Genomic DNA, 144,179 nt, shown 5'->3' on the forward strand with positions numbered 1-144,179 from the left:
ATGTACTTAGGCGGATTTAACTCTGCCTATCATTGGACTGAAAATGAAGTCACATATTTTTCCCTTTCATCTTGAAATGAATATACAGTGCCTATTCATTTTACCATCATAATAGTAACTAGACTTTTGAGTTTCAAGCTATCTAAGATTATAGTTTTGGAGCTGAAACATCATGGTGGCAACAGAAAATTCACTGGAAGATGTTCATTTTCTGAGCAACAAAACTTTGCACCCTGAGTTCTGGTAAAATACAAAAACCCAGTAACAGTAGTTCTGTCTTAAAGGAAAGCACATGGATCTTCCATGGCAATTTTATATTTTGGGGAGGCGGGAGGGGACATCAAAAACATGAAAAAGTCTGGAAAGGTCTGATGACATCTGAATCCCGAACAGACTATTGCTTGGTTTAATATGAACAATCGTAGGGCTCATTTGCTTCCTCCTATCATCGCAAATTCAGATTCTCTCCCAGATTTGATTTCGCATGACATACAAACTGGGTAAACCTTGGTTCGTAGCAGTTATAGAGGTAATACCAAACTATGGTTTGCAGAAAAATCGAAAGTGATAAGAGAGGACACAAGGGAAGGAAAGGTGAGTACATCATTCCAAACTATATTTGGAATTAGCAGCCAGAAGAAGATAGGTGTGCAGGTGCCAGAGAAAGAACTATGAGTGGGCAAGTGTCCTATTTGCTATCCTTTGGACCATATGGGAAACTCATCCAATAAATCTGCTATAGCCTGGAATTGGGTGTGTGCAAATGCAGCTGGTCGAGTGCTAAACAGGAGCCAGCTGTGGGCAGGTGGCCTCACGAAGCTCTATCAACCTTTTTAAAAGGTAAAAAGGACCCCTGACCATTAGGTCCAGTCGTGGCCGACTCTGGGGTTGTGGCACTCATATCGCGTTACTGACCGAGCGAGCCGGCGTACAGCTTCTGGGTCATGTGGCCAGCATGACTAAGCCGCTTCTGGCGAACCAGAGCAGCGCATGGAAACACCATTTACCTTCGCGCTGGAGCAGTACCTATTTATCTACTTGCACTTTGACGTGCTTTCAAACTGCTAGTTGGGCAGGAGCTGGGACCGAGCAACGGGAGCGCACCCCATCACGGGGATTCGAACCGCCGACCTTCTGATCAGCAAGCCCTAGGCTCTGTGGTTTAACCCACAGCGCCAACCTTTTTGGGGGGAGTTAAATTGCCAAATATTAGAAGTCTGCATTGGGTCCCTCTAGCGATAGATGGTTTGAGAAGGTAGGAGCGCTGCCTTGTCTGATCATTGAACTCATCACACGAGGGTTCTTAGAGAGATGTTGTATGGTCTCCATTGACATCCTTTACAAATATAAATAGTGTGCTGCATAGGCCCCCAACATATGCCTCTGTGTGGCAAGTTCTATGTTATCCAAAATGTCCCTATTTTATTATCTTGTCTGCAAAAGTGTACGGAACCTTGTTTGTTTTATTTTAACTGCAATAATGTCTATACCCAGCCCTTGTTCTTTGTTTGTTTTTGTCTTGTTTGCATGTGGTTCTTGTTGTTGTTGTTTTTTTTAAAAAACTTAACACATCTAAAAAAATATAGCTCTGCCAAACTTGGTGCCTACCCGTAACAGAAAGCCTATAGAGTAACAAGGCATCAGCAGGTTACTGGAACCCCCATTGTTGTGAGTTTTTGAGAGTGTGTTGAGTTTCTTTGGCTCAGAGTTGGCATGAAAGAATATTATTATTTGTTATTTATTGGATTTATATACCGCCCTATACCCGGAGGTTTGGGGTGGAGTCCTGGGTGAGATTCCATTCTAGAATCCATTCTAGAATCATATCTGTGTAGTTTATTTCTGTACCAAAGACATATTTTTCGCTTTTTGAGAAATATTTCCCGCTCCAGATCATTAACATAATTAGTAGAACCACACGTATCCCATCAAAATGGATTATGGATTCTAAGGCAAAAAGAGAAAGGGTTGCCTTGTACTATATTTCTAGTACTCAGCTGCAGTAAACAAGTACAAAATGTGTGCATGTCATGTCAGATATGAAGTATGAAATTACCTCTCTCTTCCCTTTTACACCCTGCTTTTCCACATTAAAAATTAAACATATAATTATCTTTGCAACCTGGGCACTTAGTGTGCTTGTGGTTGCTGTTCTGGATTTCTTCAATCCCACTCCTCTTAAAGCTACAGAAACTGAAATACGTATCTGATCATAAAAAAAAAATGGGGTCAAATTCTGGGGTCAGTAAAGCAAATGTCTTTGATGAAATGTCTAATATGAAAGTGTTTCCATATTATTTGGCATTCCTAAAACCTGCAAGTAGGGGCTCTGCTGATCTCCACAAGTACAAATGGAAAAGAAAGGAGAGGGAATAAGTAGAATTACAAGTTTCAATTGGTAGTACGAATCACAAGTTTCAAGTTTGCTGTGCTAAAAGGATGCAGCATTTACCAGTAACTTGTGGAGTGCTGCTTTCTCCACATATGATTTGATGGTAAACTACTGTATGTATATTTTGGTGCACCCTAAGATTTAACTCACCAAACATTTAAAAAATAAAAAAATCATGTGCAATGGCTAGCTTCCACGTATTTCTTGCATACCATGAAACCCCTTTTGCTGATTGTACTACATTCAAAACAATTATATTACTGTATTCAAAATGAACCCTTGCATATGTATAATTTACAAGCTAGAATAGTGTACTGTGAAAAAGAGTCTGCTTAATTGCGGTAGGTATCAGTTTCTGCCACATGTGCTGAGGATTTTTTTTTTATCGTAATCCATTAAATAGATAAAGACTACTAATACATTTTATCATGGAGGATTACATGTTCTCTCGTTCCTCTGAAGCAGCAAACTGACATAAAATATGAAGCGAGCCATTTGCAGTACAGTTCTAAAAACTATTTCAGCTATCACTGCCATTTTCTTATTATTGAATTCTAACGGATTGCTGAAATATGTGAGCTTTCAAAAAATATTCACAAACGTTATTTTTTGCTTCAGTAAGAAGAGTGGTTTAAAAACAAAAAACAAAACACAAAACCCAGAGTGTGAGCTCCTTTTCTCTCTCTCTCTGCCACAAACTGGTTCCGGACCGACGGTGCCAATAACAAGAGAGCTCATTACTGACCTTGGGGAGGGGTTGCAAATAGGGATTGGAAGTGGCAGGTGGCCATGCTGCTTTTGTACAGGAGCCAAGCTCAGCTCCCATCTATTGGTTATATATAATGAATGTTCTACTGTGGCTACCACAAACAGCACTGGGCCCTACTCTAGTTGGGTGGGAGGCCCACTGCTGGGAATGTGCTAAGGGCTCCTGGAGTCTGGAACTGGCACTGCCTACCTGCTTCCCCACCCCAGGCTTTGGGGAGTTCCAGAGTCCCTAGAATTCTGCATTGGTTAATCATGTTTGGAGAAGAGCGACCGCCATCATTTCATTATTTTGTCTTAGTTGGACTTGCTGAAGTTCAAACATTTTAATCTATATAGATTATATGGAGTCATACAGAGCCCCCCCCCCCAAGTTAGCTAAGAAAAAACTCCACTGATTAATCTCTATGCTAAGCTGGTGGGGTGGGGTACATCCATTTAGCACCTAGAAAAGTCCAGTAGCCAGCAATACAGTCTCTGTTAGAATTAAGTGTCTTAACTTTTAAGTACTTGGGAAGTTAGAATCGTAGAGCAGGCAGATACAGCAAAGTTCATCTAGTAGTCTACTGCTCTGGAGACGGTTTTATTAGCTTCAATTAAATGAATTTGCTAAAGGTCACGGAGTGCATGCTCGTTCTTCAGCGCAGAGCAGTCTCCACTGAACGCGAGGTGGAATTAACGATGCAACTGGGCAGTCGGAGACTCAGAGGGCTAAACTGTTGCAGGCTTTGGTAGCACATAGTCTACGAGGATCTGGATGAAAGTCAACACAGAGGTTACTTCTCAACAGAGGCTACTTCTCTATTCTGCCACGCTTGGGTACCTTGCAAGACAATTTTGGCAACATTTTCTAAAATGGAAATATATGATCCCGAGTCCTTGCGGCACTAGATTATGGTAGTTCAGAAGGCTTTAGGTGGTCTGAGCAGAGGTGGCAGGAATTGAGTTGACAGTACAGGCAAGGAGCCAAAGCCATTCATGCAGTCCATAAGATGGAAGAAGACTGCTGGACTGAACAAGCTGTAGAATAGAGTAGGAAGCAAACCAGGGAGGTAGATGAGAAAAGGAAGTGGTTAAAGGAACAGCCAAAAAAGTTCTTTTGGACCAGCCTAGTGCCCTCTCCAGACTATATCAGATTCCTCACACTGATAACGGCTCCTGTGTACATGAATGGAGAACAGAGAGGTGTGTGCAAATCTATGCAGAAACTAGTCTGTTATGTAAAAATAAAAATTACATTGCTCCATCCACTTTTGCCTGTGGCCCTGATCAGTATTAGCACATGGCCCCCGCTGGTTGCCCATAAGGGAATGCAGCAGTTGGATGAAAAAGGATACTGAGCTAGATGAACCAATGGTCTGACTCAGTATAATGCAACTTCCAGTGTTCTTTAGATGCCTCATAAATACATCTTTATTTATGTTGGCAACAGGATTTAATTTTATTGGTTTGGTTTACTCCGCTCTGCATGGCTGTGACCTGGTAATGTATGTTTGTTTTTAACAACAGTTTTATTGTTGTTTTATTATTGCAAGTCTTTTTTTTTAGCAATATGTTATTGAAAAATGGCCAATACATTTAAAAACTAATCTAAATATTTCAGTTTTTTTATTTTACAATTGAACAACACACATAGCTCCTATTCAAACAACATAAATATCTCAGTAATCAGCCTGTAAGTAAATTACGTCTTATTTGCCACAAGTAAAATCACGTTTCTGTGTTACAGATGTTATTTTATTACCGCTTCAACCTTTGGCAAGCAAAGGCATTGGGAGATAAACAGCTTAGTGCAAACCACCAGCTTTGAATAATAAAGCTGTTTTAGAGCAGTTGCATTAATGTCTAGTTATAAATAACACTGGCCTGTCAATAATGCTAAAAATGTTAGTGCTTCTTTCAGTGGTGAACTGTTTTGATTGCTGCATATGTTAAACTGATCCCAGGGAAGAATTAACTTAACTACACTTCAGCAACTTTGTTCCTAAGATTGGAATCCTTAGATATATTCCAACTGAGTAGACATCATGCACTGTCGGTCTTAACCCAATGGATTTTAAGCTTTGTACCAGTAAGCCTTGAAAGCTTAAAAAGGGATTCCTCAATGAGAAGATGGAAGAAGATGGAGAACATTCGTGGAGAAAAACATCCCAGTTGAAACAACAAAGTAAGGGTTTATGAGTGTCAGTCTTCAAACTAAAATCAATTATGACTGCATATATACTTCGGTTGAATTTATACCCTACAGCGTGGGGATATTTATCTAAATCATTTCAAAACCATCTTTCAATATAAATACCCCCAGTCACGTAACAACAGAACCCCATGTAAAACATTAAAAAGCCATGCTGTGGATCAGACCACAGGCCTTTCTAGTCCAGCATCCTTCCTGGTTGACATGATTCCTATGGGAAGCCAGCAAGCAGGACCAGAGAGCAACAGTGCAATATAAAAAGGACAAAATGTTGGAAATAATATAACCAACAGGCAGGGCCGGATTTAGGTTTGATGAGGCCCTAAGCTACTGAAGGTAATGGGGCCCTTTATATGTCCAGCTGTCCTTTGTCAACAACAAATTGTTGCTGTTTTTGTGTTGAATATATGCTATATGGTAATCTATGGACCGGTCCATGCAGAATGTAGGCACCTTATATATAGAAATGAGCAAACCAGTGATATTTTAGGGAGCAGGCTAGCAGGCGAGGCCCGTTACTTACATCATAGGAGCCTACACAACACAAAACACTGTTGCTGTAAGTAGGTTTTATTTGTTTTTTTTATCTTATACCTGTATTTTGCAAATGTACATCCAGTTTTTTTTCCTTTAATTTTTTGGGGGCCCCCAAGAGAGTGGGGCCCTAAGATATAGCTTGTTTAATTTATATGTAAATCCGGCAGGCCCCCCTCAAAAAAACAAACAAACCCCAAACCCCACCAACAAAACCATGAGCTATTGCTTCTTTAAAAATAACGAGGGTCCATCATTTCTCTCAAAGTCTAGGTGACACTTGGGAAAACCTTGGCTCCTCCTTTCAAACTCTCACAATCATTTACTGCACATGCTGAGAAACTGCACAAGAAAACAAAAGGGCATAAGGCCAGGCTTGTTGGCTGGACACAAGCTTAAAGGTAAAGGTAAAGGGACCCCTGACCATTAGGTCCAGTCGTGTCCGACTCTGGGGTTGCGGCACTCATCTTGAGTTACTGGCAGTACAGCTTCCGGGTCATGTGGCCAGCATGACTAAGCCACTTCTGGTGAACCAGAGCAGTGCACAGAAACGCCGTTTACCTTCCCGCTGGAGCGGTCCCTATTTATCTACTTGCACTTTGACATGCTTTCGAACTGCTAGGTTGGCAGGAGGAGGGACTGAGCAACTGGAGCTCAGCCCGTCGCGGGGATTTGAACTGCTGACCTTCTGATCAGCAAGCCCTAGGCTCTGTGGTTTAACCCACAGCGCCACCCGCGTCCCATGGACGGAAGCTTAGGCATGCATAAAGGAACCAGCATACCACAAATCCTGCACATGTCTACTAAGAAGCAAACCCTATCCAGCTCAGTAGGCCTTTCTCCCAGGTTAATATATTATGTGGGGCTGCCGTCTAAAAAAAGCACTTTGTACTGGAGGGGACGGCGATTTCCGTTTCATCCAGCTTGCCCAGAATGACAGGTCTCCACAGAACCACCTGTGTGCAAGGGAGGCTGGGAACCAGGACAACACAGCGGAGGTGGAGGAGTGCATGCTGGGAAACTCCCACGCTCCTCATCCTCTCCCCCAGCGTGTTCCGGAGCCCTTTCTCAGCCGCGGGATCGGAGCGGGGCGTTCTGGAACCCTCGCGGAACGCCAAAAGAGAAGCCTCGCGACTGGGGCGGCGCGCGCTGCGGAGGCCCCCCTGCGCGCATTTGGCGATGTCGTCATAGTCAAGACTGGAGAGGAGAGAGGAGAGGAGAGGGGGCGCGCGGGGGAGGGGAAGGGCTTGTTTATCGCGGGACGCGCGTCTGTCTGCTCTTGCGCACGGAACTGCCTGCAGTCTGGCGAGAGGGATTTATTTGGCAATACAGTACAATACGGCGGCGAAGGGAGGGGGAGGCAGGTGAAGGGCGGGCGGTGCAGGATTAGCGATCGCTTCTGCCGGCTGCGGAGGGTGCGAATCTGGCCTTTCAGGCGCCAGAAGAAAGGGGCACGGAAAGGGAAGCGCAGATCGCCCCCAGCCTCTTCCTCCAGCCCGTGCAGCTCTCGCCGCCCTCCCATTCGCAGGACATGCCGGCGGACCTCCTCCTCCCCGCTCTCCGGCTCGTCCCCTCCAGCCCGTCGTCTCTACCTGGGCTCCTCCTCCTGCCGCCGCCGCCGCCGCCGCCCTCCAATCTCACTCCCATCCTCTTGGCCCGACCCGCCAGGCTCCTCCTTGTCCAGCGGGCCACCGGCGGCCCGAGCCCGGCGGCTTCCGTCCGCCCGTCCGCCCCTCCCTCTGCCCTTCCTTCCTCGCCTCTCCCGGCCGGCAAGGGGCGGGCCTGGCAGCCCGACGGGTTGCTATGGACACCGCCGCTCGCTTGGCGGCCGCCGGGCGCGTTACGTCCTGGGACCGGGGGAAGGGCAAGGTGGCGGGGGAGGAGGAGGCCCAGAGAGCCGCGGTTCTCTGCGCCGCCGAGTAGGGCTTGCTCCCGTGTAAAAAAAAAAGGAGCGCAGCGCTTCAGAGATAGAGGCTGAACAGCAGGTCTATTCAGAAGCAAGTCCCGCCGTGCCCAAAGGTGTTGCTTAACCCGGAGGGGGCCCCTTGCCAAGTACAGGAGCACGAGTGTGTTGCGCCGCGCAGGATGGACTGTAGGATGGGCGGCTGTTTTCCCCGGGGAAGGTCCGCTCCCTGGTTCATTCCACCACCTATTTACGTGCAGTTGGCAGCAGGGTCCCCTCCGGAATCCCGGAGAGCCACTGCCAGTCATTGCAAACAGCACTGAGCTACGTGGAGCATGGGTCTGGCTTAAACTTTTCTATGTTAGCTAGCCTATGCACATTTACCAGGGAGTAAGCCCCCTTGCCTCGGAGTAAACGGGATAACGCGGAGGGGAGAGCAGTGTTGCTTTAGACAGGTTGCCTGACGCCCCTCTTCTGTGATAAACACATTTAATTTTTGCTTGCCTTTCTGGAACTCAAAGTGATCCTTTGGGGAACTCGAAGACCCCTTTGCACGTTATCCAAAAGCATGTGCTTGCTCAGCATGGACACAGCCAGAATTTATTTTTTTTGGGGGGGGGGCAGGCTTTTTGTTGGGGAGGGAGCAGAACCAAGTTATCTGCAATGCAAATGGTCAGTTAAGTGTTTTATTTATGTACTTGATTTAGGGTGGGGCAGCTGCCCCCCTGACTGTGCCCATGTTGCTCTGGGTTATGTACACATCCCTGCCTAGCAACTACAGTATTTTTCAACTTAAGTACCATCTGGAGGAGGCAGTGAAAGGTGGTGGGCCAAGGCCCAGTTAGATGACAAAGTTGTCACCAGTGCCACCAGATGTGAAGTGTTGCAATCACCATTAAGGCATGGGTGTTGCCAGGATTTTTGTTTTTGGGGGGCAGCCCAACTTGTTGAGCATCTTTCAGGCTCTGCGCCCCTGCTGCAGCACCCAGGATGCCCATCAGCACCCATTCCGGCCTACAGCCTTCCCCCACACTGCCTCTCTGTGATCCCCCCTCCCCCCTGTTGCCCGGTGTGCCCCGTCCCCCCTGCCTTCCTTTGTTACTGAGAGTAGGACATGGGGGGGCAGAACCAACATGATGGGTACACCCATGCATTGAATTGTTGCCTCAATGGTTCGTTAGCTCACAGCTCCAATAGGACCCACTCCTTGCTCCTCAAGGATCAACCAGACACTTTGCTTGACTATGGACGAAGGGGGGGGGGGGAGAGAATCTGCTGCCTTGTTGGCATAGGATTTTGAAGGGGAGAGATAGCTTGCAGAAGGCACAGATCTCAGATCCCTGACTTTGCCCTCTGCTTGCTCCAAGATAAGCTACAGTATACCCCTCCTTTCCCTCCTTTACTTTTAGTGGGAGTGGCATGGAATTTTGCTATGCTCGCTTTTTTTAGTCTTGGGGGAGTTGGAGATCTTTTTTTTAAGAACTAAAGTATTTATTTATATGTGCTTAGTGATAATTTGCTACCTGCATATTTGTCACCTTTGCTATCCAAGGCAGCACCCCTGTACTCTGCCTCTTTCATTTCTGTGTAATAAACCAATATGTTTTTTACTTCCCAGTGTGCTACATTCTTTGTTAAGCATAAAAGTTAAATGTATTCCATGCATTTTTATCAGAAGCATATCCTGATTCCATGCAATAGGTTCCATTACCCTCAGTAGTTATGTTGGGTACATTGGTGGACTGGGGGGGGGATATTCAGTGAACCTTGACACAATATATATATGAAACAGGTCTTGTGTCTGGAGAATTCAGAACTAACCAGAAAATCAGTGTGACCATGTTTCATGAACACTACACAGCAAACCAGCCAACACTGGTGTTTATTTAAAGAGCAATGCACTGGAAATGAGAAAGAAAATGCGGAATTCTATGCTGGAAAAAAATGTTACAGTCTGAAAGAGTCTGCCATTTATAACTTGGCTTTGGCTGCATGCTAGCACTAGCATCACAAATGTGTCAGTAGCATAATTTTCACATTGATTTGAAGAGTGTTTACAAATGGCAGCACATTCTAAAAAATTTCATTCTTTGTAAGATACGGCTGTCTTTTAAAATGTTCAATATTTACAAGACATTTGAGCATGTTTCTCCAGATCTAATGTCAAAAACCAGATTTTATTTTTAAAAATTCATAGCAGACACTTCAATGAGTTTTAAGTACATCAGCTCCATGCTGGGCCGGTCCTGTAAATAGTGTCTGTTGATGAACCCAAATTTGGATTGCATTGGCTGAATTGTATATAGTTCTCTTAACATCTTATAGACAGTACTTGCATTAGTTATTGTACTCGGACACGGGCAGCCAAATACAATGCAGAAACATGCACTTTAAGTTTCTAGCCCCTTTACTATACCAGATTTCCGTCTGCAGCAACAGCTTACTTTTTCACCTTTTTGTACTCTGAAAGTTCATTTTTCCCAATGGAAGAATTCTGTGGATGAATCTGCCCCAACCATCACTTGATGCATTGTGTTTCCAGTTTCCCACAAAAGTTGGTGGTTTCATTCACAGAATACATTTTTTTTAAGGGATGGGGACAGTCTCCCACTGAGCAAACAAACATTTCAGGAGCATCACAGCTACTCCCTTGTTACCAGGCAACACACTATGCAACAATTGCTATTGCTTTTCTTTCTTGTCGGCTGCAGTTTATTAAAATCGCCTTTGTTCCAGAATCCTGGCCCACTGGTGCCGATTCATTTCTACAATTTTTTAGCAGTTTGCCATTGGCTTGAATAGCCTCTTTTGTCTTTTACACAACACCTTTCAAGGTCAGTTTCCAATGTAATGCATGCATGGAATTGCTTTTGATTAATCTGTGTGTGTACACTGCACACATGTTTTACAAAAGCATTTAGTTGGCTGTGTTATTTGGGCAACTTATTAATTGATGAGCCTGTGAACTCAATTATTTTAGAAACCTAACCTTGACTACCATGATAATCTTTGCACAAATTGCATAAATGATGCATTCTAATGATATGTTTGTGAATGTAACCATGCAAATAACACCAAAAGTCATGGATGGAAAAAATGTAACTAGGAACTGGGCTAGCTTTTATGATACCTAAAGACATTCAGATGTAGAATGACAGTTCTTTGGGATATCTTTAAAACCACATGTTCTTATTTCTTGCACTGTTCAGCCAGAATTGAAAGCACATAATTTAATTCCCACCCCCTTATATATGACATTTCTGTGCCACCCCATAACATAAAGACTGGGTTAAAGTAAATGACAAAAACCCCAAACATAAAAACACTATTAATATAATCAAAATCTAACCAACCTCTCCCTGTTGGTGACCCACCTCACTCCATTTGTCAGAGGCACCCAGTATAGGGCCTCTGTAGGGGATGCTGAGGTATGGGGAAGGTCCCTATGGATTAGTAAAAAAATGGTGGTTGATGTGTAAGAAAACACGCTTCTGTATTTCTACCTAAACTGCACCATTTTCTGTTCACCCATTTCCTCCTATAAACTTTTTGAAGTGGAATTAAGGACATGACAAACTGCAGCTATACTTTATCACTGCTAAGAGCTGTTTTATTCTCGCCGTTTCAGTTTGAAATGCCAGGCATTAAAGAACACAGACACTAATTAGCAGCGTTAACTGGAAGAGTCAAGAAGTTGAGAATCTGACTTTAGTCATCCAGGCCATAAATTCCGAATCTTTACTTCCTCTGCCAGGTGACACCAGCCTAATGTGATACATGCAAATGCCCCTTTGCGATAATTAACGATCAAGACGATGCATATTCCCAAAGTATGGCTATATGTGTTAAATGGCAGGCTAAAATAACAAAAGTAATGGCTCAAATTAGTTTTTAAAAAAGGAAGAAGTTTTGTGACAATGTAAAACAGATTTATAGCCTTGTTTTTAGCCGTGTACTGTATATGCAGAACGGGAAATAATCCCCACTGACTCTAATGGAATTTATTTCCAAATTCAGGGATGGGGATTGTGAAGCCCAAAATTCATGAAACTTGTTACATGCTTTGAGACATTCTGAAACATTGGCTTTTGGAAAATCCTCCAGGATGAATTCCATAGCTTGTGAGGCAGGTGCTGAGAATGCTTCTGTATGCACGCCCTGTCTGCTTGAACCTGGAACGCAGATGGTCTAATTGCCAGGAGACTCATGGTTGAAGAATCAGATGGGACCAAGGGTTCCCAGTGGTTCAGTGCAGCATGTGGGCAGCTGACAAGCAGAAGCTCTCGTGGTGCAGCTGTGAAGTCATCTAAATAGCAAAAGCATTACATGGACAGACCCTAGGGGTGGCTTAGAGCTAGGGCAGGTTAAAGGTAAAGGTACCCCTGACCATTAGGTCCAGTTGCGGACAACTCTGGGGTTGCGGCACTCATCTCGCTCTATAGGCCGAGGACAGGTTAAGAGCTATTTTAAAAAATAGGGGAGGGGATTACTCATTAGGAAGAACTTCCTGACAGTAAGAGCTGTTCGACAGTGGAATTTGCTGCCAAGGAGTGTGGTGGAGTCTCCTTCTTTGGAGGTCTTTAAGCAGAGGCTTGACAGCCATCTGTCAGGAATGCTTTGATGGTGTTTCCTGCTTGGCAGGGGGTTGGACTGGATGGCCTTTGTGGTCTCTTCCAACTCGATGATTCTATGATTCTATGATTCTACTCTGCGAAAAGGATCTTATATTAGGAAACTCCAACCTTGGAGGAGCTGGTAATGGGCTTTCAGGTCTCTGAACCTTTTGCCGAACCTCTGCCAAGTGAAGAGCTGGAACTAGGCATGAGTTCTGGGTGGACCCTGGGATATTTTTTCAGTATTGAATCAAGGGCATTAAAAGGGGGTGGTGGTTATAGTTTCCAGAGATTTTCGTTGGCAGTCATCTGCCTCAGGAGACAATTGGAGGAGTGTGGCTTCAGGAGTGATGTCAAAACACCGGGGAGTTGCAGCACCTGTTTGTGGCTGTAGATACTGATATGTGAGAGACATGTTTTGCTGCAGCTTGGGCAGGTACATTGGTGCTGATGCAGGTGTACCATGAAGTTTCTTCTTTCTGCACTCTTAACGGTCACTCCTCTGGCCACTGCTGTTGATACACGACCAATCAGAGGTACATGTGTAAAGGAGGATAGATTTGCATAGGGTGGAGGGACCTCAGGCCTGGGGACAAATGCAGCTTTGGGGGCCTCTCTGTCTGGCTCTTGGAATTATGCCCAGGCCACCCTCTCTTCCATTTTTTTTAAAGTAAATTTTATTAAGAGTTTTCAACATAAAATACACTAAAAGCCAAACTAAAGAAGATAAATAGGAAAGAAGCAAAATTAAGCAAGAGGGGGAATATAATAAGTAGAAAGAGAAGAAGATAGATAGATAGATAGATAGATAGATAGATAGATAGATAGATAGATAGATAGATACCAGGCCCTCTATTACAAGTCTATCTTAACTCTTATTCCACATACAGAAGAGTGAACCCTGCCGGGTCTCATCTGGGAGCTTCCCCCTCTTCCCTCAGCCTCCCACCCTGGGAGATCCTCTACCCTACCCCTCACGCAGGGCCCTTCTTTTTTCTGTCTATCACCTTCCTGTGTGTATCTCCATCAATCCAAGATAGGAAACTTCAAAAATCAAAACAGATATACCGTAGATAGACTTAACAGAGAGAGAACGATAATTAAAGATACTGTAATAGAAAAACAAGCTTAGAAGAGACATAAAGTCAAAGAAAAAGAGGGTCTTCTGATTCTCTGTCAGCCGATTATGTATGTGACAATTATTAAAATATTCAAAGCATGCTGTAAGGACGTTCAGTGGTTGCTCATGAGTAAAGCGCCAGACGCAGAACTTCTAAAACTACGTTCTTTATTGTGCACAGCTATATACAGTGGAGCAAAAGATCAAACATCCATCTCATCCCTCTGTAGGGTCCAGGAATGACCCCTTCCTGTTCTTTGCCCAGCAAAAGAGGCGCGGGATTCTGAACCCCTGCCTCCCCCTTCCGCGTCCTTCCGGCCTGCGCCCTCGGAGCGTGGGAACCTGACCCCGTTCCCCACTTTCCCCTTGGCGCTGCGGCTCTGTGATCCTGTCAGAGCCCCTGCACCGCCTTCCTGCCTCCGACTCCCCCTCCCCACTGGAGGAATGGGAGCTTCCGGCAGAGGAGGGGGAGGACGAGCTGGTGAAATGCACCGGAGGTTCCCTATACTGCAAACGCTCCCGTGATCCCGCCGATTGAGGGGAGGGGGGTTTCCTGACACATGCACTCTGGGATAACATCTTTTCTCAGTCTGCTAGGTGTTGTTGTCCCAGTCTTCAGTCCAAGGCATCCCAGCCCCTCTTCCAGGGCCACACCTATCTCTGGCTCTGCTTTTCACCCAAGTATTTTTGCTAGGTTGGAACATGTCTTTGAACTCTGATAATGCCCACCCTTGGTTTTGCAAGTGTAGGGCAGTTGTGGATGCAAGGTGAAAGTTGTTAGTTTGCTAAGTGAAGAGTTTACATCCCTTGACTGAGCTGGGCTTTCTCTGTTTCTCTTTATAGCAAGCAGCATCACTGTAGTTTCAGACTTATCTACTATAGCATGGGCTAAAAACTTGCTTTATGATTTTGTAAGGAAGGCCAAAGTACTCTCAAGCCATTAGATTCCATATCCTGTGGCATGCTCTGCAGTAAAAGGCACAACTGACCTTGTTGTATCTGAAAAAGTGTTTTCAGCTTCCAGGTTTAGTGGTGATTGAAAAGTTCGGTGAACATAAAAGAAATAAGGGTCTACAGACAATGCAATAATGTGTGTTTTACTGAGTTTAGGGCTACCTGCACTACCAGGCAGTCTGACGTTCTGGAATATCAATATATAGCAAGCCCATTATGAGCTGGAAGAAAACTGTGAGTCAGTTTCCATGGCAGCACCCACAGCTGTAAAGATGCCATAGACAGTGACACTGTTATGAGCCTAATGTTTGCAACAGCTGGATTTCCTCCTCCTATTCATGAATAAGAAACAAATGGCAACAACGGGAGGCCAGCTGTCTCCCACTACTTACCCCTGATTAATGAATAGGATGGTAGAGACAAAAATAGACCATGATGTAAGATGCATGCTTCCTGGAGGCTAAACTAAGCCCTTGTTCTTCCAAACAGCAGCTGAAATGGTAAACCTGTGTCTGGCCTGTGCCACATTGGGCTGCAGGTGAGAATTCACCTGGCTGAATTTTCCTCAACACACAAAAATAATATATATATAAATACCTGTGTATAGAAAAGTAGATGTCAAGAAAAAAGAAAGGCCCATAGCTCAGCACTGGTGTATGTACTTAAACCAGGACGCTTGAAAGCACAATCTATTCATAAGTAAATCCAGCTAGGTACAATAGGGTTCAATCCTGGGGGAAGTGTGTCTAGGATTTCAGCCTCAGTGGTTTCTAGAAGTAGGAAGAGCCAGATTTCAGTATTCCCACATGACACAGGTAGGAAACTTGTGGCCCTCCAGAGAAGAAGAAGAAGAAGAAGAAGAAGAAGAAGAAGAAGAAGAAGAAGAAGAAGAAGAGGAGTTTGGATTTGATATCCTGCTTTATCACTACCCGAAGGAGTTTCAAAGCGGCTAACATTCTCCTTTCCCTTCCTCCCCCACAACAAACACTCTGTGAGGTGAGTGGGGCTGAGAGACTTCAAAGAAGTGTGACTAGCCCAAGGTCACCCAGCAGCTGCATGTGGAGGAGCAGAGACGCGAACCCGGTTCCCCAGATTATGAGTCTACCGCTCTTAACCACTACACCAGGTTGCTGGACTACAGCTCCCATCAGCCCCAGCGGGGGGGGGGGGCATAAGAGTTGTAGCCTAGTAACATTGGAAGTGTTACAGGTTCCCCACTCCTGCCTTAGAATATCTGCCTTGAGCTCTGGTTTGGTGTACAATAGTCTTGGCCAACCAATGCCGAGTGGCCATTCTATTGCTGGTTCCCAGAGCACAGCTGCTTATTATTACCATGTGCAGATACATTCTGTTAGGGATTAGTTGCATTTATTCATTTTATTTATTTACTGCCCTTCATCAAAAGATCTCAGGGTGGTTCATAGAGCAAATGAGGCTGGTCAGACTTTATACCAGAGACAGGGAAGTTGTGGCCCTCTAGGAATTGTTGGACCACAAATCCTGTCATCCTGACTAGGGCTAATGGGAATTGAAATCCAGGAACAACTGAATGGCTTGAGGTTCCCCACTTTCTCTTTAATCCAACAGGCTTTAACTGTGGTAACATATTCCACTGTTGTACCTGCTATGCAATGAAACAATTTCAGCACACTTGTGAAAGTAACCCGAGCAAACATCTACCGGCTAAAGCACTTGCCTTGATGACAGCAAACATCTTCTGCTGTTTTAGATGGGTGTGCTTGTGTGTCAAGGGAAATGCCCTATAATTCCCATAGCTGTATTTGTGGAGATGAGGAAGAAGAAGAAGAAGTAACAGAGAATTTGGCTTTTTTTAAAATGCCATTGCCCTGCAACTGAAGAGTCTCTTGGTAAACGTTTCCATCTTCTCAATAGTCATGAAACATGGATGGATTTACAGGAAACAGATTCCCTTTTTGCTAATGCTGGTAATTGGATGATACAAGAAAAGCTATAGGAAAACAGCACCAATTGTATTTTAAAATACAATGGATGTGATGGATGGTTCCACTATGACAAGAGAAGCCATCGAAGTTGAAGGCTGTATTTTGAGCAATGGACTTGTATTTCAATGGTTAACTCTAACATTTAGTAGTAAATGTTACATTTTGCTACTTTGTTATAGCTTCTGGTCAAACAAATAAATCATATATCTATGCACTTGTATGATATTAGGAGCAGGAACTGAAACGACAATTGCATTGCAATGCTTCTTAATGATGTTTATATTGACACAAATGTCAAGCTTAATCATAGGTTATTATTTCAATTCTACTGAGTGTAAAGCAGTTATATGGGAGACTGAAAGTGGCTTTAGAGCTCTAATGGTTAACAAAGAGTTTTGAAGAAGTTGAGTAATGCAATATTCTCCCATCAGAATATAATTTGTAAGGACTGATTTTTCTAAAGAAAATGTTCAGTATTTCATGAAAGTCAGTTCCTTCTCAAGACTTTATCAATTAAACAACTACAGGATGGAAGCATCCAACTTCAGGCATCACTCCTAAATGGTTTCACAAGGCTGCTCATAATGCAAAATGATAGAAAATTCTCCACATCATGTTCTAGTTTAGCCATCTTATATCATTTTTTAAAAATCTGTCTATAACTGGAGTATTATTAAAGCCAACCAATTTCTGTACTTCTATTTACATGCTGTAGATTCAGGAATCTGGTGTCAAATTTGATTCAGAGTCTTTTATATTTAAGCAAATGCAGTTTTCATTTCTAACCCCAAGTTTCTAGCCATTGTGATTGTTGGTGGGGGGGACCACAGCAGGTAGCACCTTCTGCAAGTTCAAGATCCAACTGGGTTTTGTGAGCAATTCCAATGGAAAGCATGCATGATAAAACTCTAGTATGCTACACATGCCTTGTTTATAGCAGCTAATTCCTATCACCCTGCTCCTGGTTGCATCCTGACTCACAAATTTCCTTTTTTTGCTATCCTCTGCCATCTCATTTCCCAGAAAAAAATATGTTACTTTATGCACATCTCCATCAATTTATTATAATATCTACTCTACAGATATCTGTTCTAGGCAGTTGGATCATGGCGAGGTAGATCAGGTTAATAAATAATATGAACTATCATGTCTCTATTAAAATTTGCCTGTAAATTGTGTTATGCTACACCTTTCCTAGTAGTATGCATTGGGAATCTATAGAATGCCTCAAAACACCAGCTGTTGTTCATGGCTGCAACACACACCCCAGAGCCTGACAGCCGATTTAGTTTGCAGTGACAGCCTCGCCATGAGTGACAAAGTGCTGCATCCCCTTGTTCATTCCACAGAAGCAATTGCTTTCTCATTATGTTCTCACCCAGAAAGTTAAACTTATTAAGATGGCAAATACCATTGGTACTGCTTTTGTCATAGGTGCCATTTTTTATATTTTGGGGGCAACTTAATATACTTAGTGCTATGTTTTCTCTCTCCTGCCTGATGGCAGAAGAGAAACACACAAATCTAGCTAACCAGCTTTCCAATTTTCTGTATATGAAAGTTGTGAAGAAACCAATGCCAGGATACATTTGCTATGTGCCTGGAAATGTAAAAATGCAAGTTGGCTCCTGATATCTATCCTATTATCCATCCATCCATCCATCCACCCACCCATCCATAATCCATCCAATGTATCAGTTGCCCAACAATAATTGTTCTCAGGGTGATTCACAAAGAATAATACAGTTTAAAACCACAAAAATCCACACCCATCAAATATAGCAACACTAACACTAAAAATAATAATTTTAAACTCAAGAAGTCTAAAGATCATGACTAGTAGAAATTAATACAAAGCCTAACAAAGGGATAGGGAATCCATGGAACTCCAGATATTGTTGGATTTCCATCGTCTCCGACTGGGGATGATGTAGTCCAGAAACACCTGAAGGACCACAGGTTCCTCACCCCTGGTATAACATGTTCCACAGGGCTGAAACACAGAATAATAGCAGAAAATAGAAGCAATGGCCCATGAAAGCAAAAGAAACTCTTTGCCTGGTACCAAAAGGACATTAAAGTGGGTTCCTGTTGAGCTGCTCTGAGGAGGACATTCCATAACTGAGGAACCCCTGCTCAGAAAGTCCTTTCTCTGTGTCCAGCTACTGCATCTCAACTTGCAAAGGCATTAGGAGAAGGACTTCCATTGATGGTCTCTGGGAGGTATATATGTGAAGAGATAATCATTCTGATGGATTTTTAATGATACTTTTATTATTATACTAATAGACATTCTGCATGTGGTTTGGTCATGCAAAACCTTGCAGTCCAACATTCAACCCATATTGATTCTTGAGGTGGAATGCAAAACTGCACCTTCTGCTTGTGGTATACAGGTCTTTTTTTGGGTGGGGGGGGACATTTTGCCACTCAGTGAATCACAATGGGCAAAAGAACAATGCTGAGTGCAGCTATCGTTCTGCGTACTTCTTTTCACATTGCATAATTACTCTGTGGAATTCATTTCCACCAGATGTGGCGATGGCCACTAGATCACATATTTTTTTAAAGGAAATTAGACAAATCCAGTGATTATTTGCCATGATGGATATGTGGGTTCAGAGTTAGTATCCAATTAAATACCAGCTGCTGGGAGGAAGCCATGAGGAAAAAATATTGTCTTCAAGTTCTACTTGTATACTATCCAGAGGCACCTGGTTGGTCACTGATGGGAGGCAGGATCCTAGACTAGCTAGACTTTTGATTTTATCCATAAAGGTTATTCTCAGTCAAGTGGCAAGATGCACAAGCCTTTCAAGCCTTGCATTTTCCATAAGATAATGAAACACATTGTGTAATTGTGTGATACACACACCTTGCATACTTTAAGAGCTTGTTCCACACAAATGCAAGTTAATCAATGTCAATACCAACAATGACATATGTGCACAAATATGAATCTCTCTCTGTCCTGTTGTGTCACATCAGGCCAAGCTTTTTAATGCAGTGAATTCAGACATTCAGCTGTCAATCAATATGTACATTAATCAAGTCTAATTTGTGTATCTTTGAATCATTCACATTTCTGAAATCCGATTCTAGTTGCTAAAAGAAGCAAGTTCTGGCATCTACATATTTTCACTGGCTGTTCAGACATGAGATTCATTCTTGAGACCATTCACCTGACTAGTAAATTTGACATCTCAATGTAATTTCAGAGGCTGTCATGAGTGTGGTTATTATAGGCAAGATTCTGAACATTATTACTGATGTCATATTATTACTGGTATTAATATGAAATTGCTTATTCATATTAACAATTATTTTGGATACAGGGATCGCCACAAAGGAGAATTATGCAAATAGCTGTCCAAGGTCCTGAAATACATCTCACTATATTGCTTGTCAATTTGATTTACCTATATTGGATTTCTTTCATAATGCTCATGGAATTAATGAACTGGAAGGAAAAGCTGAAACACTGAGTTAGAAGCTACCTCCTCCATTTACTAAGCTGCTCTGAAATTTGTAGGTGGTCTGGATGAACTTTTAAAGGAAAGAACATGAAGGGATTCACAGACCAAAGAACAAGTTTTGCACTTCCAAAAAAACGTTATCTCTTGATTCTCCAGGGACAGCTAACATCTGTAGAACATCTACAGATCAGGTTTTTGTGTTCAGATCATTACTGCAGCAATTTCATGGTAAATAACTGAAACATTACACCAGCATAGGGCATACACCTTAACACACACACACACACACACACACACACACACACAATCATATAATACTACTGTAAATACCATTTATTAGTAATAATGCAATATGATGATCTTCAAAGTTGAATATTGTAAAGAATGTGTCTTTTAGACTGCCAGTTTGATTTAGTTCTTGCTACTATGGTTAGGATGACAATTAGGCCTCAGTCTTGGGATGCTCAGTTAGAAGCAGTTAATCAATACAACACCAATTGATCAATTGGTGCTATCAGTCTAATTTGAGCCTCCTCCATCAAACACCCCAATGACAGGTACAAAGCGGAACATGAATTATTGCTTGGTGGAATATTTTTATATTTCACAATTAAACCTGGTGGTAATTACAGTTGTAGGTGTAGAAATAATTCAGCAAGATTTGCCGACAGCATTTATCAGCTGCATTGCAGTTTTCTGACCCTGGGTAGCTTCAACATGCAAAGGGAATACTACTGGCTTGTCATGAGCTGCTTAAGCCATTTGGAGGATGTCAAGACAACTTTTTTTTTGGCACTCTTGACATAATGCTCTGTTCATAAATAATGAATTGCGAGTAGTCCCATTAATATGGGAGACGAAACTCTTGGCACTTAGAAAATTAGCCTTGACAACACCGTAGACACCACTGCAGCCACGGCAGCAATGAAGTATTTTTTTTTAAACTCCAGTATAAAACAAAGGTCTGGACAACTCATAAGATTAGCAATGACCTAATGTGATGATGTGAATAACAATATCCATGGCATTTATTGTATTTATTTATAAGACTTCTTTTACCTTCCCATCACTATAAGGTCCTATGGCAGGTTACAACTGTAGAATATATGATTATAAAAATGGATGAAGCCATTAGAATTTGAAAGCACGCAAAACCATTCCAAATGGAACAGAAGAGTGACAGCCATTACAGTTTAGAGTTTGAGATCTGTTCATTCACATCTGGTTAAATTTAAACGTGTAACAAAGAATGTGGTTTTTCTTATATTTGCAACTTTAAAAAAAGAAAGGGATTGGATTTAACTGATTACAATGCCAAAAATTACCTGTCACTGCAGCCTTATACTAGAATAATGTGTTGTTTCTATATTGTTATTGATTTATAATTTATGACATGAGACTAGTTTTGGCAGACAGAGGTGGAACTGAAAGGGACACTGGAAAACCTGGAAGGAGCTCCCAGGAGTAGAACCAAAAGACACCAAGGATGGCCACACTCAATTCTAGGAAGAACACAATATTACATTTTCTTTTAAGGATGTAATCAAAGCGTCACTGAGGTGATATCCATTGTTAGGCATACTCAGAGTAGAAGCATTGAATTGCCCATGATTTTAAAGAACTATAGTAATACTGCTGGCATTCATCTGTCTCGGGAGGCAATGGAGGAGTGCGCTTTTGGAGTTGACGTCAAGCTGTTGCAGCACCTGCTGTGGCTGTAGAGACCAACGTGGTAGAGACATGTTTTGCTGCAACTGGGGACAGATGAAGGCATCCAGTTGCGCTGCTGCAGGTGCACCATGGCGTTTCTTCTCTCTGCGCTCCTGCAGATGGTAATTCCTCCTCTGGTCACTGCTGTGGATACACAACTTGACCATCTGTCTCCAGACACTGTGGTCATCTGCAAGGGATTCATGCATGGCAGGGTTAACGTTGCCAGCCTTCGTGTCACATTTGCAGAAACCTTTGTAACACAGAGTTGGTCTGCCAATTGGCCTGGTGCCGGAAGCCAGCTCCCCATAGAGCACGTCCTTGGAGATCCTGCCATCTTCCATTCTGTGTACATGACCAAGCCAACACAGACGTCACTGAGACAGGAATGCAAACATGCTAGGAATGTGGGCTTGGGATAGCATATATAACTTTTAACTACATAAAATATGTCACTACAGATTACAGATTGACAATACAGCAATAAAAACATCAATGTTAATTACTGGCAATGTGTGATTTCATTAGGTGTCTTTATAGCACTTCTTGTAATCTTACCCAAATCTGCATCTGAATGATGTTTTTCTTCCCCCCAGCTGAGGTCACTGGCTGGATCTGAAAGTTTCAGAAACGGGAGCCAGAATTGGCAGGAATATAGAAAGCTGCTTCGCACCAAGTTTAATTATTTGTCCATCTAACCTATCAAAGTCTATCTTGACTGCCAGACTCCCGTCTCAAAACATGACAGCACTGACTTTTACTGGAAAGTAAGGGAAAGGTCTTTATTCAGGCTGACAGCAGTACAGGCTCAGCACCAAGCAAGAAGTCCAGAAGCCCAGATTCCAAAGCAAGGCAGGAGGTTCATAACTGAACGGGTGCTACAAAGATGTCCCAACAGGTGACATGTGCCTCCTGCCAAGCCTTTAAAGATGAGGCAAGGGGAGTACACTCATGGGACTCTCTCGCCCTATGAGTCTGCTATGCACATGCCCATGTGCTCCATCTGGATGGTGCATCTAATCCCACCCATGAAGGTGCTATCTAGTTCTTGGCAACAAGACTGTGTCCTGCCCCTCTGTCTCCAGCTCCTCTGCCATCTGTTCTACCTTTTTAGCTGGTCAAAGTCCTCCTGCCTCCCTGATGAGGCTCAGTGCTCCGCCAGAGGAGGAAGCTGGCAGATTTGTTTCTCCCTGACAATACACCTAGAATCACAAGGGGAAGACCTCTCCCCTCCATCCCCGGGTGCCAGCCTTCCAGCCCCACATCTGCCCCTTCTTCTTTCTCCTCTTCCTGATCTTCCTGAGGCTGCCAAACCTGACAGAGCTGAACGGCCCACAACACTGACTGGAAAAGGCTGTCTAGGGAACTGGGTAGAGTGTATTTCACCCACACCTCCTACTCGGTAATTTTGGACGGTATTGCCAGGGACTGAACATTGGACCTTTTCCATGCAAAGCATATGCTCTCTACCATTGAGTTAATCTGCTTGCAGGAAAAAGGCATTGCTCCGTTGACCAGGCAGTGACATAAAGTCAGGCTTCCAGGGTTTGTCAACCCAGAAGTTTTATACTACCCAATTGCAGGGGTTGGTGTCGCACCTCACCTGTCCCATTCCACCAATAAATAGAAGTCTGAGAACACACAATCCAGGCCAGTGCATTAGGCTAGGGCCTCTTCCTCTGGCCTGCATTACGCCTCCCTTTGGATTTCAGCTTATAAAAAACCTCCTATTGCAACCGGTAGGAGGTTTTATTCAAGAGTTAACTGTGGCATGGGCAGTCACAGCTGGGGAGAGGTTAATCCCACCGCCCCTTTGTGCTGTGACCCCCCCCACACCACACAATTTGGTTTGAAAACAGCCTTCTGTTGGTGCAGTGTGACAGTGCATTCTAACTGTAGCGCAAGGGGGTGGCATTTTCAGGGGGAATCACAGCTGGGGGAGGAAGCATTAATCTCCCCTTCTCCATGCACTATGACCCCAAAGTGGAAAACATCCGGGTGCTGCAATTAAATCCTTCTCTTGAAGGCTGTTTTCAAGCCTAACTGACAAAAGTGGGAGAGATCTCCGTTAAGAGTGAAGCTGGCCGGTGGGGGAGGGAGAAAACGGCAGCCCCGCCTACTCTTCTTTTGGTCCCGCCCACCACTGACATGTAAACCCCGCCAGATGGTAGGCCAAGAAAGAATGCAATCCTCAGGCTGGAAAAAGGTTCCACAATTCTGAGGTGTAGACAGTACTGAACGAGATTGACCACTGGTCTGGCTTAGTATATAAGGCAGCTTGCTATGAGTCTCTTTGGGTCTTCCCAAGGTCTATAGGTCTGGTGTACCTTACTTTTAGTGCTGCAACTAAAGCAATGTGCTTGAAGCTACTGGGACTTTTTTCAGTGAAACCAAGGTTGTGTACACATGATTAGCTTAAAATACAGTGAGGCCATTCTTTTTTCTCAGTTTGGATCACAGCTGGTTTGGAGGGAAACACCAAAACATAATTCCCGTGATTGTAATTTGTTTTAACTGTTTTTACTTCTGAATTTAAAATTGCTGTAACTGGGACCTGCTGGTGATGGGTGGGTAATAATAATAATAATAATGATAATGATAATAGAATATACAGGCCAAGACTGCTCTACTTCTTAAGCAGCCATGTTGTCAGGAAGGAGAGGGTTTTCTTTTCCAGAAATACCAGTAAGACACTTTCTACAAGCATGGGGGGGGAATCAAAGGTGATTTTACAAGAACTCTTTTGAGGCCTCACTGATATCTGGAGAGAGAAGGTTTGGGTCTGGAATGTACTGTACCTCCCTCAATGTGGGTTTAGGAAAAGATAACCTCGAACAATCTAAACTCCCCCGATTACAATCAGTGTTATTGTTAACATGACTGTAAAGCACAGCCTAATCTCTTTCTGTTTTCCATTCAGGGTTGCTGAACTTGTGTTGCTTGGAATCCCAAAGCCTCTTCAGACTTCAATGGGATTTTCTTCCATTCAGAGGAAACCAAGTCTTTGTTCTGGTCCCATAGCAGCAACAATCACGTTAAATCCAAGTCTGACAGAACAAGCTCATTATCATTCCTGCCATGTCTGTGTGCCGCCTGGCAACTCCTTTCCCTACTCTATCGACAGCAACTGAGCTCCACGGGGGTGTCAAAATTAGGGGGAAAGATGGAATGCAAACTGACAAAACTTCATGCAAACTTGTTATATGCTTCTTCCCACAACTTAACTGTCATTCATAGAAACTCTCTTCCTTGCACATACCAAAATGATGCCAAATTAAATGGCGCCACCATTATTTTTCCCTCTTCCTGTTCCGATAGCAATGTACAAACTTTGGGATGATTCCAAAGGCTCCTGGACAAGATGTACTGGCAGTTTTTTTTTTTTTTTTTTTAAAAAGGAACTCTTTGGAGAAAACGTAATGGAATGTTTCCAACGATGTTCTGCTCATGCAAGAGGCTTTTGCTTGTACAGTGGGACTCTCTCCCTCCTGCACTCTGATGCCCCATTGCAGATGTAGAACTCTGTGCAGTGCACAACTCAGTGGTTCCCCCAATATTATGCATTTTCTGGACAGCTCATAGGCCAAAGTCTTCTGAGTGGCTTATAACATCAAATCAAATACAAAACAAGTCAATAAAACAATCCTGACAGAAATGTCATAAAAACACAGCATAAAACATTGTCAGAACACAAAAAGAGACCAGTATGAAATGCTGTTGCTCAACTATTAAAACACCAGCAATAATGTGAGGGACAGTTCGTGGCAAACATAAATCATCGTTTATATGGACTGAGCAGTGGCATGCTCGAAAGCGATTTGGGCTCATGATGAACAATTCAATCAATTTGCCACGACATGGTACAATCTGAGCATCAAAAGCGCTGCTGCCATGCACAGCTGCTTATGCAGTGTGTTTTGAGAAGGAGCCCATTTTAATGATCACCTTCTGGACTTATTTCAGTGTATTTGTAATCATCTTTTGCACCATCTACTGCATAAATTGAATGGACTGGGTGTGGTGATCCAGCCCTTAAGGCAGGTATGTGGCAAAACAGCATTCCAGATGCTTTGATCGCTCAAGTGACTTGGGCCTATGGGTGGTTCACCCCCCCCCCCATGAACCAACCTTGACCCAGTGTTCATCATCTGAGAAGAGGCACCTGCTTGCGAGGGCTGATGTCCCGACTTTTGCATGCGAGACATAAGGACATAAGGAGGAGCCAGGGGTGGAACCAAACATGGGGGCCCTACAGCTTAAAGGCTGGTGGCTCCTCCTCTGCCCCCTCTTGTGCTGCCACCAGTGGGAGGCTGCTCCAACCCTCCTTCCTCTCCATGGTAGGGATGCCACACTCAGCTCTGCGCTTTGGCTCTGTGGTTTTGGGACAATGGGGGGAGCAGGCCCTACCCCCCAAACATAGGGACCACCAAAAGAGCTCAACCCCCAGGACCTGGCATCCCTGCATCTGAGACTCTACTCTGTGTGTTTCCACCGAGGGAGGTACAGAGGGTGGTGACATGAGACCTGACCTTCTCAGTGGTGGCTCCCCATTTGTGGAATGGTCCCTGCAAGGAGGCACATCTGGCGCCATCACTATCTGTTTTTAGGCACCTGGCAAAAAATTTTTTTTTATTCACCCAGGCTTTTGGACCTTAATTTTCTGCTTGTTTGTTTTTTAGTGTGGTGGGGTTGAGCTATATCTGCTCTTTTATATGAAATATGGGTGGGCATTTGTATGCTTGTTCTGTAAGCTGCTTAGAACAAAAGCAACTAAACAATGGCAATGTGCATATTCAGTATGCGAAAGGAAAAAATAAACCTCATATACAAAGTCTAAAAGCAACACCCAAATCACTGGCTGGCCACACTGCTAATTCCAAGTCTCAACAGAGCTGAAGATTGTCTCGTTTTTCTGTCTGGGTGAGTGTAGTCAAGTGTGCAAGGCTGCTGTGATTCCGCCGTCTCCAGAACCAGCTGATCCTCCCTGGGGGGGTCCTCTGGTGCCAACCTGTCTTTGACCAGAAGTCAACCCCGGAGTGGGAGGAACAGGGCAGAACTAGCAAACAACAGCTGTAGCAATGCAAGCTGTGTGTGCGTGTGTATGAACAGCAAAGAATCCATTGGTCCGAAGTTGAGGGAAATTTCCTTTCAGCATAAAGAAAAATCTGATGCAAGAAATTTCCCCCTTAAAAATAATTATAATAGAAGGACATTTATCAGGAAAAGGGTGAACTGGTACCTACCTACTTTCAAGGGAGCTTTGTTTACTCATTCATATGTTACAAAATTTCCATACTCCTTTTCAGTTGCAGAAAGGAATACCAAAGCGTCGTTCTTTGTTCCTCCATGAACACAGTCGCTTCAAAACACAGTAAAAGCTACCATCTTCTAGTCCAGGAATGGGAAAACTTTGGCCCTTCAGATGGCGTTGAACCCCAACTCCCATCAGCCCCAGTCAGCTGGTGCCAAATGTCAAGGGTGAAGGGAGTTGTAGTCCAACAAAATCTGGAAGGCCACAAATTCCTCATTTCCAGATCTAGTCACAATGCATGCCGCGCTTGGATAGTGTTTACCTCACATTGGACTTGTGCCAGCAAACCATGGGCAAGTGTGTTGGTTAATTTGCTGTTTATCTGCGATGAGTCTTGCACCGGCCATTTTGTGGTTTTGAATGCAGAAAACTTGTTCCAATGGCCTTAATATAACTGTGCATGGCTTTTGCTTCAGAAAAGAACGTTCTTCTTATGCCACATGAAGGGGAAATAATCAAACACAGAAGGTCTGCGACCACGGAGGCTGCAATTCTATGCACATTTCCCATTAAATACAGAGGAGGCGGCTGCCCATTGGCACTGACAGGATGGAAGGAAGGGTGGAACTACCAGCAGTGCAGAGCTGGATTTAGGGCAGTGTGGGTGATTCCCCCACAGAGAGCTGAGGGGGCGCAAAATTGATAAGGTCTATAACTGAGAAGATCCACTTGAGAGCGTGTGATTTTGGCCTCGCACAGGGTGCCATATTACAAAAGGTGACCCAAGTCCAATTCTGGTAGGCAGAGCCTGAGCCAATGACAGACAGAGCCACCACTGACTTATTGTAAGAAAGGCAGGTGAGCAGGGGCTGGCTGAGGTATGAGGGTGGGTCAGTGCTCCTCCTCAGCAGTGGAGCTAGCCGCTCAGGCACCTGGAGTGGCCACATGCCATGCACCTGGGGTGTGTGCGATCAGTGCGGCGTCGATCCGCCCGGGGTGTGTGCGATCGACACAGCATCAATCTGCCGCCCTCCCCGCACAATTGGTGTGGATCTGCCTGGGGGGGGGGGTGGTGCACAATTGGCGTGACGTCGATTTGCCCAGGGAGGGATTTTCTCAGGATGACACCTGGGGCGGACACACCCACCACGCTCCACCTCTGCTCCTCCTTTCACCCTAATGGACCCTAATGCACCCCCTGTCAGTGACAAACTGAAGTTGCACCTCCTAAGATGGAAGCTGCCTGATTGCCAGGAGCCAGTCAGGAACAGGTCAGAAATAAAACACCCGGGGTCAGTGAAGATAACTCTTTATTAAAAGGAACCAAAACAATGCAGGCCTAGTGGTCACAGCAACTCTTCCCAGTAGGTCTTACCCCAATGCAGCAGTGGCAAGGACTAAAGGCCCCCACCTTACCACCACTCCTCCTGCAGCAGCAGCCTAAAGCTCCATCCTCTTGTCTCTGTTGCTCCATTCTCTTCATTTCTCTGCGTGTCCTGGGACACCAGGAAGCAGGGTAGTTGTTCGCAGCCAGAGGGGGACTCTCTGGATCCTTCAGCAGTCTGCCTCATCTCTGTCTCCTGGCCCCCCTCCTCTCCTGCCACTGAGTCTGCACTGCCCTCTGCCACAGCCTCTTCCCGCTCACTAAACCCTGTTGCCTCTTCAGCTTCCCACACTTCCTCCCCCAAATGTGCTTCCTCTGAACACTCACTGTAGTCCCACCACCAACCCCCTGGCTCTGAGCCTTCTTCCCCTGTGGGTTCCCTTGGGGGGGGCGTTCCCCAATTGGCACCTCCCACCACTCCTTTGCACCCAGCCAGACCATGACATTGATGATGCTCAAATTGCTCCATCTAATTCAGTATTGTCTCTACACCAACGGCTCCCAAACGTTTCCCTCCACGGACCACTAGAAAATTGCTGTGGGTCTTGGCCGACCGCTTAATGATATTTCTTCTGCCTGCCGTAGCAAGGGTAATGCACTGTGCTAGATGTTGTAGGCTTTTTAATGGTACTCTATGGGATTCAAATCGTAACGCTATAAAATGCCATCAGAGAAATAAAAGAAGCAATAAAAAGACAATTAAAAAACAATATGCATATTTATAATGTGGGCATCCACGGAGCTGAAACTCCTGGGGTCCCTCGACTACAATCCAGGAACCTAAGCTTCACACAGACCCTCCAACTTTCCTTATTTTCCAGGGACAATCCGGGATTTACAGAAGCCGTCATGTTTCTGATTTGATCCTGAAATGTCCCCCTTTTGCTTAGGTCAGGACGTCTCTATTTTCATCAGAGAAATGTTGGAGGGTATGTGACCACGGCTCTACAGAGTTTCAGAGTGGGAGTCCTTCCAAGGCCCTGCGATGTTTCGCACGCACAGCAGTTTCGCCAGCGCTCAGCATTGGACTCGCCTTTTTGCGACAATGGGGGAAGTCCTTGGCGCGATCCAAAAGCGCCCGCCTCGCTGGCTCCCTCGTGGTGGTGCCTGGCAAAAACTTCTCCCGCCAGTTCGCTCTCCCTCTCCCGCTCCAACGTTTCCTCTTTTCCTTTTGCAGGGGCTCCCTCTGCAGCTCTTGTTGGCGCGTCCTCCCCCACCCCACCCCACCCCACCCCAGCCATGTGCTCGGAGTCGTGCCGCCTCCGCCGCTCCTACTACCCAGCCAAGCGCGCATCCGCTGCAAAACTCCACCTAACAACACTGCATTGCAATCTCCTCCTCCAGGCGAGGAAGGGAGCCAGTAAGTAGCCAGCCCCCACCCGCGCCCCCACCCCACCCAGAGCTCAACCCCCGCCCCCTTTCCCTACCACGTATAGCCGCCCCCCCGTCTCTTCTCCACCCCTCCCTCGGAGCACACACACCCCTCTTCCAAGGCAAGGTGCCCCCACTGAAGTTTGAGATCAGCTGTTGGAGGAGAGTCTGCGCTTCCTTCTCCGTCTAGCTTGCGCCTCCTGCCGCCGCCGCCGCTTGCTGTTGCTGCATTCAGATGGGATGATCTCCCCCACCCTCCCACCAGCCATGCGGCTGCAGCTCCCACCAGCCAACAGTGGGTGACTTTCCCCCCCTCCTCTCTCCATCGCCTGCTCTCTCCTGGTGTCTCCCCCCCCCCTTGCCACGCGCACATCTCGAGCTGGACTAGCCCCTCGGTGGCTGCTGAGTTTGGTGGCGGTGCAGGGACGGTGATGGGTTGCCTGAAAGCCTTCTCCAAAAGCATTAGCAGGGCGGAAGCAGCGGCAGTGGCTGTCTGGCTCTCATGCGAGGCTTGACCGAGTGACTGGCTGGCGAGATTCCCTGGCAGCCTTAGGTCTGCATCTGGCTGGACGATGCATTCACGTGTGCGCCAGCCCAGCGTGTAATGCTGCAGTGGGCACGCTCAGCAGCGCCCAAGGAGCATCTGCAAAAAAAAAAAAGAGGGACTGGTGAGAAGACCAGCCAACTGCTGTTGGAGCGTGTATAAAACCAGGCAGCGCCTTGGATCTGACTTCCTCCTTTCTCCAGCAGGCGATTTCGACTCCCTTTCAAATTGTACCAAAGCTCATTCCACGGCTGCTTCCTTTGCCACTTGCTCTCCAGTGCAAAGCCCACTCTTCCTTGTTTTCACGTGTAGCTTATCTTTGCCTGGCAACCACTAGTTCTCTCTCCCTCCTTACACACACACACGCTCCCAACAGCGCAGACTCCCCCTGATCTGAAATTAATTTGTTTGTTTGGTTGCCGCACCGAGCCAGAAAAAGGTTAGGATTTCATTTAGCCTTTCCCCCATCCTGGTGAAAAGGAAGAGATGAAATTTCCAATTGAGACTCCAAGGAAACAGGTGAACTGGGATCCTCAAGGTTGGTGTTGCTTTCTCACTCGTTTTTTTGTTTGTGTTTTAAATTACCTTCACTGCCCATCTTCCTAACTGGGATTGTTAATCCTCCTTCCTAATGAATTGGAGAAAGGAGACGGCTTTGGCTGTGATTTGGACTGGAGGCTTTGTTATTGACCCTCCTCTCCCTGCTGACTCCCGTCTTGGAAGATGGTCAACATTGCTATGGTCTTTCTGGAGTGCAGAGTGGGAGGGAGAGAAACTTGTCCAACTGAAAAACAAAACAAAACCCAAGAACCAGAAAAGCAAACGTGATGTTGCTTCTCGCTCACCCACTCTCCAATTACCACCCCCCCTTGTACACTATTTTAGTCTTCTGGATGAAAACTTGTCTTGGTTTGATAAGGTCCTGGAGACCATTATATTTTGTTTGCGAGATTCCTTTGTTGCTTCTGGGGATCATTGTCTCCCATAAAAGGGGCGGTGGAGGCGGAGAGTGAGCATCCGCTGTCCACTTTGGTGCCCCCAATGTCAAATGTCTCTTAGCAGCTTGGTGGGTGGGATAAAAAGTGAATGCGGTAAGACTCCTATTGGGATTGCAGTCATAAAGGCATGGTAAATAACAAAGCTTGACAAGACCTTCAGCTGTTGGGTCGTCACCCTGTTAACAACTGAGTTAGCACTCCTGCCTTGGTGGGTGGGTAGATTAACTCTGTGTTTAAGTGGATGCTGTGTTGTGAGAAGACTGTTTGGGTGGGTGATGGTATAGCACACAAGGCTCGTGTACGTGTCACTGCTGTGGCTTTCTGTACAACAGTCAGAGTTGTTTAGAGCACAGAGGTACACACAAATGCTTGTTTCCAACAATCTGTAGCAGGTATTGATTGTGAAATAAATGCCCAGTAGCATCCTTTTGGTTTATTCTTCTTCTTGGGAGTGTGCTACATATTTATCTGGGTGTAAGGATCCGTTTAGGTTTTGGAACCTAACAGTTCAGTGTTGGTGATGCATGCCAGATTTATATGTTTTCCGAAGGACTTGGTTCAGCTCCTTCCTTTCCCTGCTCACCTCATTCTTTGTGCTCTAAAATGTGCATGTACTGGGGAGAAATATCCAATTCAGTGCTGACTTCATGCATGGCTATGTCTTTAATAGCATGACAACTGAATTATGGAAATATCCCAGACACTTGGATTTCACCAAGGATACGTGCAGAAGAAGTGTGCTTGCCTCTGCCTTTCAGAGAATGATTTATTGCCATCACGAAAACGATGACGATTCTGAAATCTTTATTGTGTGGCAGCTGGGAGAATGGCTGTCATGCGATTCATTATTTTATTTTTAAAAAAGTTTGATGTTTCTCCAGTCTAAAAATAAATAAATTGGGCATTGCATGATTACTGTGGTGAGGATGGGCAGTGATGCTTATACATGTGGCCAGAGCCAGATATTTAATCAGCTGTGAAGGACGTGATCCTTCGTTCCCAACAGGTGGCTGGCTCCAGTTCACCAGTTGCACTGAGATGTTCAAATCTTCAAGTGGCAGACAGCCATTTAGTTCAAATGCTGGGATTTGTTTCTCCTGGGTGGTGTGCTACTGTGTCCATTCCCACATTTGTTCTGACATGACGTATTAGTCATAAAGTAATGCCAAGTAGAAGGATAGATTAAACTTCAGCTATGTTGCAGACACTAGGGCTAGGACAACTTTGGCTGTACTTTTAACATCATGGGAACCACTTTTCCATACGTTTGCCCAAGAGTGCTGTTGTGAGATTGAAAGGTCTGCCTTGGGTCCTTACCACCTGTTTGTCACCCTCAGTCTCACCCATGATGACCACAATGCACCTGAAGTGAATTTGTAGAGCATTAGGGCAGTGGTTCTGTGACCTGGAACAGTGCATGGTGTGAAAGGAGATGATGGCGCCATTTTCCTGATGCTAAGCGGGTCTGAGTATGGTCAGTAGCTGGATGGGAAACTGCCTGGGAGACATGTTTGCCACCTCAGATTCCACAATGGGAGAAAAGGTGGGCTATAAATATTAAGGTTGTTATTTTCATTATTAGCAAATATTAGTAGCAAATGGATAATAATAATAGTAACAACAACAACAACAACAACAACAACAACAACAACAACAACAACATATGGTCATATAGTAATAATATGCTATTGTATTCATGTATCTCAGTACTCTTGAGAGTCAGCATGGTATAGAGCTTACAGTGCTGAATTAAGACTGGGGAGACACAGATTCAAATTCCCACTTGAATATGAATGTGGGTGATTGGGGGCCAGTCACCTACCTCACAGTGTTGTTGTGAGGACAAAATGGGGGCACCTAATAGATTTCTTTAAGCTCAGTGAAGGAGAGGCAGAATATAATTGTACTTAATAAATAAAAATAATAACTACATTATCTTGAATTACTGTATACCCTCTGTTTTCTCCACTAGGGATCCCTCTAGTTGGAAACATGGGCCAATTCAGACTGAAAGCTGCCACTGGTAACCTATCCTTCTTTTCTGAGAAATCAGCAGGGAGCACCTCTTCTCCCCAGATTGTGAGCATAGCAGGATCTGGGAATATGAGATCTCTTGAGCACATGGTCCTGTCTTGATGTCATTATTGGATGATTTGCTGTCAGAAGGTTCTGGTGGCTTGATTTCAATGTGCAGTTTCCTTCTCATAGCAAACACATTATTTGCAAATGCTCCTAGCTTGCATTTAAAAAAAAAAAGCAGATGACCTATCTCTCCATTACGCATTTGCCTTGGGTGTATCAAAGATAATTCAATGTACAAAGCATTGGATCCAGAGTTCCCATGAGAAGAACTCTGCTCATGAGATGCTCTCAAAGGAGGAAGGGTGTGGGTGAGGAGGCAGTTTTTGGCAGTTCCTTCTTCCATTTGTAGCCATCTCTGCCCACTAAAAAAAACTGCTGGATTGAGGCAGTGAGTGACCCTCTGGAACAGAGTGTGACAGGCAAAGGTGAATTGGAGAAAATTGCTGCTGTCCACTTCAGGGCCGGCCTACCTTGAGGCAAGGTGAGGCGACCTCAGGTGGGTGGCAGATTCCACTGGGGCAGCAGATCTCATTGTTGATCTCTCCTTGTTTCTGATGAAGAGCTTCCCTGATCCCTTCTGGTGTGGACAGGAGCACCATTTTGGGGTCAGCCTCAGGTGCCAAAATGTATTGAGTCAGCCCGGCTCTCCTTCCTCCAGAAGTGGAAGGCTGCTAGATCTCAGTCCCTTCCGTGAACAGAAGGAAAATCCTGGATTTCACTTGAAAGAATTAATAAATAAACAAATGAAACCAATAGGAAAGTTTCAACACACAACTCCATTGTTTTATCCTTTTTTTTGAGGTGGGGGGAATGCCTGAGTTACTAAATTACTAAACGACTTATTCTCAATGTATTTTAATGCCTTATATTGAGGTAGGGGTCATATAATATAGTTTCCTTAATACCATTGAAAGGAACTGGTATTCTGGATCTGTGGTTGGCAGTATCACCCACCTATCAGTCTGTTGTGTTTTAAAATGTGAACTGCTTTGAGAACCATTATTATTATTATTATTTATTGAATTTATATACCACCTGATACCTGGAAATCTCAGGATGGTTCACAGAACATTATGGCTGAAAAGCAGTATAGAAGTATGGTAAATAAATACATTATATGGCAAAATGTAGGGGATGGTTTCACTTGGTAGCGTAACCTTGCACAATTACTAAGATAGACACTTAGAATTTCAGACTTCATGGATCACTTATATGTGAGAGATTGGATGAGTATTTGGAAGAATAGAATACTGTAACCCTGACCCTGAATCCAAAGTAAGAGGTCTGGCAGATTGCTTATTTGTTTGTTTATGTGCATTTTAGTGTTCATGGCTATAAATTGTGGGGTAATAATCATTATCTGAAGAATGGGGGGGTGGGCAATGAAAAACATAATTGCCAACTGTTCAGTGATTTGACGTCTGACATGGATGGAAGTATTGCAAGGTAATTACAGTGCTAAAAACAATTAAAGTGGGTGAACAACTTCAAAAGTCTGCCAGTTCTCTGGATTGCTACCTACATTACTTTTCTGAGTGTATGTGTTGTGAAATGTCTCTAAGATGTGTGCCTTGTGATTGGCAAGTGACTAAATGTGTGCCTGACTCCTGGGGTGAGTTCCGATCACCCTAGCTTTTAATGTGATGAATGATGTTTGCTTGAAGTTTTTAATCCACAAATCTATCCAATATTTCAAACTCTTTCATTCGGTATCTGTCATTGAGACAGTAGCTCCCATTTGTTCGAATTATCACTCTGCAAAGTAGTTGTTGACAGATTGAATCTATACCCAGAGGCAAACTCAACCATTCTCATGGAAGGACCAAGGACTGATCCAAACACAGCTTTGTTTCCTGCTTTCTTCGCTCACGTGTGAAGAATGTACTATGTAGGTTTGGAACTTGCGAAACTTAGAAATGGCAAGTTCTGTTGAGCTCCCTGTTGAACACACATGCTCTGAGTGATAAGTGACATGGCCCTGAGAGCACTATGTATAAGACGAGCATTGATAGTAATTGCAGAGCCGCTCAATTCACATGAATGGAATCAGCGGGATCATAAGACGATGAAGTAATGAGGAAAAACTAGATAGATTGGCTGAGATGCTGGAGAATCACTAGCAAACTTTGTGGCACTAATTTTACAGTGCTTATCCGCGGCTCAGTGTTTTGAACTTCTGTAGGGTTATAGTTGTGTAGCCTGAGGGAGAGCGCAAGCTCTTCACAGTTGCCACGGTAACACTAGTCATTTGGGCCTGTCTTTGTTGGGGAGAATGTGCGCACGCTCTTCAGCCTTAAAAGAGAACTTTGTGAGATCTGAACACCTCTAGAGTTTCTCACCAACTGAGCTTGGATCTTTATGATCTATTGCCTTTTGCTTTTGACTGGCTTTTTGAGATACAAGATATAGACAGCCTTAAATGGAACCTGCCACAACTCCACAGAGGACTATAGCTTATGAGAAACTACACACCTACACACCAACACCCACCCACCCACTCTTAAATTTCTGTAGCAGGGGCAGAAATGCTCAGATTCTAAAAAAAAAAAAAACCAACCCCCCCCCCCAAACACCCAGTGAAACTACTGAGTGAAGAATTTGAGGACTGTGGGCTAAGAAAGAAGAGAGGGCACTGAGGCAGTAGAGACACCATAAATGACCAAGCATACAAAAAACAAAACAGGATTCCAATGAATTGTGGAGACCTGCCATATTCACCCCAAGCACTTCCCCTGTTATGTGTAATTGTGTGTAGGAAATTGCCTGCAGTACAAAGGTAACATTTTACATGTCTTGCTCTGCCCATTTTTCCTTCTGACCCTGCCTGCCACCAGCATGTGGCCCCTGGAAACTTGCCCGCAAGGAAATGTGGCCCTTAGCCTGGACAAGATTTATCATTCCTGAAGACCTGAACCACATCAGTGCCAAGTGCTGTATGTAGAAGATGGAAATACTCCCCCCCTGCCCCCCCCCCAGCTTGCCTACCTAGGCATGTAATTTTAGGAGGCAAGTAATTTTAGCATACAATTTTAACGTGATTTCAGTAAGTATAATAACTTTTAAATGACTGGTTTTATTCTATATTTTAACTATTTTAATGTAATTTGTTTTTAACATTTGCTTTTATTGGTGCTTTTAAGGAATGTCTTAGATTGTCTTTTGTTAACTGTTTAGAGGTCTTTCATTTGAGAAAGCGGTATATTCTGGCAGGTGTTTAAAACTGATTTTATAGTTTTAACTCTTTTTCAGTCTTATTGTATTAAATCTCCTGTACACTGCTTAGAGATGACTGTGATTATGTGGAATGCAAATTGTTGACCTAATATAAATAAATTATATATAAATAATTATATATAGATATATAAATAAGTCTTGGCAAGGGTTTACAATCAAGCATAGTTTTTTATGTAAATGTCACTTAAAACAAAGAAAAAATAGTCAGAGTTTGATTATAAGAATGGGTGAGAGAGGAAGAGAAAGAGACACACAGAGAGAGACTCACGGGTGATATTGAAGTTGGTTGACAGGGAAGGACTCTTGGGAACTGTTGGTGGTTAAACTCTGCTAATCCTGGGCTGCAGTTTAGATGATAAATTCCACACTTTATACTGTTGCCACATATGGATGAGAGAGGCCCATTCATTGATTTATGGATAGTTCCTGAATAGTCTCTCATTTCCATGTATTGCCACCTCTAAGCACTTTTGTGTCTCTTCTACAGAAGGAGGGGAGAGTGAGAGATCACATGCCATTGGACATGCCTTGATTTACTATGAATTAGAAGATACTCTCATATATACTTATTTCCCTGTAGAGATGTACAGAATGTGCTAAGGTAACATAGCTGCATGATGCTCGCAGTCATAATTTAGCACAATATTGTTGTTGATTTATTTTTACAGCAGCTACATATAACTAAACCTTGTCCAAGCCTTTATTCAAACCACATTGGTCTCATTGTGATCAATAGCAAGTCAGCCGGTAGTTCCTCAGTATTGCAACCACCAATTCAGGTTGTCACAATTGAGCCACTAAATTGGCAGTTTGTTACAGGCAATGTTGGGGTCCACACATTCACCTGGAAGCCTGAAAAGATGCTCAGGTCACTAGCATTATCAGAGGGACTAATGAAAAGCTCATGGTTAGCTGCCTGCACTTTAACTTCCTTCAAGATTCATGATGCCTACTCTATAGTTTGGGGAGCTCATAATACAACAACACCTTCCTTGCCATGCAGTCAGAGATGTCCACCCTTCAGCAAACCAGTCCTTGAGAAATTGGATGAGCACCCCTCTCAGTTCCTTTATCCACGTCTTTTATGAAGACCTTGAACAATAATGGGCCCAGGACAGAACCCTGCAGCACCCCACTTATCACTTTTTCCAGGATGATGCTTCGCAGGAAGTCGTTCATAAATGAAACAAATAATAAAAGAATAATGATAGTAGTACAAAGCTGGGACTTTGGTGGAGCCCTTTGACAAAGTCCATGTATTGCTCTCTGTCCTCTAGTGGAGCAGCAACAGAGTGATTGACATCTATATTAGTGGAAAAGGATCGGGAACTGATTCCATGATTTTCCGTACTTCACAGTCATGGGGCTAGATGTGACCCCCTCACCTTCTTTTTGTACATTTCCTGCTGAAAGCATGGAGCTGTCCCTAAAAAAATGGGTTGGGTAAATCTTACAAAGAAGCTTTGTTGTGGTGAAGCAACAATTAGCACTACTATAGCAACACAATCCCACAGGACCTGCTTGCTGTTTCACGCAACAGGTATAAAACACTGAGATTTGCTGCAGCCGCGGAGTTCATATCCCCGAAGAACTGACTCAGCCGTTCTCTTTCCTAGGAAGATAAATAGGAAGCTATGCAGTTTGCTATAAGGAGATCTCTGGAACAAGACCTTAGAAAAAGTGGGTATGCTTTATTTTCCTGTGTGCTCCTTGAAGAGTAATGTGAGGAAGGAAATTTAATTATATTCCCTATTGGGAGGGGGTTCAAATCTGTGCTGTAAAGAGAGCATACAAGACAGATTCAGTTGCACCATAAATGCGCAGAAGATGAAAACCTTTTTTTTTATTTTAAAGAAAGCTTTAGAGATCATGTGATTGATGTTTGGGTCAGCAGGGAGCTGCACGTGTTACACTTTGGAGTTATTTAGACAAGCTTTGACCATCCTTTTCATGGTAGATGTAAGATTGGCTGCCATCAATTGTCTTTATATCAAAGGCACCTTCTGAAATGCCCTTGGGGTGAAAAAAAACAAATTAACCCTGTGAATGATTTTATTCTGATTGCAGTGACTGGCAACCCCCCCCCCCCAAAAAAAAATAAATATGGGGAGTGGAGAGCAGCATAAACAAGAAGCTGCTCAAATGCCACTGCCCATGAAATCCAAGCCACAAATAAACTGCTCTGTGTGGGGAGATGTTTATGTGTACTCGTGCGCTAGGCAGATATGGCAGATTCATTGTGTTGCTGCAAAACATGTTCTCTGTAGGTGCAATCAGTATGTGCCTCCTTTGTTTAGAAGTCAAGATGCTGTGGCTTGTTGCGTCCGATGTGGTTCTGAATGGGCAAAAACCAAGAGGGCAGGACTGAGATGGGGAGGGGGGGGAGTGACGGGGGAGGGCAGGGTGTGGTGATAGGTTCACACAAAAAGGCACAATGAAAAATCTTAAATATTATTCCACTGTATCCAATTTATGATAAATATAATTGGCATTAGGCTAGTTTTATGGATCCAATATGTTTGAAGGGAGAACCACTTGCCAAAGTGGAAAGGCACAAAAGAGGAGTCTTGAGAAATGCTGGACTCTACTTGTTTGTAACCCAATAACTTCCTTGACCATTGGGCTATTGCAATGAAATGTGGTGCTTAAGTTCAGGATGCAATTCTACTTGTACATTTAAAGCTAGAACACCAGCTAGAACACCTGTTTTCAGAGGGTTGGAAATATGTAGCAGGAGAAAGGTTGTTTTCTGCTGCTCCAGAGAAGCGGACACGGAGCAATGGATTCAAACTACAAGAAAGAAGATTCCACCTAAACATTAGGAAGAACTTCTTGACAGTAAGAGCTGTTCGACAGTGGAATTTGCTGCCAAGGAGTGTGGTGGAGTCGCCTTCTTTGGAGGTCTTTAAGCAGAGGCTTGACAGCCATCTGTCAGGAATGCTTTGATGGTGTTTCCTGCTTGGCAGGGGGTTGGACTGGATGGCCCTTGTGGTCTCTTCCAACTCTTGTTGTTGTTCAGTCGTTCAGTCGTGTCCGACTCTTCGTGACCCCATGGACCAGAGCACGCCAGGCACGTCCAACTCTATGATTCTATGATTCTATAATGTACTATGTCTCTTGAGCACTGAGAAATTTTAGTATGCTTATGACATGATTCTCAATTTTGAAGTTCAGATTTACAGGAAGCACTAGCTGCTTCAGGTGTCTTGTAAATACATCTTTTTGCCCAGACTTTCCCTGGCCCATAAAATTGAACCCTGTTATTACTTAATTTCAGCTATTGTTTGTTTTTATAATTCTTAACTGTGTTTCATGATGTAGCTCGGTTTTTATGATACAGCTTTAATGTTTTTAGCTTGTCTTTTTGTATAGCACTTGGTGATTTTTAAAAATGTTAAGCAGTTTAGAAATGCTTTTAAACAAACAAACAAACAAACAAACAAACATCTTGGGATGCAAGGTACATTGAAGTGTGTTATTTAAACAAAGCTGCTTGAATTTTGTGCTTTCCTAAAAGAGTAGAGGAACACATGGAACTGGCCTCAAGAAACTTGTTTTGATTATTCCCTGTAATGGATGTGCAGAAGTCCCAGCAAGACATTCATTCTCTATGTTTCTACACCCATTGCTAAAGCGTCTTCTTCTTCCTTTTTGCTGATCCTTTTTTTTGGGGGGGGGTCACTTATCTATGACCAAACATTTCAAAATTTGGTTACTATGTAGAGTATGATGTGTGGAGCACTTGCATGAGGAGGAAACATAGGAGAATTCTAAGCCCACAATTCAATAAGTTTCATCAAGTTTCAGAAGACTCGAACCATGTGTGTAATCATGGTTTAGAGAACAGGAATGTGACCTTTATTTGAGACTAGTTTAGGCCACAAATGGGGACCCTGAGACCCCCGTTACTGTTTAAGATAGCAGAGCCTGATATCTGAATGATTTCAAAGTTATCACTATTCATAGCTGCTGGCAGAAACAGGGAAGGCAAACTTTCACAGGTGGCAAACATTACTGACCAAATTGGAAAAAGACACATCAGGGATGAAGGGTCTTGTGGAAATCTACTGATACACTGGTGTATTAGGCTGGAGCAAAGAAGTTGGAAAAGGAACTAGCGGACAGTGAAACTAGCAGAGCAAGTGTTAGAGGCACTCTGCGCATGCTTGCCATCTAAATAGACCCAGGACACAGGCAGAAAGGTAATGTAAATGTCATGGGTTTTGGTTGGAACATCTGGTGACTATTTCAACAATCAGAAAAGGGAAATGTCATCATTTCGAAGCTCTTCATGAACATGTAACCAGGGTGAGCTCATGGTGTTAAGGACTGGGGTGTTTCTAGGGTGGCGCTAGGGAAGGAGCTGTTGTCGCGGCACTCCTTGGTGTGTGAAGTGCCGCAGGGTGCAATCCTTTCCCGATGCTTTTCAATATCTCTATGTGCTCCCTTGCCTAGATTGTCCGGAGTTTTGGGCTGGGTTGTCATCAATATGCTGATGACACCCAGCTTTATCTGTTGATGGACAGCCACCCTGACTGGGCCCCGAACACACTAACCAGATGCTTGCAAGCTGTGGCTGGATGGCTGCGTGGGAGCTGGTTGAAGTTAAATCCTTTGAAGACAGAGGTCCTCTGGCTGGGTCGGGACAACATGGGGTTGGGGGACCAACTCCCATCTCTTGCGGGGGCTCAATTAGTGCCAGCGCCTTCTGTCAAGAGTTTGGGTGTAACCTTTGATGCCTCCAAGAGCCAGTGTGGTGTAGTGGTTAAGAGCGGTAGTCTCGTAATCTGGGGAACCGGGTTTGCGTCTCCGCTCCTCCACATGCAGCTGCTGGGTGACCTTGGGCTAGTCACACTTCTTTGAAGTCTCTCCGCCCCACTCACCTCACAGAGTGTTTGTTGTGGGGGAGGAAGGGAAAGGAGAATGTTAGCCACTTTTAGACTCCTTCGGGTAGTGATAAAGCGGGATATCAAATCCAAACTCTTCTTCTTCTCTTCTTCTCCCTTTCTGTGGAGGCGCAGGTTGCAGCCACAGCAAAGGTGGCATTTTTCCATCTCCGCCGTATTAAGCAGTTGGTCCCTTACCTTTTCTCGCCCTGATCTGGCCACAGTGATCCATGTTGTGGTCACCTCCAGGCTTGATTATTGCAGCTTGCTCTATGCGGGACTGCCCTTGAAACTGACCCAGAAACTCCAGCAGGTGCAGAATGCCATGGCGAGGTTCCTTACGGGGTCCTTGCTGTGGGATCACATTCATTCATTGCTTGACCAGCTGCACTGGCTCCCAGTGGAGTACAGAGTCAGGTTTGAGGTACTGGTTTTGACCTTTAAAGCCCTATGCGGCCTAGGACCCCCATACCTACGGGACCACCTCTCCTGGTATGCCTTGCGGAGGATCTTAAGGTCCATAAATAACAACACTTTGGAGGTCCCAAGCCTCAAAGAGGTTAGATTGGTTTCAACTAGGGCCAGGGCCTTTTCAGCACTGGCCCTGACTTGGTGAAACGCTCTGTCACAAGAGACCAGGGCCCTGCGGGATTTGACATCTTTCCACAGGGCCTGCAAGACAGAGCTGTTCTGCCTGGTCTTCGGCTTAGACTCACTCTGACCCCTTATATGGGATTTGGTGTATAAAATTTCCCTTGGATTTTTGCTGGCCCATGTAAGACCAGCATGGATAGCTGGCTCAGGTGAATATCTGATGTTTCCTCCCTTTATGGTCTTGATTTATGGGCTACTACTAAAATACAGCATTTTAAGCTGTATTTTAAGCCGTATTTTAATTAACTGTTTGTTGTTGTTTTTCCCTATTACGTTTTATTGTAATTTATATTTGGTTTTAGCCGTCCTGAGCCTGGCGCTGGCCAGGGAGGGCGGGGTATAAATAAAAATTTATTATTATTATTATTATTATTATTATTATTATTATTATTATTATTATTAAATAGTTGTGTGACTTTATCCTGTTAAGTGCACATACGTATGCTTGAATAATATAACTTTTCTTTTTAAAAACATAGCCTCATTTGCTGTGTTTGTACTATAAGTTCAGTCATTTAAACTGGCATTACTTCATTCAGACAGTCATGGACCATTTGGTGTTTTCACTTATTTCCAACCAGTGTCAGATGTTGCCAAAGCTAGTTCATTGCCTGTTGCCTTAGATGGCTCACATGATGATTATTCACACTGAACTTGAATCTGCAAATAGTAGAGGCTGTTTGAACTGCATGGTCCCCAAATATTCATCCAGAGGCTGGTAGAAGTATATGAAAACTTGGAATAGTTCACTTTTAAATTTTAGATGGTGTAACACGCACACACACGTGTGTGTGTTTGTGTGTGTGTGTATATATAATATGTGTGTGTGTGTGTGTGTGTGTGTGTATATATATATATATATATACACATACATACACACACACATATATATAACAACCATCCCTCCAAGAATAGAGCTCTTCAAAGCGGTTAGACAAATTCATGGAGGATAAGTCACGATGGCAGCATGACAGTGAAGGCCAGTTGCTTGAGACCAACAGTAGGAGAGGGAGACTATTCATGTCCTGTACTTGGGTTTCCCATACTAGGCATCTGATTAGCTTGAAACTGGTTGCTGGATTTGATAGATTGTTGATTTGATCCAGCGAGGCTGCCCTCGTGGTCTTAAGAAAGATAGAATGAAGGAAGGCAACAAATGAGAAGATTTGGAAGGAGCTAAGTATAAAGACAAGCAGACAGAAATCTATATCGCTCATCAGCCTTGTTCAAACACTGGTTTGGCAGCTTGCAGGTGCTGACTGGACCACAGACAGGATTAGGTTCCAAACTACAAGTTGAGTTAAAGGAATTGATTGCAGATATGTGTGTGTGTGTGTGTGTGTGTGTGTGTGTGTTTCTTGGAATCAGGGCAGAGTTGGGAGACTTGATCAGGATCCAGAGTCTTGATTAGGATCCAGAGTTCTGATTCATGATCAGCCTCCATCCCAACCAGGCAGCAATTGCTATTTATTTATTTATTTAATTTATATTCCACCCCTTTCTCTCAAGGTGGTTCTCCCCTCACTTCTCATTTAATCCCCACAACAAACCTGTTGTTAGGTTAGGCTGGGAGCTGCTAGCCCAAGGTCACCCACTGAGATTCATCCAACACCCTTTTAAATGCGTTTGTGGGAGCAGGTGGAAGAGAGTGGGGTTATTGGGGTTTTTTGTTATTGTTTTTATTATGTATTTTGTGTTCTTTATCTTGTGTTTTTTTTTAAAAAAAATTATTAAGGATTTTCTTGTTTTACAAAGGTAAATGCAATGTCTCTCTCGTATTTTTTTATGTTGTGAATTGCCCTGAGATCAACGGATGAAGGGTGGTATACAAATTAATTAATTAAATATGATGATGATGATGGTGATGATGATGATGATGATTGATGATGGCCTCCCAGGTCCTAGTCCAACACTCTAATTGCTACCCCACACAGGCTCTAGTTTAAAACTATTGTTAAATGCAACAGTGCATTTAACATGATGTGCCATTTGGCCCTTAGCTATGCATGGAATGAGGTGTGGTGCAAGAGATGTCAGAGGCACAATAACCTCATGTAATGACAGCAGATATCATTTCCTGAAGGTTAAAAGGAAATCTCCCCCAACCCCCTCTAAAATATTTTAGGTCTTCACAGAGCGCTCTCCAGGGTGTCGTAGTCCTTTTCAACTTTGCAGAATTTGTCCAATCAGGAAAGAGGTGCAGTGTAAGGGAAGGGAGAAAGGACAGCTGCTCATGCCTGTGATGTTTATCCCAGCCCTGAGATTTTGCGTGGGAATTTGTGCACTGCTGAAAAGCTAGCCTTGGGATGCCTTCCCGTAGTTTCACTGCTCTCATTACTGCGGAGCACTTGTAAAACTCCCGCCCCTGAGCAATCTGACCTTGGTTGCAGTAGGGGCAAATGAAAGTTTGGGCTGTCTTTCATAGCTCAGTGTTGCATTTTTGCCTGTGTCAGATTCATGGAAGATGTGAAAGGTAGGCTGCTGTAGCATCCAAATTGGTCCTTATCAACTGCGTCAGCCTTCCCTAAACTGATGCCCTTCAGATCTTGTTGGACTGCAACTCTATTCAACACCAGCTAGACTAGCCCGTATTAATGATAATCAATTGAAAGGATAATCAACAAATTGATGGCGTTTAAACATACAATTGGCTCTTACCCCATCATATCAAACATGCTTTTTAATGCACAATTTCCCACTTGTGAACCAGCTGTATGATTGGCTGTGAAGTGTGGTCTCCCTGCTTTATTTCATTGTCTGGACGACTGTCTTCAACAAAAACAGCGAACAAAACATCTACAAAATTAGAGGCTTTTAAAAATTTACTCTTTATACTAAATTCCAAACTAATTAGGAGTTGCTTTGGCCTAAGAGCTATTAATTACTTGGATTCCAATTATAGGCTGATGGAATAGAACAATGTTGATTTTTCAAAGACTGTCAGGAATCATGTTATTAGACTCTGGCTGGTAATATCCGACAATTGCCACTCCAGAATTGCTTTAATGTGACAGTTTCAGGGTTGTTGGTTTCTTTTTTTTTGGAAAAAAAGAGATCTGCTAGGATGACAACCAAGCTTCATTCCTCATGGTATGTGGCATCATAAGATCTCCTGAGCACCATATATAACAAGAATGAAGGATGAAGGTTATAATAAAAGCCCTTTGGGATCAGACTAAAGCTCAGCATCCAGGTTACACCTCTCCTTAGGCCACAGCTCTGTCCCCAGGCCTCACCCCTCACTGGTCCTGCTCTGTATCCTCCTCAAGTGCTTTTGCATGACTGGAATGTATCCCCAAATTCTGATAATGCTTCCTGTATGCTTGGACAGAGGTTAGAGAGAGTCGGGTGGCTGTGAGCTGTGCAAATGTAGAAAACCTTGACTTCCTGTGGCTCAGATATATTCTACTGGCCAATGCAGTGTGTTAGCCCCATCCAAGTCCTGTTGCCGAGCAAGCAGGGGCTTGGAATCTCCAAGGAAGTCTTGCCTGAGAGCAGAACTCGCATACAAAGTCAGACAGTCCAGAAGCCAGGGAATCCAGATGATCACAGAGCCAATGGTCTGGATGGAGAGCAGGAAGCAGCAAGGTTGGGCCAGGGACCACAGGTGTTGTTTCCAGCATCTGTCTGCTGCTGAGAGCTCTGTTGAAGAAGGCTGGAGCCAGCTGGTTCTCATCAGCGCCATCTCCTCTGTGCAGGCTGATCAGTTGCAAGTGGAGTCACTCCACTTACCTTTCAGGCTGCTGTTAAGCAGGTGAAGCATGGCCCATGGCCAGTTACTTTTGTCTCTTGACTCCACCCACCACTGGGACGCAGCCTTCGGAAGGCTGCTTACGAGGGAATGTCGCCCTTGGGCTGAAAAAGGTTTCCCAGAGCTGAGTTAGAACCTTAAAGGTCAACACCAGGACTTTGAGTTGTGGTACTCTGAGGCTCCAATACTTTGGCCACCTCATGAGAAGAGAAGACTCCCTGGAAAAGGCCCTGGTGTTGGGAAAGATGGAGGGCACAAGGAGAAGGGGACAACAGAGGATGAGATGGTTGGACAGTGTTCTCGAAGTGACTGGCATAAGTTTGGCCAAACTGCAGGAGGCAGTGAAAGATAGGGGTGCCTGGCATGCTCTGGTCCATGGGGTCACGAAGAGTCGGACACGACTGAACGACTGAACAACAACAACAACAACTCTGAGCAGAGCAAGCACCCACCAAGCTGAAGGCAGGGGCTGCTTTTGAAGTTGCATCAAAGTGAAAAGCAATTCCAGTGTCGCCTCAAAGAAGCAAAATTTCTCCCTGTTGCTGGTCAACAGCATTTGATGTCAGCCATAGTTTATGCCTTTATTCTGGCCTGCTTGCCTCTGCTTCTGCTCCACTCCCCCTCCCCAAATTCATTGACACCAACAGCAGCGTTTGCTGCAGCTTGCTGAAATGTTGCTGAAGTCAGCAACTCTATGCACTGCATTAGAGAATCCACTTTAGGGAAACGGATGCAGCTGTTCCCTTAGCAGTTTCTCTTACAACATCTCTTCAGCGTTCTGTGACTGCTATAACGGCAGTTCTGCCATGGTGAAAGATAAAGCCCCCCCCCCCCCAGTCTGCAATGCAGTTATGCCAAAGGCAGGAAATTGTTCCAGGGACTTTTTCTGTCTTCAGCTGTCAAGGTTCAGCCTGATAAGTATAAAATAATGATTAAAAAAAGGGAAAGCGTGCCTTTGATTCTGTATCAAGTACCTATATCTCACCGATAAATAATCACAAGGAGCTTCCAGAAATCTGGAATGTGGGGGAATGGCTTCCAGGTAAGAGAGCATGACTAGAACACTAGCATTTATCTTGTAAAGTGCTGGCTGTTAAGCCCTTGCCAAAACAATTAAGGGCTGTGTTGATTTAGTGATGAAGACTGCAATCTTAACCCCACTTACCTTGGGGTAAGCCTGATGGAAATCAGTAGCACTTCTGAGTAGCCGTGGTCAGTAAGTAACAGTAAGAGCTGTTCAACAGTGGAACGATCTCCCTTGGAAGGTTGTGGATTCTCCTTGCTAGGATGTTTTTAAGCAGAGGTTGGTTGGTTGGCCATCTGTCATGGATGCTTTAGTTTAGATTCCTGCATTGCAGGGGCTTGGACTAGATGACCCTTGGTACTATGGATCAGGGTTGTGCAGTAAGGCGATATGGTAGAGTGTGGAGTGTGCAGTTGCTCACTTTCTTAATCTCCACAGTTAATTGGAATAATTGTCTATTCCTGGACCTCTAGATTCCTTCGGCAGACGCCTCTTCTGGTTTGGCAAGCCATTCTTTCTTTTCTTCTTAGAACAGCAAGGTCCAGTTTAGATGCTCTAAAATACTCTACTTGCTTCTTGGGTTTGCCATGCTAGCAGGCACTCTTGCCCCAGTGTCAATTTACAGGAACACAGTGAGCAATAAATATGCCACCGTGCTCATATGAATTTCTCCTGGGAGGTAGCATCTGTTGGCATGTATGGGCATTACTGTTCTGGCATTGGCTTCCTCTTCATGACTGGGTCTGCCAGGGAGGCCTTGCATAGAGTAGCCTCCACCAACCTGGTGCTCTCCAGATATTTTGGACTTCAACTCCCATCAGCCCCAGTTTTTGTGGTCCAAAAACAACTGGAGGGCACCAGGTTAGCAAAGGCTGGCACAGAGCACAACTTGGGCCAGAAGACAGCAAACCATAGGCTATGTACAAGCCTGTAGTTTCCTTCAATGGGTTGACTTCAGTGGGTATTCACAAAAGTCATACTGGTTTGTTCCAGTGCACATAAGATACATCAGGCACCCCCAAACTCAGCCCTCCAGATGTCTTGGGACTACAACTCCCACCATCCCAAGCTAACTGGACCAGTGGTCAGGGATGATGGGAATTGTAGTCTGAGTTTGGGGATGCCTGAGATACATTGATCACAACCCCTAAATTTAGGCTCCTTGTGAGAAATTCATGACTCTGGAGAAGTCAATAGTAAGCTTGCAGTTGAAAGGGGTATGTGCGTGTTGTGGGGATGGGGGGAACAGAGGGGAACCCACTCCTTTGAGTAATTAACTGCCTTTTTTACTGTCAGATCTGAGCCATAGGCAGCTGTGAGGTTACAGTCAGGAGCTGAGAGCAAGGAGTTTAGTCAGTGGGGCAGAGCCTGAAAACAAGCTAAGAGCTACCCCCTCATCAACAATAATGTTCCAACTTGATCTCCTTACATTCACCACACAGGGCAGCTATGCACAGAGGCAGAAACCTCTGTTTTTTACCCTGGCAGTCCCAGCTGTTGACTAAGGGCAAGGGTAGCCAACTCCCATCCGCCTTGACAACTGACCATGGTGGCTGGGACCCCTGGCAGTTGTGGTCCTACAATATCCGGAGAGCATCGTGTTGGCTACTGCTGACTAAGCAGGGGAGCAATTTGCATGGCTATTCTGCTCCTGTTCTTTCTTTTTCCTGGAGAGATTATGCTAGGTTAACAAGGAACAATTTTGCTGAATCCTATGTCACAACTGCAGATCACACCTATGGAAGCCACTGCTGAAGTGGCATGCGGCAGGTTCAATTTGTCAACATAAAGCAAATTGAGCAAGAAAAGAAATTGCATTGCCCTGCATGTTGTCATTCTGTGCCCTGTGAATTGAAGAGCGAGTAGCTAGCCCTGACTGACTGACAGTGAAGATTTCAATAGATTACTATCTTTCGGTGTTTATTAATGTAGCCAACTACCTTTTCCTTCTCTATCAACAATTGAGCATTTCAAAGAAAAGAATTCCTGGATATATTCTGCATGCCTCATCTGGTGAGTAGGATGAAAACAGCAGGCAGAGTGTGAGTTACCGCAGCTCTGCACTGATGCATAATTGTAGACTCATAACAAAGGAAAGAGAATCCGCAGGGTTAGGTCTTGTTAGGAGCTGCTCCTATGGAAGGTTAAAACTGGAGTTCACGTCACCTTCAGATTAAATTAGGTACATAAAAGGATGGCAGAAATTGAATTAGAGCTGGACTGACATTTAGACCATCTGGTCCTGTTCCAATTGTATGACACCTCTCACCCATTCCCCTCAGATAACATGTAACGGATACATTTTTAGTCCCCAATTTTCATAATGTAGCTGTTAACTTGTCAGAGGTATATCATCTTGATATGTAAACATTTATATTCCTATGAAATCACCGCAGCCCACAGATAATGGGAAGATAGCTTGCAAGGTTGCTGATGTCTGCTGCTCAGAAGTAACTCAGTGTGCAAAGCCTTCCAACTCTATAATTCCATTATTGTATGACTATCTTTGAACTTATTTTGGTGCTGGAAATATTAAATGCAGCTTTTATTATTCAACGTTACAGTATATGACCTCCCCCTTCCTTTGGATGAAGTAGTAAGGTGTTGTTCAGCTTACATGCACCCCCTACTTATTTGAATGATAGAATGAAGGGAAGACTTATTCTTTTGGTACAGCCCTAGAGCCCTTTTCTACAGATGTTGCTGCCTGCAACTCTTGAAGAGGGCTGTGGTGTACATCAGGGATGGGGAACCTTTGACTCTCCAGATGTTGCTGGAATACAGCTCTCCTCTTTCAGGACCATTGGCCAAGCTGCCTGGGGCTGATGGGAGCTGGAGGGCAGCAATGTCTGGAGGATGGCAAGTTCTCGATTCCTGGTGTAAAGTGGTTTCTGCATGTGGGCATGGAAGCTGCAGTTGTGCCACTATCTTATACTGCTAGAATTCGGGATTTTGAAATAATATTTATTAAATAAGTATCCAGCCAACACATGCCATCAGTGAAAAGATTTATGCTAGCACAGCTTAACTTTCCTTCACTCTCCTCCCTCTGTGTGTTCCCCAAATCTGCTCTGGCATGTTGGGAGAACCTCTTGTACAGATTTAGGGGGCATGTGCAGGGAGGAGAGGAGGAGAAACTTCTGTTGCAAATGTGTAAATGCTTGTGCTGACAGGACACATTAGTTGGTCACCATTCAACATCTTATCCTTATAGGAAGTTTCCAGATGTTGCCAATCCACAGATCCAGAACTTCTTATCTTCAGTAACGGTGTAGCTTTCAGATGCTCTCTGACCATTCACTGACTCCAGCATTTAGTGGTCTTCAATTGATGCAGACATTGCAGTTTCTGTGTTAGTGTTTTTAGTACCATCTTGTATGTGTGTGTGTGAAGTACATTTTTTAAAACGTGATTGCTTTTATGACTGCATTATTTTACCTTCTTTATTATTCATCGCCTTGGGTGGCTTTGTGCTGAGAATCAATTCGTAAGTATTAAAACTAGAATGAGCTAGACGTGTAAAGGAGCAAATGCTGACATTTAAGGCAGCTTGATAATGGTTCCTTAATGCTTCTATACTGTGCCCTCTCCAAACAAACAGGAACATACCTTTCCCAAATGGCATCATCTCGCAGGGGAAAGGGCTGTGTCACAACACCGGCAAGTCCCCTATGAGGCACAAGGATCTGCCAATTTAATGTGCATGTTGCATAAACTGAGATTTGTCATTGCTTTTAATGAGAGAGATTAAAACCTCTTTCGTGACAAGTTAACAAACAGACACAAGAAAACGTGTCATGCTAGGGAAAGCAGACTCTGAAGATGCCTCTTGAAGACGTCAGGCTCTAGACAGACACTTATTTCAGAGTTTGAATGTAGGTTGGAAGCAGGCATACTATTTGTGGTAGTCCTTTTCAAATGTTTTGATGCAGGGATGAGGAAGTGGCTTCAGCTGGTGGATGTAGGAAGGGCCATTGTAGCACATCTGCTTGGCATGCATGCAGGTTCAATCTCTAGTATCTCTAGCAGTGTTTGAAATTAGCCAGGCGCCAGGTGCATTTTGCACCTGGCTTTCAACCACTTGCGACCAGGTGAAGATGCCTGGATGCCAGTCTGGCACGTGACATCTCCACCATCCAGAGGTGCATGCCTGGGGACCATTGGATCTGGACTGGTTTCACACACTGATACTCCATCCTATAGAATTCTATCAATTATATTTTATCTGTACAATCAGAATGCAGTCACCATTAAGAAAAAGAGGTCAGAATAGGCCAATATATATGTCGACTGTCCCTGGATCAAATGACTTTTCTTCTTTAAGTTCTCAAAGCTCTTAACCTAGCTCAAGGTTGTCATCTGAACTAGCCAGATGTTTAACTAAGAATCAATCACAGTCAGACCATCATTTGAAAAATAAGTCATTAGAGCCGTCTTGCCCCAAATTGACAACTAGATATTCCATTTTGGTGACTGTAACCTTCGTTTAAGGAGTCAATTGGCACCTAGCTTATATATCCGAGTTTGTAACACTGATGTAGTTGGGGCTGGGATAGAACCCAGCCTGAAACCCTGAAAAGCCACTTTTGCTCAGTGTAGACCAGGCATGGCCAAACTTGGCCCTCCAGCTGTTTTTGGACTACAATTCCCATCATCCCTGACCACTAGTCCTGTTAGCTGGGGATGATGGGAGTTGTAGTCCCAAAACAGCTGTGGAGGGCCAAGTTTGGCCATGCCTAGTGTAGACAGTTCTGTGCTAGAGGGTCCATCTTGGTCAGCTTCCTAACTTTCCTGGTGGCAGCCATGTTTTTTTTCTGTTCAGTTCCTCCCCAAAGCTATGGAATGTCACCATCACTCCCGGGTCCAAGTTGCTGTATGTGCAGCCAAAGCAAAGCATGGTAGCGAGTAGCCCCATGCAGTTGAGGCTCTATGGTAAGGATTCAAAAGAAAGAATTATACTTTATGGGAAAAGAGGTGTTGCTGCAGTCTCGCAAGCCCCAGGACGACCCCCCTCCTCCAATTTGTTCAGCTATTCTATTTACCATTTAGGCCCACATTTTGACTAGAGCGGACTAAAAATGGTTTGTGCATATTTAAAACTCTCGCTAGCGTCAGTGTAGGTGTAGTGCTCAAAAATGTCAATTTTTGCTGATGCTGGTAGCTAGACTATCAAATGCCAGTGAATTATATTGCTATTAGGATCAGGTTATGGGAATAGCTTAGTAAATTTATTGACGCTTTTAATCATTTTTCAGAGTTTAACAGCCTTTGTGAATGGATTGCATTTTGCATTATTTATTGTACAGCTTTCAGGATCTTTCCACCTCGCTTCCTATAAACTTGGTGATTGATATATTTAAGTACTGCATTTATACCCCACTTTTTTCTCAAAGGAGCTTGAAGTGTTGCACACAGTCCTCCCCACCCCCACCCCCATTTTATCCTCAAAACAACCCTGTGAGGTAGGTTGGTCTGTGAGACTGTGAACCGGCTCAAGGTCACCCTGTTTGCTTCATGGCTAAGTGAGGATTTGAACTCTGGTCTCCTGGATTTTCTACAGCACTCTAGCCACTGCACCCACCCCACACATCCTAGAGTTTTGACAATAAAACGTGCTTGGTTAGAAGGCGCAAAGGGCAATGGGGAGCTGACATGATGATGTCCTCCAAAAGTTTTAGACTATATCCCCTATCTTCTCTGACCAAGCTGGCTGGGGCTGATGAAAATTGTATTCCAAAAACACTACCCTGGGTACTGTTGGGCTAGGGCACATAACATACGATATTTGTTATGATAGTTCACCCAAACTTGAGGTGAATAGGAATTTATTTTTAAAGGAGACAGAACTGTATAAATAGAATACCTGACCACACTGCTCCTTTTATAAGATGCAAAGGAGAAATGCAAAAATAACCCCTTTGCTTTCCTGGGAGGCATTAAGGCAGGTTCTCTGAAAGATGATGTCACACTTCAGGGAATTCTAATACACCATTTATCGGAAACATTGTCTAACATGTGCAGATTAACCTTTGACTTCTGACACCATTTCTCTCAAAGTCTCGAACTAATATGAGCCTTCTGGAGACTGTGCAGTTTATAAATGATCAAACACAGTTACTAATGACTTCAGGTCGGTGCCTTGATCCCAACATACTGATGTGAATGAGAAACACCTGTGAGTGTTTTTGATGCAGCCCATCTCCCATTGAAGTAAATGGCACCACTTCTGTTCGCCAAGAGATTGGTTCTGCACCCTTCATTCCTGTTGCATGATCCTATGTACAGGGTGTTCAAAAAGTCACTCCACACTATCCTGTAAGTAAATGTCCATAGGTGTAGAGTTACCTTTTGAACACCCTGTACATCTTTATGCATTGTTTTGAAAATCAGAAAAACAGGCAGAGGTAACATTTGCAGGATGCTAGGCTTTATACATCTAAACTGAGTAATTGTTTAGTTCTCCCGCTTACAGATTGAGAAATAATAATAAACGGGTGTAATTCAACTATGTCTTCCTCAGAGTAGCCTTATTGAAATTAATGAACCTGACTAAGTTAGAGCCATTAAGTTCAATGGCTCTACTTTGAGGAAAACTTTGTTAAAATATTAATACAAATACAGAAAGCCTTTTGCATATGTTATCTCAGCAATTCTTATAACACTTCCGCAAAGTAGGTGAGTATTTTAGCTTTGAGGGTTGAGAGAATAGCTGCTTGCCTGAGGCCACTTGGTGAGTTTATGACAGATACTTGAACTAATTCACCGCTCCCTCACTTCCAGCCATTAAACTACAGGGGTGGAACAAGAGTTGCTTAGGAAGTTTTGGCCAAGATCACAGACTCGTATTCCAAGCCTCTGATAGTAACCTTATTATGGCCCTCCTGGCCCTCTGCATCATTATTCTGCTAAATATTAATGAGTTAATAATCTCATAATCTGTGTGAAAGACAATGTGAGTCATGGTATCCATCTCCCTACCCCCTTCCAAGCAGGGCTGATTTCCTTGGTGTATGTGGTGGGATTTTGATGAGGAAACAGTTAAGGGGTGCCACTTTCCCAGTTCAGTTTCCCCTTTTATAAAAGTTGCTTGCAGTTTGACCCTTATTTTAACCATCTACCTGTATAATTGAGCTTGCTAATGCCAGGATGTTTGTGTTATTGTTAACACTAGTGAACAGTCATCGTAATAGCACACTGCATTCCTATACTTGTCTACTCAGAAGTAAGTCTCATTTAGTTCAATGGGGCTTACTCTTAGGTAAGCATTGCAGCCTTAAACTTGATCATAATGGTCACAGTGCATTTTTTTTTTTGTTTCTGAGCATTTTATTTCCCTCTGACCTTGCTTCTTGTGACCCCCAACCCCTCACCATGTGCATGTATTTGTCTGCTAACTTGGAACAACACTTTGTACATCTGATGAAATGAACCTCAAAAAAACTTATGCTGCTATGTTCTGTTTTGAGGGACGGCCTCATCAGTAGCGGAGTCATGATCTAAGATCAGAGTTCCAGTTTAGGCAATCACGGCAAGGCAAGGGCAAGGTCTAGATTGCAGTTCAGCACCTTGGATAGCTCCATGTGTGTCAAGTGGACAGAAAGGGATGGGAATGCTTGGTGACAAGATCTGGTGTTGTAGGAATATAGAACAGCAAGTCTTCTTAAGCTCATTAAATACATAATAAAAATTCATGCCAAGTTCCACTTTTAAAAACAGCAGTTACTGGGCAAAGGTCTAGGATCATTGTTATAGGGTTTTCATCCATACAGTTAACTGACAAGTAACACCAGGGCTGGTCCTATAGTTAGGCAGAGTGAGGCAGTCACCTCAGGTAGCTGATCTTGGTTGTCATGAAAAGACAGCAAATTATTATTTATAGACTTCAGTTAGTAGGCAGGGTATAAATGCTCCCAAACACACACACACACACACACAAACAAATAAACTACCAGTATAGCATTAGTGTATTCTTTGTGCCAGGGAGCAGGAGATAGGCTTGTGGGATTTTCTGCTTCGGGTATCTGAATGGTTTGACCAGTTTGAGGTATTATAGATTGTAATCAACCCATTGAAACTAATGGAGCCAAATTAGTAATGTTCATTAATTTTAACGAGTCTACTCTGAATAGGACTAATATTGGATAAATGCTTTGTGCCTTGACGACATTGTTGTGGGGGGCAGTGGTTCCATTTGCTTCTCCGTTTTAGGCTGCACAATATCCTGGTTATAATAATTTTATTTATTTGCTTGTTTAAAAAAACGTATATACCACTTTTCATTTATAAATCCCCAAAATGGTTCACAGTAGGCATAAAAGCCATTAAAATAATAAACAAACAAACAAACAAACAAACAAATTCCAGCAACTGCAGCAGCCAGAATTCATTATCAACAGCAAGGAAATTCAAAGGTAAACGGAAAGATCTTTAAATCTGTGAAAACATCCCATTGTTGGTGGTTGCCTGATCTCCACAGGGAGCTCATTCCATAGAATGGGTGCTGCAACAGAATAGGTTCCCCTCTGAATCCCAGCCAGCTGAATTTTTGATAGGTTGCAATGCAGTCAGGAGGCCCTCAGAACTGTAAATCTAAAAGAAAACCAAAACTCTTGTCATCAAGCAGAGATTTTAACATCCTGATTTGCTTTTTCTTTGTTTTAGTGACTGTTCCAGCAGCTGTTCCCTTGGCGTGTGAACCTGAGAGCAATAAGACCAAGGCGCACAATCCGCGGCCACGACTCTCTATTTCCTCCCCGCGGACAACTGTGATCGCCAGCATGGAAGCCCCATCACAGGGTTTGCAGACGGTCATGAAGTGGAAAACGGTGGTGGCCATCTTCTTTGTGGTTGTGGCCTACCTGGTTACCGGGGGGCTTGTGTTTCGTGCCTTGGAGCAGCCGGAAGAAAGCAGGCAGAAGGACAGAACAGCCAACGACAAGGCAGATTTCCTTCTGGAGAACAAATGTGTATCTCAGCAGGAGTTGGAGGAACTGATTAAGGTGAGAAAACTAGAAGGGATATACTAATGAAACTCAATGACACTGCAGTCTAGATTCGAAGTTATGGGAAATGATGCTTCGCCGCTATGTAAATGAACTACGGCAAGCATTGGGCTTGGGTGCTCCTCTGCCCCATTTTCTTCAGTTTTATGACTATAGGAATGAAATCAAAAGCACCTGCCTTTGGTTTTAAGTGAAGTGTGGCTTTCCGTCATGCCTGAAGCCGAAAACTGTGGCTTGTTAAAATTATGGTTAATGAGAATGCTCAAAGTGTGGTTTTACTTGAGGTGTGATCTGAAAGCATCTTTTTGCACAAGTTCTGGAGTGGTTTTCCTGGTGACCTGAAGGGGCTGCTTTGGATCCCTTGGATCCCAGCCACTGTTTCCTAAAATGTTTCCTAAAATGTATCTGAAGAAGTGTGCATGCACACGAAAGCTTATACCAAGAACAAACTTAGTTGGTCTCTAAGGTGCTACTGGACAATTTATTTTATATATATATATATATATATATATATATATATATATATATATATATATATATATATATATATAGACTGTGTCAGACCAACACGGCTACCTACCTGAATCTAAAATGTACAGTAAGTTGAGAAGAAAAGATCTCAAGAGATGTTTCCATTCAGAATGTTTCTAAGTTCAGGCAGAAGCAGGTCTGGCATGTACAGTCTACAGACCCCAGTTTTTATTTTATTACATCAATATACCAACTTTTTTCCTCCAAGGAGTTCAAGATAGCATACATGGCTCTTCTCTCCCCCCCCCATTTTTATCTTCACAACAATCTGTCAGGTAGGTTAGGCTGAGAGGTGGTGACAGGCCCAAAGTCGCACAGTGAGCTTCATGGCTGAGTGGGGATTCGAACCCTGGCAACCCAAGTCATAGTCTAACACTCTGAGCACTGTACCATACTGGCTCTCTGAATGTACTATTGTATCATGGCAGTAATATATTGCTTATTGCCCTTTAGAAGAGGAGCAGGAAGATTTTTGCAGGATGAGTGCCACACTTCCTCATGGCTAGCCTTGGTGGGCAGTGGTAGGCAGAACCAAAGCAAAATTGGGTGTGGCCAGAACCCCCCTCAAGGGCGCTCTCTCTCTCTCATACACACACACACACACACACACACACCCCTTTCCCAGCTCAGCCCTCCCCAGATGCAGTGTCCACAAAGATCACCCCTCCACCACACAGCAAGTGCACTTGAAACAACCTTTCCCCCCCAAGCCTAATTGTGGTGCAGGCAGCTGATTTTGTTGGGGTGGTCTAGCGCATAAGGAGGCGGAGTTATATTCCCTCAGTGGTGAGCCTGTTAGGGCAGGGAGGCCAACAGTAGGTGGCGCCAGAGACGTTAATAGACAGAGCCAACTAGTTTGCGTTTTGTCCCCATCCTCCTCCTTGTTGAGTTCCACAAAGGCAACACTGGGACCAAGGAGAAGGAAGCTTACAGGCCATGGTACCATCTGGACTGGTTGTAAGTAAGAAGGGAGCCAGGTGGGGGCTGGCTGGGAGCAGGATGAGGTTCAGTGCCTCATTTGCCCAAAGGAACCAGCTTTCACTGCCTTTCCCTCCCCAGCTTCAGTCCTCCCCTTCTATCCATGTCAAGTGAATATTCATGCCAAGTGATGTGTGGGGGGAAGAGGAAAGGAGAGGAGTCCTCCATGGGTTTCATCTGGCCCCAGACTGACAGCCCACAGGCTCATCCTTGCTTTAGGGAACACATGGGATAGAAAGAAGAAATACAAAAGACATGGCCTTTAGTGCTGTGGCAGCTACACTTTGGAATTCCTTACACAGGAACTAGTCTCTGCTGTCTTTTTTGTCTACCGAAGACCTTCCTCTTTCAATAAGCCTTTTATGCAGAGATCTTGCCTGGTTTGCATCTGTATTGACATTGCTTTTAGCCGTTTTGTTGTTTGCATGTTTGGGAGGAAGGCCAGCATATGAACATGGACAACAATGACATCCAGTTTTGACTCTCTTTTTATTATTAGGAGGAATTTAGCACCGCTTCCGTGGTCTCTGACTACTCACGGTTAAGGAAGAATGTTAATGGGTTAGGAAGGAAAGGACCCCCCTCCCAGCCAGATGTTTTGCAAGCCAGCAAAGGTGGGGGCAGGTTGTTGGAGACAGCAGCTGAACAGCTGATCGGCTGAGCATCCATGGCCAGATCCACTTGGCTGAGGAAGAGCATGCTGGAACTGGCAAGCGCACAGACTAAAGCACAACACCAATAAAGTGTGAAGTTGTACTTAAACCAATAAACCTCTTGGCAGTACATGCTGGCTGTCTTGCATGCCGGCAGGTTTGAAGCCAAAGAGAGCAGGAAATGGGTTGACAGGATGGCCAGCTATTAATTGTGGGAATGTTTAGGAGTGTGGATGAGTATATATTATTTATATATCTCAATCCCAGCTTGTGTGAGCAAGCTCCAAACTTAGCAGAGTTTACATTCCCTTTTAAAACACAGCAGAAAACGTTTGCATAGGCTTGCTTAAGCCAGCTATATTCCTGGTATATTTCCCCTTGTTCCCTCTTAAAAGCAAAAAGACACAATACTGATTATAAGATATGAAAGGAGTTTACTTACAGACATCCAAGAGTTACAGTACATGCTTCAAGGAGGCAGACAAACTTAGATAAATGTATTTACATGCAGTGAAGCTGCTTCCATGAGGGAACAGGCTTCACCTCTGCTTCTCTCAGCTGCAGGCTGAGAGAGAGCATGCTGCTTCTTCAAAGGATGAGGCAAAATGGAGAGTCTTCTTTGGGATCTTCCTCCCAGGTAAGACCACACCTACTTCTGGTTCCTGTAACTCAGTCCAGGTAAACAGGAAGTTAAGCCTGGAGGACTGAGTTACCTTCATGTCCTCTCTAGGAGTGTTGTGTTTGGCTGCTCTGTGTTTACATCCCACAAACCCCTTCTCAGACGAACACAACATACAAAAACATACAACTTTATTCAACCACCCAGAGTCCCAGCTTGACACGTAGATTCTGGAAACTCTCTCTTGGGAGGGGCTTCGTCAGGATGTCCGCAGCCATCTCATTGGTGCAGCAGTACGACAGTTCCACAAGTCCATCCTGGACTGCCTGACGTATATAATGGTACCTCACACCTATATGTTTTGTCCTGGCAAGGAACTTTTCACTCTGAGTCAGTTTTATGCAACTCTGATTGTCCTCCAGCAAACTGACAGGTTCCTTTCTCACCAAACCAAAGTCCTTGATGAGTTCATCGAGCCAGGCAATCTCTCGGCACGCTTCCGATGCAGAAATATATTCAGCTTCTGTGGAAGATAATGCTACACAGTTCTGTTTATAACTGCCCCACACAACAGGTCCATCCCCAAACATAAAAACATGACCACTTGTTGATTTATAGTCAGCATTATCCCCAGCCCAATCTGCATCAGTGTACCCCACCAACTTAGGGTCACTGACAGCTGGCAACCTTAATTTACAGTTCACTGTACCCTTCAGATAACGCACCACCCTCTTCACGCCAGCCCAATCATGCTCAGTGGGAGAACTCACTTTCCTGCTAAGAATCCCCACTGCATTGGCTATGTCAGGTCTACATGTGGTAACTAAATACAAAAGTTTACCAATTACCGACCTATATTCACTGTTATCTGGCAACAGCTTCGAATCCTGCTGATTCTTCAGGAAGTCTGTGGCCATGGGCGTTGCAACTGTGTTTGCATCTTGCAACTGCATGCATTCAATCAGTTCATTTATTTTCTGTCGCTGGCTGAGAAGAAACGATCCGTCTTCTTCTCTTTCCACTTGGATTCCTAGGTAGTACTTGACATCTCCTAGTTCTTTGACTCCCACCTCTTTGCTGAGGTGTTTCACAATTTGCACATAGTCTCTGTTATTAGATGTTGCGATAATCAAGTCATCAACGAAAGCCAATATATAAGAAAATTGTCCATTATTTGACTTACTGTACAAGCACTTGTCAGCGTTTCCTTGCTTGTATCCAAGTTGCACCAGCATACTGTGCAATTTCTGATTCCAAGCTCTAGCAGCCTGCCTTAATCCATAAAGTCCTTTTTCTAATTTGCAGACTAGATGAGCCTCATTCGGTTTTATAAAACCCTTAGGCTGTTTCATATAAATCTGTTCTGTAATCTCGCCATGCAAAAACGCAGTCGAAATATCGATGTGACGCACGTCCATTTGCTTAGAGGCTGCTATGCTCAAAAGCATTCTTACGCTACTGTATCTTACAGTTGGTGCAAACGTTTCATCATAATCTTCACCATATTTCTGCGAAAATCCTTGTGCTACTAGCCTTGCTTTGTAGCGTTGCACTTCCCCTTCTGACCCCTTCTTAACCTTGAAAACCCACTTGCAGCCAATGGCTTTCTTACCCGGAGGTAGTTCTGTGAGGGTCCAAGTCTTGTTTTGATGCAGTGCATCCATCTCCTCCTGCGCGGCCTTCTTCCAGAGACTAGCTTCTGCAGTTGGCATCCGCTGAATCTCTTCCCATGTGGAAGGTTCCTGTGGTGACGCCGACCCTGCAAGGTAGGACAACCTTACCGGTGGAACACCTCTGTTGGTTCTGGATGAGCGTCTGACCTCTGGTTCTGGTTCCTGAACCGCATCAGCTTCTTCATCATCCTCCAACGCTGGCATGTCCCCTTCTGGATCCTCTTCGTCTCTGGAGCCGCCAGGATTCTGGTCCTCTGCGTCTTCTGGTGCATCACCTGTAGGGGGCGCTATGACACTAGAAGGCAGATTAGTACTTTGTGGGGTTACAGAAGGAAAGTGTATAAGTTCTTGAGTCCATTCTGACTCCTTGGAACAGTCAATGACAGTCTTCCTTGTGTCAACCTTTGCATGCTCATCAAAATAGATTGCATGTTGTGCGCTGACCTTACCAGTTCGTAAGTCCATCACTCTGTATCCTTTTCCTCCAGAGGCGTACCCAACCAGGATACCTGCCTGTGCTCTGGAGTCTAGCTTGTGTCTGTGTTCCTTGGGCACGTGATAGTAACACAGACTACCAAACACACGTATGTGTGACAAATTAGGCGTTCTTCCATGCCAAAGTTCAAATGGTGTGCGCTCTGCCCCCTTGGTGGGCAATCTATTCTGGAGATAAACGGCTGTATGGGCTGCATTTCCCCATAGTCTTTGGGGCAAGGATGCTTCCTTTAGCATGCATCTTGTCATTTCCATAATGGATCTGAATTTCCTTTCGGCTATCGAATTCTGTTGTGGGGTATATGCGACTGTGGTTACATGTATGATACCTTCCTTGGACATGAGATCTTGCATTTCACGTGAGCAGTACTCACCTCCATTGTCACTCATCAACACACCTGGAGCTCTCTGGAACTTGTTCTTGACCATGGCAATGTAGTCTCTGAACATTTCTACTGTCTCACATTTCTCTCTGATGAAATATGCAACACAATATCTCGAAAAATCATCAAGAAATATCAATATATATTTGTTGTTTCCAAGTGATGGAACATTGATTGGTCCACATAGATCTGAATGCACAATGTCCAAAACTTTAGTACTTCTTTGCTCTGCACAACGTGGAAAAGAAGGTTTTACAGCCTTTTCAGTTATACAACTTATGCATTTTGTTGGAGCCTGGTTGTTGCTCCCTTTTACCTGCAAACCTCTTACAAGATCCTTCTTTTGTAGATCCAGAATGACGTTTCTGTCTCTGTGTCCCAATCTTCGGTGCCACAGCGTTAAATCTGCTTCATCCTTCTGGCTGGAATGGGCGACTTTTGCAGACTGCTTTTCTGAAACATTAAGCTCATAAACCCCATTTGTTAGTCTGGCTTCAGCATACACTTCACCATCTTTGGTTACACTACATTGTCCATTCTCAAATGTGATCTTGAAGCCTTTCTTGTCCAAAGCGGACACACTGAGTAAATTGCAGTTCAATTCTGGCACATACTGAACATCAGACACTCTGGTTCTAAAAGACTCATTATCTACATTGAATTCCAAATGCACAGAACCTGCACCTTCCGACTTCAAAATGCGGCCATCAGCTATTTCGATCTCAGATTCTTGATCATTTAATTCATTAAAATATTCTTTTAAAAAACAGTAATGGGAGCTCGCTCCAGAATCTAAAATCCACGTATTATGCACATTTTCATAATTCTGGACAGCTAAACTCCTCTCTTGTAACAGCATGGAGCACTTAAATCTTTCCTTCCTTTCTGCCTTTTGCTGAAAGGTCTGGGAATTCTTTGCTTTAGAAGCATAATTACAGTCACTTCTCCTAGAGTTGCGTTCTTGAGAATCCAAGCTTTCTCTGCATTCCTCTCTTAAGTGGCTGATTAATTCATTAAAAGTCAGATCTTTTGTGTGATCCATTAGGCTTCTAAATGAAGAAAATGCTGGTCCTAGCGATGCTAGCAAGAAAGTCACCTTAGTCACTTCATTAAGAGCTTCAGGAGTGAGAGCAATTCTTTGCACAATCTCTGAAAAACTCTTAACATGTTCTGTGAACTGCTCTCTGGAGTTCATCTTTAACTTGAGCAATTTATCTAGCAAATGCCTGTAGGAGTTCTGTGTAGATGCTCCATAAATCCGCTCAATGTCTTTTAAAATCTGGGATGCATCATCCTCAATGTTTATTAAGGATAGATGCTCATCGCGAAGTGCACTTAAAATTATGTGCTTGGCTTCGCTATTCTTCCTTTCCCAGGCTTCAATTTTGGCTAAATCTTCTTCTTTATCTCCTGTAGGCTTTTCATCTTTTATAGCCTGCAGAACGTTCCTTGCACTCAGATATACCATTAAGCGTTGCTTCCAGTGCACAAAATTATGGTCGTTCAGCAGCATATAGTTTGGCCTTGCTTCACTAACAAAAGCTACACTAGCCATCTTAAAATTCAAAAAGTTGAAAAAATTTCAAAAATCCAAAAAAATTGTCAAAAATTCCAAAAACAAAAACTCAAAAATGCTCAAAAATACAAAAAACTCAAATAAATCTTCACTGCCTCTGAGTACTGTAAACTCTGAGGGAGGGGAGGGGGATTAATCCCTTTTCAGCACAGTAACAAAAGAACAAAGACAAAGAAACATGTGCTCACCAGGAAGTACTTTAAAAAAAATCTAACTCAACTCAAAAACACAATCCAATGCAATCCTTCAAAAATACACAAAAATATGCAATACTGGGCCCATAACCCTTTGTGGGAATGTTTAGGAGTGTGGATGAGTATATATTATTTATATATCTCAATCCCAGCTTGTGTGAGCAAGCTCCAAACTTAGCAGAGTTTACATTCCCTTTTAAAACACAGCAGAAAACGTTTGCATAGGCTTGCTTAAGCCAGCTATATTCCTGGTATATTTCCCCTTGTTCCCTCTTAAAAGCAAAAAGACACAATACTGATTATAAGATATGAAAGGAGTTTACTTACAGACATCCAAGAGTTACAGTACATGCTTCAAGGAGGCAGACAAACTTAGATAAATGTATTTACATGCAGTGAAGCTGCTTCCATGAGGGAACAGGCTTCACCTCTGCTTCTCTCAGCTGCAGGCTGAGAGAGAGCATGCTGCTTCTTCAAAGGATGAGGCAAAATGGAGAGTCTTCTTTGGGATCTTCCTCCCAGGTAAGACCACACCTACTTCTGGTTCCTGTAACTCAGTCCAGGTAAACAGGAAGTTAAGCCTGGAGGACTGAGTTACCTTCATGTCCTCTCTAGGAGTGTTGTGTTTGGCTGCTCTGTGTTTACATCCCACATTAATAAAACCCCAAGCACAAAAACCACACTTCTGCCCTATATAAGCTTTGGAGCAGCTGTCCTATCAACTTTGTATGGGTCTTCATTTGCAAGGATCCAGAAACAGTGTGAATTCTTGCATCAGAAGTCAGCCTTTAAGGTGACTTCAAATAGGGATTTTAAAAGCCCACACAGAGACCAACCAATGGTAATAGGTGGAGGCTTCCAGCCTAATCCCTCCATCTGAATTCAACGCATGGGGTAGCGATCACAAACCGTTATCACCCGACAGCTGTGTGTTGGCCTGTATGAAATAGATTTCATCTTGCCGCAGTTCTCGGTTGAAAGGTGACTTGGTTTCCAGAGCCTTTCTTTGTCAAACTAAGCAGGGGTCCCAGAGTATATGAGTGGCCTTGGAGACCTGATTCTCGTCTGTGCAGTTTAATGGGTTTTCTTTTCAGTCAGTAATCGTGGGGCAGGCGGGGGGTGGGGGTGGGGAGGAGGAGGCTCTGTTGCTGCTCATGCTGTTTGTGTTGTGTGGGTAAAAAAAACAAAGGGCTTGGTATTGTTGCTTTTAATGTGGCGCTTTCATTCATAGCGATATTTCTTTTTTTACAAACATCAAGAAACTGACTGCAAGACTGCTCATTAGTCCTGTACAGTTGTATGAAAGAGGTATTCTTGATAGTGTGCTTGATCAAAACAAGGGCTTGTTAATTAGAAATTAGAGGGGTTTTTAATTGATTTTTTTTTTTTAAAAATGAAGATTTTGGAAATTCACTGACCTCTTTCGCTTTATCCTGCATGAGCAGATTATGTTCATTTTACTTCTCCCTACTAGCAAGTGGACTATGATCTCTGGCTCAGGCTACATTCACACCATGCATTTTAAGCACTATGGCTTCCCCCCTCCCCAAAAATTATAGGAGCTGTAGTTATGTAGTGCTGAGAGTTATTAGGAGACCCCCCATTCCCCTCACATGACTACAATTCCCCCCCAAAAAACCCCGTGAAGGGGGATAGTTACAACACTCTGGGAACTTTACCTCCTTTAATTGTAAGACACCTTTGTACAAATAAAATAAACTTTGAGGTAAGGTAAGCTATGGATGGGTTCAGTGCCCCACTGTGCACTTATTTATTACATTTTTATCCCACCTTTCCTCCAAGGAGCTCAAGGTAGCACACAAGGCTCTCTTCTTCCCCATTTTATCCTTACAACAACCCTATGAGAGAGGTTAGGCTGAAAGACCAGGACTGGTCCAATGAGAATCGTGAATGGGGAAGTTTCAAGAGACACGAGGGGATACATTTTTATAAAAAAAAAGAGATTGGGATTTTGGCCCCCAGGGTAGAAGACCGCCTACTCATATTCTGCATCTTCAGGAGTTTGGCCAAAATGTGATTGCACTAGCTCTGCCTTTCCATTTTAACTAGATATTTTGTGATGCTGTTGGTTAGGGTAATCTGCTGTGCTTTGTTGCTGCTGCGGAATGGGACTTGACGTCATTATTGCTCTTGTTATTTCTGTGGCTTTTGAAAAGCACAGTATAGCTTATTAAATAGATTCATGTGGCATGGGAATGTAGATGCAGGGGCCAGGTGGGTCAATTGGCATGGGCCTACGATTTTTAGGGGGCTACTCCGAGTCCTCCTGGTAGAAGCAAAAGGGGTCCCTTTTGGTAAATATTATTGAAAGGGGGCCTACATTTCCCAACTGGCCTGGGCCTACTAACCAGCTTTGCACAGCCCTGAACATAGAAACATAGGGCGCTACCTTACACCAAGTCAGACCATTGGTCCATCAAGCTCAGTATTGTCTACATTGACTAGCAGCAGCTCTCCCGTATGTCAGGCAGGAGTCTCTCCCATCTCTGCCTGGAGATGCCAGTTAGGATTGAAACTGGGACCTTCTGCTTGCAAGGCAGAAGGTCTATCACTGAGCTATGGAACATGAAATTGGGTTTTTTTGTGCATTCCAAAACAGAACACATTTCTGTTCCACAAATGTAAGTGAGAGAGAACCCAAAGAAATATGCAAAAAGACTGGAAATGTTCCATACAGAAAAAAACCCATTTAATATAGCCCTTGGGGGGAATTCCGTTGCTTGGGAAAATAGGCATGAGTTGTCGTAGGCAGCACGCCTATGATAACAAATAAATACATCACTACAAGACTTGGTTGATTTAGTTCCAACAAGCCAATACATCTCCCCAGTTTTATTTGTCTAATGAAGATAAAAACAAGAGTGTGTCATAGTAGTGGATGGAGGCTTGCACTTGGACCAGAGGGACCTGGGTTTATGTCTCTGCTCAACTATGAAGCTCACTGGATGACCTTGCACTAATCATTGCCTCTCAACCTAACCTAACCTGACTGTAGTGAAAGGAATGATTTAGTTTGAGGTGTCATGCCAAAGTCTCCTACAACTCAGTGAGCGTGCGCACACACGTCTCTAATGCAGTGGTGTTTTTATTACCTTCCCTTCGCTGGATCAGGGCCATTCCAATCCATTCCAGAGTTGTGTAGGAGAGGGGTAAAGGCATTCTGCTCTCTGCCAAAAGTCAGTGGCATGAAACCCGGCAGTTCTGTCCATTCTCAGTGAAATATTTATTCCCTGAAAGGTCAGTTCTGGTTTTGCTTGTGCAAAGTAGGTAATCAAGCCATTGTGGTTGCCAACTGGCCATTTTTAGAGCATTTTGGGAGCCCCAGATGCCTGTAGAATATATAAAAAAGAGCCAGTTTTGGAGTTGAGCATTAGTGGGCTCCCCATCCTTTTTTATGTCCCCCCCCCAATCCTTGAATCTCCCCCATTTGTGTTTCTCCTTGGGCCAGTCACAGTCTCTCAGCCTAGCCTGCCATAGAGGGTTGTTTTGAGGATAAAATGGGGAGGAGCTCCTTGGAGAAAAGGTAGGCTAGAAATGTAATAAATAAATAAAGGAAGTTATCTGATAAAAAATAAATTGACACCCGTCTTGTGCTAGGGGAAGAGCAAAGCAAAAAAGCTACCTACGGGTTCATGTTAAACCATTAGCCATGGGTTTCCATGCAAATGCTGCTAATGCAGAAGTGGAGATTGTGTGCCAGGGGTTTGTCACTGATGTTCTGCTGGTGGGTTGTAAGTCCAAACTGCACAACACCTTACTTTTAAGTTGACCTCCATCAATTGCACCAACCCAATTTTTCAAAAAGAGAGAAAGCAAGAAATACAAGTGGAAATAATGGAAGAGAGGGGAGGGGAGAGAGAAACCAAGGCAGAGAAAGAGAGAAGAGGTGGTGGGGCAGCAATTGAGGAAGAGAAAGGCATAAGACACAGGCTGTATTCACATGTTACTTCATTCCATTTTCACTATGTCTCCCTAGCTGTTTCCACATTACGTTATGGATTATTTCTGGAAATGAGTTCTAAGCTTGCACTGTATTCCACTATACAGTAGTTCCAGAAGTGGCTTTTATGCCATCTGAAAGCTCATCTATAATGTGGAACTTAACAGTTAGGGAGATGTCATGCGCGCACACACACACACACACAGATAGAGAGATAGAAGGTTAAGTGAAAGGTAAGTTCTGGGCCTGCAAAGGCTGGAGACTCTTGCCCTGACCCTTCCTCTTTTCTCCTGAGCGGCAACTGGGTTTTCTATCTCCCTTTTGTCATGCATTGTTGCCTCCTGTGCTGTGTGCTGTGGTCGGTCTGCTTTTGCCCAGCCGTGGAGCATTTTTGTTCCTTTTCTCTCCTATTCTTTAACCTCAGTTGAGGTAATGAATGATCGCGGAGCTAATGAGCGGGCCGGCTTTGTCAGCGCTTTGTCAGCGCATGAGCCAGGTATTCTAAGCAAGCCTTTCCTCAGGGGAATTCACTTTTGTCCTCAGGCGTTTTGTTGGCTCGAACGGGAATCGTTTCTGAAAAGTAAATTAAATAGGTTTAGCTGCTTATCGTATCAAATGGCTTACGGCCAGCAAGTGCACAGTATTGGAATGGATTTTTGCCGGTAAAGGAAATCTTCTCTTTGAATTTTTTTTTTTGCTTAGGTGCTGGGAAATGGGTAAACATATCTCACAGAAGCACATATTTTAAACATACACTGCCCCCCCAAATGTTGGTTGTAAGTAAAGAAGTCAGAAGGTCAGAAGGTAGAGGGTGGCTCTTTTAAAGAGTACTGTTGCTAAAGGGTTAAAGCACTATCCTCTCATGCCTCCATGTGGATTTGTAAAAAATGAGGCTTCCCTACAGCTGGCAAAGGATCTTACTGCATTGCAGCTAGTGTTGACCTGCCTGTAAAAAAAGAAATAGTGTGCAGAATGATGGAGAGCCAGTGGAGCATCTTCCTTGGACACGGCCTTAGATGCCTTCAGAGCTACACCTAGGCAAGAACAATGTGAATTAAAGTGAGACTTACTTGCAGTGTAATAATAATAAAATAATAATAATAATAATAATAATAATAATAATAATAATAATAATAATAATGTGACAAAACATCAAACATTAAAACTTCCCTAAACAGGGCTGCCTTCAGATGTCTTCTAAAAGTTGTGTAGTTCTTTATCTCCTTGACATCTGGAAGGAGGGCGTTCCACAGGGGGGGCGCCACTACCAAGAAGGCCCTTTGCCTGGTTCTCTGTAGCTTCACTTCTCACAGTGAGGGAACCACCAGAAGACCTAGGAGCAGGACCTGTTCTGTTGGATACTTGGTTCATGACTCTCCCAATGGCAGTGCCTGATTCCTTTTATTCTACAAATGAATGCTTCCATGGAACAGATTTAGTGTGTGGCAGGAACGATTTCAGTCAGTGGAGGCTGCTCCATTAGGGTGAATGGGGCACTCCTCAGCCAGCCCCCACTTGCTTGCCTCCTTACTTACATCCACAGTACTACTCCCATCAGCCCCAGTCAGCCATGCCATGGCAGTTTACAACAATTCTGACCTCAATATAAGTCCCAGGGTACAGTCTGAAGGCACACAAGGCCACCATGTTGCTGAAGCAAAGTATGTCCTGGTATGGTCAGTGACTGCTTGGGAGCTACACCTTGGGTTCCAGGATGGAAGCATGATGGGATATAAATATACTGGTAATAAAATAATTCACAGTTTAAAAAAAACAGGGCACACTAAGAAGCCAGAATAACAACATAACCGATCCATGCATGCAAGGTTAAAATTCACTAAGAAACCTGGCAAAAAAAAAGTCTAAATTGCCCACTGAAGACATCAGAGAAAAGTCCATACTAAGAACTCCCTGCGAATTTGGAAGGTTCATATTAAAAAGCAAACCAAATGGATTTCATCGCTATCCATAAATTCTATCAGTTCTGTAAGCTGAGGGAACGCCGGACTAGTGAGATCAACAGTGGCAGTACTTTCACACATTAATTCGAGTGGATCAGCCAGTTTATATATAGATCTCTAGTATAAACCAACTGGGAAATGTGGAATTTGGGGGAATAAGTGGACTGCTTTGTTCAGGGCAAAGCTTATTATAAATCCTTTGCCTTTATTTGCTTCTCACAGTAACTCTTGCTTTTCAGATTGAGCTGTCTAATGCTAATGTGTTCTGCCAGGAGTGTTTGTGCTTTGGTGGGGCCAGTTTGGTCCTAGCCTCCCTAATGAAATCGCCAGTGTCTCTTTTCTAAAGTAATCAAAGCTGAGGCTCTGTGCTGCGCGAGGCAGGGAGCATGGTGCCGTCATTTGGTCCTTGTGTGGCACAGTAATCACTGCATGGACACATTTCTGATTTCATTGCTGGAAAGCAATTTGTGAAATGAAGGAAATGCAAAAAAAAAAAAAAGTAACAATAGTAACTGAGAAATCGGAGCGTCTACTGACAGCTGTTGGCTCCCAGTATGAGTTTGTGTGGATCGCTTGGGCAAAACAGAAAAAAACCCTGTGAAATAAATTATATTTCAGACTTAGGAATGTAAAAGGGAAAGAGCAAATTTGGGGGACGCAGTTCATTATGTTTAAACTATTTCTATATTGCCTTCCATGTAAACACCAAAAGGTGGTATACAAAAAGGCATTAAAATTTATATGCAGAATAAATGAAGTAACAGTCAACTTTATGACAAAACGGGCACATCAAGTTCTTACGAACAACTGGTGTCCGTGTCTGGCAAGGGCTGGAGTGAATAAATAAATAAATAGCAGTTGTCAGAATGCCAGTCACTGTCTGCTTTAATTGAGAGGAGAGGTGATCTGAGAAAGAAGGTACTTCTACCAAAAGGGCTGTCCTCTTATGAATATAAGAGGTTGGGTAGAGAAAGACCATAGCTTAACAGCAGATGGCATAGTAAAGTTTGCGCGGTGTAAACTGACTGGTGGAGCCAATCTGGCATTCCTGATGGCGCATTTGCACTTTGCAAACCTCCTCTCCATCTCAGTGTGTTGCAGTGACTCAGCCGGATGGAGGTCAGGTGGGCAAAACAGCCCCACCATCATCTGCTGCTGGCATAGCCTTTGAACATATTCTACAAATTTGAGTGTGATCAGCATTAGAGCCCGTTACACATTTACTAAATGTTTGGAAATTATAATCAACAGCACATTTACTATAACAGGATTTCTTGCTAGTTTGCTAGAATTTGGGTAGGGCAATTGGTGGCGTGGAGAGAAAACTGTTCTATTATAATTCATAAGACTCGATTTCACATTTTTTCCACATTTCTTACATGAAAAGTGGACCCCCCCCCTATTATTTCCACAAATATTTTGCCTCACTTAAAAGTGGCATCTTACAGGTAAGGTAACGGTAAAGGACCCCTGGACGGTTAAGTCCAGTCAAAGGCGACCATGGGGTTGCGGCGCTCACCTTGCTTTCAGGCCAAGAGAAGAAGAGTTTGGATTTGATATCCCGCTTTTCACTACCCGAAGGAGTCTCAAAGCGGCTAACATTCTCCTTTCCCTTCCTCCCCCACAACAAACACTCTGTGAGAGCTGGCGGTTGTCCACAGACAGCTTTCCGGGTCATGTGGCCAGCATGACTAAGCCACTTCTGGTGCAGCAGGACCCCGCAAAAGAGGCTAGAGTGCACAGAAACACCCTTTACCATTCTGCCACGGCGGTACCTATTTATCTCCTTGCACTGGCATGCTTTCGAACTGCTAGGTTGGCAGGAGCTGGGACAGGACAACGGGAGCTCACCCCGTTGTGGGGATTTGAACCGCTGACCTTCCGATTGGCAAGCCCAAGACTAGAGGCTCAGTAGTTTAGACCACAGCGCCACCCGCGCTTACATCTTACAGTTGGGATACTCACTCACCAAAACAGGATAGAGTTTTTCAAGAGGCTAGATTTTTCTCGCAAGCTATTCTGGATCCAAGAATTATTGAATTATAAGTAAGAATTACTGAATTATAAGTAAGTAAGTATTGTAAGTGAATCGAAATAGGATGAATTAATTCCCCATTCAGATATTTAAATAACCTAGTATTCTACATGCTGTGAAATGGACAATATCACACTAATCTTGTGCAGTTTAATCACCCATGCCTTTGTAACTTCCTGGTAGACTATGGTAATATATTTTTCTGGGGCTGCCTTTTAGGACTCCTCATAAATTTGCTTAATAATAGAATGTAGAATTCTGCCGTCTAACACCTGTGGATCTCATATTGTACTAGTGATCGAGAATCAGCACTGGCTTCTTGTTACTTTCTGATGATAGCAATTGAAGCCATGGGCTTTAACTTGTCAAGCCCCAAATGCCTTGGATGAAATATATTTCTCCACCCTGCCAAGAGGACTGCATCTCTGCATTCATGTAGAGTCTGTCCCTCAGCTACGAAAGTCCCACAAGTCCAAGTTCCTTGGAGAAGTAATATAAAACTTTTAACATGTCATTTTGGGGTAGATCATTCCTGTGAGGTGCTGTCACTCTCTTAGTTTTGTTTCTGTTCGGTTTTATCCTGTCTGTGCTTTTATCGGTTACTGTTGGCTATTTGGAATCTTCTGAATTGAAGGCAATTTACAGATAAAATAACTCATGCTTTTGTTATTTCATTTTATTGAATGTGTTTTTATACTGCCCTCCAATTAAAATTTTCCAGGTTAGTTTACAGTAGGCCATAAAACACAATAAACAAGAGCAATTGGGAAAACAGTAAGTTATATCACTACAAGTATGTACTAAAAACAACCACAAAATAAAACACACCACAGTTTAACAGAGTTATGATGTCCAGTGAAATTAGCTGGCAAAATTATACAGGATTGAGATTGGTCATCACCTATTCCTCCCCCCCCCCAACCAGTGGCAGTAACTCAGGCAATTAATTGGCCACCAGGGAATATCACTTTGTGCGATGAATATGCCACCTGACAGCCATTGACCAAGCCTTCTGCAGGCCCGCAGTGCTGTTTACACTTCATTCACTCTCTTAAAGATGTTCTTACAGAGTGTGGCTAGGAGCTAATTTATTTTTTATGAAGACAACGATTCCAGAGAACAAGATAGGAACTTAAATCATGTATGTTGCAATGCAGTCTCCCCAAAGCGGGGGAAAGTGGTGATCTACCAAATAATTCAAAAGGGTAGAATGGATTTTGGAATCCATTCATTTGAGCTAATGGTCTGTTGCCTGGTTTTGGCAGGGGTCGTGCATGAAGAGAGCTCGTCTTTTTAATCTTCCACGTATGCTCCAGAGCAGGCTTCCTCAGCCTCAGCCCTCCAGATGTTTTTGGCCTACAACTCCCATGGTCCCTAGCTAGCAGGACCAGTGGTCAGGGATGATGGGAATTGTAGTCTCAAAACATCTGGAGGGCCGAGGTTTAGGAAGCCTGCTCCAGAGCAAGGGTTGCCAAAGTGTCACCCGTGGATGCGCATGCACTTAAAGAGATCTCTCCTGGTACCTACAGGGTCCCTTCCCCCTGCCTTTCCTCCTGGTTTGCAAATGCAGCCATGCACCCCAAAAGGTTGGCAACCCTTCCCCCAGCATGTTCTGGAATTGGGTGGGGTGGAATCCATAAAAAGGGACCAAGGTTTAATGACTGGAGTTCAAATTTCAAAGGTACTTTTCATGTTTTGTTCTGGTTGGTTTTTTGATCCCCTCCCCCCCCTTCGCCCCTGAGGAAGAACTATTGGGCCTAAGGTCATTGAGGGAATGGAAGTTCGTGCAGGTAGCCGGGAATTGTGGACATGTCTAGAGTCATAGTTCAGTGGTAGGAAGAAGAAGAAGAAGAAGAAGAAGGGGAGGAGGAGGAGGAGTTTGGATTTGATATCCCACTTTATCACTACCCTAAGGAGTCTCAAAGCGGCTAACATTCTCCTTTCCCTTCCTCCCCCACAACAAACACTCTGTGAGGTGAGTGGAGCTGAGAGACTTCAAAGAAGTGTGACTAGCTCAAGGTCACCCAGCAGCTGCATGTGGAGGAGCGGAGATGCGAACCCGGTTCACCAGATTACGAGTCTACCACTCTTAACCACTACACCACATGCTTTCCCTATGTCCCCACTGTGGAAGGATGTGTGGATCCAGATTTGGCCTCCACGGTCACTTACGGACTCAACTGTTAAAACTGTGTTTATGGAATCGGCTATGAGTGATCGTCAAAGAAGAAGATGAAGAAGACATGCTTTGCACACAAATGGTTCAATTCCTAGCATCTCTGGGTAGGGCTGGAAAGGACTCATTTTTGAAATCGTTGAGAACACGTGCTAGTCAGTGTGGAAAATACTGGGCTAAATGGATCACTGATCTTATTCTGTACATGTTATCAGTTTTAGTGTCTAGGACTATAACTTTATTAAAAAGCTTCTTGATTATTGTAATTCTGCAGCCCCTTTCCATCTTCTCTTAGACCTTCAAGATGGTGACCTGTTCTGTGTTTGACAGAATATTTATGGATTAGCCAGGAGTCTATTAGCAAGAAAAATGGGCAATTTGGGGTCTCATTTAGACTTACAAATCAGTCACTGTCTGTAATCATAGCCAATTAGGCTCCTTTTGTCATCTTCCTCCATTTAAATTTCCCCTTAACATTACATAAAATTAGAGAAAGTTCAAAGAAAGTATCTTGCAATACTGTACACACTTCCTTGGGAATAAGGGTGCTTCCAAATGGGGGTTTAAAATTGTAAATGGGTCACTGAGATATCAGAAAAGGGTTGGTTTTCTTGGAGTGGGGATATGAGCTGGCATTTTGATGATAACAATGTTGTGTGGACACAACAAAAAAACTTGCATGCATGATACTGATTCAACAATAAACACCCATACAGGGCCGTCTTACCCATAGGCGTTAGGGGTGCGGGGCACCTGGTCGCCGGGCTCTCAGGGGCACTAGGTCAAGAGGCTGGAGCCCAAGAGTTGAGTCGGGGAAGTGCCCGCCTGTTGGTCAGAGCACCACGGCGGGCTCTTCTGCTGCCGGCGGCTCTTGGTTTCGGGGACGACTGAGCCAGCAAGGTGCTGAGGCGGCCGGTTGGCTCCGCCCTCCTGTGCACCTGGGATTGGGCAACCTGGAGGGGGGTGGTGCCGGGTGGATCTTTGCACCCCGGTGCCGCATATGCTTAAGACAGCCCTGCATCCATATGAAATCACCTAAGTCACGCTTATCTCAGTCGGACTTTTTTCTGTATAGGAGTTAGTTCTCCTTAAAGATAAAGAGCACAAGCCTCTATTGTCCTGTGGAATTTTTTTAAAAAGAGAAATGTGTTAGGGTTCTCTTTTATTCTTCAAGACCCAACTTTCTGGTGTAGTATCAGTTTGAGACTTGCCTCCCTTCCTGCATGTGTATTAGTTATAAAAGATTTGTATACCTCCTCCTTGTAATAAAATCTCGTAAGTGGCTTACAAGAAACATTTAATTATCAACAAAAACCAGTTGATTTTTCTGGTGTAGCACCCCCCCTTTTTTTGTACCGCTAGGTTTGTAGCTATTCAGATGCCTTTGTGGGCTTGTTTCTTACATCATGTTTTCTTCACAGGGCCATTTGCACAGTGAGTAATACACACAAAGTCTGTTTCAGAAGAATAATTAAAAACAACAACAACAACCCCACATTACTTTTGTAGAAAAGATCAAATCAGACAACAGATGGGAGCCTCCAGCTGGAAACCCTCCAAACCACTCTTTCTATCCCTCGGGACTCCCCCCAGGCAACCCCCAAGAATTCAGGGTAGGATTCTTCTCAGGAGCCCCATATGTGGAAGCCCTGCACAAGGACTTCTACATGTGCAATGGGGCTGTACTCCTCTGCTCCCCCTGCACACTTTCTGAACCCCCCAAATTGACTCTGGTTGGAATGTGACTTTGAACTGTGATAATGCCTCTTGCTTTGGAGATGGAAAGATGGGCGGGGGGTAGGGGGTGTAGAAACCTCTGATGCCTGGAATGTAGCCTATCATGCAAAAGCAAGGGCAGCATCCATGGCTCCACCCACTATTGTCTTTGGCTCCACCCACCCCTGGAAGGTTGTCCATGAGAAAACGCAGCCCGTGGGCTGGAAAGGGTTCCCTGTTCAAAAAGCGCACACTGGTCCGTCTAGTTGTAAAGCTTTCCCCCCTCTGCGTTCTTATTGAGGAAGACAGAAACACCCCCCCATACTTTGATGGAGTCCGTCCTTAGAGATTGAACTAAAGCAGCCCTAAATTCATGAAGTGAAAAACACTGTCGCGTCGCAAGCAGAAAGCCAAAACAGCCTTTGTCTGGGGTGCACCGCTCTCAGGCAACTCGTTCCTAGAGGTGCACTGCACACCTTTGGCCAAGCAAACACGTTAGGCTGGGCGAACCACAGATGTGGTTCTCGTACTCTGGGTCATGCCGCGTACGGTGCTGCCTCTGGGATGGAGAAGGCGACGCATCCTCTGGCACAAGTAACACCAGTTGAGGTGACAGCGTGCCGTGGCCTGCCTGTCACGTCGAGGTGTCAATTAAGCTGATTTATGCTCTTCTGGGTAAATAAACAGAATGCTCTCTGCACTCTGAGATTCTGCTATGTAGCAAACAATTTTTTCCCTGACACCATTGGGAACCTAGTAGATAGACATCCTAGTCCCCTTCCTGTATATTTTAGCTGTGCTGTCAGCATTTCCCATCTTCTCTTTTCCCTGTTTAAATATCTAGATTTTAGGGTAATTAAACATTCAAAGATAATCAAATAACCAGAGGTAATTAAATGATTCAAATGATTTGGGGCCTTGGATATTTTTTGACCAGGGGTCAGTAAACTTTTTCAGCAGGGGGCTGGTCCACTGTCCCTCACACCTTGTGGGGGGCCAGACAATATTTTTTTGGGGGGGAGGAGAATGAATTCCTATGCCCCACAAATAACCCGGAGATGCATTTTAAATAAAAGCACACATTCTACTCATGTAAAAACACGCTGATTCCTGGACCGTCTGCGGGCTGGATTAAGAAGGTGTTTGGGCCGGATCTGGCCCCCTGGGCCTTAGTTTGCCTACCCATGTTTTTGACCAATACGAGCCATGCTGCACACAGAGATCTCCCCCACCAACCCCCGGCTGAGACACGAATGATATGCTGCCTCTTTCTTTCTTTTGCCCTTTATTGTTTGTCGGGTTTCGTGGGTTGCTTAAACTGCAAGGCCATCTGAGCATTAATTTCATTTCTGCTTTTAATAAATAAATAATGGGGTTAGCAGGGCCAGGTCGGTGTCCCTCATTTGCATCCCACGCCACTCGCAGGAAGCCACCATTACCTCAGCCTCACGCCCAAACCTAAGAGGCTGTGAAACCTTAGAGACAGGTGAAAAAAGGCTTTCCCATGTAAACAATGCTCTGCCAATCACTCCCACCCAAATGCACTCGCCGTGGGGAAATAGTCATTTCTTTCGTGAGCCAGAGAATCATAGTTTCTTAATGCCAACGTGATACCTTCCAGGTGTTGCTGATTACAACTTCCATTTGACGTAGCTAGCATGGTTTTCATGCACCACCACAATTCAGATATTATTTATTATTATTATTATTATTAAAAACACAAGTACGAAGTTTTTGTGAATGTAATATTACTATTTCATATGAATGAAGATGGGTGTACGCCCTATGCAACATTACCAAAGAGGAATGGATGCTAATGGCTACCTTAAATAAGCAGGACTTACAATATGAGAGTAGCACCCCCAAAGTGCAGGATGAAGCCCCCTTCATACATCCACATGTTCTACTAGACCGGCCATCTAGTTAGACGTAGCAACTGCCTTTGGTAACTCTATCCCTACACAGCTAGTGTGACTGAGAGCTCTTGAATAAATGAATTTAATAGATTTCGACAACTGGTACCAATGCCATGGTCTCTGTGCTTTCCCTCTCTAATCCCAGGTTGCATTCATGACATGGTCAATGGTCAGGGATGATGGGATGATGGGAGAGCCAGTGTGGTGTAGTGGTTAAGAGTGGTAGACTCGTAATCTGGGGAACCGGGTTCGTGTCTCCACTCCTCCACATGCAGCTGCTGGGTGACCTTGGGCTAGTCACACTTCTTTGAAGTCTCTCAGCCCCACTCACCTCACAGAGTGTTTGTTGTGGGGGAGGAAGGGAAAGGAGAATGTTAGCCGCTTTGAGACTCCTTCGGGTAGTGAAAAGCGGGATATCAAATCCAAACTCTTCTTCTTCTTCTTCTTCTTCTTCCACAACATTTGGAGGGTTACCACATTGGCTACCACTGCTTTATGCGACTAGGAATATGAACACAATAAGTGCCTTTAAACATGGCAGGATACACATTGAATGCTTAGGCAAGTAAGCACTTTACCTGTGGTCTTCAGCATGTTTGGTTCAACCCTCTCTTCCCCATCTGCAGTAGTAATGCTGGCTTGTTTTACTGGGCTGTTGAGATAATGTGCATCAAGTGCTTGGGATGCTGTACAAATGTTTTGTGGTGATTTAAATGGGTTTGTAGTGATGGTGGTGATTAGATATGAATGAGATGAAGGGATTACTGTGCTTTCTGAGTGTGTCCATTCAGATATCCATGCTGCACATTTCCTCAGTGAGCTTTGGATAACAGGTGAGAAGGGCATAGCTCAGTGGCAGTACACATGCACTACGTGGAGAAGGTCCTGGGTGATGGGAAATACATTTACTGAAGAGCCACTGTCAGTTAAAGCAGAGGTAGAATGGACAATAGGTCAGATCTGATAGAAGCAGCTTCCTAGTTCCTAAGCTTCCATTGAAGTCCAGTTCCAGCTGTGCTGTATTTCACAATAAAGTATTCTGCGGGTTAATTTTACTGTTGATTTTTTTCCCCTCAGAGGCTCATTAATGCTACCAGTGCTGGAGTCAATCCTGTCGGAGATCCCGTTAACAGCAGCAGTCACTGGGACCTTGGAAGTGCCTTTTTCTTCGCTGGAACCGTCATCACAACTATAGGTATGCATTTACATAGTAGTTAAGGTAGAGGCAGAGATGGAAATTATCAGGGTTTTTAGGGCTGTTCATGTAGGCAAACAATCCTGATCAGTTTCTGCGTGGAAAATAGGGGCAGGCAGCACAACCCCACCACAAGCTGTCTTTCTGTCTTAATTCTGCTCTCTCTCTCTCTCTCTCTCTCTCTCTCACTCACACACACACACACACACACAAATACAGAGATCAACAATCCAGTGCCCCTGGGCACCATGGCACCCACAAAGGTCTTCATTGGTGCCCCCTAGGCACGCACCCCAGATACTTAGGTTTCTTTCTTTTTTTAAAGCAGCAGTCTGGTCCTCCTAGAAAGAAAGTTATGAAGCAAAATGTGCAGGTAGCTTTCTAAGCAATTTATGTGATGTGAGCTTGCTGGGTACTCTTGGCTGTCAGTATTTTAGCTAATGAGAAAAGGCAAAGCTGTGATTGATAAGTGAGTTGTTTGGACACAAGGCAATAGGAACCCCTTGGGGTCCTAAAGAGCTGCTCCCCCCCGGTCTTATTGGAATCTCCCTAACCGTGTCTTGGTTTGCACATCCAAGAGAATGTACCAGCTCCTGGCAAGAAGCTTGCACCTGCTTTTCTCCCCTCCTGGGATTCCTAGGTCAGCACAGGATGACAGCTAAGCCAAGGTTTGAATTAACAATTCACACATCTGTAGGCATATATTTATTGAATTGTAGGTAGATGCAGAGATTGAAAACCAGAGTGCCAAATGCAGGTTCTTGGCTATTGGAAGGATGAGCAGAGTGCATTTTTCCAGGGGCTGAAACTTCATCCTGTATTCTGAACTTAACAATGACATCAACACAAGAGTGAGAGAGAACAGAAAATAATAGCATAGATTGTAATCCAAACTCTTGCCATCTTGCAATTGTGCTACTGATGTTAACGCAGATGGCGCTCTCTGTTTTGACTCTGGGTTATGAGGTGGTCTTTAATGGGGGCAAAATAACAATATAAGTATTTCAATTAAAATTAATATTGAAATGATAAGAGATCAAGTTGATAGGAAGCTCAGCTTCTGGATCAATATGCAAATGTACTGCAGCATTATATGTGAAGATATTAATTAATTGGGCAATGAGCTGCATGGCTGATCTTGCATTCCCAACAAGGGGAATCCTATGCAAGTAGATCTCTTTGCATGCAGACCTTCTGAGGAGCTGGGATGCTACACGATCAGGTTTCTACTCTGATAAGGACATAAGAGGAGCCCTGATGGATCAGGCCCTGTTTCTAGTCATATTATTTCTCCTAGCTGCTGATATTCTGCCAGAGTCCACCCCTTGTTAGGGCTGCTTTCTCTTTCCTGCTTTACTCACATGGGTGATCCAGTTCAATACAATCAGAGGGAATCTAGGGAATTTGATGTTGTTGGGATGGTTACTGACATCACTGACGGCAGCAGCTGTTCAGAGTTAGGGCAGTGCTTCCTGGATAGAACACTTCTGAGGACATCAAAGCAATCATTGGCTCATTTTGCCCCACAGTGCCTCTCTACTACTACTGTGCCATGATGTAGTATCCTTTCAGACGTAGCGTTGAAGGGAAATGCTGGCGCTAATCCATTTAAGGAGTGTGTGTGTGAGAGAGGAGAGTGATGGAGGGACAGAGGGATCCTACAGTCTTTTGCAGGGTGCATGACAGATCTAATCTAAAAAGCTTATCCTTTGTTTTGCTTGTTTCTGGGTCTGAATAATTCATTCTTGGTCTGATCTCTGTACATGGGTGCATGTTTCCAATGTGAAAGTGCATTTTTATTGCCAGGCTGCAAACCGCTGAAATGAAATGGATTTTAATGGAGTAGGCAGTAAAACGGTCTGAACTTTGGTGCCGTAACTATACTTTTCATTTCTGCCTCTTGTTTCAATGAAAAGAGGTGAGTTGAGGAAACCCAGTACAACAGATAATGAAGCAATGAAGTCTGTCTAAGTGGCAGTACATTGATATCAATGAACGTCTGTTGGATTAAATTGTCTGCAGCTATGGGTAGCACACACACACACACGAGAGAGAAAGAGAGAGAGAGAGAGAGAGAGAGAGAGAGAGAGAATATGAATGGGAAACCTACAAGCTGCAAATCTAAAATAGGTCTACCAGGCCTCTCCATTTGACCCAACAAGCCATTTGGCTAACTGACACCCACCTGTCATCGTATATGATGTCACATGTGAGGCAAGTAAAGAGATCTGACACAACCAAAAGGGGGTTTACAGGCACAGCCAGTCAGCTGATTGGCAGCACCAGTAAGCCTGATGTAAAGTGCTGTGTGTACAGGACTTTGCAAGTCCCAACAGTCAGCTGATTGCCAAGTCTTGTGAAGCCCTTTGCAAAGTGCTATACGATATGGTGCATTGCAAAACCCAGCAGTCAACTGATTTTCAGAGCTCAGGAAGCCCTTGGCAAAAGCACTCTGAAAGAGAGGCCTTGTGAAGCCCCTTGCATAGCACTGACGAGTCAATGCTGTTCCAAATCCTTATTGCAAGATTCAGAACTGCAGCCTGAAAATGTGATTACCCTGTTGAGTCACACTCCCATAAGCAGTCAATTTGCAAAGGCTGTATGCAGTAGCATGACAAAGCATGGCTTTCCTTTAGCAAAAGTCTTGTATCCTGCTGTGCTGACAAAAACGCGTTTCAGATTAATCAAATGATAGGTTTCATTAGGAACTCAGTTCCATGAAGAAATGGTGGAAATGGCGGGGTCTGCAGGTTTTCAGGGCAATTAACTCCCGAGCCGCTGTGAATCCCATTTAAATGGAGGACCAGGCAGTGGCCTGCTAACCCAAAGTACGTCTTATAGAGATGAGCACAATGTATAGACGGGTTCATACAACCTTGCTCCTGTGGCTATATCCTGGCAATAGCTCCCTCTGATTGCACCAGTTCCTGATGGGCATTATCCATTATCTTTCTTGGTTGAGAAAATGTTTGTCCTGTGTGTTTTGTGTGATGTCTGAATAGACATTGCAGTTCACATCTCAGATTAGATCTGCTGGCTGGGAGGGCTCCAGGCTCTTGCCTGAAATGGATCCCCCATTCATTGGCAGATAGATGCTATCCTTACATGCTTCCTCGGTTGGGGTGGCTGTGCTTGAACCAGCAGAAGAGGACCCTGTTTCTTAGAACTGAGCTCCCCCACTCACCCCAATCAGGCAGATTTCCAAGTACCCCAGTGAATCTGCCAGTGCCAGTGAATGAGGACCATGTTTCAATTGAGAGGCTGGAGTCCTTTCAGCCAGCAATTGGGGAAGGACCACAGCTCAGTGGTAGAGCATGGAATAAGTCCCATGTTCAATCCCCGGCATCTTCACATAGGCCTGGGAAAGGAAGTGGCTTGTCAGGTAGGAAGGAACTGCTGTGCTGGTTTCCTGGCAGGTCAGTAGCTGTTGCTTACAGGAAGGGAGAGGGACAGGGAAGTCAGGAGGTTAGCACGGTGCATCTACATCTGCAGAAATGCTGGATTGCACTTTGCTGGATTGCACCCTGCTGGTGCATTTGCGCTACCTACCAGGAAGCTACCACATCGGCTCAGCTCCAGCTGGTAAGCTGCTTCTAGCTGGGATTGTATCCTCTATGAAGCCCAAGAGAGCCATTGCTAGTCAGTGTAGATGGCACTGAGCTAGGTGGACCAGTGGTCTAACTTAATATGTAAAGGTAATAGGGATGCGGGTGGTGCTGTGGTCTAAACCACTGAGCCTCTCGGGCTTGCTGATCAGAAGGTCAGCGGTTCGAATCCGCACGATGGGGTGAGCTCCCGTTGCTCTGTCCCAGATCCTGCCAACCTAGCAGTTCGAAAGCATGGGAAAGTAAATGGCATTTCCATGTGCTGTGGCTTCCGTCATGGTGTCCTGTTGCACCAGAAGTGGCTTAGTCATGCTGGCCACATGACCTGGAAAAATGTCTGTGGACAAACGCCGGCTCTCTCGGCCTGAAAGCGAGATAAGCGCCGCAACCCCATAGTCTCCTTCGACTAAACTTAACCGTCCAGGGGTCCTTTACCTTCTTTAACCTTCTATTTTTTTAAAATAATTTTAATTAAATTTTAACTAAAAACATACATAAAAGAAAACACATAACTACACTTAACAACATACACAAAAACACTACAAAAACAGTAATCTATTACTTTTCTATTATGATCCTTCCTCACATCATAGTGGGACTTCCTCCTGTCTCCTCCTCCTGCGTCCCTTGTAAATACCTTTTTTGTAACCTCCGAAATTTCCTATAATTCTATTCTGTTTTTAAACTTTAAATTCATTACTATCTCATAGCTCTTAACATTTATTTTAACATTACCTAATTGCTCACACTTATATCTTACTTTAATCCTTATCACCTTCTAATTTAATCATCTATCTTCTACTCTACAGCCTATCTTATCCTTGGGTTATATCTGACTTTCAATCATACAATGATCTTTCAAATACAATTTAAAATTTTTCCACTCTTTCTCCACCGCGCTGTCTCTCTGGTCCCGGAGTTTCCCGGTCATTTCTGCATGCTCCATATAGTCCATCATTTTCATCTGCCATTCTTTACCTTCTAACTCAATATAAGGTGGATTCCTTTGTTCCTAATTCCTGGCCACTTTGAAATTATTCCGCTGTGAATATATTTGATTGCTTCCCCCCCCCCCCAACATCTTTTGTTGTTTGCTTCCCTGATTGCCTTTGGGGGGAGGGAGGGCTAGATTAAATCTAGTGAATAACTACCTGTGAATAAACACCTCATGTTTGGAACAGGGCTCTTGCTTTTGGGTATCGTGCAGCTCCTTTTGGTGGGCACAAACCCAACGTAACCTCAGACGAGATCAGAGAGGTTTGCAAGTCAGGGTCAACATACCCAATACCTGCAGTATGTCCAAGGCCTTTCAGTGAATCATGCTGCTTCTCCCATTCTTTTAACCAGAGATTTCTTTAGATGCGGGTTAAGTAAAGGGATGTTTCAGCATGTTGACAGTTCAAACAGTCACAAAATGCTGCACTACCACACACTTCAGTGTCATTCAGGTGAGGATAATGCACTTTGAGCAAAGTGCTAATAGCTGCTAAAAGGGCTTCAACGGATGTGCAGTTCAGCGAGGAAGAGAAAGGAACAACGGTAAGGTTCCTTTTATTTGCGTCAATGGTCCGCTTCTATATCTGTGCAGAAATCAGTTGGGAGCCCTTTGTATTCATTTCCATTACTCTTACTTAAAAAGAATTTGCTACAATTACTTCTTACCCAGGAAATGGTTAAAGGTTCAACTGGTAACAGCTGCAAAATTATTTCTGAGTTGGGTTTTTGTTGTTGTTGTTGTTGTTGTTGTTGTTGAACCTGACAAACTTGTGTTTAAAAATGTGTATTGCAGACAGGCAATAAGAGAATTGGGACTAGCTGCGGCTCCCTGTTGAGTACACTTGGTGACTAGTGGGGTGTTTTTTGTGCAGTGTGTGAAAAGGTAGTCAGATAATCAGTAATCAGATATCACTTCATTTTACTTTATGGCAAGATAGCATTGTGTCTTCCTGCTACTTAGCATGATGGCTATGTCCTGAGTCCATAGTTGGAGGCAGTAATACTTCTGAATCCCAGATGCTGGAAACCACACGAGGGGAGGGTGCTCTTTTGCTCGAATCCTGCTTGTGGGTCTTCCACAAGCACCTGGGTGGAATCTACACACACATAAAAACCGTTCTGAGGAGCATTTTTAAAAAAATACATCGAATTTTCCATAAGGCTGACCATCGCCCTCTAGTGTCACATTGAATATTGCACTTAAGACACACCTAAAACATTTCATTTGCAGCTGTATAACTGAGTCCCTGGTTAGCCACTGTCAGAACAAGATGCTGGACATGATCCATCAGGCTCTTCTGGTGATGTTCCAGTGGCATTATTCCTTTTGAGGAGTTGCTAACATAAGCTGGCATTTATTGAAGTGGAATCCATTGTAATTAATTAACATGACTAAGTTAGATCCATTAATTTCAATATCTTCTTTGAGTAAAACTTTGTTGAATACCACCCAGACACCTTTAAAATACACTGGAACAATCTCCACATGATCATCAACATCAGATGCCAGTATCTGTCTGCCAAGAACTCTTATCTGTATCTCATTTTTACTTTGTCAGTGAGGACTCAACCTCCACTCCTTTTGTTTTCATCCAGAATTTGATATGTTGTAACCCCAGATTCGGACTTGACTGGACCTAATGGTCAGGGGACCCTTTACCTTTTACTTGGTTAATAGGTTCAAAAAAGCTTCTCAATAAAGTTAACAATGACAACAAAAGAAATAGAGTGCTGACAAGTATGCTTTGTTTATGGGATTCACATCAAGTTGAACACTTGTGCAGGTGTACATAAAGCTGGAAGTTCAGCCCCACAGGGTGTATAAATTAAGACAAGGTGAATGCAATACTCTCCACACCCCATTTTTATTCTCTTTCTGGCAACACAAAGCAAGTGAGATACGAAAAACTCCAAGAATGATTTTCGTGAACACAGCTCTTGCACCACCTGCAAATGTGCTCCAGAGGCTTGGAGGAATTCCTAGAGCAGATTTGGGGGTGCATGGTTGGAAGAGAGGCAGGGGAGGTTCTGTTGCATTTGAGGAACTCATTCCACATGTGCAGTGTAACTGGATATAACCTCATGAGGAGATGTGGGGCAATAGAAATGGGAAATTCCTCATTCTGTGTATACCTTCATTGTTATTTAGCATCTCTCCCTTTTTCATTTCCTCAATGACTCTTCAGATACTGATCTGAGAGATGTGGGTGATTTTTTCTCTCTCTCTCTTTCAACAGGGTATGGAAACATTGCCCCAAGCACAGAAGGTGGAAAAATTTTCTGTATTTTGTATGCCATCTTTGGGATTCCACTCTTTGGCTTTCTGCTAGCTGGCATTGGTGACCAGCTTGGGACCATCTTTGGAAAGAGCATCGCACGAGTGGAAAAGGTTTTTCGAGTAAGATTGAAATGGCTTTATCTCTTTTTAGTCTTGAACCCTAATGACAGGTCATACACATGGCTAGAAGATTTTGAGTGGTAAGACACAGTGTGAGTTAGGAGTTAAAAACACTTCTTGTGTCATAAATATGCCTTAAAATTTTGGGGAAATGTGTTCTTTATACCTCTCCAAATTCATTCATGTATCTTCATAATCACTGATGAAGGAGATGAATGAATTTGGAGTGCTTGTAGACTAGAAGAGAAAATAGATACAGTGGTCATATCAGAACTGGTGGCCCTGTGAAAACATCTGGCTAGAAAACCTATACTGAAAAATCCCTGGATATAAAACTTATATAAAATAGATCCCTGGGTATAAAACCTGTAGAAAGATCAAATACTGGTGTTATATTAATTTTATTTTAACAAATCTGATATGCTGCTTTGTTGTTAAAAAAAGAAGCCCATCTTACATGGGGGGGAAAACACCTCATGAAAGCAAACAAGTACATGCTTTAATGAGCGGCTTACATTACATACATAATGAGCTACCTTTACATTGACCTAGTTTGCACGTAATGCTAAGCCATGGTTTATTCAAATACAGTGTATTGAACTATGGCTTTTTTGATACTCCAAACCTGTCCAGTTTGTTTTTGACTTATAAGCCTTGCTTTGTTTTAACTATGGCTTTGTGTGTATGTGCGAACTTGTACTCTTCTTTAATCATGGGTTGTGTGACTGTACCACCCCAGATGCTCACCAAGCTACAAAGGCATAAGGCAAGAACAATTGGAAAAGAAACAAAACTTTGGAGAAACAAGCCACGGTTTGGTTGCCTGTAGAAAATGCATGGTTCAGTTCTCATTAACTTGTGGTTTGTTAAACAAACCATAGCTTTGCATCACGTGCAAACTAGGCCATTGACTGTTAAAAATAACCATACACAGAACAAAATGTGACTTCTGTCAGCTCAGCCCCATAATGTCAACTTGGAAATAAACCCCAATGAGTTCAGTGGGACTTACTCCCAGTTAGGCATGTATAGGATTGTGGCCTCGATATATACAAAACAACATATGACAAAATGTCTGAATGCAGCAAATGATTGTTTCTTAACAGTCACATGAACAAAAAATAGAGAGACAATGCTTGCTTTAATCCTGAGTGGCACCTGGGATCTGGTGCGAGATTACTGCTATGCAGCACTTGAGTCTCTGAGTAGTGAGAGACTCCAAGGTTCCTGTGCTTACCCAATTTTGGTTTGGAATGAAGGTCAATGGTGACTGTGGTGTCTTTAAGATACAGTTGTACCTTGGAAGTTGAATGGAATCCATTCGTCTTCCAAATGTTTGGAAACCAAAGCGCGGCTTCTGATTGGTTGCAGGAAGCTCCGTAAGCCTCATTGGACTTTCGGCTTCCAAAGAACATTCACAAACTGGAACACTCACTTCTGGGTTTGCGGCATTCGGGAGCCAAAATGTCTGAGTACCAGGGCGTTCGGGATCCAAGGTACGACTGTATATGGTTTTATTGACACACATTTACAACCTCAGCATTAAATGGAGAGACTCATATCATCAACACCCCAATGGATCTTGCTTCCCCATTTGGTTTCCTGGGAAGCCCTGAAATCCAGCAGAGAGCAAGACATATATCTGCACACACACACACACACACACAAACAAACAAAAAACACTCTTGTTCTGTGTAGCAGCTAAGTGAGGGAAGGTCCACCCATTTGTTTCTATGGCACAGGGCAGCTTCTTCGGATAGGCTAAATCAAGGCACTTACTGTAAGTAGCCAGCCAAAGCCATTGCCTTGGCAAAGGAACTGGTTCTGTGAGGTTCCCCTTATACATTCTACCCTCACAGATACAGGATTGCAGGTTTGGAAGGGGACTCATGGGGGGGCATCCAAGCCACGCCCATCTCATTCATTATAAAGGATGTTGAACCACTAGGAAACATGGTCCCTCAAGGCATTTTTCTTCTTAGGAGTGAGTAGTTAAAACTACTTTTCTTTGAGTGATTTTTCTTATGCAACCCAAGTTGGACTTTTCGGGTTGAAAGAGTATCTGTGACAACAGGGTATCAGTGCCATGTTTTGCCAGGATCTACCCCTTCCACTGATCTCTGCTGGACTCCAAGGCAGTCTGCTTTTCAGTCTGCCAGGCTATCACTATAGATAATTTATAAATGCTTTTAAAACCTACAATACTTTGAGATCTGCGGATGAATACACTTCCTCTTTCCTCCTTTTGGCATAGCTCTCAGATCCCATGGGACTGTCTCCAGAACTGTATGCAAATTAATATTAATCATATCCTCTATTAGGATATTTTTCTAAGTCTGCAGAAGGAATTTGCCTGCCGGTTGGGGTGGCTGGGAGGAAGTGACTCTCCAGATCAGGTACTGGGATGAACTGCAGCACCCCCTGACTTAAGCTAGAGGAGCCATGAAAAGAACAAAACTCTAGTTTCTGTGAAGTTAATCTTGACTGGGACTTGAAGAATCTCCCCTACTGAGCTCCAACTAAATCAACCGTGTTTCTGTAAAGCTCTAAGTATGTAGAAATTGCTTTTGTGCCAGCTGTAGCTTATAGTCTTCTCCTTTTGATGTTTCCTGTTTGACCCTAAGGGAAATCAGTGTACTAAAGGATTTTTCCTTCCTTCCTTTCCTTCTATTTTTTTTTAAAAATAGTTTTTCAGTTTAAAATTTTAAAATCAATTATCCAACAACCAACATAAAAACAAGTTTCCAAAGATTCTCCTGAACTTCCCTCCTCCCCTTTGTGCATCCTTTTGTTAACCATTTCCTCCTGTGAAGAGAGCCAGTGTGGTGTAGTGGTTAAGAGCGGTAGACTTGTTATCTGGGGAACCGGGGTTCGTGTCTCCGCTCCTCCACATGCAGCTGCTGGGTGACCTTGGGCTAGTCACACTTCTTTGAAGTCTCTCAGCCCCACTCACCTCACAGAGTGTTTGTTGTGGGGGAGGAAGGGAAAGGAGAATGTTAGCCGCTTTGAGACTCCTTCGGGTAGTGAAAAGCGGGATATCAAATCCAAACTCTTCTTCTTCTTCTTCCTGTATCTTTTATAATAATCCACATCTTTTTCATCTCCATTATATCCAAAATTCAACATTAAGCTACAAGTGGTATTCCAATCCTACTAATGTTTCAGCTGTTTACAATGGTTTTTAAGATAAATTATGTATCCCCCCCCCATTCCTTATTAACATTTTCGTCTTCCTGATTTCTGATTGTTCTGGTCATTTTTGCCATTTCGGCATAGCCCATCAACTTAATCTGCCATTCTTCTCCGGCAAGGACTTTGTCCGGTCTCTGGGCCATTAGCATCCAGGCAACCTTCCATTCATTCTAGTGGCCTGCACAAAGTCTGTCTCTCTCTCTCTCTCTCTCTCTCTCTCTCTCTCTCTCTCTCTCTCTCTCACACACACACACACACACACACACACAAACATAAAACTGCATTCCTGCTTGCATGTCCTCTAATTTGTTCCATCGCTATGCAGTGGTACTGACTTGGACACAAACCTTGCTCTAACTCTGCTGGCTGATGTTGTGTGCGTGTGGGAAGGCTTGTTCTTTCTCTTTGTGCATGTGCCTGGAAAGCCGATGGGATGCGCTCCACAATTTGGAACTCTTCCCAACCAATTTCTTCTGTGAGCAATTCGGTTGCTTGCTGCAGCAACAACAGTACTTTTAGCAGTTCTCCTGGAGCATAACTGGAAAAGTAGAAGGGTAATTTCTCCCACAGGAATAAAACTACAGTATAGTTCAGCTTTAGCTAATCTGAATTTGAAAGGACTAAACTTGGTTACACCACATTTTGCAAACACATTCGAGTGTTCTAATTGCACACAGGCTTCAGAACTGCTGAGGTAATAATTTAACCTCTTCAGGGTGATGTCCAGAGGTATTCTGCTCTCATGCTGCAAACATTTTGATATATGAAATTTAAATTATGTTTGAGTCTCTCTCGTACTGTTTATGGCAGGCATGGCCAAACTTGGCCCTCCAGCTGTTTTGGGACTACAACTCCCATCATCCCTAGCTAACAGGACCAGTGGTCAGGGATGATGGGAATTGTAGTCCCAAAACAGCTGGAGGGCCAATTTTGGCCATTTCTGATTTATGGGAATGTTAATATGGAATGGAAAATCAAAAGGGTGTTTGTATTTTCAGATGAGAATTCTGGCCAACCTGGGCTTTTCATTTCTTATTAGAAACTCAACTGAATCAAAAACTGCTTTAAGCCTCAGGGCCTTTTGGGGGGGGGGGGAGGGATATAAACCATGGCTGCAGGTTCAAATCGAACTGAATCCAATTTCAACAGTATTGTGCTGTGGGTATAAATAGCCCTCAAAGCAGTGCTTTATTTGACTGCCCAGTATGAATAATTCCCTCTTAACTTCCTTAGTTTACCAAAATGATCAGTTCAGATTTCAAAGGATGGAAACAAGTTGGTTACCATATTTCAGTTTAAGCTGATATTATTATTATTATTATTATTATTATTATAGCTTCGTGTTTTTGATGAAAGAGTAAACTATGGTTAATGAGCTGCTTCATGGCTTAAGTGTAAAAGGGCTCCATGCCTGGGCAAAAGGCTCAGGCATATGACAATGTAAGAAGCTGGATGCTGTATGTGGATAGAGTTGTTATTTATTTTAGTCATTAGATTGCACTGGGTGGAGCCAGGAATTCCTGTGTCTTGTTCTGTCCCTGTGCGGAGCTGACGATTGAATACATAAGCTTTGGAAGATGCTCCAAAAGTGAAGCTCACTAGACACAATTACTAGTAAACTACAACTTCATATACTGTCATGATTAGTACCACTTGTGCATAGCAATTTCATGCTTATATGAGTGGTGAGACCACCACATCATTTCGGCTGCATTCAGACAACATTCCTTTCTGCTTTCCTGACAATTTCCTTGCCTGATATTTTTTAGCAGTGTGAACTGCATTATACTGTACAGGCTCTTCTAGAATATTAGCTATGGAGATGTTGCAAACTGTTGTGACTTCAACTCTTAAGAATCTGCTCTCATTGCTTTAGGAAGGTAGGGAGCTGCTGTTTCAAAGACACGTGGATTTTGTTTTGTTTTGTCTTTTTAAAGTCAGTGTGATATGGGGATTTAGCTGCATGGCTCCCCACTAAATGTGGTGTTTAAACACTCCACTTTAAATCTCACTGCAATGGTTTTATGAGTCCAAACCAATTATTCCCATCACATGGAGCTGGGAAACAAGCAAGTATTGAATGTACGATTAAGAGTTTACTGCACTGCTTGTGTTACCTGGGCCGCTCTGTGTGAAAAGGACAGCTTGATATTGAGGCTACCTCTCAGATTAAGAGTAAAGATTTATTCACATTTTCCAAACACCAGAGCTATATGCTAGCTAAATCACAGCCTAACTGGGCCAGTGATCATTATCCTCCTTTCCATTGCTTGCATTTTGCACAAAATCACCATGGTGAGTAGAAACAAAAGAATGCCTAACATTAGTAAAGGTGAAATGAAAAAAGACGTCATTCATTTTTCCAGCATGGTTATTTCTAATCAAGATCAATGCACACATTTCCATTGGTTTTCAGCCCCTTCCCATCACTTGCTTTCCCTTAAATGAAGTGGCCACCTGGAGATTAACATGTATTCATGTTGGGTGCCGAATGATTTTCACCTGGGCTGGATCAATGCGTTTAACAGAATCATAAAAGTGATTCAGTTAAATGCGTTGCAAACTTCGTACAGGGAAATCCCAGTGGCGAAAGATGGGACTCCACAGCACCATCTGGTGTCACTATGTTATAACGCATGCAAAGTGCTTTATTTTTACGAAGGTAGAGTCCCTGAAGTAAATAAAAGGGTAGAAAACGCAAGACAGATAGTCTTTGAGTTAAACATAGTTCTTTTCAGTTAGACCCTTCTCTAAACATTGAGCTACAGGAGACTGCCCATTATTAGCATGCGAGTGTGTGTGTGTGTGTGTGTGTGTGCAATAATTGAGAATGTTGTGGTTGTTTAGTTGAGTCTATGACTCACCTGATGTTGTTCGTGCCAGCAACTAAAATAAAAAGCTGCAGTCCATTACCTCAGAAGATTTGTGCGCCCCATACGGCGTTGGCGTCTCTAGGAGAAATACAAAAGGGGGCTGAGAGGCTGCTTTTGTAAAGAATGCAAACCATCAATCATACATATTTGGATTTAGCAACTGCAGTCTTTTGGAAGCATGGTCGATTTTATGGGATTGCAGTTGCTTCATATTTTAGTGCTTATACTGCATTATGTGTTTCTTTGGATGAGCAGAAACAAGAGTTGGGCACAGCAGGGGGTAAAATAATTCGTGAGCACTTCTATACCTGTCAGCAATAGGATCCCTGTCAAACTAAGGCTCCCTCTTGCATGCTATGTTATTCATGTTTTTAGCAGGTTAGGTGCACTGCGCACACAGTGACCACCTCCAAAATGAGGGTCTGCTTCAGAGGGGAGTTTGGAAGAAGGGTAGGCAGAAGGTACTGTAGATCGGGATCTACTGGTAGATTTCCAGATGATTTGCAATAGATCAGCCTGGGTTTCCAACTACCAAGGTTTCAAAAACAGCAATACTTGTGCGCGGGGTGCTGGGGTGGTGGTGCTTTGGAGATATCCTGCTTTGGCTTGGAAGAGCCCCAGAACTGTCCAAAGATCTTGATCTGGGATTTGTCTGAATTCAATGCACAACCCTACAGGGAACCGCAGTGGGTACAGAAAAGCTGCCCACTGCAGTCTCCTTTCGTGACAGAGGGGTTTGTGGAATTATTGCATTTGTCCCCATTGCCTCCCCTATGTGTTAATTAGTATTTTAAAGGAAAGCCTGAAGAGAGCTATAGATACAGATATATCACACGTTGTGGATTTGATGGGCTGTTTTTTATTGGGTTATATTTCTCCTGTTCATTTGATTTCTTCAAAGATAGACACAGAGCCGACATATAACCAGGGAAATTACAGGAGGGAATAATAACTTGCAGTCTTAGAAGCAAAATTGTGTTGCTGAGACCTGTGGGATTATTATTCCGCCCCCCCTTCCAAGCTGCTACCTGGCGATTGACTGCAACATTTCACATTCAGGTGACCTTTTCAGAGCTGAGGAAATGCAGTTTCAGCTTCTTCAGTCCAGAGCAATGGAGACGCTCGTTGGCAGGTGGGATTGGTAACTGCCAATTTTGCAGCTGGCATTTCCATAGGGAATGAGGTAGAGAGAGTTTTCTGAAACCCTGTTTCCTTTCTAGGTGATCTAACGTATAAACTTAAATAAATCCATCTACAGAAGAGACTATTTGAAACATTTGAAACATTTGTATCATTTGAACCACTATCCAGTATCACTTTACTTCTGTGGCCTGTGTTCTTGCCCTTCTACTATATTTATAGTCAGCATGATTGGAAGAGATAAGAGAACTAGTTCAAACCAGCTTCCCAGAAGGTATAACCCAAACAGTCATGAAGCTTCTGCCTGCTTCTCTCACTCAGAGAAACTTCTAGTAGCTTCTAGAATCCTCTTGTGTTAATCAGAATAGAAAAGATCTCCACACATCAGCTCAATACTTCATGCACTAAGAAATGCAAACTGACATAGCACTAGAGGAATTCCTTGCATGGGCTTCTGCTAGCAGGACGAGTTAGGAGAATCTGGGCCACAGGCCTGTGTTGCATTTGTATGTTGTTGTTGTTGTTCAGTTGTGTCCGACTCTTCGTGACCCCATGGACCAGAGCACACCAGGCACGCCTATCTTTCACTGCCTCCCGCAGTTTGGCCAAACTCATGCTAGTCGCTTCAAGAACACTGTCCAACCATTTCATCCTCTGTCATCCCCTTCTCCTTGTGCCTTCCATCTTTCCCAACATCAGGGTCTTTTCCAGGGAGTCTTCTCTTCTCATGAAGTGGCCAAAGTACTGGAGCCTCAACTTCAGGATCTGTCCTTCCAGTGAGCACTCAGGGCTGATTTCTTTAAGGATGGATAAGTTTGATCTTTTTGCAGTCCATGGGACTCTCAAGAGTCTCCTCCAGCACCATAATTCAAAAGCATCAATTCTTCGGCAATCAGCCTTCTTTATGGTCCAGCTCTCACTTCCATACATTACTACTGGGAAAACCATAGCTTTAACTATACGGACCTTTGTTGGCATTTGTATATTCAGCATTAAATTGCAATGCTGTAAAATTTCCTTGATTTTTATTGCCTTATCTTTCTGTAGACTGCTTTGAAGTGCTCCCAGGCAATGATTCATTTTCTCTTGGTTTCAGGAAGCATTGCATTAACAATCGCAAATAAAGTTTTGATGCTATTTCATTTTCTTTTGCAGAAGAAACAAGTGAGTCAGACCAAGATCCGGGTGATTTCAACCATCCTCTTCATCCTGGCCGGTTGCATCCTCTTCGTCACTATTCCTGCAGTCAGTTTCAAATATATTGAAGACTGGTCAGTTCTGGACTCCTTTTACTTTGTGGTTGTCACTCTGACCACAGTTGGCTTTGGTGATTTTGTGGCAGGTGAGGCATGTAATTTGGCACCCCAGTGTCTGGTGGTACGTTCTGGGGGAAGGAGTTCTACTCTGTTACTGGTATTTGGAAATAGACAGTACTTTGTTTTGATTCCCTCCCCTTAAATTTAACTGTAATGCAATCCAGTTGAGGGTAACCAGTTTGGAGGTCAGACACTGGATCAAGCAAACAAGAGTCAAGGTGCCAGAGGGAAGTGATGTGGTCATGGATGGGCTAGTGGGCAGATCCCAAGGCTGAGGAAAAAAGGCTCAACAACTTTTGTGTCTGGATTTTCACTTTTTGAAATATGGCAACCCTAGCCTTCATTGGTTCCTCAGTACCCTTTCTGGCCATTATAATGGTAGTGTTTCAGAACAGAAAACACCAGGACAAGCTGCCTATTTGGCACAAGGAGTACAATGCCTGGGCCCTTCTATCTGAGCCCCAGATGCAATTCTCCCAAGCACCTAACAGTAGCTCTATTTCCTGATTCAGTAGCTAGGGCTGCACAAACAGAACCAGTTTGTTTTTTTTAAGAAAAGCCCAAACTTAAATCCCACCAGGAGGAGAGGGAGAGGGAATAGATTAAGTCTCCCCATGTTTGGTAGGATTTTAGCATTTTAAAAGGATGGTGCATTCATAGCCCAACCCATCCATGCATCTTCAGTTGGACTGGAACCTGGAGGGGAGAGGGAATCTGTTTGTTTGTTTGTTTGTTTGTTTGTTTGTTTTGTCCTGGGGTAGAGAAAAGAGGTGCAGTAGTTAGTAGGGGAAGAAAGGAAATTATCTGGAAAAGGGAACTTTTCAGAATGCAGATGTCCTGGTGAAGAAATGAGTGAACAGCTGCAAGTCATTTGGGAAAATAGTAGTGTGTGTGGTATCCCCTGCTGGGAATCAGTAGCGTCCAAACCATGCATAAAAGTGAATGCAGTTTTTCCTATTTCACACATATTTCTTCCTAATAAAAACAGCCTCCCTAAGGACATCAATGTTTTAGAAACACTTAAATTCAAAAGTGGAAGTAAGATCAGAAATGATAGATGTCCAAAAAGCTGTTCTTCAGTCTTTGAAAAAAGGGATACACACACACACACCAAAGCAAATGGACAACAGCTTCTTAAGCGCTAGCTTGTAGAATTATGTTCTCTATCTTTAATAGAATTCTTGGCGCTGGATCCATCCCATTATAGAAACCTGACATTGGAAGTGAAAGACTAATGAGGTGTGTAGTGCAGATGTTATGTACTTGCTGGAATGAGAACACTACAATTCTGAGCCATAAATATCTGTTCCTGTCAATTACCAAAAAGCAAATGTACCGTTTCGGACTGGAGGTCAAAGAGAAGAGGGAGTGTCGCCCCCCCCCCCCCCGTTGCCATGATGAAGAGAAGATGCTTTGACTCCATGTTTTTCTGTAGAAACTCTTAACATAATGTGCTTCATATCAGTTGGCATGAGGAGGCAACAGTAGTAGGGGGCAGTATTACCTTTGTGCCTTATTTGTGGGTTTCTTGCAGGCATCTGGTTGGCCATTACTTGATGCCAAACGAGGGACAAGGTGGGCATTTGATCTCATCCAGACAAGCTCTTCTTATAATATTACTATCTTTGGTTGCAATCCACCAGTCATTGCTGCCACAAATTCCATTCATTTCACTGTGCTTTCTCAAGAAGGCCATGAATGAAGGATATACTGTGGGGAGTCATTGTGAAATGGCTCTTTTATCTCTTCTTCTTCCAACATTTTTGGTTTCAGTTGTATAAATATTATCAGGGTTTAACAAGTGCTTTGAAATGAAGGTGAAGCCCTGTGTTAAGATGAAAGGATGTAGGCAACTGATCATTTTGCTTTCTATGAAACACACTAAACTCTTGGTAGATTAGGCTGCAATCCTATATTCCAGGTGTTGGCAACATAGTGCCCATGGGGACAGTGATGCCCCGTTGGTCTGCTCCAATATCCACAGAACCTCTGAGCCCACACCTCTTGCTGCTCCCTTGGTGATGAGGTGATAAAATTGTTTAGCTTTCTCATCTCTGAAAAGCACATAGGGTTGTATTCAACCAAGTCCCACTCAGAGCAGACCAATTAAAATGAATGAACCTATGTTAGCCATGCTCATTAACTTCAGTGGGCCTGCTCTCAGTACAGCTAGGGTTGAATACCACCCATAGAACTGAATGAGGATGACACTTTGTCCACTTCCTCATTCAACTCTATTTACTCAGATCCCTTGGAGGAGTGAAATGTTTGTGCATGCAGTTTCTCTCCTCTCTCACTCTCTCTGGGGTGGGAGCTGATTGAGGGAGAGGTGATAAGAGCAGAGATCTAGTTATTGGCCCCTGGACTATTTACCCAGAAAACTTGAATAGAACTGAGTTTATCCATGCTTCCTTATATTATCAGTGTTGCCAGTCTTGATACAGGTAGGTAGCCGTGTTGGTCTGGCATGTCAAAACAAAAAACAAAAAAAATAAAAAAAATTCCTTCCAGTAGCGTCTTAGAGACCAACTAAGTTTGTTCTTGGTATGAGCTGAAGAAGTGTGCACGCACACGAAGGCTCATACCAAGAACAAACTTAGCTGGTCTTTAAGGTGCTACTGGAAGGATTTTTTGATTTTTTATTTGGCCAGTCTTGATGGTTTTCTTCTGAGATTTATGAATGGAATAGAATACGGAATTTGTAAGGATGGAGCTGGTAGTGAATCTTAGGACACTAGCAGATCCAGATCATCTATTAACAATCCAATAACATGTTGATGAATGCCACCAGCTAGGAGCTTTCTTCCTGTTGGCAGCTTTTTTTATTTTTAGGAGATTAACTCTTGAGACCAACTTTTTTTTAAGGAGACTAACTCTTGAGGGGACACGGGTGGCGCTGTGGTCTAAACCACAGAGCCTAAAGCTTGCCAATCAGAAGGTCGGTGGTTCGAATCCCCATGACGGGGTGAGCTCCCGTTGCTCGGTCCCTGCTCCTGCCAACCTAGCAGTTTGAAAACACATCAAAATGCAAGTAGATAAATAGGTACCGCTCCGGCAGGAAGGTAAACCGTGTACTGCTCGGGTTTGCCAGAAGCGGCTTAGTCATGCTGGCCACATGACCCAGAAGCTGTATGCCGGCTCCCTCGGCCACTAAAGTGAGATGAGCGCCGCAACCCCAGAGTCGTCTGCGACTGGACCTAATAGTCAGGGGTCCCTTTACCTATTAACGCTTGAGAAGAATTGCCGTATGACAAGTTCCTTCAATGCACCACTGTGTTCTAATAGCAATTGCCATCCAATAACGTGCCGGTTGCCTGGACCTTCCCATTGCTCTGTATTGACTATCCTGTCAGGCTATCTCCCCTTTGATCTTGAAAGAGCTGTTTGTAAAATATAAATGACACATTACCACAGAGACACAGATTAGTGGATGTTGGTAGAATTATACCAAAATGGCACTCACTGTGCTTGTGTGTGTGTGTGTGTGTGGAATTGTAACTGTTGATAGATTGTGGTGGCACCGGTTGATGGAAAAAGAAAATAGCACAGGATGAAGCGGCACCTCTGCCATGCTCCCTCCTTAACTCTGTGCTTAAATCGCCGTTATCTTGCTTTATGGCAAATTCCCACTGGGCCACATGTGATCAGAATAACCTCGCCGCCTCGTAGCAACGAAGAGCACAACCGCTTGCCCTTTGTTATACTGGGAAAGGGAAAGGCATCAAGCGATGGCAGCACGTATAGCGTACGTTGAGAGAAAACAGTATTTGGATCCCTGCCAGCAATTGTATGCTTTGGTTTTTATATGAGTCTTCAATCATTGCACGCCTGCTCCTGGACAGGTTGGGCAGAATGCACTTTAAGGCTTCATTGAAATGGATCAGATTGCTAACAGCCTGCAAGAGTGCAAACGCTCAGGGGGAAGTGAGAGGGATGTCTGGACTGAACCACAGTGCAGGGGAGGGGTGGCACATCTACATGCATAAATGTTATTAGGCAGTGGTGCTGTCAGGGCAGAAGCCAAGGGCCTTGAATGAACAGGAGGGCCCCAGGAAATTGCTTCGTTTTGAAGTAAGGTAATACAAATTTATTGTATATATTGTGGTGTGAGGACTGAGCTCCATAGGGCTATTTAAGTCCAGGCTTAGGAACATAGGAATCTGCCTTATACAGAGTCAGATCATTGACTCATCCAGCTCCACACTGTCTACACTGACTGGCAGTAGCTCTCCAGGGTTTCAGGTAGGAGTCTGAAGAATCTCACTCAGATCTACCTGGAGATACTGGGGGCCTTCTGCATGCAGAGAAGATGCTCTACCATTGAGCTGTGGTCCTTTAAAATTACCTAACTGCACCACTGATCTCAAGTGGGCCTTTGCCGATCTGTCAATATTTAGCTATATAGAAAAGGGGGGAATTTAGGGTGCAATCTAATAAACATTCAATATAGTTGAAACTTAATTGGGCTTCTGAATAGGCATGGAAAGTTGCACTTCAGCGCTGCAAGTTGGTTATGTTTGAAATCTGCCTTGCAATACAGCAAAAACATTTCAAACTCTAAACTTTGATTCAACATTTGCATTCCTGAACTTTAAACTTTGAAGACGAAAAAAAAAACACCCTTGCATAATGACCTGGCATATGGTTGCCAGTTGCTACCCCAATTAGTTTGAAACAGAGCTTGCTCTAATATGATCATTATTGTTTTAAGAAGTTATGAACAAGAAAAAAGGAAATAAACAAATGAAAGTTCCAATTTTAGTTACGGATTTGCAACAATTTAATTTGATATTCCAATCCCTGCAGAGTGCTGGCTGCTGGGACAGAAGTTATTACAGCTTGATTTCAAAGGACAGATTCGTGCTGCTGTTTTAAAGCCATTGGCATGGAGGAAATTGTTTCAGGAAATGAATGGTTGAAGGTCCAGTTTCAGTAACACTGTTGACTCGAGAAAGGAGCCACTACCATACCAATTGAAGGCTTCGTTCCTAAAGCAAAGGTTTCAGAACCGAACTGGGTGTATTTCTCAATAAGAATACTTCGGATATTATTATTGTAAGTCTGCCATCCTGCATCAGGTATGGTTAAGAACTCATCGAACCTTCACAGGACAATGTAAATTTATCAAGAAGCAATTTGCACACTGCGGCAAGCTATCACTTTGTAAATAGTCATTTGCAATGCTTATAGAATATTAGAGTTAAAAGGTACCCAAGGGTCATCTAGTCCAACCCCCTGCAGTGCAACAATCTCCTTGCAAAAAAAGAAAAGAAAAAGGTGGGCTGATAACAGTGACTAAACATGGTTTCACCCTTTGATATTTCTGCATTTAAATTCCTGGGTAAAACCAAACACTTTTTGTTTTTGTCTGTCCGTCCCCCCCCCCCCCCCAGGAGGAAATGCTGAAATTCCTTACCGGGAGTGGTATAAGCCCTTAGTATGGTTCTGGATCCTCGTGGGCCTTGCGTACTTTGCTGCTGTCCTCAGTATGATTGGAGATTGGCTGCGAGTTATTTCAAAGAAGACTAAAGAGGAGGTAACTACAGGCAAATAATAATAATAATAATAATAATAATAATAATAATAATATTTATTATTTGTACCCCGCCCATCTGGCTGGATTTCCCCAGCCACTCTGGGCGGCTTCCAACAGAAACCAAATACAACAATATCAAACATTAAAAACTTCCCTAAAAAGGGCTGCCTTCAGGTTTTTTCTGAATGTCAGGTAGTTGTTTATTTCCCTGACCTGTGATGGGAGGGCGTTCCACAGGGCGGGCGCCACTACCGAGAAGGCCCTCTGCCTGGTTCCCTGGCGGGTTTTCCTTTGCCAGTTAGTGCTGGCTTTGATTTGCCCTTATTTGTTCATTAAGTCTGTTGTAGAAGACTTGTACCCCACCTTCCACTGTTTAAAAAAAGTGTTCAAAATGGTTTGTATAAAATATTAAACAAAACATTTTATTTGTTTTTACCCTTATCACGGAGAAGAAAAGGCTAAGGAGTAAATCCTACACAAATCCGGAGTGGAGTCCCTTAAGATGGATGGATGGCATCATGTTTGCCGCCTCCTGGCAACTCCTGCAGCCAAGCTGGTGCCAAACATATCAGTCTGCTTCCCTTTGGCCTGCATTAGCAAGACTGAGAGGAAGGTCTTGTCGTTTGGGCAGCCCAGGACCTCCATCCACTCTACTGAGGTCACTTTGGTGCTACAAACGCAGTGGTTTGAGTTCACCTCCGGAGGCACACTCCATTGTCTCTCGAGACAGATGGATGCACCTCTAACCTTACTAGATACCCATCAATCTAAATGGAAAGATACTTTGTATGAAAAGTTGAGAAGTTTGGGGTTTTCTCTGCAGACCCTGATAGTGGCAGGATATGAAAAAGCTAGAAATATAGTTCGCCAACGTATTTGGGACGTGGAGTTACAATGCCACATGAGTGAAATGAACAGACATGCAGTAATAAGAGATTATGGAAGAGGGTTCTCTCCTGCAAACCATCTGTCAAAATTACAAACATCTAAGTATAGACACTCCTTCACCCTTGCCAGATTTAATGTGCTACCCTCTGCCCTGTTACAAGGCAGATATGAGGGTAAACCTTATGTGGCATGAGTCTGCCCATGTGGTTCACTGGAAGTCGAAACAAATTTACATGTGTTGTTACACTGTAGTTTCTATGAGGACTTACGGTTGACCTTCATTACACCGGTCCTACAAAAGTTCAAGAATGAACCTGAATCCCAATGTCTAAGAGCCTTGGTAGATGACAAGGATCCCGAAATCACGATCAATGTAGCCAGATTTTGTGTATCTGCCATTAGACGTAGGAAACAAGAGCTTCTTAACGGCTGACCCTTTTAACGGCAACCAGTGGGGGCATGCCAACATGTAATCTTAATTGCTGTTTTACTTGCACTGTAATGCTCTTTGTATCCCTCTTATGTTTTGCTATGTGATTTGTTGTATAAGCTGGAGCTGGTCTGAGACCGTTTTAATAAATTATTATTATAGATGGATGCCATCATCAATACCCTTATCACCATCCCAATTTTATTTGTATGCTGCCTTTCCACAAAAAAGAATCAGGCTCAAAGTGGCTTACATCAAAGAAAACGGGAAGGCATCTCAAAATCTACCATCGTTAGAACAATTTCATAATAACATAATAAAAAAACCGGCATAATGCCAAATATAACAACATACACAAAAACCACAACAATTTCAGTGCTATAAATATAGCAAGATTGCATTAGCAACAGTAAACCTCCCAGCAATAGCAAAAATAATGAGGGAGCTTGACAGTTTCAGCTTGGTCAAAGAAACACCTCTTCCATGTTGTTGCTCTTATATCCTGCATTTCTTCCGTCATAGAATCCAGGTCGGCATACATGTGGTGGACACCCATTCAAGCACCGACCAGATCCAGGCCTCCTTAGCTTCAGCAAAGTGGTAGCCTTGCATACTTTCAGATCATGCCCTGTGATGATAGATATAATATTTTAACAGAAGCATCAATGAAACAAAGACACACACAGCACAGATGGAATCCATTGAAAACAACCAGATCATGTGTTAGAAATTGCTAAGCAGGCAAATTGTAAGCCTATCTAAGATGAAACAAGGGAGGACAAATAGAGAGGGAGCCTGCCAGGCCTTCCTTGGAAGAGAACCCCAAATTTTAGGTGTAATCTCATAGAAGGCTCAGTCTTGCCTCAGTCATAGTTGGGACACAGAAAAGAAGCGCCTCTATTTAAATTCCTTTTAACATTCTTTCTGGTGGCACTTTATAGAGCTGCGGTATTGATCCTATAGGGCGAAAGAAATGGGACCAGGGATTGATTGAATCTGAAAGCACTTTGATGATCAAAGCTAACGTCATGGGGGAAACAGAAGGGTGGGTGCATATTTATTAACACAATGCAGAGACCTTCTGGTTTCTTGGAAATCCACCTCATGGTGTCTCTCTGTGTGTGTGTGTATTGGGGGGGGGAACCACACACAAAAGCCTGGCCCCTTGTGAAGAATCTCAATTTGCTATTTAAGCTTGGCGTAGTATGTCAAAATGGTGTATTTTGTATGAAGCTGAATGTCACAGCTTTGCCACAACTGGTCTCAAAGGGAGCTCTTATGCCTTGAATAGCTTGTGTGAAAGAAGACATTTGGCCAGCATCGCCTCCCGTGTGGCTTTAAATAGCATGAATGCAATATAGTAGGAAGTAGACAAGAGCCATTTGGAAACCAAGTGAACAATTCTAACTAGTGTAGCTTCCCCTCCCTGCACCATTTGATCTATACTTGCGGGAGTTTCTAAGTACCAAACAACTACAAAAACCCACCCTTAAAAAAAATAATACTATGATTTTTTTTCAGCTCTTTGTTCTTGACTTTTTTCACAGGTTGGTGAAATAAAAGCCCATGCGGCTGAATGGAAAGCCAACGTGACTGCGGAGTTCAGGGAAACGCGGCGGCGTCTGAGCGTGGAAATCCACGACAAGCTCCAGAGAGCAGCGACGATTCGGAGCATGGAGCGCAGGCGGCTGGGACTGGACCAGAGAGCCCACTCGCTGGATATGCTCTCTCCGGAGAAACGCTGTGTCTTTGCTGCCTTGGACAGTGGCCACTTCAAGGCTGCATCTCAGGAAAGCATCAACAACAGGCCTAACAACCTGCGCCTTAAAGGGACGGAACAGTTGAGCAAGCATGGGCAGGGGGCCTCCGAGGACAACATCATCAACAAGTTCGGCTCTTCCTCCAAGCTGACCAAGAGGAAAAACAAAGACCTGAAGAAGAGCATCCCGGAAGACGTGCGCAAAATCTACGAGACTTTCCGGAACTACTCCTTGGACGAGGAGAAGAAGGAGGAGGATTCCGAGAAAGGGTGTCACTCGGAACATTCCAGCACCGCCGTTCTCACCGACTGCATTGAGCAGCACATGGGCCTCGAGAACGGGATGATCCCCAGCGAAACCAAAGAAAGGGAACACGAAAACAAAGCATTACTTGAAGGCAGGAATTAAATGTGAAAACAAACAAAAACAATGACCCTTGACTCTCACGAACCAATGTTAATCTTTTATATACGTACAAGATATATATACAGATATATCAAGAAGACATGTGCCTTATACAGACTCCTAATTCAGTCTGATTCCATAACATCCTGGGATATTTCACTGTGCCATAACAACCGAAGTTTGCTCTGCCAAAAGAAATCACTCTGGAAAATGGCGTCTGCAGCTGGAATATTGACAATGAAAGCCTACGTGTGCTTGCCATAGAGGAACATCCAAACACCAGGTTCATACAGTTGGAAAGGCAAATAACACAGCGGGGATGTTTGGGAGCAAAGACAGACCTCTTAGAAGAGCATTTCGGGAAGTGAGGAAAGAAGGCTACCTTTTCAATGAATGACAACTTCCTTGCTTCTATCACTGCTGATTTTTTTTTTTTAACAGAAAGGCAAAATAACTTTAAAATAAGGCAGTGTTTATGATTTGGCATAGGATCCAAATATGATTGTTCTCCCATTTTGTATTTCAAATATATATAAATATATATACACACACATACAAAAATGGATGAATTAGCTTTCAGTAATCCAAAAATAAATAAATAAATAAATGCCCATGCACAAGGAAGTTGCCTGGACACTGCTGAAACACTGATGAAGACAACAGCAGGATATTCGCCCCCCCCCAGAAAAAAAGAAAAGAAAACACACAAAAACAGCACATAACAAATGGAAATTTTAAAAGGGAAAAAATGGGCTGTGGGAGGGTGAGGGTGTTTTTCCCTGCCCTTGGAAGAAATTCCTATTATAAACTGATAATCATACACTGGAGAACCTTCAAAATTTTAGGACCTGCATTGGAATAACCTTGCGCTTAGTTCAATTAAACAGTCAGCCCCTTGTTTTAAAATGTTCGCATCCACACTTTGTGTCACTGACGGAGTTTCCGTTGTAATGCTGTAATACAATGAAGACGGAGAGCGAAGCCTTTGCATGATGTCAAACATTTTGCTCTTCTCTGTAGCAGAAGCTGAATTTTTTAAAAAGTAGGCATAAGTGCATATACAATGTAAAGTCATGGGGTAGGGCAACTTTCAAAGCTCAGGACTCTGTGTCCCTATTGGTGGTTAGGATTTAGGTATGAGAGACAGACAACTTCCCAAAATACCACGAGGATGATGAAGGCGACGATTAAAAAAATGATCAAAATTTTTAAGTGCTTATAGCTTTAAGTGCCATTAATAACATCATATTGTGCAACTGTTAAATCACATGCTTTGTCGACTATCTTCCTGTAAGTGCTTTCTTTCTCATTTGTTTTAGTTTCTCTTCCTCCCTTCCTTAGAACCTAATCAAAACCTCCTTTGGTTCTAAGGCTAACAACAAACAACAAGATAATTATTACTACACATTTTTATACCCATTGACATATCTTTGGTGAGCGCATATGGAGAGCACAGATAGCTTCAGACCTCAAAACAAAGGAAGTGGATGTGAGGAAATTAATTAATGCGATCTTGGGTGTGTTTGCTTGCGTAAGAAACAGAGTGAGGGGAAAGGCGTTGAAATGAAAGGTTGGTTGGAATACATGTGCAAACTTGCATGTCATCTATGAATTTTTTTGCATAGCCTTCAAAGACTGTCACCAACAGCTGTGTTTTTTCAAATCCCACCAAACCTAGTGCAACACACTAAACCTATCTCCTTCCATACAATCCACCCAAACTTAGTTTATGAAGATAATACAACCAGGAATAGTTTCTGTAATCATGCCTTGACATTCTAGGGAAAGCATGGGGTGGGCCCCATCTACAACGCACTGGGCTTCTGAACACACCAATGAAGAGTTGTCACTGGGACTTTGCTCCTGTAGCAAATGTGGGGAGGTGGTGGTGATTGAGACAGTGGGGAGCTTTGTACACCTGATTTCCCCTTGTGAGATTTTTTTTAAAGAGACAAAATTGAAGGCTGTGTAGCTTGATCCTCTGTTTCAGAAGGATGTAGTCAAAGTGCATAATGAAAGGAGGTGCTTGGGAGTTGGGACCAGGTGCAAAACCTGGGGTGGGAGTGTCCAGAGCGAGAGCAGAGGCTGCGAGAAACTTACCTGTGCCTGACATGTTTTTCTCAAAGGCTGCCCTGGAATCAGCTGGTCTAGGAGGCCATTGAAGCAGTGACAAAGATCAATGCTGGATAAGTTCATAGATTAAAAGCCTTGCGTGACCTTTATCATGAAAGATGTTGCTTCAGAAACCGGAAAAAAAGGCTAGAAAAACAACTCTTCCCAACCTTGCAATCTATGGATTTGTTGAACCAAGACAGCCATGAAAGCTTGCTCAGTTGGTTGCCCTTCACTTTATGATCAGATACTGGGAATTACATTCTCTTAAGACGTGCAGTTTCTGTGATAACCTTGAGAGGGAAATAGTGGCTAGACTTGAGAGCTCTAATCGCACAGATCTGATGTTTTAAAGACCTGATCCTTCAAACCTTCATTCTTTGAACATCGGATATGCAAAAAAAAAAAAAAAAGTTTAACAAAAACTCCCTCTTTATAATGCCATCCGTTAAATGTTACTTTGCTACCAGCTTTCTCTTACAAGGAGAGTGTGCACGGGGGATGCTAGTGCTGCTAGGTGAGAATTAATTAAATATCAAAGGGCTTTAGTGAGCCCAAAATTTCCATCATCAAGGATGCCCCAAGTGTCGGCTGCTCTGGCCTTGACATCTTTCAGCCAGCCTCCGCTGGGAGGCAGGTATTTCTTCTTTGCATTGAATATAATTGGAGAATCCATTCATTCCAGGAGCAGAGGGACAACAAAATGGCCTGCTCCTGCAGGAACCTGCCACTTCTTTCTGAGGTGGAAAAGCCCAGCCATTGCCTATTTACATGCATTAACTAGTGGAAAAGAATGCAAATTGAAATTGCCTACTGACTCTGTTTATTGATTGATTGCATTTTGGCTCAATTCCTTTGTGTGTGTGTGAGGTGGTGATGGGACCTTCCCTGGCATATTTTAGTGACAGCATGGCAACGTTAGGGTGTTCCTTATAGTGGCTGTGAGTTAGTGACCATTAAAAAAAAAATCTTCCAAGACAAGGAGTGACACTGCATAATTATGTAGCATCACTCCTGGGGGAGAAAAAAAATGGCTGCTACCAAAGGAATGCCAGAGGCATGCTGTGAGTTTCCAACTCACCCTGAATTTTGAGCCTCCTGAAAATTGACCAAAATGCCCTCTTCTATCAGTTCTCGCAAACTGGACAATTTCAGATCAGCCTTATACATCTGCTTAGCTGCATGAGTCTTCAGACCCCATTCCTCCTGGTGCAGGGCCTGACATGAAAAGTTAAAAACAAACCCAGGGCTGTCTGATATGTAAACAACGGTTGAACTCAGTATTGGTATCGTGAAGCCTGATTCTACAACACGTTTAGTCATCCTACTTTTCTAAATTCAAATGGCAAGTAAAGTCCCTAGGATTTCAGCCTTTTAGATCTGCTTAGGTTAAACTACACTGAAAGCATTTGTCAAGGCAGGTGAGCAAGCTGACTTCTCTTCATGACAGTTTGCAAGTTACAGTTGGCCCCTTTCCACGGTAATGAGAGCAATCGACTTGAGAATCTGGAAGATGCACCTTAGAACTTCTCTGAGACCCATCAGCTTCACGCTCATAAATGATGCTGCTGGTGCAGATTGATGTCTTACATGAATGATGGGAGTGGCTGAAAGTAACATCTAACTAAAAGGACTGTCTGTTTTTTTTTTGGGGGGGGTTGAGGTAGTTTACTGTTTCAACTGCAAGGGAACAACGGGTGATGATGAGATAGGATGCACACACCTCTGTAAATTGGCTCAGATCCTGGGGGATTAAGTGCAGCCCTCTCTGTGTGGTTTCGATGAGCTACATAGTAATTAGATCTACATATTTAGTTCACAGACATCCTTCCTAAAATAGAGCCATTTACAGTATGTTTATGAGCTGTCCTATAGCAATACCAAATGTGTTGGAGAAACTGGCTCTCTAGCTGTTGTGTTACTTTAACTGATGCTAAAAATAGAGGTGGATTCTCCTTGCCAGATTTAAGAATTTACTACGAAGCAGCTGCCTTTTGTTGGTTGAAAGAATGGTTTACCTTAGATAATGCTGATGTATTAGGTTTGGAAGGCCATGACAATGTGTTTGGTTGGCATGCATATTTGTGTTGTTGTGTTACAACTCCCACCATTAGGCATGCTGATGGAGGCTGATGAGAGTTGAAATCCAACAATATCTGGAGGGGCACAGGTTCCCTCATCCCCCCTTTTATGGGATGGCCTCATAGGTTTGAACAACCAAAATATCTAAGGAATGACTATGGGTGCCTATGTTTGGAAGGAATTAATTACTTTTGAATTGATGGGGTTATAAATGTTTGTTTCATGCTTTCCCATCATTTCTCTTTTTTATTGCCAGGCTTTGATAAGGTGTTACTATTTCCCTTTCTTTAGTTGAAATAACATCTGGTTTCTTCCCTGCGGATCTGAGAATATTGTTAATTGATATGTGTAGATATGCCACTGTGTAAATGACAAAAAATAATTGCAGTCTTTTAGATGGATTCTGAGGCTTAAGCTATTCACATTAGATGAGATAATCCCAAATGCAAATTAACATGGAAAATAATCAAATGTTAACCATAGAAAACTGTTTGAAGTCTAATTGTTAATGGTCAGGATTCCCTTTACCTTTACTTTTACATGTGTTATACATGACTAGTCCATTATTCCAGTTGGATTGGGACAATTAATTTCAGTTTGAAAGGTGGGCAAGAACAGCTTAAGGGCTGAAATTTTTGAATAACTCATTTGGACTCATTGGAGATAAAGGTTCTCACTACTGTGAAGTTTGTGACTTGGGTAAATGTTGAGATTTCTTAAAACCCAAAGCCATGAACTGGAAGTCTGTTTTGACTGAATGAAATTGAGGATTTGGAGTGAGGGCTGGGACTGGCTTTCTCAGTAGCAATGTGGGAGCCAATATTTTCAGTGTGGCTCCCTCTCTAAATTGATAATAATAATAACAACAACTCAGTCCTCTTGCGGAAAAACTTTCTATGCCTTCTCATACCATTTTGACTTGCTGGTTTCCATATAATTTCACGGTGCTCTGGAAAGCTATTTTTAGAACACGACAATTCTCTAATCAATATCATTAGCTGGGTAACAAGCCAAATACACCTCTTGCCATCTCAATAAGTTCTGCCGCAACTGTGTGTTTTGTTTTGTTTTGTTTTGTTTTGTTTTAAACAATGTAATGTCTTCCAAAGATGAGTAAAACTGCAACAAAGACCTTCTGGAGGATTACAACCATTCTTCCTGTTGTTTATTCTTCTTCTTCTTCTTCTTCTAAATCTTTTGTAGTTGGATATTCCATTCATCTTTTGCATTAGTTGTGCAGTCAACACTGTTAGCATGTTGTGGCTAATATTTCATGAAGAAGAGAGTGATCAATAGCTACCAGCCATGATGGAAATGCTCTGTGGCCACAATTGGAGGCAGCAATACTGCCAAATACCAGTTTCTGGACACCATGGGAGGGGAGAGTGCTCTTGTGCTCATATTCTGCTCCCCGATTTCCCGCACGCACCTGGTTGGTCACTGTAAGAAAAAGGATGTTGAACTAGATGGGAGATTGGCCTGATCCAGTGGGCTCCTCTTATCTACTTATTTATTTATCCCTTGTCACCTTGTGTTTTGAGATCTAGTGTTGTGGAGGGAATGGTCTCTGGTCAGCCACTATCTTCCATTGCTAAAGGCCTGTCTTTAGCATGACTGTCTTAAATTTAGTGGTTTGCAGCACCAGGGACCCATTATCAGGACTGGACCTGTTTCATGTGGGGAGGGAGGATTTAACCCCTTTCCTCCTGGGCGTCAGTCTCAATGAAAATTACTTACCACCACCAGGAGTTCTGTTCCAGGAATGGCCACAGCAGCATGAGCCTTTGGACCGAAGCAGGGGGAGGGAGGTGGTTGTCCTGGCAAGAGTTCAGGGTTAAGCAGTGCACAGTCAGAAGAAGCTAAGCAGAGCAAAGGCCACACTTTAGCAAGCTCAGGGTGTAGGTAGCACCATGGACAGCTCTGCAAGACACCCAAGCTGAGGTTTCATTGGAACAAGATTCAAATGTTGCGCAATGGGCAATCTCTTGACTGAGCCTTAAAACAAAACAAAACAAATAAAAGCAGCACTTCTGTCTGAAAGTCTTGCTCCACTTCTGGTGAGAGATACTTCCTCAGCAGCTACTGAGTATAAGGGAAATGTGGTTCCATGGGGGTTCCATGGGATTGGAGTCCATGGAACCAGAGGAGGGCCACACAATCTGCACCATCTGCCAAAAAGTGGGGCATCTGCAGCTGACTCTGCAGGAAATTCTCTCTCATGGGACTATATGAAGGAACATCAGAAGCTGCCTCACACAGAACCAGACTATTGCTCCATCTAGTTTGATATTGTCTACCTTGGTAGCAACTCTGCAGCCTCATCCTTTGAAGACAGGGAATGAGATCCTGAGTTTTTACACCGAGGTTCTAGTTGGCATAGGAAGAAGGTTTTTGTTTTGTTAATCTTTGTCAGGATTGTAGCATCAGAGGGAAGGCTCTTCCCCACCCTGTGTGCTATGGCCCATACTGTGTAGCTTGACCATTGGCCTAACCTACATCACAGGCCATTGGGGCAAACTATGGTACCTAGAACTCAGAGAGAGGGTGGGATTAGACAAATACGTGGAAAATAAGGTTATCAGTCATGATGGCTATGCTCTGCCTCCATGGTTGACAGCAGTATCCTTCTAAATACCAGTTGCTAGAAATGGCAGGAGGGGAGAGTGCTCTTGTGCCTTGGTCCTGCTTGTGGATTTCCTATAGGTATCTGGGTGGTGATGGTGAGAATAGGATGCTGGACTACATGGGCCATGGCCCTGATCCAATTGGCTCTTCTTAGGTTTTTTTGGGTGTAAATGCAGCCACAGAAATAATAACAATAAAAGAGGTGTATTCATCACTGAATTACACAAGTTACATAAAATTTCTCCAAAGGGTGGTGTGGGAGTTCTCTTTGAAGTCAGAATCCTCTGATACAAGTTGGAGCTGCTTGTGGTTATGCAGTGGTGACTCATATTCTTTCACATTGTATGGCACCATATGTTTATGCTGCAAGCCAAGACTTCCTGCAGGCAGCCTCCAGTCAGTGCCTTATGTTTTGCCACCAGGGCTGTGTTTCCAGCAGGAGGGCTTGGTATTGTTGGGCAGCTGCTGAGACCTACGCTTGGTAGAGGGCCTGGAGACTCCTGGCTCTGTAGGGCTCACCCTTCTTTCTGTTCCTTCTTGTTCACCAGCCTTCTCCAAGCAAAGGAGCAATGTGAGCAGAAAGAAGGCGAAACAGTAGGAACCTCTGCTACATCATGCTCTCTCTCTCTCTCTCTCTCTCTCTCTCTCTCTCTCTCTCTCTCTCTCTCTCCTTCTTTCTCTCTCTCTGTCCTGTCTCTGTAACACACTTTGGGAGGAAGAGTGGAATATAAATTGTGTAAATAAAATACCAACTCTCACACTGAAGTCCCAAAAGGATTAGTTTCCTGGTGAGAGTAATGGAACTTTTTGGATGACTGTAACATCCCTCTCTGTCACACCAACCTGCCGAGATGGGCAAAGCTGGATAAAGGCAAGACCCCTTGGCTTGGCCACCCAGGTTTTCGGGATATGCATGGATGAGGTGGCTGACCTTGTGTGCATAACCCAAACCTGGGTGGACATGCTGTGGGGCCCTGTCCCTGCTGGGAGATCTATGATCCCCTGTTGGGGATCTATGATCAAGCCGCGGATGGGATTTGCTTTATTGTGGATTGAGCTGGCTTTATTTAACCACCAGATGAAAGGGCACATCAGCACGGTTACCCAAATCTCCATTTAGGGATGACTGTGCAGGGGCGACAGACATCAAGTATCTTCCCTTCTCCTATGCTGATTATTACTTTTCACCCCACTCCATACATCTCCCTCCCCAATCCCCCCAAATTTCCTCTACCTGTCCTCTCTGACCCAGGCACATGATGCTTTTGTTATTGTTTCCTCCACCCAAATGCCACTGCTCAGTCCCACCACAGAGAAGTTCGAGATCTCCTGCCCCTTTCAATGTGAGAGATAAAATGGTAGTTATTCCACTTAGCAGAGTTATTCCCTTGCATCCAGGTCCTCTCTTTTGCTCAGAACCCAGAGTCTTGTTCTAGTCCACCTCTGCCTTCTCTTGTTAAGGGTGACTACCACAAACACATGCCAGGGGTTCATGCTCATGCCCCTGTGTTGACTCCCCAAGGGGACAATCCACAATTCCCCCCTTTTCATCTGTCTCAACTTGCTGACTGACAGTCACTGAGAACTGGGCCGAGGGATGAGTGGAGAAATTTGATCCTGTTTGCATTTAAAGTATACCCTATTTGCACTTTCTGAAACTAAATGTGAATTGAAACTTCTCTGAAGTTCTCAACGCACTTCTCCAGCCTGTTTCCTGTTGCTTCTACAAGGTCTTGATCAACGTAATTCATCTTTTTCAGGGAGAGACAGACAGAAAGCAGAGCCATTAGCAATGCAGCAGATTTCATGCATTGCTTTTAACCAGATCTGATTTGCTACTCTAAGCACACATCAATATTCCTCCTCTCTGTAGCTGAGACTGCTGGAGGAAATTTTATTCTGGAAAATTAATGATCCTCCTCCTACCACCACACTTCCATGCTGCCAATTTAACTACATTAATTAGATGATTTAATTGGACCAGAATACACTAAGAATAGCTTACTGGTTACTTCCAGTCTTTTCAGCATTATTGGGCATATATTTTAAACTGATTCTATCAGAAAATCGTATCAGGTGTCCATACTGAGTCAGCACAATGGTCCATGCAGCTCAGCACGGCCTATTTTGAATTCCAGTAACTCTTCTGGGTGTCAAGCAGAAGTCTTTCCTGGAATTTCTAACAAAGATGGTTTTGATAGAGCAAATTGGATGTTACAGGTATGTATGTGGAACTTTTTTTAAAAGACATACTTGCAACCCCCTGTCTGCAGTCACATGTTGAGGTGAAAAACTGGGATGCACTTGTCATGTGATCCTTGTGAAACCGTGGCCTCAAAAGACATGCTATTTTTGGGACGAGGCATGATCTCACACAGCACCCAAAAATGTGTCTTTGGGGGTGCTGTGTGATATCACAGCCCTGAAAGAGATCATGGCACTCCCAGAACACATATTTTTTGAGTGCTGTGCTCTTATAGGAAAAAATGGGGCAGTTGGATGGTATTTATTAAGAAAATTAATGTTTCTTGTTGTTCAGTCATTCAGTCATGTCCGACTCTTCATGACCCCATGGACCAGAGCACGCCAGGCACCCCTAACAAGCTGGAGCTTCCCGACCAGGTGCAAGGCTAGCTCCACACAGAGTGCATTGCAGCAATTGAGACAATGTTCCAGACCACAGTAAGCCTCTCTTGGCTAAGTTGTAATGGAGAAACAGAGCTACCTATCGTCAGTGTACTGGTGACATTTTGCCCCCAAACTCTGAATGGCCACTTCCAATGGCTCCCATTCAGGCCTTTTCCAAACAATTTTCCTATTGGATTTTGGCCATCATTGACTTTCCTTTCCTTTGAAAGTTTGAGCACAACTGAATCAGCTTTGAGAGATGCCCATTTGAGAGAAGTTTCCGTGCATTTTCCCTGACAGATTTATAGCCTCTTTGATGGATGTTCCCAGCCCTCAGCATGTTCCATTATTAGCCTCTGTGAAACAACAAATAAAAGGGGACTTTGAAAGCAGTCACCTTCCTTCTATTCCTTCAGAATTTATGGTGGCACTAAATCAGGAGCGTTCTTGCTGGAAGTGAAGGGGTGAAATCTTCACATCTCCACTTTCACATGCTTCTCCAACCGTCATTCCACAAACACATGCTGTTAAAAAAGCAAAATCATTGGGGTTTTTACCAACACATTCCCTCCCGGTTTGCCTTTAATACGATTGCTGTGCCCTCAGATTACATTACACTGTGTTTATTTCCTGAGTTTGAAATTGAGCTGAACATTGACTATGTGGAACTGAGCAGCAGGGCCATAAATCAGACACTTTCCGTTGGCCCTTGTGCATCATGATTAATCACTCTGCAGATGCAGGAGCGAAAGTCTTCTCATGACAGTCCTTTCTTTTGAGCTACTTAACACCATTCTTCCCTTTTAAAAAATTAAACAATACCAGTTGCCACTATAGATCCATGGATGGGAATCCATTCGAAAACGATGCCGTATTGACAGTTTGGGTGCAAATATAATATTCTACCACCCAGAAATGAAACTCTTGCCCCCCCCCATTCATAGGACAGATCGACTTCATGCTTTGCATGCATGATGCCTGCAGGAGTGAATGTCAATTGTTCTCATGAAAGAAAACAGGATCTGGCCAAATATTGAGTTCAATGTGCATTACATCATCTGTGTCCAGATTGGTTTTCAGCCCATAGTGACAATCTAGAGTTGAGGAAACTTCAAATAAAGCAATCTGAGGATAAAGAATGATCCAATCATCATCATCATTAAAATTTGTATGCTGCCCTTCATCAATGATCTCAGGGCAGTTCACAACATAAAAAATACAACATAAAAGCACAAATATGTGATAAATAAAAGAACAAATCATAACACATAACCCCTACCCCCACAATCAAAAAAACACATTTAAAAGAGGTAAAAGATATTAATCAGTCAAAGGCCTGGTTAAAGAGGAACGTTTTCACCTGGCACCTAAAGCAGACCCTCCAAGTGTCCTTATTTCCCAGGGACATCCCTGATTTAGAGAAGCCATCCCAGTTTCTGATTTGATCCTGGAATGTCCCACTTTTCCTTAGGATGTCCCTATTTTCATTGGAGAAATGTTGGAGGGTATGCTAAAGGTGTATAATGAAGGTGTCAGCTGAACCTCCCTGCTGCATCTTCATCCCTCACACTGGCCACTTGTGTATAAGATAAATAAATTAACCATTTGCTTTGGATATATATATATATATATATATATATATATATATATATATATATATATATTCATAATCCTAAAAGAAAACAAAAGTACACAAGCTTCTCCCCTTTTAGTATCTGAAGCGAGAAAACTTCCTCACAAAAACCTCATTAGCAATTACATTTGTTCTCCTCAGCTTTTCTCCTTCCAGCTGTCAGGAATATCCAGGGACAGTCTGCTCCCCCTGGGTGAAAAGGAAGAGACAGAAGACTTCCTTGGGGAAAGGAGATGGAACAACAGAAGGCTTCCTGTCTGCCAGGCAGTCACAAATGGCTTCTTGCTTCCTGTTCCTTGCTACTGCTATATGGAAGCAGGAACCAGAGTAACTACATTTGGGAAATCTTAAATGGATTCACCACCCCACCCCTTTGTCTGAAGAGGAACGTTAGTACAATTACATTTGTAATAATGTGTGAGATCTTCCAATGGGGGTGGGGGAAACACTTAAGAAGGAAGAACAGAATCCTGTTGTTGTCCTTGGTAGCCATTAATAAACTGCTGCATTGGTGCATTTTAATCATTTATCCTTTCAGTAGCACTTCACACACACACACACACACACACACACACACACACACACACACATACACACTTGTTAGAATAGGGACATGGAAGCCACTTAAACATGTAACTGTGTGGGCACCATTCTATGTGGGAAGCTTTTTGTGCAAATTGGCTTCTTACATGGTTATGAGAGTTTCAACCACACCATCGTGAATCTTCTTTCTCTAGGGGAACTGAAAGTGTAAGGAGAAGAGATTTGTTGTTGTTCAGTCGTTCAGTCGGGTCTGACTCTTTGTGACCCCATGGACCAGAGCACACCAGACACGCCTATCTTTCACTGCCTCCCGCAGTTTGGCCAAACTCATGCCAGTCGCTTCGAGAACACTGTCCAACCATCTCATCCTCTCTTGTCCCTTTCTCCTTGTGCCCTCCATCTTTCCCAACACCAGGGTCTTTTCTAGGGAGTCTTCTCGTCTCATGAGGTGGCCAAAGTACTGGAGCCTCAACTTCAGGATCTGTCCTTCCAGTGAGGACTCAGGGCTGATTTCTTTAAGGATGGATAAGTTTGATCTTTTTGCAGTCCATGGGACTCTCAAGTGTCTCCTCCAGCACCATAATTCAAAAGCATCAATTCTTTGGCGATCAGTCTTCTTTATGGTCCAGCTCTCACTTCCATACATCACTACTGGGAAAACCATAGCTTTAACTGTACAGACCTTTGTTTTTAAGACACTGTCTAGGTTTGTCATTGCTTTCCTCCCAAGAAGCAGGCGTCTTTTATTTTCATGACTGCTGTCACCATCTGCAGTGATCATGGAGCCCAAGAAAGTGAAATCTCTCACTGCCTCCATTTCTTCCCCTTCTATTTGCCAGGAGGTGATGGGACCAGTGGCCATGGTCTTAGTTTTTTTGATGTTGAGCTTCAGACCATATTTTGCGCTCTCATCTTTCACCCTCATTAAAAGGTTCTTTAATTCCTCCTCACTTTCTGCCATCAAGGTTGTGTCATCAGCATATCTGAGGTTATTGATATTTCTTCCAGCAATCTTTTATATACAAAGACAACAGGCATATAAAAGGAGAAGAGATTACCCAGGTTGAATTCTCAGCTGCACTGGTTGCTTCAACACTACTACTCTTACGTGCAGCCACTGAAAGGCTCTTCTCCTTCATGCATGAGGATTGCAGCAGCATTTTGGGAAAGCCAGAGTTTCCTAAACTTGGGTCTCCAGCTGTTTTTAGACTACAACTCCCATCATCCCTAGCTAGCAGGACCAGTTGTCAGGAATGATGGGAATTGTAGTCCAAAAACAGCTGGAGACCCAAGTTTGGGGAACCCTGGTTTACGTGGTCCTTAAACTGTGACTAGGCCCAAAGGCATGTCATACCTGTGCACCAGACAAGGGCCCTGTCATGGCTCTGAAATCCATCAGAAATCAAGAAAAATAAATAAAATTGATTTAAAAAGGAAAGGAAAAGAGATTCCACCAGGCTTGGCTAAAACCCAAAGGTTTGCAGAAGAACAAAACTAATAGGGAGTGAAGGAGACAACTTCAAAAGCAGTTCAATGAAGACTGAGGGTGCTCAATGGATTGGTGACTGGTTGTTTGCGGAAGGGTGATTAAAAACTCTAGGGTGGGTGGGAAAAGGGATGGAATGGAAAATAACAGCAGGACTCCAGACTGCAGCATTTTGTTCTCAGGCTCATTTGTTCCCTGTTTAGGGAAGTTTTTAATGTCTGATGTTTTATTGAATTTTAAATATTTTGTTGGAAGCCGCCAGATGGGCAGGGTATTAATAATAATAATAATAATAATAATAATAATAATCCTTAACGAGGAAAGCTTCAAACGAGGAAAGTCTATTTGCACTATACATTTAAAGCAGCATCATGCCACATTAAACAGTTGTGGCTTCCCGCAAAGGAATGCTTGGAACTGTAGTTCATTAAGAGTGCTGAGAGTTACTTGGAGAACTGCCTTCTCCACAAAGAGCTATAGTGGTCAGAATGGTTTAACAACCAAGCCCCATTCCTAGGAAATTGTGGGAATTGTAGCTCTGCGAGGTGAATAAATGGTCTCTTAATAGCGCTCGTCACCCTTAACAAACTACAGTTCCCAGGATACTCAGGGGCAAACCACAACTGGAAAGAGATTAAAGAGAGCTCAGCTGCCTGGACAATAATATGTATATTATAATCACTGTGCTTCCTGAGGCAAACAACCCCACACAACATATATCTTCTCAGTACCGCATTCATGGCATGTACAAATTGAAAAATAGCAAGGTTTGCTATACATGGCAATTACCTCAGGCAGTGAAAGAGCATAGTATTTAGGATTGCAGCCATAATTTGAGACCACAAACATATCCATCACTGCAATGTGTTTGAGAGCAGAGTTTGGATTTTTTTTAAAAATCATTTTGCCTGAAGAGCTTCTAAACCAAAATTACAGTGACGTATCTTAGTCACCAGAAAACTTTTAAAAAAAAAAGATATTCCATGTTTAGAATAAGCTGAGATTCAATGTACAATATTTGCAAAAAATGAGGAGACTGACAAGGCTAGATATTTATTACTTGTGTTTCTTGGTGTTTCTGGACTGAAAGACCGCCCGGAAATTTCTCGGGTGCGAATAACGGCAGAGAGGCCCTCCTGATTATTTGGTGTTTTTTTTTAGAAGAATTTATTAGCATTTTCATAATACAACACAAACCCAGACCCACACCTACAAATACAAAACAATTACAAATACACATAATGCCAGGATTCTTCTTCTTGTTTATATACCTAGCAAAAAAAAATTCTATTTCCGAATCTTGACGTTTGACTTCCCCTGCCTCTTCACCTTCGGTTTTAAATCCATATTTTACTTTCTTAACACCTTTTCTCTATAAAAAAGAATTTAACTCAAATTAAAGATAACACAATTATCTTCATCATCCTATTATATCGTAAATCTTGACAAAATATTCTTATAAAAACTAAACTTATTTCTTCTGTCCATTATCATGCTGCTTTAACTTAAAATCCAATATCCCCTTACTTATTCAAAATAAACTTATAATTAACAAGCTTCACTCTCCGATTTCAGATACCATAACAGACCATTTGCATTTTACATTTAGTACTTCATCCCACCCCCCCTCTGTCCATTGTCTTTCTCTGTCTTTCGCCGGAACCAATCCTTGAGATGTCTTCTTTTACCAAATGTCCACAGATCCAGGCAGTATTCACAACAGACCTTGCATCAAGTTTCAGGGTACACATCACACCCTTTCTAGGCTCCTCCGTTTCTTTGTACCATACTTCTTCTTCATGTAGATATCTTAATTCCATGACCCATGCCCCCGAGCTCCCACCTCGGGGTCTGGATATTGTAAATTTTCCCGTTCCGGGGCTGCCACCCCCAGAAAACGGTTCCTTTTCCCGGAGTCGCCCAGCCATTTCAGACCATCCTTCAAGTACCCCTCCTAACTCTCTGCCAAGGTTTTCTTCCATTGTGTAAAACTTTTGAAAAGCCTCCTCTGTGGGAAGTAAGTTCTTTTTATTTATAATCCCACTCAAAACTTGCAGTTTCCGATTAAGCAGTTCCAGCCTCAAGACAGCAAACATTTCTTCCTCCTTTAGACCAGAGTTCAAAACAAGTTCGAGCACAAAGTCCAGCATTTTGGAGGGGAGGGTGGGTGTCAAATTTCAGTTCCTGTCTCTTCCTTCCTTTGTTTCAATTGTTTCCCACGTTTCCCACGTCAGTCCAAATTTCCCATCGCCATTTTTTCTGAAGCCAGAGTGTAAAGATCAAAACTTTAAAAGGAGATATTTTCTGCCCACTTAATCCCCAAAGGGAAATCTCAGCAGTCTCAGTTTTCAAATTCCAAACACTTTGTATCCATTGTTGTAGCAGCAGTCACTCAAACTGGTTATTTTCTTTCTCTCCCGAAGGGAGGGAAGCAGGCTCCTTTTCCTCTTCCCCCCGGATCGTTCCAAAGATATAAAAGTCAATCAAAGTCAATAATACTCACAACCACCGGGTTCTTTCAATTCACAAAAGACAGGTAGAACTTAGACGCTCATCACAGGCTTTGCCGCCGCATTTACATCCCGGTTGGGGCATGTCCCCTATAGCCCGGCTCCGTCGTCCCTTCACCCCCACTCCCCCTTTACAGGGGGAGCGAGGGAAGGGTTCGGAGCCACAACGGGCACAGCTGGGGAGCCCAGGGTGCGGGACGCTCTTCCTGCACCCCACCGGAGCCCCGCTTTGTGGTAGCGGGGCTCCAAACCCCCGGGATGGACTGGGCGCTTCGCAGCCGAAGCAGCCCACGACCACCCGCAATGGCGTCGCCGCCGGAAGTCAAGAGGCCCTCCTGATTATTTGGCTGCCCTCAGAAGCTCAGGGAAGTTGAGTGGTGCTGGTAGTCTGAGAGAGGGCCTTCTCTGTGGCAGCCCCTAAATTGTGGATCAGTGCATAATCAGTGTATTAATGGATTTGTATACTGCTTTCCCCAAAAGTGCCTAAACAGTTTGGCTTCAGTCATCCTCCTCTGTTCTGCAGAATGTCCCATGGCAACATTTACTTGCAATTCTTTTAGAAATACTCATTGAACAGAGAAGAAAGAAACAGCCTAGTGATCTGCCACCATCCAACTCCCAGGGGTTGTCCTTTCCCCTCACCCCACAGTCCCCATAGGGCCTTCTGCACGATTATTTCCCCCTGAGGGGAGCAAAAGAACAAGCAGTCACAGCTAGGGAATGGATGAAGCTGTCAATTTAAGTTACCTCATGTTTTCATTCTTCTCACTTTAAATTCAGTTCTCCACATTTCTGTAGCAGCTTGATATCTCTATCTTCACATCTATATTTATGTATCTCCTCATGAAAATTTCATTGGAGGGTGAATTTCTCCTAATAAACACAGTTTTATATGCTGCTTTGCCTGATATTGAACATATTTTGCAAGAGGTTTCCCCTAATGCAATGTACTTTATTGCTATTTCCACCAATCCATGCAGTTTATTATATAATATATTTTCACTGACATATCCTTATCTGATTCTAATGCTTATCACTTTCCCCTCAATCGTTTACTGTTAGAGCACATGAGAGATAGGCAACTATTTTTTATTGGTGTTCTTTATTTGTACTGAAACTTGCAAGATAAAATTATTTTTAAAAATGAAGTTTATGCAAACTTTCCCCTGCTATATGCATCATTGCATGCCTTGCTTGGTTGGAGAACTGCATCACGAAATTCAAATTTTCCAATATAATTTTTTATTTTTTTTTGTAAATCAGCTTCAAATTCAATAGTTACATTGTTTCTCCCACACCATCTCCACAGTGCTTTTATTCAAACTCTTTTCTACTGCATTATATAACAAATTATAATCTATTACCAATATCCCTCTGGATAAAATTCAAATTTTCCAATTTATTTACTACTCTAATGATCTTAAGTTCACCACTTGTGACGTTCACCTGAAGATAAGCTATATATACTTTAAATGAAACAAAATAATAAACAGCTATTTGGTGGTCTGGTTTTTATTAGGAACACAGGAAGCTACCTTGTATACCAAGTAATAATACCTTGGTTTGTCTAGTTCAGGACTCTCTATAGTGCCTGGCAGTGGTTATCCAACATGGAATTGCTGACAACTGCACTGCCCTACAGCCATGGGCCTCCTGCTACAGCCCGCTGCCTTTTTGCCACAACAGGGCAAGAAAAGATTATTGTCTTTTTGCCAGCAAAACAGGCAAACACCCGAGTTTTCAGCCAGCCACCACCTACTGTTGGGTTAAGCCATGACTCTTGAGATTAAGAGTCTCATGCTCTTTACCATGCTCTTACTAGTTTTGTAACACTCTTGCACACATCAATCTGGAGGCTCATTTTTCAAGAAAATATCATCCGTGGCCCAATGCTGCTAAATGAAGCCTGCTCTAACCAAATACCTGATTTCAAGGGGAGAAATCTTTTAAAGAAATCAAGGCATGTCAGTTGGACAATTGGCCTTAATACTTAATCTCTGTTTAGTACGTTAATAATAACCAAGGAGTAGGATATTTACTAGGGATTAATGTTCCTTTGGGTCATCAAGGAGTCTGAGCTGATCATTAATCTCCCGGAAATGCACTGTGTCTGGATCATTAGTTAAACAACAAACTGTATATTAAATCTAAATTAGATTGGGCACTCAACTTCCCTTGCAAATATCACAGGCGGTCTTCCTGTTGTCAGATCTAGGAGTCATGGGAAGCTGCCTTGTATAATACTAAAATGTTTGACCAATCTAGTCCAGCCCACTGGCTGGTGTTAGTACTCCAGGGCCTCAGACAGTGTCCTGCCCCCCATCCGCTATGCCAGGGATTTAATCTCACGCATCATAGTATCAAACTAAGGTTGCTTTTCTGTCCTGTCCATTTGGCTTGCTATGATTAAATGATCTGAATGAAAATATCCTATCCAGGGCAAAGCTCCATGAAGATGTGCTCTTGAAGTAACATCAAAGGCATCTTTTGTTTCCTTAAACTTTTTTTTTAATGTCACCATATTTCTTGAAGGATAGTGCCAGAAAGCCAAGGTATTGCCAATTTACAGCTCTTTCTTACTAAGATTTTCTTAATTTTGACCTGCAGATCAGTAACATGTGTGTGTGAGGTCTTCAATGAAATCCAGTTTTCTGTGAGGTTAAACTTGTACTTTTTTTTAAAAAAGGTTTTTCCTAGTAGAACACTGGAGTTCATTGGAAATCATTATGCAAAATGTGGCTATGTGGAAATTTTCTGGGAGAGAAAAATTGAATTTTCAGGGGCTGTCCAAATACTAGAATTCTCAGATGCTCATGTTTAATCATTTACTTATGATGCAAACTAGAATTTTTGTCACCTGAGTTGAAGGACAAAATGGTGACCCTCCCATTTCATGTACAAAAGCTGATTGGAGTACCAGCTGAATCTTTAGGCAACAGGGCAGCAGACTTCACTGCACCAAGGGGCAGCAGCCTACCATCTGAGGTTCAGGGTGCACAGTCCTGCCTGTTTATACAAATATTCCCAGCAGAGGTGGCAGCTAGCGAGGGCAATTGGCGGGGCCAATGTTGTTTGTGTGACGTCAGGATATCGGGAGGAGCTGCGGTGGAGCCAAATGCGGAGGCTATGTGGCTTCAATGGCCAGAGACGACTCCTCTGCCTCCTCTGGGTGCCACCACTGGTGAGAGGCTGCTTCAACCCTCCTTCCCCTCTGCAGCAGTAGGAGAAGGAGAAGGGGTTGGCAACAGCAGGCATGCCATGGCCGGCTCTGCGCTTCGCTTCTGCACTTTTTGAACAATGGGAGGGCACTGCCCCAAAATATTGGGGGGCAGTGGCGCAAAAGGGCTTGTCCCCCAGGAACTGGCACCCCTGGTTCTCAGGTACCATGGGTATACATGAAATCACGTATAGTGGGGAACACCATCTATTACCAGACTGGCATTAATGGATGCAATGGGGGCTCTCACTCTTCCTCATCACTGGAGGATGACGTGGAAACAGTGACAAGGAGGGTAGACTGGTACCCTGAAGTGCTTGGCTGTGGGTCAGATTCATTTGCGGCTGCAGCTGGCTTTTCCGGCTCTTTTGGGGACATTTTTGCCCCTTCTGTGCCTTTCTTGTGGTTTAAATTGATTTATTTAATTATGTCATGGCACTGCATGTATGCGCGGTCATGCACGAGTTGAACATGCACCTAAGTGGGGAAACACTTGTACCTCATTCCGTTCCATTCTGATGACTTTCAGATTGGATTACTGCACTGCGCTCTACGGGGGGCTGCCCTTGGAAATAACTTGGAAACTTCAATTGGTCCAAATTGCATCAGCCAGATTACTGGCTGGGGGTCCTGGCTCACTGTGCCTGCACAACATCAACCTCCCTGCTGCTCAGCCCCTTCCACTCTCTCTGCTGGTCAAGGCAGCAGTGGCTTCACTGCCAGAGGTCAGGTAGATCCTACTGCCCCTACCCACCATCTGCTACTTAGGGGGATTTGCAAGGCACTGGATGTCTGACCTAGACTTTGCTCTTGTTTCCCTTCCTTCAAACCTCCTCTCCATCATTCATGGAGTATACAGAAGTGTCCATGTTGCACCATATACTTTATGATCCCTTTTCCATACCTTGCAGCACTTTTCCAACCCTGCCTAATATTTTTACCCAGTTCACTTTTGCAAATTATTCTCCATCACCATGCTTCAAAAGTTTCCATTCATTTCCTCCATGTCTTTCATGGCTCCCATTTATACAGAATTGTACTCAGAGTCACTATTTACACAAAATGTCTTTTTTTCAGCTGTAAACTGTTTCCTCCTGCCTGCAGGCATTTAATCTAATAGAACGCCATTTTTGCCATGCCAATTTCACTTCTAATTTCTGTTGTGGATCTTCCATCTTCTCGTTATTTTACTTTTGAGACTTTTTATTTTAATGAGTCAGTCTTGCAACCATAAACATTGGAAATGATTTCTCAACAATCTAGCATCCACTGACTTTTGAACAACCATTTTACATCAGAGGTGGTCAAGAGAAGTAGCTGGCATCCATATATTTTTGGACTTTAACACCCATGGTCCCCAACCAGAATGGTCAATGGTCAAGGGGTGATGAATCTTGTAGTGCAACAATATCTGGGTTACAACTGATTTATGCTCCGATTCCTCCAGTCTGGTTTTCCATCATAAGCTGGAAGGAAGATGCAATACCTGAGCCATCATTGCTATTGATCTTTAGGTATTGCTATGATATGTTTCATAGGCTATTTCGGTCCAAAGCCTTAATCAGAAAGAGAATACCCAAAGCAAACCAGGTTGCGACTGTGCAGATGTCTGGTTTTTTAAAGAAACCCTTCTTGCTCAAGACAACCACCCTTCTACCCCTGTTTCCTTGCACAACAATTCTAAAGACTACTCAGTGTAGCAATCAATTGTCTATGATTGATAGTTGGTGGTCCTGCAGTTTCTCAGCCTCCATGTCCGTCCTAAATTCCTGCTATTCTTCAGGCACTATTATTCCTTCAATAATGATGTCGTTTCTCTGCAGTGCTTTAATGGAGTGTCATGCTGGTATAGACAGGCTATCAGATAATGAATAGCCCGATGGGGGCAGAGGGGAACAGTGAAGCTGAGATATTTTCTGGATTCCATCTTTGAGTTAAAAGACTCACATATGTAATCAATAGATTATACTTTTAAAGTGACAGCAGAGATAATAGTATGCTGCTTCTCTAATACATTGTTGGAACAGTTTTTTTAAAAGCTATCTTGTGTGTGTGTGTGTAATGGCCCTTAAATTATTTGTTTCCATTGAGGCTATAAAAAGCAAATTTGGGGCGGATGGGTGGGTTAGTAAATTTAACCAAAAGAAATGACTGATTAGCTATAAATGTTGTTGTTGTTGTTCAGTCGTTCAGTCGTGTCCGACTCTTCGTGACCCCATGGACCAGAGCATGCCAGGCACGCCTATCCTTCACTGCCTCTCGCAGTTTGGCCAAACTCATGTTAGTAGCTTCGAGAACACTGTCCAACCATCTCATCCTCTGTCGTCCCCTTCTCCTTGTGCCCTCCATCTTTCCCAACATCAGGGTCTTTTCCAGGGAGTCTTCTCTTCTCATGAGGTGGCCAAAGTACTGGAGCCTCAACTTCAGGATCTGTCCTTCTAGTGAGCACTCAGGGCTGATTTCTTTGAGAATGGATAGGTTTGATCTTCTTGCAGTCCATGGGACTCTCAAGAGTCTCCTCCAGCACCATAATTCAAAAGCATCAATTCTTCGGCGATCAGCCTTCTTGATGGTCCAGCTCTCACTTCCGTACATTACTACTGGGAAAACCATAGCTTTAACTATACGGACCTTTGTCGGCAAGGTGGTGTCTTTGCTTTTTAAGATGCTGTCTAGGTTTGTCATTGCTTTTCTCCCAAGAAGCAGGCGTCTTCTAATTTCGTGACTGCTGTCACCATCTGCAGTGATCGTGGAACCCAAAAAAGTGAAATCTCTCACTGCCTCCATTTCTTCCCCTTCCATTTGCCAGGAGGTGATGGGACCAGTGGCCATGATCTTAGTTTTTTTTGATGTTGAGCTTCAGACCATATTTTGCGCTCTCCTCTTTCACCCTCATTAAAAGGTTCTTTAATTCCTCCTCACTTTCTGCCATCAAGGTAGTGTCATCAGCATATCTGAGGTTGTTGATATTTTTTCCGGCAATCTTAATTCCGGTTTGGGATTCATCCAGTCCAGCCTTTCGCATGATGAATTCTGCATATAAGTTAAATAAGCAGGGAGACAATATACAGCCTTGTCGTACTCCTTTTCCAATTTTGAACCAATCAGTTGTTCCATATCCAGTTCTAACTGTAGCTTCTTGTCCCACATAGAGATTTCTCAGGAGACAAATGAGGTGATCCGGCACTCCCATTTCTTTAAGAACTTGCCATAGTTTGTTGTTTTCGACACAGTCAAATGCTTTTGCGTAGTCAATGAAGCAGAAGTAGATGTTTTTCTGGAACTCTCTAGCTTTCTCCATGATCCAGCGCATGTTTGCAATTTGGTCTCTGGTTCCTCTGCCCCTTCGAAATCCAGCTTGCACTTCTGGGAGTTCTCGGTCCACATACTGCTTAAGCCTGCCTTGTAGAATTTTAAGCATAACCTTGCTAGTGTGTGAAATGAGTGCAATTGTGCGGTAGTTGGAGCATTCTTTGGCACTGCCCTTCTTTGGGATTGGGATGTAGACTGATCTTCTCCAATCCTCTGGCCACTGCTGAGTTTTCCAAACTTGCTGGCATATTGAGTGTAGCACCTTAACAGCATCATCAGCTATAAATATGCATATCATCAAAATCTCAACCAGTGCCTTTCTGAGGTATCAACTGAGGCGTTAACTTCCAATAAATAATGGCCGCCATTCCTTGTTAGAAAGAAAAGTCATCGTGTGTATTATCTTTTTCATTCTGTATCACAGTAGTGCAAATGAGAAAAAGTTGCTTCCAAAAATAAATGTGCCCCCCTGAATTCATAGCCCCTTTGTCTTCACTGCCTGACAACTTCACCTTGACTTCAGATGTCAAATAATTGGGCGGAATCTGAAAAATCACCTACATAGTCCAATCCGCTGCAGCATCCCTGAAAGGTGGTCATGCAGCCATTCCTTAAAAATCTCTAATGCCAGCATCCCCAACCTGTAGCCCTCCATGATCCCTAGCTAACAGGAGCAATGGTCAGGGATGATGGGAATTGTAGTCCAAAACATCTGGAGGGCAGAAGGTTGGGGATGCTTGCTCTAATGAGTCCACCATCTTCCCGGGAATCCTACTCCACTGCCCAACAGGTCATGTGCTCAGGACATTCTTCCTAAAGATTTAGTCAGGAAGAACTAAAAGACTATTGCTTGGGGGAGACTAGCTTATATCTCTAAACCCAAGGTGGATGAGCGGGCTGCTTCTTTGCTTGGCATGGAAGGGAATCTTAGGCTTCTCTATATGGCTCACAGGACTCTCCCCAGGCAACACACCACACCAGCCCTGCTCTGCACTCTACCTGATTGTTTTTGCCTGACTGGAATGTGCCATTGAACTCTGATAATGCTTCCCAGATAGAGGATAGAGCTGTGTGTGTAGAAACTAGTCTACTGTGAAAATATGAAATTAGCATTCATTGCTCTGAGATTTTTACTTCTGCTCCCACCCACCACAGGCATGTGGCCACCAGAATGTTGCTTAGAAGGCAATGTGGCCCCTGAGTTCTCAAATGGCTCTCAGTTCCTGCCATGTCAATGGCCAGCCATGCAACATGCTGCCATGACTCCATCTCTCCAACCTCATTCTTTCTTCTTGAAAGGGCTGAGGCATAGCCACCTCTCTCCCACGATGACATGGAAGGAGATGGTGCTGTTCCTCTGCCCATTAGAAATACAACCTTCACACTGTTCCTATCTAGGAGGAGCACAAGCTGTGTTTTTGTAAAGCTCTGTGCTTCCCATCCTTGTTTACTATCATCCGATGCTGCTCTTGGTAAACCAGCATAAAGAGCCTTAAGACTGGACCCATGAGCAGACTACTGGGAAATGGTGACTGAAAGTATTGCAAACTCTCTAAAGCCCACACAATGACTTCAGCAGCTCACAGCAAAGAAGCACCACTCTTTGGACTGGAACAAAACCACTGTGGTTGAACTCGTAACTAAATATCATTTAGTCTGTCTGGGAATGCTTTGACTATTTTTGTCAAGCATTAGTATATTGCAGTATTATGTCAAGTACACTCAAAAACCAAAAGGAAAAAAAGTTCTCTTGCTGAGGTAAATCACTATTCCACATGGACCACACTGCTGAGCTAATATGCGGCTGTGTGGTTGCAAATGCGTGTGTGTTTGTCCTTGCTTTGAATAAGCGCACAGTGCTTCACCAATGCTCTCTTCTCAGCTGTTTAAATAGTCTTCACCTGTCATCAAATGTGACATTCTTTGCCACTGAAAATGTTAATGGGCGTCACAGGACTGATACATCTGTTAAAACCGTTAGAAATATCATATAATGCAGGAAATGCTTTTGGAGTGGCTGCGTGAACAAAATGCAGCATTATAAGTGGGTGATTAATATGAAATGAAAGCTAATGGCATGGTTAAAATTTCATGATAGATACTTTGTGCTGTTTGTCTATGAAGACAATGTGTCTCTGGCTCTCACAGTCCAGAAACTTTTAATTTTTTTTTTCATTTTGGCTACTGTGAGCTAGGAAAACAGCTTGTAGCTGTCCGTGGTACCTTAGCCATGATAGCTTTAAACAACATAATGAAATTCAATTTATGAAGAAGCACACGCATTGTGGGTTTTACTTGTCTCTGATTTTCAAAGACCATTTTGCCCGCAGATCAGGATAATAATCTAAGTGAAACCACTTGAGAATCTGCAGGCAAACGCTTGATACCATTTTTCCAACAAATTTCAAATAAGAGATTTACAATTCTCTGAAGCAGACAAGGAAGAAATATTCTGGTAATTAATGACAGCTTAAGAACCCATGAATAGCACTTCTGTACAAAAACTTCTAAAACCTTGACAGACCAAGCGTCTTTAAACACAGTATGCCTACATCCAGGCAATGATGCACCCACAGTAAAATCAATGAGAATGTATTGATTTTCATGAATCAATCCTAGGTCACATCATCTTAAACACATTAAACATATGCATTCAATGACAGGCACATTCATCCACTTGTGTATCTTCCTGTTATTTTGACAGAGGTGCAAGTAGCCACAATGGCGAGATGAAGTGCCCAAAGCTAATGTGCACGTTGCTAGAGATCAGCAAATGATTATTCAGTGGCTACAACCACTGCTGTATATGAGATCAACATGAGCATTCATGCTGAGTTCTGAAAATTCCATGTCCTAACTATGCTGCTTGAATTTGAAATGCTGGAGGGCTAGAAACTAAATGTTTGTTTTAGTCAACGACTTTGTTGTAAGAACATCTGTAGAGGCCCTGAACTGTGTGTTGCTACATGCAAAAAACAGAGCTGCAGAAGGCGGGACCAGAACAACCAGAACAAGCAGATTTCAGCTGTTCACTGGGAGAAATGTCCTAATGGTAAGAGCTGTTTGAAATGGTGCAGACCGCTTCCCTAGATCATGGACTCTCTTTTGCAGGGTGCCTTTAAGGAGAAGCTAGGTGGCCACATGCTAGGTATGCCGTAGTTGCAATCTGCATTGTTGATCAGAACATTGGACTAGCTGGTGTTCAAGCTTCTTTCTAATTGGCTCATCGGTGAGCATGGCTTGGTGTAAAGAGACATTGATATTCTAGTTGTGGAATTCCATTCCTTTTTGAGACTCAAAAGTCTCCTCACTAATTATCTTCAAAAGACAACTAAAAAACCTTTCTTCGTGCAGGTATTTGGGTGAGGACTATGTCCTGGTTTTGGTTTTAATTCAGAGTTGCATTTTTTTTTTTTAGTATTGTTTGATTTTGTGTATATGTTATTTTGAGGAAGTATAAGAAAACAACTGTTGTTGTTGTTGTTGTTCAGTTGTTCAGTCGTGTCTGACTCTTCGTGACCCCATGGACCAGAGCACGCCAGGCACCCCTATCCTTCACTGCCTCTCGCAGTTTGGCCAAACTCATGCCAGTCGCTTTGAGAACACTGTCCAACCATCTCATCCTCTGTCGTCCCCTTCTCCTTGTGCCCTCCATCTTTCCCAACACCAGGGTCTTTTCCAGGGAGTCTTCTCTTCTCATGAGGTGGCCAAAGTACTGGAGCCTCAACTTCAGGATCTGTCCTTCTAGTGAGCACTCAGGGCCGATTTCCTTGAGAATGGATAGGTTTGATCTTCTTGCAGTCCATGGGACTCTCAAGAGTCTCCTGCAGCACCATAATTCAAAAGCATCAATTCTTCAGCAATCAGCCTTCTTTATGGTCCAGCTCTCACTTCCGTACATTACTACTGGGAAAACCATAGTTTTAACTATACGGACCTTTGTCGGCAAGGTGATGTCTTTGCTTTTTAAGATGCTGTCTAGGTTTGTCATTGCTTTTCTCCCAAGAAGCAGGTGTCTTCTAATAACATGTAAATAAGTAACAATGTTTCTTAGGCCTTTGTATAGCTTTGGAACACCTCTGAGAGACATTCAGCCACAAATAATGGCAGGCTTTTTGTAAGAAAGAAAGGGCCACAGTAGGACTGTGAGGTGTGTGGAATCAATGGTATGAGGTGGGATAGCTGGGTCACTCCAGATGTTGTTGAGCTCTGCTTACTGGGGCTAATGGTTGTTGGAGCCCAAAAGCATCTGGAGGACCACCGGACCACCACCCATGCTTTATAACAGGGCAGGGGAACCTTTTTCGTCTCAAGGACCACATCTATGTCCTGAGATAGCATGAGACTGTGTGGGGCACTGCTGCTCCATCACCTTCTTGGCGTTGTTGTTGGTGTTGCTGCTCAGTGGGGTTGGAGCAGGGCAGGATGGCAGCACTGAGTTGGCAGTGGCAACTGCTCAGTTGTAGGCTTAGGTAGAGCACTGCATGGATCCAGGGGTTGTGGCAAAGGAGAGATTTGTGGAAAAGCAGGGATTTAAGGAAGGATTTGAAGGAAGTAAGGGAGGTGGCATCATAGACGTGTTCTGGGAGATAGGTCTGAGCATACAAGCTAGCCCAGGGGAAAGTGTGGTGCCTTTGGAGAGAGACGGAGCCATTAAGGTGGCTAGAGGCTGGAGAAGCTGGAGTAACAAACACAAGAGGCAGGGATGTATTACGGCAGAGGGCTAAGGGGGACCAATCATGGAGGGCTTTGGAGTGAAGTAAGTGACATTGTAAAAATCAAACTTGTCCAATTGAAAATCAAGCAAGCACATGCAATAGGTTTGGATATTGTGCAAGGACCCTCTGCCAGCACAATACATGCTTTGGGGGGTATAGCTAATAATTAAAACAAATATCAAGCATCTCCTGTGTACAAATATGGCAAAACCAAGAAGTGGTAATGAACAGGTTGCTTGTCATATTTTATTTTTAAAACCATTTGTTCTTTATGAGTTATTTGGGAAAGACTGCCATATCCTTAATTTAATTATACTGTTTGGCTTTCTCAAGGGGATAATTTTGGATCTCCCAAATCAATCTAATTATGAAGATTAGAGTAAATATGTGACTCCTTCTGTTCTAGTCTACTCACATGAAAGGCAGTTTTGGATTGGATGCAGTATGTAACAAACTAGCCCTCAGTGATTTGCAGCTAATTCATTTGAATTAAGCATTTATTGGCCTAGCTTGTAAAACGCTATCCCTGCACACATAAGAACTTTTCAGCAGGGAATGCAATTTAATATCTGCAGCAGGGACACACCAAATCATATCCTAGCTTGCCTTCCCTTCTCTGCGCGCAACCACTTACAACAGCAAAGTTTCCACTCTTAAACACTTGGCCATGAAGTACAAACTCATTTTTTTTCATTTGCATTCCTAAACCCACCTAATAGGGAGCTAGTCCCATTGGGCACTGCAAACTTACAACTGAATAAGTTGCTTTCTCTTCCAACAAGCCTTTAAAGGAGAGATTAAAATAAAAATAAAAATCTCCACCTTCATCTCCATTGGATCAGAAATGGTATTTATGTGGGTGTTTTTGTTGTTGGTGTTTTCTTCCCTGTTAATCAGTTTACATTCATAAATAAGAAACATTATTGTGGGAAGCTGCCTTACCCTGAGTCAGACCACTGCTACATCTAGCTCAATAGTGTCTACACTGACTGGCAGCAGCTTTCCATCTTGGAGATTCCAGGGATTGAACCTGGGACCTTGCATGCAAGGTGGGTGCTCTAAAGCCCCTCCTTTTTATGAGGTAATGGCTGAAAGAAAGTCACCAGTCGATGCATTACTGAGCCAAGATTTGAACCCCCTTCCCCCAGGCCTATTTTTACAAGGACTCTAAGGAGTAAGCAAATGGTTAATATTTTTCCTGGTTTACTGTGAAGAACTCAAAGTTATACTAGAAATACATCTAATCTAAAGAATCTGATACTATACTCAGGATCAAATTACTTCCTGAAAGGAAAGATGAGCTTTCTTTGTCCGTTGCTAAAAATTAAAAGCATTCAAAGAAGTAAAGGTAGTTGCCATAGCAACTAGCTGTTCATTCCCAACTACTGTTTGACTCTTTTTTTTTAAGTCTCTAAAATGAGAAACTGGGTTTGTATCAAAGCAACTGGGAAACAGACTGATATTCTCAAAAGTATTCAAATGATTGCCTTTTCTTTTGAAAATTTTCCCTAAGATATGCATCTCTGCCCTCATCGACTTCCTTTTACAACTTTTCTTTAAAACTAAATGATATTATTCCAGAGACAAAGGTATGGGCGGGGGGAACCCTCTTGACTCCTGAAATCAAGGGCAGAAGTAGCGCTGATTCACCCATTTTTTTGAAGTGTGCATCAAACATGTATAAAGTCTGCACTTGATAACGTAAATTATTACTCCAGAACTATTATGGGGGTGGCGGAAACACTTTGGTGCAACATTCAGGCAGAATGATAAAGATTAATGGCACATATATCATTCACAATATACTCACGACTAGTGCTCTTCACATTAAGTACAGTATCATTTTGAATCTGTGCAAAGATGGGACTTCATTCCAATTGAATGCCAGAGAATTTGGTGTCTTGCAGCAGCTCTGGTTGAACCAAAATTCCTTCAGCCAAAGCCATTTTGTTTTATGCTACAGAATCTAATTCCATTCACCCGCATCTCCTGTGGGGATGTTAGTGGGGAAGTCCAGGCTAGCTATGTAGTGAGCTGCTGATAACTCATCTCCCCTCCTCCAAATAAAGGGGGTCACAAACCCAAAGGAAACACAGGCAGTACTTCACGACCGTGAGCCAGCACTATCACTCATGCACAACCAAGGAACCCAGTGCAACAGGCCCCAAATGCCTTAGCGACACTCAGGGATGCAGACTTATGAAAGGGCGTGAGGGGGCACAACCAGGCACCCCTACAAGAGGTTCTTTCACTCACCAAACTGCTCCCAGGCTGGGCCTTCAAAGCTGGGACAGCGGCGGTGCCTCCTTCCCCTCGTGGCTGGTGAAGGGTACAGGATGGAACTGGTAGACAGCTGCCATGGACACAGAATTCACCTGTGCCTCCATGGACAGCTGTGAGTCCAAGATGACGCTGAGGCTGCACACCTGGTCTTTTAAGGACACAGTTACCCCATTCAGGAGTCGCCCACAATTGCCCACCCCCTGTACCCCAGAAACAGTACTTCTGTCTTTTTGGGGTTCAACCCCAATCCATTGACTGCCATCCATCATCCAACCGTCTCTGGATGCCCACACAGGAGGTTCAGCACTTTCATTGGTTCTGATTATGGGAATGACCTGCTAGTGCACTCCTGTGAATGCATTGTTAGAATTGGCCATTCCTGCCAGGCACTTGGGTACATTTGCACTCCCTTCCTGAATGAGCATTTAACAGTTACGAGCGACCTTTTAATGAGAAGCTCTGACAAAACTCTGCTGTTTTTATTTCATACCTTTGTAATCCAGCAAAGTAAAAGCCATCTGCCCTGTTCAGTTTTTGCTGAGTGCTTGTTTGTCCAGGAAAACTGACAGCCTGCCAAAAACAATAAAAGACCTGAATGTTGGACAAGTGGGTTTATATTACTACGGGTATTGGCCACTTGCTGCATATAATACTAGGAAGACACAGAGGCTGGCTACTGGCAAGACATTCTTTTCTATGGTAGCATTACAGTTATGGAACTGCCTCCACATTCCAATTTATTGGGCATCCATTCTTCTAGCTTTCAGCTGCCACATAAAAACCTGTTTGTTTTATCTATATGCTTAGTGGCACAAGATATTAATTTGTGAGCGATTGTGTTTGCTCCAGTCTTGCTCCATCAGAGCATTGTAACAATCAACCCTCTTCCCAGGGACCTTTGGAAATTGTAGCTCTGCAAGAGGAAAAGGGGTCACCTAACAACTCTCAGTGCCCTTGACAAACTGCAGTTCCCAAGATTCATGACGAAGTGGCATGACATGGTTTTAAATACATAATGCAGACAGGGGCCTAAGTTTTACTCAGAGGAGACCCACTGAAATTAACATACTTGTCTAAGGTAGATCCTTTAACTTCAGCATATCACCCATTGTATTTAAGCTGTTTTTGAAATTATTTATTGTAAGCCACCCTAGTGCACTTTGCGTTATGGGGTGTCATGCAACTACCCTAAAACAAGCAAGCTCAGATAACAGAAGCCCACAAGCAAGACAGAAGGACTTATAGACCTCATTTTCTCTTTGCAAGAAATCAACTAGACTGATAGTATCCCATCCAAGGCTGGCCTGGGAGTGTTTAGGATCTTGCTAATGGATGAGTCACTACAACGCAGTGGAAGATTTCTTTTTCTTAAGCTGCTAAGCTTGTGGTGTTATTATACTGTTTCCTTCATATTTGTTAGCTGTATTTTCAGCACTATTTCAAAACAAAATTTGATGTAAAAGAAGAAGAAACCACCTAAACCATACTGTTTTCTCAAAATCACAAGACCCAGCCTATCATTGTTACAAAACAACTTGTTTAGTGGTAAAAGTTCACAAGGAGAAGGTTGCGTAAGTGCTGAGGGAGATAATGTTCTAACCTTGAAGGTGATGCAGTCTAGAAAGGTACAGACAGCAGAAAGTGAAGAGAAAGTGATACACAAACAAGACAAGAAAATTGAAACCATGCACGTGACTTATCAATCGTGCCTTTGTTTTAACCTGATCATATTTAATTACCAGTTCTCTGGAAGATTCTCCTAAGGAGAGCCTTACTACCAAAGAACCCAGCCAAATTTATGTAAAGGGGCATGGCGTAATAGAATGGCATTGTCTGATTAGTGGCAGAGTGGCAGAGTGGCAGAGTGATGTGGTTGTCTCAGGTGGCAGATGCGGGTGAGCAGGGATGACAGCAGAAAGGTGTTCAAGGATGGAGCTGTGGAATGGAAAAGGGATGGAAGAAGGTGCCAATTTCAGTTGTCTCGGTTTCTCATTTTCCCAATCTTAAGTTCATGTCTCCACATTTCTTCAGCAATTTGCGAATTTCTTTAAAATAAATCCTCATGAAAATTCTTCAGTAGTTTAGTGCGGATTTCTCCTATAAATTATTTTTTTCATGCAGTTTTTAATGATGTGCACATTTTTGCAAACACATTTGTATAATATAATGCATTTTTATAGTTTATTTCATGAATATATTGATTTTTATCCATACTTCTCCCTAATATATGAATTTTTGTTGGAGAAGTGTATTGCAAAATTCAGATACATGCAAATTTTGATGGATGCCTATGCTCCAGTTCTCATACTGTTTCAAAAAGTGCAAACTTGATAGATTTGCCTTTAAATAAGAACTGAATCTACCGGTAATTTCTTCGCCATCCCTATGAACTACATCTGAGGCTGGCTATGCCTTCATTGTAGCGCAATACCCACATCCAGTCTTCTGTCCATTCCAGTCACCTTCTCTTGTTCCTCTCTTGTTCCTAGCAGAGCCAGAGTGGCAGCAATGGGCACACAGTATTGTTTTCTAACTTGTAACTCCAACTCAATGATGCAAAACAAAACAAGAAAGCTAGAAGCATAACTGGTCCCCTCCAGATTATCTGTTTCTTGAGCATTCATTCTGATTTGCTTGCATAAAGCTTACATATCAGTTTTGTGATGTCTTCTCGTAAATAAGCAAGTGTTACGATGTCTTTATGGGGAGGTTATACGACAGTGAGCATTCAACCTGAGTTGCTTGCATGGAGGTCGGGATGGGAGAAGCAATTTGATTCATTTTGCATTTAAATGCAAATTTACCTAATTAGCACTTTCCGGAACAGTACGTGAACCGAAACATGGCCATCCTTCAAAATAAACAGTTATCTGAACTTTGCAATGCCATTTACCAGCCACATGTGCACCAATATGCAAAATTTTACTAGGGTAACATGTGCATGTATCAGTGAAAAGGACATAAAACATGCTTTGCAAAATGGCTTTACAAAAGTGCATATGTTAGGATAAATTGTTTTGGGGAAATGTGTATATTAGGGGGAATCAGCGCTAAAATACTGCTGAATTTTCACGAGGACTTTAACTCCCCTCCCTCCTACTCCAAACCAATGTGGAGAACTGAACTTAAGATTGGAAACATGTGAAATGAAAAAAACCCCAAAATGGATAGATTTGCTCATCCCTGGAAAGGTCCCACACTTTGCATTGCATTCCCCTGTCACTTTCCTAGCTGCAGCAGAATGCAAACAGGAGACATATTGCTGTGTTCTACCCTCTCAAACAAAAAAAGTAAGGAGTGATTATTTGTCTCTATTCTCTGCCTATGTAGGCAGGGAAGAGAATACCAGTACTATACTTCAGTGGGAACAACCAGCAAAAGCTTTCTGGATGTCATGAAAAACTTCCAGACAAGAAAGAAAGTTTCACCTAGATAGGAAATAAATATTTTTACTGCCTGGGGGAAAGTAATCTAGACAACATACAGCTCTTTTTTAAAAAAAAAATGGTGCTGCATAAAATATTCAAATTCTCTACAGAAAAGCATGATTGTAAATGATCTGTGGCTATTGCCTCAGGCACCAGAACAACAAAAATGAGCCTGCCTTGTTTGGTTTCAGGATGGCTCCTATTATTGGATTGTGTTTATCTACCTACCCATCATTTTTATAGATCTTGCGCTCCTGCCTGCTACAGGCGAATCATTTCATTTAGGTTTCTAGTTTTAGCATCATGTTGACTGCAAATTGTTACCTCACAGTTTACCTCATGAAATTTGTTCTCTCACTGTGGGTGGGTGTGTCGGTTTGTGGGTGTACCTATGTGTGTGAGAACATGAGTCAATGACAGAGAGAGACAAAGGTGAGCAGGACTCACTAGTGTACATTTTGCCAGCAAAATGTCCTTGGCACTGAGAAGGCAGAAAAGGTCTGCCTTCATGATTTCCACATACAAGATCATATTGGAATCATATAGGTCCTCCTTCTTCAGGTCCCTTCTTTGAAGGAAGCTCAGAGGATGATGACAAGGAAGAAGAGCTTTTCATTTTCCAGCTCCTTGCTTATGGAGTGCTCTTCCTAGTGAGGTCTGCCTTGTGCCGTCACTGGCATATATTTTTTTGTGCCAAGTAAAAACTTACCCTCTTCCTGCCAGGCTTTTGATGGACTACGCTGATATTTTTTGCTATTCATATGCTAAAGCCAAAGATTTCTGTTTCTTTTATGGAGAAGTTTCTCCCAAGTTTTATGGTTTAAATGCAACAGATAACAGGGTCACTTATATTTCAAAATTAATTAATTCCAGTCCAACACAGGGCCTTTATGCTAGCCCAGCTGAACGTTTCCCCCTCAGTTTTGTCAAGGGCAGACATTTAAACATCCCCAGAAACAATAGACATTGTGGATGTTTTTTGAATGTGCCCGACACAGTAGAAAATATTCTTTTCTGCTGTCCATTGTACAACCAGCTACGCAAACACGTGCTATCCCCTTTTGCGGATAGTCTGACATCATGGCACAATGAAAATATTGGATTCTATCTTTCTGGCATTAACCCGGAAGTAACTGCAAAGGTGGCTGAGTTTATATCAATAGTATCTCTCAGTGTGGTGTCAAACGGACTTCTGGAAGGATTAAGTTTGGCGCTTTTGTTTTTGCTATTTTGCATTTTTGCTTTTGAGGCTTATTTGGTTAATTAGTTTTTGTTCAGCTACTGATTGATTGCGGAAATACATAAAAGCCCCCCCCCCCCAATCCAAACATCATGAGTGCAGGTAAGAAAAAAAATAATTTTAATTTTTATCATCTACAATACTGTCTTATTTATTTTATAGTACAGTACATTGATTATTGTTTTCATTTTATGGATCAATGGTCTCATTAGATAGTAAAATTCATGTTAAATTGGTGTTTTTAGGGGTTGTTTTCAAAAGTCTGGAATGGATTAATCCGTTTTGCATTACTTTCTATGGGAAAGCGCACCTTGGTTTTGGAACGCTTTGGTTTTGGAATCGACTTCCGGAGTGGATTAAGTTTGAGAACCACGGTACCACTGTAATACTTTGACAAAGTAATTAAGTAAGTACTATTATGGAGGGGTTGCTTTTCCCCCCCCCCCCTGAATTGCATGTGTTTTTCTGTAAGTATGTCTATATTATATTACTTATGTTTTCAAATATGCTATGACCTGCTGGAATACCTTTTTGTGTAGGCTAACAAGCAACTAACAGGTTTAATACAGGATAATGTTATAGGATTGGGGATCTGGTAGTAGAAGGAACAGCTGAACTGGTCAGACTGGTTTATTTGTGTGGCCAGCTCTGTAAGCACGACTTAAAGAGTGGGCAAATATCTGGGCCTCCCCCGAAACCTGGCTGAATGCCATCTCATCCTAGGAAGGGGAATAATAGACCAGAATGGGGATAGCTTTTTTGTATGTGAGTTTTATCTGGCCAGGAAGCTGGACAGAAATGCTTTTCTTTTCTCTGTAGGCTGAATCCAGAACTATGGCTTTGCGTCTGTTGGAGTGTTAAGGCCATGAGCCCTTCCATTCTAGGATCAGGTAGTATATATGTGAAAATAAAACCATATACAGCGGTACCTTGGGTTACAAACACCTTGGGTTACAAACACTTCAGGTTACAGACTCCGCTAACCTGGAAGGAGTACCTCGGGTTAAGAAATTTACCTCAGGATGAGAACAGAAATTGCGCGCTGGCAGTGCGGCAGCAGCACCAGGAGGCCCCATTAGCTAAAGTGGTACCTCAGGTTAAGAACGGTTTCAGGTTAAGAACGGACCTCCGGAACGAATTATGTTCATAACCAGAGGTATCACTGTATCCAGTTACAATATCCATAGGTCATAATGTGATAAGGGCCTTTAGCTGGGCATATATCCATGGGATATAATGCTGCTATATTTGACATTGGTAGAACAGTGTTTGATGCATTATGTTCAGTCCTGTGTTAGTAGCAACATAATAATAACATACTTGGTACATAGTACAGTATAGGAATGGTGAGACTATACATTTCCCCCATGCTTGTATGACTTGTGACTTTGAAATATTGCAGTGTGAGAGAGACTAAGACCCCTGGCAATATTTCATAGCTGGAATTAAATTAGAACACACTGAAGGGTTCTGCAGTGTCTTCTTAAGGGAACAAAAAGTTGCTTTTCATGAAATGTATCCAGAGGTAGTTCATGACATGAAGAACACATCAATCAGGCTATGTAAGAAAGGGTACAATTTAGGTTCTCATATAGCAAGTACATTAATTCACCAGAAGCATAGCTAAATAGGCTATAATGAAGATAATGTGCTAGTGAGAAATTGTTTATGGTACCCTAGATGGAAACACTGGCTATAATCCTCATATCAGTTATTACAGATTAAGTGTTTGGAAGTTAGTGAAAATATGACCTTAATAAATTATTTCTCTAGTGTCTCAAAAATATGCTAGCATTTGTCATTCACCATGATAGATTTATTTTGTGCTTAAAAAACTCTTTTATGTGTAATCGGAAATATTATATTTATAGTAGGATTTGTTTTTAGGCACAGACCTTGTTCGGTCTGTTGTATTTAATTGGGATGATCTGTAAACTACCGTAATTTCCTGTGCTGCCCCTAAAAACTTTCTTTAATGTTTCACTGCTCATTTGTTTTAAGTGTTCCTGCTTCATGTGGGTTCATTTGTTGAAATGAAACTGTATTACTTGGGGGCAACTTCAGTCTAGCCAGTGTGGTGTAGTGGTTAAGAGCGGTAGACTCGTAATCTGGGGAACCGGGTTCGCGTCCCCGCTCCTCCACATGCAGCTGCTGGGTGACCTTGGGCTAGTCACACTTCTCTGAAGTCTCTCAGCCCCACTCACCTCACAGAGTGTTTGTTGTGGGGGAGGAAGGGAAAGGAGAATGTTAGCTGCTTTGAGACTCCTTCGGGTAGTGAAAAGCGGGATATCAAATCCAAACTCTTCTTCTTCTTCTTCTTCTTCTTCTTCTTCTTCTTCTTCTTCTTCTTCTTCTTCTTTAGATCAGGGGTGGTCTGCAAGCCTTTTTCAGGTGGTCCGGTCCATTAGGCACATCTGTAAAAGTACTGTTGTGAGTTGGGGAAGGGGTTAGGCTGTGCAATGCCTGGGTCCTCGATCCAGCAAGGGTCAAAATCTAATGGAGGATTCTATTGTTGAATTATCCAGGCAAGGGTTGTAGTTTCCACCTAAGTATGATTATTACTGTAACAAAGGAAGCTGCTTTGTGCCAGAGGGAAAATGGGTGGGCTCCTTTCTCGCCTGGCAAGTTGTCAGAAACACAATAGAGTGGTAGGTGTGTGAGGTGGGCTAGAAGCAGGCAGAAGCCAAGGTGTCAGAGCCATGCTTGATTTCCGCTTGAATCCAAGGCTGTGGCTATCGGAGAAGCAAGACTTTCTGGGGTGTTAATGCTGTGAGCCCCTCCATCTTAGGCTCAGGTTGTATATTTGTGTAGATAAACCATATATCACAAAAACACAATAGTCTCTGCTGTCCCTCATGCTAACCAAACTCTGGGTAAACGCCTGGAAACCCTGGAATCTTGCACTGCTCAGAGATTGGGGTGGCATGCAGCAGTGCAATTAAAAAACCATACAGAATCTAATCATTAAACAGCTTGGCAAAACCCTCATCAACTTTCAAGTAGTCTGTGGGAAGGAAACCACTGCTCCAAACACTGAGTATTATGCAACTGTGAAACTCATTGCAAGGGGTGGAGCCAGAACCAAAACTGTACTGGGGTTGAAAGATTGAAAGATTCAATCTCTCTGTCTCTCTCTCTCTCTCTCTCTCTCTCTCTCTCTCACACACACACACACACACACACACACACACACAAAATGTGGAAGCAGAGGACTGCAATAAATTAGGATAGGTGCTGAATGCTGCCCACCACAGATTTGGTACTTTTATATCCTTTCTTTAATCAGTTCAACATACAAGCAGCTTCTAGGTGGGCTGCCATCCCTGAACTGACTAGCCCTTTCAGCAAGGTATCTGAATCATTGCTTTCGGACCATGACCTGGGTCAAATCCTTGGATTTTTACATATGCAATTCAAATATAAAACCTACCTAAGATTTTCTTTTCTTTTCCTCTTTAACAAAATGTATATACCACTTCAGTCTAGCAATACCTCTAAGCCATTTTCAAGAAATATTAAAATTATCAATGGAACAGTTGAAAACATTTAAAAACCTTTTAAATTGTAAAAATACAATAAAAATAGACCAACACTTTTGTGTCTGGATAAGCTTGCTTAAACAAATAATTTAAGCATGTGCCAAAAACAGTACAGTAAATGTGCTTTCTGCTGCCACGCTAAACTATATTGCTGCTTATCTCAACCATTCCCCCCCCATAGGTACTCAATCAACTATCTGCCTCCTTCTGCCAACTAGGTATCTAGTGTAGCTGCCCCACTGGGAATCTGGTTTAAGAACTGTGAAGTATTCGGCTGGACTTCTAATAGAGGCAATTTAAGACCACACCATTTTGAATGCCCTTGCAAATTATATCCCAGGAGAAAACATTGATAAATGGTTCCCTCCCACCTTCCTTGCATACATAGCTCAGTAATTTATACCGTGGTTGAATCTGAGAAGGACATATGGTATCCTTAATCAATTAGTATTGACTCCTCCTCACTTGTCTGCAGTTGTACACGCTACTGAATTACTTCTCTGGGGACAAAAATAGAACTTGTCAATAGGCCACTGAGGTTATCAACATGTTTTGCTGATCACTTCCAGGGACACAAATCTTTCCTTCATGGCTTCAAGGTCCTAACTACCATCACTGCCCAAGGCAGTTGTCATCACAACCATTCGCCTTGGATTCACCGTAAGTGTGCAAGTAACATCAATGAGAAGAAATGATAATTAGTACTAAATAAAACAGAGTGGAATACATTCTCAAAGATTCATGTTAGACAACTAACTCATCAGAATTCTTTGTATATATTCCAACAATAATGTATCTATAACCAGCATGGTGTTGTGACATTTCTAAAAAGGTCACATAGTGCCTTGTTAATCTGTCTGTTAAGTTCTAGCAGTTTTAAAAACAGTTTGGGGGGACATGCTTCATTTTCAGAACAGATGGTGTGGTGGGGTAGCGATGCTCACCTGACCTCCTGACAGCTCAGTCACTACTGCTTTTCAGGAAGGTGAGTGGGAAGACTGAAGTGGTGGGAAGGTCAGTATGGTGCAAATGCACCAACAGAGCCCATGTAGCATTCCTGTATGCACTGATCTCTCTGCTGTCTCCCTCCCTCTTTCCCAGTACAGAGCAGGGACTCAGCTGCTGGGAAGTCAGATGAGCACCCCTACCCCACCAAGCCACCAACTAAGCCCCTGGCAGCATCTACCTCTGCTATACCTCCTTTGTTCAGTCATTCAGTCGTGTCCGACTCTCCGTGACCCCATGGACCAGAGCACGCCAGGCACGCCTATCCTTCACTGCCTCTCGTAGTTTGGCCAAACTCATGTTAGTAGCTTCAAGAACACTGTCCAACCATCTCATCCTCTGTCGTCCCCTTCTCCTTGTGCCCTCCATCTTTCCCAACATCAGGGTCTTTTCTAGGGAGTCTTCTCTTCTCATGAGGTGGCCAAAGTACTGGAGCCTCAACTTCAGGATCTGTCCTTCTAGTGAGCACTCAGGGCTGATTTCTTTGAGAATGGATAGGTTTGATCTTCTTGCAGTCCATGGGACTGTCAAGAGTCTCCTGCAGCACCATAATTCAAAAGCATCAATTCTTCGGCAATCAGCCTTCTTGATGGTCCAGCTCTCACTTCTGTACATTACTACTTACTTATGCTTGTTTACCTGCCTCTCTGAACATGCAAGCAGTGATAGGAGTGAGAAAATGGAGCATCCTGCTCCACTGATGCAAATTTTCATAGGGCTGGATTGGATGACATTCCCCCCCCCCATTTTCTCACCTACATGCAGTGGCTATGGGCAGTGAGACTGCATTCTCGTATCTATTTGGCATGCCTGCCCTACTTCTGAGCAGTCTACTTGCCTCGGACATGAATGTTGAATACAGTCCAGTGAACATAAGCCCATTCACATGACTGATTTCCCTAAAATCCAGGGAGCCACTGCATGATCTGAGTCTCTACGCATTGAACTGCCAATTTGACAGTCCCACTGGAACATTACATTCCCACAGGAATGGCTTGCTTGAACTGGAGGTATGGCGGGTGTGTAGGGAGGCAAGACTTTTGCTCCATGCTATATGTATGGAAGCAACAATGCAATGTTTTATTTGACCCATACCTCTACTGTATAGCATTTTTGCTTGGAATAAATAATAACAAGCTTTGCCTTAAAAAATACCTAGTTTATTTTAGCTGCCTGTCATTATTATCTGTATCTGCAAAGGGATGGCAACAGCTGTGTCCAGCTTTCCATTGTTCAGGTGATAGACGCTTGAGATTCCACATGAAAAATCCCATAGTGATGTCTGTCGAGCAACCCTAGCATGCTGGCATTACATTATTTAGCTTTTATGTTGTTGTTTTAAAAAAACGAACTCTTATTCCTGCCTCTCACTGTGTAATGTGAGGCAGTCCCAGCAGATGTTAGTCTATTTGCAATAATACACTTTTGCCGAGCAACTGCTCATGTACATGTTGCCCTATAAATGGAAAGGAAAAAAAAACGTAGCCTTATTTTCACTCAGATAAACTCCTAATTTCCCAAGTGATAAATAAACTTCATGAACAAGACCAGAGAACAGAATCAAATTGGCTGAAGACATCATCTATTGGACGAAAGAAAAAAAATCTTTATTTTGAACTGAGGAGCTATATTTAGCAGTTGTATAAGGGTTTGCTCCACTTAACTTTGTGAGCAGGAACTTGACCCTTCTGTGCATGTTGGATGGCTTCTGTGTGCATACAAAGAACGGATGGACAATGAGGGGTGGCAGGTTCTATTCTCTACTGTCTGTGCACTGAAACATACATCTGGAATATGCTTTTATGCAACAGCATGCACGCACTGGGCCAATGGCAGGGCACAGTGGGTGTTAAGTATAATTGATTTAATTGACACAGAAATGGAAAATGTACATGTATTAATGAAGGTTTGAAATGGAAAATGGCAAACTGTGTATTGCTAACATTGGGGTTTCTTCACAGTCATTTTCCTAAGGGCCTCTAAGCTCCTAAATGGGTTAATTGTTGGTTGTTTTCTGTTACTCTAAACTGTTGTAACCTTAGATCAGGTGACAAAGGTATTGAGTTGCAAATTCGCCATGTTGAAAGGGTGGTGGCTGTTAGTTTTTCTCTGAATGCCACACACAGGGAACAGAAGATGCAACTGAAGCTCTCAAGGAACACAGCTCTAGGGAAATGGATGCTGTTAAACACCTTTGCTTGTAGGTTTGTTTGGATTATATCATATTTTCTAAGATGCTGAGCCTGTGTTGGACAGCGCAAGACATTGTATGACTATTTTGGGTGTATATTTGATGCTTTTGTTTTGTTTTGAAAAGTTCTGCTGGTAAAAGTTTGAATAATATTTCTATGGGCCTGGACAATAATTTCTTCCAAAAGGAGTCAGTTCTTATGCTTCCAATCACTTCAAACTGTGCAATATTAATATCTGCAACAGTGGGCAGGATTCAGCTAACGAATCCCGATAGTGGAAGTAATGTGTAAGGACTCCTGCTTACACAATGGGGTCTTCCCCTCTCTCCTCCCCCCCACACCCCTGAATTTGCTTGGTGGGGTTGACAACCCCCAGAACAGCATGCAGGTGGAGAGAGAGGATTATTATCTCTGGCAAGCTGAAATGCTTGTGCTCATGGAATGATCTGAAGGGTGCGACATTGAAGTCTTCCCTATATGATTTGGAACAGTACCATGATGCAAAGATAATGGGTGTAGGGTACTAATAATAAATAAATTAAAAATACCAACACATTTCGAGTAACTAGCAGTTCACCTGGAGACGTTGGTATGATTTTTTTGGGTGACGTCCTCCAAAAGTAGCCTCTCAACTCTTGATTTCTGTAATGGTAGCTATTGTGATTTCTTACAGTAAACAAAATATATGCCTAAGAAGTTGGATGGGTCTTGGGAATGCACCATGTTTGCAAGAGTAAAAAATAAATAAACTTTTTGTTAATTTTGATGGCAAGATATGCACACAATGTACAGAAATTTTAATATTAGGGCCAAACTAGGCATGAGATGGGAGGGGTGTGATTAAGTCGTCCCATGCCACATGTCCAAATCAAATTAGGACTACAACATTGGAGGAGAGTTAACTATAGGGCCATAACTGGTGGAAATGTGCATTGTCAAAGAATATTTCTTGAAATCAATCAGCACTCAAATGTCAAATACGTTAGGGTATAAGATACCACTGAACCCAGTATTTTTTTCTGTTAAACTATACAGATGGTTTAGTTAAACAGGAACATAAGGAATTGGCATCATATATGGTGTTGGCAGAAAAAATTAGTTTGCGGGGTGTGTGTGTGTGGAGACCAGCAACATTACCAACTGTTAATTAGGAGAGAGAGAAAATGTGGGAGCTTGTCTGAACGGCCAAATTAACTATTTTTGATGGATTGAAAGAAAA

General features: G+C 43.2%; 2 protein-coding genes across 2 annotated transcripts in view; one reads left to right on the plus strand and one right to left on the minus strand.

The window, feature by feature from the left end:
* SPATA7 (spermatogenesis associated 7) overlaps window positions 1-7,532 on the minus strand; it is a 59,371-nt gene extending 51,839 nt beyond the window's left edge. The window contains exon 1 of the mRNA XM_033141591.1: window positions 7,478-7,532. Coding sequence (XP_032997482.1) covers window positions 7,478-7,532 — 55 coding nt within the window. The remainder of the gene's footprint in view (window positions 1-7,477) is intronic.
* A 22,493-nt stretch (window positions 7,533-30,025) lies between these two features.
* On the plus strand, window positions 30,026-102,810 carry KCNK10 (potassium two pore domain channel subfamily K member 10). The gene is made up of 7 exons (XM_033141627.1): window positions 30,026-30,713; window positions 55,466-55,803; window positions 77,751-77,868; window positions 84,707-84,867; window positions 93,228-93,414; window positions 98,782-98,924; window positions 101,790-102,810. The coding sequence occupies exons 1-7, from the start codon at window positions 30,662-30,664 to the stop codon at window positions 102,408-102,410; spliced, it is 1,620 nt and encodes a 539-aa protein (XP_032997518.1). The 5' UTR covers window positions 30,026-30,661; the 3' UTR covers window positions 102,411-102,810.
* Window positions 102,811-144,179: the final 41,369 nt, after the last annotated feature.

The sequence above is a fragment of the Lacerta agilis genome, chromosome 1 (genome assembly GCF_009819535.1).
Source record: "Lacerta agilis isolate rLacAgi1 chromosome 1, rLacAgi1.pri, whole genome shotgun sequence".
NCBI lineage: Eukaryota > Metazoa > Chordata > Lepidosauria > Squamata > Lacertidae > Lacerta > Lacerta agilis.

Excerpts from the sequence above, each read along its gene's own strand:
- KCNK10 (XM_033141627.1), top strand. The coding sequence starts at position 30,662 with ATGAAATTTCCAATTGAGACTCCAAGGAAACAGGTGAACTGGGATCCT. Across the intron at positions 77,869-84,706 it reads AACCGTCATCACAACTATAG|GGTATGGAAACATTGCCCCA; the intron begins GTATGCATTTAC and ends CTCTTTCAACAG. Across the intron at positions 84,868-93,227 it reads GAGTGGAAAAGGTTTTTCGA|AAGAAACAAGTGAGTCAGAC; the intron begins GTAAGATTGAAA and ends TTTCTTTTGCAG.